The 116,116-nt window shown below is 44.1% G+C and overlaps 6 protein-coding genes across 8 annotated transcripts; 4 read left to right on the top strand and 2 right to left on the bottom strand.

Annotated features, from left to right (window-relative positions):
- The first annotated feature begins 752 nt into the window (after positions 1-752).
- On the top strand, positions 753-16,666 carry Cdc23 (cell division cycle 23). Its single transcript, XM_038331290.2, has 16 exons — positions 753-919; positions 1,009-1,081; positions 4,543-4,680; positions 6,549-6,591; positions 6,935-7,040; positions 7,156-7,288; positions 9,721-9,898; positions 9,995-10,092; positions 10,219-10,300; positions 12,611-12,764; positions 12,881-13,000; positions 13,327-13,402; positions 13,708-13,769; positions 14,701-14,779; positions 14,855-14,974; positions 15,228-16,666. Exons 1-16 carry the CDS (start codon positions 759-761, stop codon positions 15,396-15,398), a joined length of 1,794 nt encoding a protein of 597 aa, XP_038187218.1. The 5' UTR covers positions 753-758; the 3' UTR covers positions 15,399-16,666.
- Kif20a (kinesin family member 20A) lies at positions 16,547-24,333 on the bottom strand. Its single transcript, XM_038331289.1, has 19 exons — positions 24,261-24,333; positions 23,669-23,851; positions 22,230-22,319; positions 22,023-22,142; positions 21,518-21,656; positions 21,230-21,417; positions 21,024-21,153; positions 20,664-20,858; positions 20,463-20,574; positions 20,295-20,363; positions 20,006-20,149; positions 19,720-19,885; positions 19,447-19,611; positions 19,179-19,318; positions 18,993-19,095; positions 18,236-18,431; positions 17,955-18,043; positions 17,480-17,617; positions 16,547-17,187 (listed from the first exon to the last, which is right to left on the bottom strand). Exons 2-19 carry the CDS (start codon positions 23,828-23,830, stop codon positions 16,873-16,875), a joined length of 2,661 nt encoding a protein of 886 aa, XP_038187217.1. The 5' UTR covers positions 23,831-23,851; positions 24,261-24,333; the 3' UTR covers positions 16,547-16,872.
- Positions 24,334-24,680: 347 nt separating this feature from the next.
- Positions 24,681-48,119, top strand: LOC119814369 (bromodomain-containing protein 8). Of its 3 annotated transcripts, XM_038330003.1 has the most exons (22): positions 24,685-24,771; positions 25,720-25,816; positions 30,326-30,395; positions 32,144-32,193; positions 32,388-32,510; positions 33,770-33,850; positions 33,958-34,022; positions 35,798-35,934; positions 36,415-36,633; positions 37,028-37,172; positions 38,527-38,736; positions 39,119-39,399; positions 39,696-40,148; positions 40,408-40,495; positions 40,689-40,735; positions 41,460-41,674; positions 42,038-42,130; positions 42,258-42,326; positions 42,812-42,989; positions 43,781-43,885; positions 44,303-44,347; positions 46,552-48,119. In XM_038330003.1, exons 1-22 carry the CDS (start codon positions 24,753-24,755, stop codon positions 46,609-46,611), a joined length of 2,850 nt encoding a protein of 949 aa, XP_038185931.1. In that variant the 5' UTR covers positions 24,685-24,752; the 3' UTR covers positions 46,612-48,119. The 3 variants fall into 3 exon arrangements, with proteins under 3 accessions (XP_038185933.1, XP_038185932.1, XP_038185931.1); XM_038330004.1 differs by lacking the exon at positions 36,415-36,633 and having other exon boundaries at positions 24,684-24,771; XM_038330005.1 differs by lacking the exons at positions 38,527-38,736; positions 44,303-44,347 and having other exon boundaries at positions 24,681-24,771.
- Positions 48,120-50,177: 2,058 nt separating this feature from the next.
- On the top strand, positions 50,178-74,472 carry LOC119814370 (bromodomain-containing protein 8-like; the record flags this gene model as incomplete). Its single annotated transcript, XM_038330006.1, has 6 exons — positions 50,178-50,468; positions 55,075-55,232; positions 61,450-61,539; positions 62,949-63,017; positions 73,516-73,693; positions 74,236-74,472. Coding segments are annotated over 6 exons (837 nt in total), but the record flags the coding sequence as incomplete, so codon positions are not given.
- A 1,747-nt stretch (positions 74,473-76,219) lies between these two features.
- On the top strand, positions 76,220-87,170 carry Nme5 (NME/NM23 family member 5). Its single transcript, XM_038329285.1, has 5 exons — positions 76,220-76,348; positions 79,430-79,635; positions 80,496-80,596; positions 83,604-83,722; positions 87,090-87,170. The coding sequence occupies exons 1-5, from the start codon at positions 76,220-76,222 to the stop codon at positions 87,168-87,170; spliced, it is 636 nt and encodes a 211-aa protein (XP_038185213.1).
- Positions 87,171-104,363: 17,193 nt separating this feature from the next.
- Wnt8a (Wnt family member 8A) lies at positions 104,364-109,703 on the bottom strand. The gene is made up of 6 exons (XM_038331451.1): positions 109,624-109,703; positions 109,511-109,544; positions 109,052-109,190; positions 107,274-107,399; positions 106,361-106,503; positions 104,364-104,918 (listed from the first exon to the last, which is right to left on the bottom strand). The coding sequence occupies exons 1-6, from the start codon at positions 109,701-109,703 to the stop codon at positions 104,364-104,366; spliced, it is 1,077 nt and encodes a 358-aa protein (XP_038187379.1).
- Between the last annotated feature and the right edge of the window lie 6,413 nt (positions 109,704-116,116).

Genomic DNA, 116,116 nt, shown 5'->3' with positions numbered 1-116,116 from the left:
GTAATTTGGGGTGGGGGGTGCTAAGGATTGAACCAGGGCAAGATTTATCCCTACAGCACTCTGCATGTGATAGTTAAGAGTATCTAGTTTATAATTGAAAAATTTTCCCGAGCCTGATATTGTTTTCTTATCTATAAAACTGTGGCGACAGAAGGATAGAAATACCATAGCTCTGCTTTTAGAATTTAATCAGATTATATTTGTAGAAGTACACAACACTTCATCAGGTAACCTCTCAATCAATATTGACTGCTTTTTCCCTGTTGGGTCAAAACGGAGGGTGATAAATAGGAATGATTTTCCACGCGGGGTAGTGCATCTTAATATACTTCAAGGAAAAGCCCCAGGGGAATCTGAGAATTCGTTCCAAAATACATCCATCATTGCCATCCCCAGGCAAAGAATCTTCCCATAAGCCACACCCCTTTCATCTTTCGTTAAAGATAAAACCGCTAAGGTGCATAGCTCTCGCTCTTCTCCATCTTTTCTTGCTACGAGACCTCAGGCCCCCACCCATCAAGTCCTTTATTTATCTCCCCTTTCGAGTTCTAATTTACCTCCCTCAATATCTCTTGCCAATCAGGGTGTAATTGTCTCTTTCTCCCCACCCCGCCCCACAGTGCCTTTTCGGCCCATTACGAAGAAGGTTTGTGACTGGTTGTTTCGGAGCAAGGCTAAGCCAATGAGAGGCAGACCTTTGCGGCTTTGCCGAGCAATTATTGTCGACGCTGATTGGCTGGAGCGGCCGGGGGAGGAAAATGGCTGCGAGTACCTCGGTAGTCTCTGTTGCCGCGGCGGGAGCCGCGGTACCGGGCGTGTCCCCTAGTGCGGATTTCTCAGACTTGCGAGAAATTAAGAAGCAGCTGCTGCTCATCGCGGGGCTCACTCGGGAGCGGGGCCTGCTTCACAGCAGCAAATGGTGAGAGGTCGCTGTCGGATGGGGCGGTGCTGGATCTCGGCCTCGGGGGGGCAGCTCGCGTGGCTGATTTAGTTTGCGTGGTGTTCCAGGTCCGCGGAGTTGGCCTTCTCTCTGCCCGCCTTGCCTTTGTCCGAGCTGCAGCCGCCGCCGCCTCTTACAGAGGTAAGGACGTCGTTACAGTGGCGTTCCCTAGCCACAGAGGGATGCGGCCCAAGAGGTCCTCAGCGCCCTGTCACTGGAGGAGAGCCCGTTCGTTGCTCGGTGGAAAGATGTAGCTGAAACACTAGCGTTTGAACTGGGCCATACGAGCGAGTTCATGTGTGGGGGTTGCTTGTGCCTTGGAAGATGTAGTCTGTGCTGTTACTTAAGCTGGGGAGAATTGGTAAACAATTATTTGAGATTTCAGCCTTGATGGGGTTGAAGGGATGGCTCAATGGTTAAGAACCTCTGTTCGATTTCCAGCACCCTCATCAGGCGTCTCAAAATCTCTTGCAACTCCAGCTCTTCAGGGGATCCCACACCGTGTTCTCCACGGGTACACACATCTATGCGGTATATGGATACACATGCATACACATAAAGAAAAAGAAATCTTTCTTAAAAAAATTCATCCTTGGCCTGGAGAGATGGCTCATCAATTAACAGCACTTGCTTCTCTCCAAGAAGAGCTGGATTTGATTCCTAGTATCCACAGAGGCAGCTAACAAGTTACCTGTAACAAAGTTCCGGGGAGATCTTTGGCGTGGGACGGCACCAGGCATGCATGAGGTGCGCAGACACATGCAGGCAAACCACTCACACACAGAAAACAAAACAAAACCAACCCCTGGAGCCTTTAGGGTGTGAGGTCAACCCGGACAATGCTAATAAGAAACATGAAATAAAGTTTTTGCAATAGAATAAAATCATTCTTCCACACTGTAGCTCTTCGCTGGAAATTGATTAAGAGTCTATCACATGCTTTTAACCCCACTCAGGAGGCAGAGGTAGGCAGGTCTCTGCGTTTGAGGACAGCCTGGTCTACAGAGCAAGTTCCAGGACAGCCAAGGCTACACAGAGAAACCCTGTCTCAGCCCCCTCCTCCGAAAGTGTTCTAGGCACATAGGGTTCAGTAAAATTAACCATTCTCATTAGCAGCAGGAGGTAGAGTGCAGGCGACTTGCAAGAAGGTTTTCTTCTGTATTTCAGGCATGTTCTCCACTAAAACCATCAATGTTGGCAGGTGGCAAGCTTTCTGCAGCTGGGTGTGGTGGCTTATGCCTGTTATCGCAACACTTGGGGTATTGAGGCACGCACATGCACAGCACATTAGTGCCTGGTGCCTATGGAAGTCAGCAGATGGCGTCAGATCCCCATTAAGCTGCCTCGTGGGTGCCGAGATCCAGACTCAGGCCCTCTGCAGGAGTAGCCGCCAGTCCTCATACCCACTGAGCCATCCCTCCAGCCCCACTCTTTGTTTTGAAATGGGATCTCACTGAGGGGCATTTTTTGAGACTAGGTCTCATTATGTAGCCTTGTGTGCTGGACAGTTTAATGTCAACTCGATGTGGGAGGGTCCAGTCCATTGTGAGTGTGCCATCCCTGGGCTGGTAGTCGTGGGTTCTGTAAGGAAGCACGATGGGCAAGCCAGTAAGCAGCACCTGCCTCTATGTTCTGCCCTGCTTGAGTTCTTGAGTTCCTTCCCTCACTGCTTTGATGATAGGGAACTGTCAGTGAGATAAACCCTTCGGTGTTCCATCACAGCAGCAGTAACCTGGAGACACCCAGGCTGGCCTCGGAGCTCACAGAGATCTGCCTGCCTTTGCCTCTCGATTGTTGGGATTCAAGGTGTGTACTACCATGTCATGTATTGATCAGAAGATGACTTTTGGGAGTTGGTTCTCTCCTTCTACTATGTGGGTTCTTGGCATCAAATTCATGTTTTCAGACTTGGTGCCAGGCTCCTTTACCCATTGAGTCATCTTGCTGCTTCCAAATTTAAAGACCATATAGTCCAAGTAGTAAAATTTTCTGAGTTACATAGGTGCATGGAATATTATTTTATGTGTGTATGTTTATACAGTTTTGCATAACCATTTTGGTAGTATTTGCTGGTCTCAGACTTAATATATACACCAGCTTGGACTTGGGCTTTTAGTGATCCTCTTTCCTCTGCCTACTGAGTGCTGAGATTATGAGCACCATATCTGCCCTGGATGAATTTCATTATGATTTACATACATATATATATATATATATATAGTGTGTGTGTATATGTACACACACACGTGAGTGCATGCCATGGCACATATATGGAGGTCAGAAGATAGCCTGCAGGAGTAGATGCAGTTTTCCTGTCCTGCAGCCACTCTCAAATAATCACTCATAGGCTTAATATAAATGATAAATGCTTGGCCAATAGCTCAGACTTGTTACTAACTAGCACTCACAACTTAACCCATTTCTATTAGTCTAATGCTACCCCAAGGCTCTTGGCTTTTACCTCTTATCATATTTTGAATGTCTTGACTCATTGTCCAACTGGCTGGCGACTTCTCTTAACTCCACCCTTCCTCATCTCATCATTCTCATTTTGACTTTCCCACCTAATTTTATCCTGTTTAGCTATTGGCCAGTCAGCTTGTTTATTAAACCAATTATAGTAACATATTCACACAGTGTACAGAAGGATTATTCCATAGCCTGCAGGGGTTGGTTCTCCTACTGTGTGGGTCCTGGGAATTGACTCAGGTTTTCAGGCTTGGTGGCAAGTGTTCTTAACCATCTGAGTCATCTTGCTGGCCCCAACAAACCCAGACTTGTGTGTGACAAGCAGGCATATTCACCATTATAATAATGAGAATGACCTTTTTTACTCCCCTCAAGATACCGTTTTCTCTTCTCCCTGCCTATCCCCTTTTCTTTTTGTTCCTTTTGACTTCCTCCCCTCTTCTCTTGTGACATGGGGCCTCTTGTTGCCCAGGTTGTCTTGAGACTTGCTGTAAAGCTGAGGATAACCTTGAATTCATCTTCCTGCTTCTAACTCCTAAGTATTGGGATTATAGGCATACCCTGGGGTTACAGGTGTAGGCTGCTATGTCTGGTGTTTGTGTGAGCTCTGGGAATGCAAATTCAGGTCATAATGTGTGTGTGGCAGATACTTTACTCATTGAGCCAATCCCCCAGACCCCATCCTATCTACCTTCCTTCCTTCCTTTCTTCCTCCCTCCCTCTCTCCCTCCCTCCCTCCCTCTCCTTCCTTCCTTCCTTCCTTCCTTCCTTCCTTCCTTCCTTCCTTCCTTCCTTCCTTTCTTTCTTTCTGAGACAGAATGTCATTATATAGCATTGGCTGTCCTGAATCTCAGTCTATAGTCCGTGCTTGGTTTGAAGTCACAGAGATCTGCCTGCCTCTGCCTCCCGAGTGCTGGGATTTTATTTAAAAAAAAATACTTTGGAAAAAAAGTTCTTTGCCTTTACAGGTGATACACGTATTAAAAACTACTGTATAAATGCATGTATTTGCATATTTTGGGGGAGGAGAAATAGTTAATCTTTTCCTATATCTTGAAATTAATGAATATGCTTTTTAAGGTGAACTTTGGCTGTCTTAGTCTTACCCACTCACACAACCTTGTTTCTTCTAGGAGGATGCCCAGGATGTGGATGCCTACACCCTGGCCAAGGCCTACTTTGATGTTAAAGAGTATGATCGGGCAGCACATTTCCTGCATGGCTGCAATAGCAAGAAAGCCTATTTCCTGTATATGTATTCCAGATACCTGGTGAGGTTCACTTTAAGGTGTTATTCTGCCTTTAGTGAAACATCTGTATTTAGAACCAAGAGGAAAAATTTTAATTAAAAATAAATTATATATACATATGTGTATATGTATGTATGTGTGTGTGTATATATATATATGTATGTGTGTCATGGGTGGGCTTGATACAAGCAGAGGCCTGAAGAGGAATTAAGATGGTTAAGAGCTGCTATGTGTATGCTGGGATTTGGATCTAGGCCATCTGGAAGAGCAGCCAGTGCTCTTGACCACTGAGTCATTTTTCCAACCTTGAAAAAATTTAATTTTTAAATACCTAGGTAGTAGGTCACCAAGTGAATATGCTAAATGACAATATTGCAGTAATGATAATAATGATGATGATGATGATGATAATGATAATAATAATAATAATAATAATAATAATAATAATAATAATGAAAGCCAGGCCTGGTGGTGCATACCTTTAATTCTAGCACTTGGGAGCCAGAGGCAGGTGGATCTTTGTGAATTTCTAGCAGACTAGGGCTACACAAAGTCTTAAAAAAAAAAAAAAGAGTAACAAAGTTTAAAAAAATAACAACATAAAAAATGTAGGTAGGATATTACTAACAGGATGACTGTTTTCTTTGTGTTATTGTATTGATACTACTGCTTAAGAATTGGTAGGGTGTGGTGGTGTCTATAATCTCCATATTCTAGATGCAGAGAGCTAAGGATCCCAGCAAGTTCAAGGCTATCTTGGTCTGCACAGTGACGTAGTGAGTTCCAGGCCAGGTAGTGGTAGAGATCCTAACTCAAAACAAAAGGCCTGAAAGCAGGACATGATGGTACACATGTAGAATCCTAGTACTTGGAATGCCAACGCAGAAGGAATAAGAGTTTGAGAACAGTTTGCGCTACATAGTATGATTCTGTCTCAGTAAACAAACAAAAAACAAAAAAATAAAGGAACCCCCACCCTAAAAATTTTACAATTGAGTTAAAAAAAAAGTCTCAGTTGATTTAAAGTTTTATAAACTCACTTAACACTTATTTGTAGTGTATTTGTTACTTTGTTAAAGTTTTGATAAAAAGGACAGTGCAGCCTGTGTGGCAGCACACGCTGTGATCCCAGCACTCAGGAGGCAGTGCAGCCTTGTGTGGCAGCACACACTTGTAATCCCAGCACTCAGGAGGCAGAGGCAGGGGGTCTCCTACTTCAAAACCTCCTGCTCTGTATTGGAAAGTTCAGGTCAGCTATGGCTATAATAGTGAGAACCTGCCTCAGAAAACCTAAATAAATAAGAAATGACAATGTAAGTAAAATTAATATTGTATTTGGAATTGTCTTGGATACTGTCCTACTGTGTAACACAGCCCAGGCTGCCCTGGAACCGTTGTCCTGCCTGTACCTCTTCCGGGTGCCAGGTTTACAGGCTTGTACTACCACATACAGCCTTTCTTTGGTTCTCTCTCTCTCTCTCTCTCTCTCTCTCTCTCTTTCTTTCTTTTTTGTTTCTTTCCTTCCAAGACTGTGTTTCTGTGTGTTGCCTTAAACATTTTGGAACTCATTCCATAGACCAGGCTGGCCTTGAACTCACAGAGATCCACCTGCCTCTGCCTCCTGAGTGCTGGGATTAAAGGCGTGTGCCACCACCGCTCTGATGGATTCTCATATTTTTAACTGTCTATAATTCATCATTTAAGTCTTTGGTGCTCAGTGTACTCCACATTTAGCCAGTGGGAACACCTGAATGAATGGTTGTTTATAAGGCAAGTGTTATTTTGTGAAGACTTTAGTTAGCCTTGTAGATAGAGTCAGGCTGCTGCTTTTAGGAAGCATTTAGAATAAGGTGAGAAACCTGTTTATTGATTCTCCCCCTCTCTTACAGTCTGGAGAGAAAAAGAAGGATGACGAGACAGTTGATAGCCTAGGTATGTGTTTTTCTTTTCCTGTCTGCATACTTAGATGCCATATGGGCTATTGCAGGGACCATAAGTAGACTCCATGGCTCATATTTACCTCAGCTTCGGGCTGTCCACCCAGCTCCACCTCTTGCTTGCTGCTTCCCTTAACCCATACTTGTTTTCTGCAACCTAAGGTGAACAATTCAGCTTTAATCAAAACTTGTGATTTGTAAACATTGATAACCTATGGCTGCACACCAGCCATCATCTCGAGTAAATGGGTTGTGTGAGGGGTTGCAGGGATAATTTTGGTTGATGGTAACAGAAATATATGTGTGTGTTTGAGGATGAAAAGTTCTTTCTCTCCTAGGACCCCTAGAAAAAGGACAGGTGAAAAACGAGGCTCTCCGAGAGCTGAGAGTGGAGCTCAGCAGGAAGCACCAGGCCCGGGGACTCGATGGGTTCGGCCTTTACCTGTGAGTGTTACCAGGGTTGGCGCTTTCAGCAGTGTGTTTGCCCCTTGAGGAGAGGAGAAGGGAGGAGACATTCTCAGGCTTTAACCTCCCTGGTGGCTCTGACTTTCTCTCCCAGGTATGGGGTGGTGCTTCGGAAACTGGACTTGGTGAAAGAGGCCATTGATGTGTTTGTGGAGGCTACCCATGTTTTGCCTTTGCACTGGGGAGCCTGGTTGGAGCTGTGTAACCTGATTACAGACAAAGAGATGGTGAGTGGACATGAGCTTCATAGGGAAACGGTAGCCTGGTAGTATTGGGGAGAACGTGCTCTCACTGTGAACGTGGTTCAGAGCTGGCTCTTTGCAGTTCCCCAGCCCCTCCACTGTTCTGTTTGTGGGAACTTGCTAGGTAGCTTGGGTTTATTTAACCTGGTGGTTCTTCTGCCTTCACGTACCTACCTCCCTGGCAGCACAGGTGTGTACTCTCATGCCTGGCTTTTTGTTTGTTTGAGACAGAGGCTCTCTATGTAACCCTGGCTATCCTGAAACTCGGTGTAGACCAGGCTGCCTCTGTCTCCCGTGTGCTGGGATTAAAGGTATGTGCCTTTATGCCCTGCCCTGAAATCTTTTTTATTAGTTTCTGTCTGTGAATTTTGTTTAGTATTCATTTTGTCCTTTAGTAGTTGATAGAAGAACACACTTCCTTTTGTTGCTCCTAAATTGCTAAAGGTAGACCAGGCATGGTGGTGAGCGCCTTTAATCCCAGCACCTGGGTCTGTAAGGATAGTTCAAGGCATCCTTATCTGTGTATTGAATTCCAGGCCAGCCAGGATTAAGACCTTGTTTTAAAAACTACAAAAACTAAAGGTGGGTACATTCTTCTGTTCCCCCAACAATGGTTTGTACTGCTAAGTCAGTGTCTGAAAATGTATCTTTATTTGTATTCTCCCTACATGAGGCTTCCCTTGAAATAAAATTATGCAAAAGCAATTTTTTCATCTTGCATATCAGAATCTCTTTTTTTTCTTTTTATTTATTATGTATACAGTGTTCTATCTGCATGTATGCCTACTCGCCAGAAGAGGGCACCAGATCTCATTACAGATGGTTGTGAGCCACCATGCGGTTGCTGGGAATTGAACTCAGGACCTCAGGAAGAGCAATCAGTGCTCTTAACCTCTGAGCCATTTCTCTAGCCCTCTCTCTTCTTTTTCCTATCAGATTTTTTCTTCCTTCCAGCTTGATCATTATTACTGTCACTACTCAAGATACCCTAAGTTTGTGTAGGGGTGGTTCCTATTGGTTCTGGACATAGTAGGCATTAATTCTAGATCCTTCCCTGAGCTGAGAATGAGAAAGCTCTCCACCACTGACTTGCATCGTAAGTCCAAGACATCTAGTCTGTCACCTCCTTTTCTCCTGTCCCTCTTTGCTGGGATAAAGCGGTGCTGTGTTTGCTTTTCTATGGAAATCTTTCTCTTGGTTGCTTGTCACCTCTCTTAGCATCTCAGATCCGGATTACTTAATTAATAATAGATACTTTCTCTCTAGCTTCTGGCTTACAACACTCTTCCATTTCTAAGTTATCCAGTTTCTAAAATTCCTTTATAAAGAGTGTTTAAAAAAGATTTATTTAGTTTTATATGTACAGGTATTTGCCTGGGTGCATGTATGTGCACAGTATGTGTGCATGGTGCCCAAGGAAGTCAGAAGAAAGCATCTGAATCTCTGGAATTATAGGAACCTGTGAGCCACCCTGTGGGTGTTGGGACAGAACCCAGGTCTGCTGCAAGAGCACCCTCACCCCTCAGAGTGATCCCTTTATGTAGCCTGGCTGACCTGAGCTCTCTATGTAGACCAGGATATCACAGAGATCCTCTTACTTTACCTCCCAAGGAAGAGACAGGGTTTCTCAGAGTAGGTCTGCTGTACTGGAATTTGCTGTGTAGTTCAGGCTGGCCTTGAACTCGCCACGATCCTCCTGAGTGGTGCTAGGATTAAAAATGTGCACCACCACACATAGCCCCCCCCCCCTTTTTTTGGTTTTTCGAGACAGGATTTCTCAGTAGCTCTGGAGCCTGTCTTAGGACTTACTCTGTAGATCAGGCTGGCTTCAAACTTACAGAGAATCGCCTGTGTCTGCCTCCCAAGTGCTGGGATTAAAGGCATGCACCACCACCGCTTAAAAAGATGATCTCTCTGTTAAGACTAGGCTGACATCAGATTCATGGCTGTCTTTCTGTCTCAGCTTCCTGGGTACTGGAATTACAAGAAGGAGACATCTTAAAACACTTTGAGCAGAAATTTTCAGTAGTTTCTTAACTTATCTTGTTTTCTAGTGTGTGATGGGGTCTACTTTTTTTGACACAAAGCTTCCTTAGACAAAGCTAGTTTCTTTGTTTTAATCACTGTACTCTTATTGTAGCCCTTGCCTGGAATGCTGTTTCCTCTCTTATCTCTATTCTATTTAGATTCTGCTTATTCTCAAGTTTTGTGGGTTTTGTTTCTTTAAGTCTATCCTACTGGGCCATTCTCTCCTAATTATGCTTCTAAGTCAAATTCAGTGGGATTACCCTGTATTTATTTGTAGATGTTCTATTAAGATTTTTAGTGATGAATCCTTTTGGAACGTAATGATCTTTAGTGTTGTTTTGGGAGAAAGACCAGATTATACTAAGTGTGTCCCTCTCTCCGGGTGCTAGCTGAAGTTCCTGTCTTTGCCTGACACCTGGATGAAAGAATTCTTCCTGGCTCATATATACACAGAGTTGCAGCTGATAGAGGAGGCCCTGCAGAAGTATCAGCATCTCATTGATGTGGGCTTCTCCAAGAGCTCATACATTGTTTCCCAGATTGCAGTTGCCTATCACAATATCAGAGGTGAGTGAACAAGGGTGCTGGAGTGCCCACAGACTCAGGCTGCAGTTAGTTGGGCTTTGAACTCTGCCTTCTTTTTTTTTTTTTTTTTTTTTTCAGATATCGACAAAGCCCTTTCTATTTTTAATGAGCTGAGGAAACAAGATCCTTACAGGATTGAAAACATGGACACATTCTCCAATCTTCTTTATGTCAGGGTAATTTGTTCCTCTTGATTGAGCTTGATGAAGCTCCTGGATTAGATATCATGTTTGCATTAGCTAAAGAATTAACACCTTCTGGGTGTTTCATCAGGCTCACATGATCTTCCTCTTTCTTCCCAGAGTATGAAGTCTGAATTGAGTTATCTGGCACATAACCTCTGTGAAATTGATAAATACCGAGTAGAAACGTGCTGTGTAATTGGTGAGAGTTGGCTACTTTTTTCTTTTAAGATCTCCCCCCCCATCTCTTTGTTGAGACAAAGTCTCTATATGTAGCGCTGGAAATTGCTGTGTAGACCAGGTTGGCCTTGGACTCACAGAGATCTGCCTGCCTCTGCCTCCGAGCTGCTGGGATTAAAGGCGTGCGCCACCACCATTGTTCTGAAAATTATAGTTCTTTTAGTTCTATAACTTTCAGGACAGTGAACCCCACTGGAGGAAGTGGGTCACGGGGGAGGAGGGCGTAGTGCTGGGATTAAAGGCGAGCACCACCACCATGCAGCTATTTTTTTTCTGTTTTTAATTTTAAATTTTATGTGTGTAGATGTTTTGCTTGCATGTATATATATGTACCATGTGTATACCTGGTTTCTGTAGAGACCAGAAGAGGGCTTGGTCCTTGGACCTGGAATTATAGGCAGTTGTGAGCAGCCATGTGGGTGCTGGACATTGAATTTAGGTCCTTTGGTACAGCAGTGCTCTGAACTGATGAGCCCCATCCTAGAGGTGTTTTGAAAGAGGATCTCTCACCCTAGCCCAGAATGACCTAGGACCTTTTAGCCCTTACTGGCTTGTAACTCATGGTGGTTTTTCTGCTTCTGTTTGTGCTCACGCCTTGGCCTGTGAGGGCAGGTGCCCACAGAGTCTATATGTGTCAGATCATTCTGGGCCTCACGACACAGGCGCCCTCTAATGAGTGTGCACCCTTAGCCTAGCTGCTGAGGCGCCGCTCCAAGAACTCCCTTTGGAGTTAGCTTCATCCTGCTTCAGCTTGGAAAACCAGTGGAGGATGACCCTGAACTGCTGATTCTACCACCTCCCAGAGGCCAAGCTCACAGGCATGTGCTACCCCGCCCAGCTAGTATTTGGTTGTTTTCCAGACAGGATCCATATCTACAATTCACTGTGTGACTGTGGGTGACCTTAGCCTCCTGACTGCTCTCGAGCATTGAGATTGCAGGTGTAGGTGTACTCGCTTTGTTTTTTTTTTTTTGTTTTGTTTTTTTTTAAAGACATAGTCCATCTACAGAGCCCTGACTTTCCTGGAACTGACTATGTAGACCAGGCTGACCTAGACCTCAGAAACATCCTCCTGCCTCTGCCTCCTAAGTACTGTGTTTAAAGGCATGAACCATTTTCCCTGGTGGCAAAGATATTCTTATAGAGGGCATGAAATCCTTTTGCTTTAAAGCTTCTAGGTGAACATGAAATTGAGTTTGAACGTAAATAATCAGACATAGAGTAGAAACAGTGAATATAATTAATTTCTAATAAAACTATTTTAAAAACATACCAGGAATTTTTGTTGTTATCTTACTAAAATGGAATCTTTTATACAATAACTTCAAATTTTCATTATTTTATTTAACAATATCTCATGTTCTCTGCAAGTTAATATATATTGAAATCTATGTTTGATTGGCTTATTGTGTACATATAATTTATACATAAGGGGAATTTTATTTTGATTTTTGAGGTAAGGTCTCAACCTATAGTCTAGCCTGGACTGGAATTGACTGTGTGGCCCAAGGTGACCTGCAGCTCTAGGTCACCCTCCTAAGTGGGGTCACTGCATCCAACCAAAGGGGGCGGTTGTGGAATTTTGTTTTGGTTGTTGCGCTTTTCCTCTTTATTATACTTGTTTGAGTGTGTTTTCATCCCATATATAACAGTGGTTCTCAGCCTTCCTAGTGCTGTGACCCTTTAATACAGTTTCTCATGTTGTGATCCCCTAGCCCTAAATTTTGTTTTGTTTTGTTTTGTTTTTCGAGACAGGGTTTCACTGTAGTTTTAGAGCCTATCCAGGCTGGACTTGAACTCACAGAGATATGCCTGCCTCTGCCTCCTGAGTGCTGGGATTAAAGGCGTGCGCCACCACTGCCCAGCTTAAAATTCTTATATTACAAAATGTATGTAAGTGCTATATCTGTATAAGATAAAATAAAGAAATGAGGGGAACAGTTTTTAATTTTTTATGTTTATGTTAATTTATTTTTAAGGGTTTTTTTATGTTTATCAGTGCTTGCCCATATGTATTTATATACGTATGTCATGCCTAGTACAAAAGGAGGCTAGAAGATAGTATCATGTCCCCTGGCACTGGAGTTACAGATGGTTGTGAGCTGCCACATGGGTTTTGGGAATTGAACTCAGGTCCTCTGAAAGAGCAGCCAGCGTTCTTAAGCCACTGAACCATCTCTCCTGCCCCTTTATTTTTATTTATGTGTACTTGTGTGTGTGTGTGTGTGTGTGTGTGTGTTTACTGTGAATCATTTTGTTTTTTCTTTATCAGGCAATTATTATAGCTTACGCTCCCAGCATGAGAAAGCAGCCTTATATTTCCAGAGAGCTCTAAAGCTGAACCCTAGGTATCTCGGGGCCTGGACGTTGATGGGGCATGAGTACATGGAAATGAAAAACACCTCTGCTGCTATTCAGGCTTACCGGTGAGTGTCCAGTTGGGTTGGAGGTGTGAGTGGAACAAAAGGAGCCTCCGCTAAGCCTATGTGTTGCTAACCTTAATTCTTTTGCCATGTTTCTGTCTGTTTTGTCTATTTCTTAGACATGCCATTGAGGTCAACAAGAGAGACTACAGAGCTTGGTATGGCCTTGGACAGACCTATGAAATCCTTAAGATGCCATTTTATTGCCTTTATTATTATAGACGGGCCCACCAGCTGCGGTAAGTTTCTTGACAGTGTGGAAAGGGTTGATATGATACCAACTCTCTCTCTCTCTCTCTCTCTCTCTCTCTCTCTCTCTCTCTCTCTCTCTCTCTCTCTCTCAGAACTAAAGGGTGTGGGTCTGGTCATTTTTACTTAGTTTCTCTACTAGTGGGTTTATGGAATAAATTATAAACACAAAGTAATGTAATTAAATGAAGCATTGACTGAAGAACAGTCCTTGCATAGACTGGGAATAGTGTGAAATAGTAGAGACTAAGCTTTCAAGTGATGACTTGAGGTTTTGGTAGTCTTTGCTCTGACTGTTTGTTACCCTTTTTCATAGTCCCAATGATTCTCGTATGCTGGTTGCCTTAGGAGAATGTTATGAGAAGCTCAATCAACTAGTGGAAGCCAAAAAGGTACCTCAAATTTCAGCCTGGAGAATTTGAGCAGAAATCTGTTGTTCAGAAGGACATTGAGCTATACAGTGCTGTAGTACCCCCCCCCCCCACACGTATTCTGATCTGTGTTTAGCAAAGTCTGAATATTTTGTAGGTGCATAGGGTAAAAGAAATGTAGGCTGAGATTATCAGTGTGGATGTCTACATGTATAGCCTGGACCTATGTAACAGGAAAAACACTCTGTATTGTGTAAGCCTGTGTTTATGTGACTAGTTGTTCCACATGGGCAGTAGTCAGAAGTGACCAGTCTATTCCTCGACAGTGCTACTGGAGAGCATATGCTGTGGGAGATGTGGAGAAGATGGCTCTCGTGAAGCTGGCAAAGTGAGTGGAAGGTTTCTGATACTTGTGTTGGTTTTCCTGAGGTTGTATCATATGAGTGTGGGCGCGGAGCGGGGTGTGGGACACTGGTTCTGCAGTTGCTCACGGCTCTTTTCTCTATGTTGTAGATGAACCCAGGACCTTATACATGCTAGGCATGAAGTTATATTCTGGCTTTAGCCTCTTGACTCTACAGAGTTCCACTTCACCTTGAATTGGAATAGATTTCCTATTAGGCAAGAGATGAAAAATGAACTGAAAAAGATCAGAGTGGACTAGAAGTGTAGTTGAGTGGTCGAGGACTCGCCTAGCATGCATCAGGGCCTGTGTGCATGGGAGAATTGCTTAGAAGTAGTCAGCTGTTGGCTATCGCTTTCATTCTTACTAGTGTTAGCAGGAAATTTTTGCAAGGGTATATTATCCAATTATCAGTTTAAGTCAACTACTCTTTAAAAAGTTTTTTAAATTTTGTGTATATGTATGTGGTATGTGCATGTGGATGTTGGGGGACACCTTGTGGAAGTCAGTTTACGCCTACCATTGTTTGGGCCCCGGGAACTGAGCTTGGGTATCAGGCTTTGCTTCAAGTGCCTTCAGCTGCTAAGCCAGCTCACCTGGCCCTTAAGTAACTTTTTTTTTTTTTTCAGGCAAGGTCTTACTATGTAGCACTTTTTGTGTAGCCCTGGCTATCCTGGAACTGCACTGTAGACCAGGCTGGGCTTTAACTAACAGAGATCCCCCATCTCTGCCTTCCTAGTGCTGGTAGATTGAAGCCATGCACCATAGTAACTACTCATTAGGCAGATTGTATTCTGGGTCTCAACATGTTATGTTAAAATTTACTTGTTTGTATGTCATTTCAGGTTTTATTTATGCCTTTTTAATATCTGACTTGCTTTGTGGTCTTTTATTTAAAGCCCAATTTCTTTTGTAGGCTTCATGAACAGTTGACTGAGTCAGAGCAGGCTGCCCAGTGTTACATCAAATACATCCAAGATATCTATTCGTGTGGGGTATGTGTCAGAGCATGAAAGCTGTGTCACTGACGGGTTCTTGTCACCTCAGTCATGCTTGCTTTCCTTATCTAGGAAGTAGTGGAGCACTTGGAGGAGAGCACAGCCTTCCGCTACCTGGCCCAGTACTATTTTAAATGCAAGTTGTGGGATGAAGCTTCAACTTGTGCCCAGAAGTGCTGTGCATTCAATGATGTAAGTATTGGATTCTAAAAGGTTTGGGTTTCAGGCCAAAACATGTTGTCTTTACGTGGTGTGCCGGGAAGCTTACTTTGACTTGTGGGAGTCAGGGAGTCATCCATTGAGCACTTCCTTTTTTTTTTTTTTTTTTTTTTTGAGGGAACAAGACTCCTTTTATTTGTAAAGGAATGTTCTAAACAGTAGTTTTAAAACCAGCTTTTGAGAATAGCATTGAACACATTTTGAAACAGCTGTGACTTTGTTTCAGACGCGGGAAGAAGGTAAGGCCTTGCTCCGCCAGATCCTACAGCTGCGGAACCAAGGGGAGACGCCAAGCACTGACACGCCTGGTACCTTTTTCCTCCCTGCCTCACTGTCTGCAAACAACACACCTACACGCAGAGTTTCTCCACTCAACCTGTCTTCGGTCACGCCGTAGCTGACAGCTCTTGAGGCAGCGCACTGCTAGACCAGTATTCAAGCCTTACCTCCGGTAAAGAGCAGCCACGTCTCTTCTCCCAAGGACCTATGCTCTTCTCATTTCTACAGATAGAAACAGCCTTGGGGACAGCCTATGGAATCACCTTCAGAGGTAGTCAGAAACATGATGGAGGACAGGTACTGTCTGCCTTCTGTCAGCCAGCACTTCTCCCTTCTATTCAGAATAGCAGGTCTTGGCCCGCCCCACCTCCAAAAATCCCTTTTACAGCACTTTACCATAAGTGATGCTACAGAAACAAGGTTTAATGCTGCTGGAGTGGGATAGGCAGGGGGGGAGTAAAGACTATCCTGCTTGTCTTCTAATGTAGTGAGGTCAGGTGTTGACAGGGTTTCTCTGCGTAGCCTACGATGGGATTATAGGTGTGTGCTGTGAGGCCTGGCTAGAATGACCTTCACCTTGCAGTATGGTCTCTGATGTCAGAGATTAGGGTTAGAGTGTAGCTATTCATATGATCTTTGGGAGACAGCTTTCGAAGGGAGTCTTCTAAAACCTTTCAAGTGGAAGTCTGTGAGCATGAACTGTAGCTCATATGGAGGGCCAGGATGGCCACAGCATTAGCTATACCCTGATAAAAGTCAACACGAGACCAGATTACAGATAACTTTGTGGACAAAAGTACCTTTTTTATTTCAGATATTAAAATTCATGCTGGTATCTTTTAGTTAATGCTTGATGTAATTTTTTTCTTTTCTCTCCAAAGAATACTTTGTTTTCAACCTTGTCTGCAAGCTTGAGGGAATCATCCTATGTTCTTGTAGTTTCAAACACACTGATGTTTGTGCTATATGATGCTAGCGATCATTCTGTGTTTAAGATGTACCCTCCTTCTCTTGTGCTCAGAATATTCTTATTCCCCTCTTACTTTTGAAATTTTAGCTGTGCATGGTGGTGCACATCTTTAATCCTAGCATTTGAAGACAAAGGCAGGTGGATGTTTTGAGACTAGCTGTCTACACAGCAAGTTCCAGGCCAGTCTGAGCTATATAGTAAGACCTGTCTTGAAAAAAAAAACCCAAACAAACAAACAACAAAACAAAACCTTTTAATACGTATTGCCATTTGACTCATTTCGTAGTGCTCCTTAGGCTGGTTCCCATTGCTGTTCCTGTCCAAGGGTCCAACAGACCAGATGGTATTTATATCAGTTTCTGTCCTCCTTTTTATATTTTTCTAAGTTTGGAATCCAAATAAAAGCATAAACAGTGTCTTTATTCAGTATAATATTTGTGCATGAAAAATGAGATTATATATGTGATTATAATACAATAATTCGTGATACAGTTCAGGAGATACACACACACACACACACACACACACACACACACACACACGGGGCTTAAAAGTTTATATATAAAAGAGACTTAAAAGTTGAGCAGCCCACCAACCTTAGGGGGACAACATCCCCACAACCTTAGTACTTTTTGCCAAAAGGAGACCTGAGCAAAGGAGAGTGCCGAGAGCGCAAGATCCGCGCGTAAGGGCCACTGTCCGTTGAGCTCTGACAGGTGGGTGTTCGGGGAAGTAAGTTTCGAAGGAATGGTTTCTTTCCTGGGGGTTGATGATTTGGTTGCTGGTTTTCCTGGTTTGTTCCCAACCGCTTTTTAGCAGAAGCCTGGCCTTGGAGCTTTAGCACGGTGTGATACTGCTCAGCAATGCAGGCTGTCTTTTTCTGAAGGTCCAGTTTCACTAGCATCATGTTATTCTGTAGCTCAGCCAGGGTCTGGTTCTAAGTAACATAAGAGTTAGAGATTGAACATTTCTACTTTGTAGACCAGCCAGAGCTACAGTGAGACCCCATCATCTTCTAAAAACATTTCATCTCTGGCATCAGTACACACCAACGAGAAATGTCATAGCTTAGTGGTAGAGTGCCTGTGCATGCAGGAAGCCCTGGGTCCCACCCCCACTATGACACTTTTCCACCAGTACACCTTTCTCTTCTGTTCTCAGTTCCCTTCTCACAGAGACAATGGATGGGGCTGGGAGGGTGGGGGGAAGAGTATCTAGGCTCCCCTCACCTGTTTGATTAAGATGTCATCGCAGTTGGTCAAGGCTTGGCGAAGTTTTCCTGCCCCGGTGCTGTGACAGCAGGCCCTTTCTGCTGACTGGAGAGACTGTCCTATTTTCTGAAGCTCTATCCTTAGCATCCTTATATTCTGAAAGAGTAGGAATCAGAGTGTGGCCAAAATCAACCACAGCAGCCATTTGATGACAGACTCAAGGAGGCTGGGGGCCGGTGAGATGGCTTAGCTGGTGAGGGCACTTGTCCCCCAAGCTTGACATTCTGAGTTAAATGTTAAATCCCAGGAACCCACATGGAACCCATGTGGCTTCCACATTACCACACACAAATAAATAAATGTAAAGCAAAAACAAAAGCTGGCTTTCTGAATGAAATAGCCATTCCTCAGGGGACACATATACAAACCCAAATACAAAACAAAAAAACTCATTCTCACTTAAATTACCTTTGGTAACAGAAAGGTTACATACCTTCTGGCCCTCCTCTAACTTCTTATCCACATCAATGGTGAAGGGCTTGGCTACGGCTGGTGGTTCCAACATTTGCTGGAACTTCGGCTCTGAGAGGGAAACACAGAATATAAACACATTTATGGCTTTTCAGCTTTGGGCTTACCTCTTTAACAGCAGCAAGCAGTCGGAGTGAGATGTGGGTAGATGTAGCTTGGAGCTGGAGTCAGAGGGACTGAGTTTGAGTACCAGCTCTTCCCTCACCCACTCCCACTGTCGAGCTTCCCGCCTTCTGTCCTCACCTTCAGTGGCAGAGTTGAGCTCTGCTTTGCATTTTTCTAGTTTAGCTCTCGCTTCCTGGAGCTGCTGAGTGGAGGCAGAGGCCGCCAGCCTTTGTGACCGCCGTAGGGACAGTTCAGACCCTGACACTCGAGCCACTGGTTGCTGTTTGGCTTCCTGCAACAGAGTTTCTAGCTCTTCAATTTTTTCATCCCGCTCCTAAGAGGGAAGCAGAGAGCACAATTATGTCCAGGGTCAGAGAAATAACCAAAGGACCTGATTAAATGAACATTCTTTTGTTTGTTTGTTTTTTGAGTTTCTCTGTGTAACAGTTCTGTCCTGGAATTTACTTGGTAGATCAGACTGGCCTCAAACTCACTGAGATCTGCCTAGCTATACTGGGATTAAAGGCCTATGGCGCCACTGCCCGAATAAATGAACATAAATCTTGACGCTAGACCCTGAATTTAAATTCAGTTAACTACAAGGCACTAAGAGAATTGAAGAAAAAATGAGTTCTATTTCTGTTCTTACTAGAGTTTATAAAATTTTAGGTACACACACTTTTAATCCCAGCACTCAGGAAGCAGAGGCAGATGGGTTTGAGGTCAGCCTAGTCTACAGAGAGTTCCAGGAAAGCCAGGACTGTTACACAGAGAAACCCAGTCCCACAAAATTAATCAACCAATAAATAATTAAATATAAGTAAAATTTGTTCACCTCAGACAACCAAATGACAGAAGTCTGCATGGCAGTTGGGACTGGATGGGGCAAACTCACCTGAATCTCTTCTTGGTAGAAACTTGTCAGTGATTCCTTGAGGATCTTCAGCTTCTCTTCATACATTTCCTCCAGTAGTTCCTTCTGGTTGTCCAAATGCTCACTGACAGAAGAGGGTAGTGAGGATTCTGAGTGAAACTGTCCCCTCTCACAGGTGACTCACTAGAAGGGGCCACTCAGCAGTACCTGCACCACTGCTCCCGCTGCTGCATCTGTTCCACCATCTCGTTGCAAATTTCCTCACGGAGCTGCATCTCTAACTGTAGCTTTTCTTGTCGTTCTTTTAAAAGCAGTGTTTTCATGGCTTCCACCACCTGCAGCAGCTCCTAGGAAGAACACACCTGTCAGAGATCTTACGATCCTTCTGCAGTAAAAGGCCCGAACCCATCTGGAGCACCCCGTGGAAAACGTGTAGCCATCAGGCTGCTATCCTAGAGCCTTCTTGTATTCTCACCTCCTTGCCATACATAGAGATGTCAGCTTCATTTTCAGGATGGTCCTCAAGGTCTGAGTCAGTCTTGCCCCCTTTCTGTAAGCCAGGAGATACCTGAAGACTATGCTCCTTGATGAATGAGTGCAGGGATGGGATTCCCAGATGCACAGGTGGGGCATGCACAAGCTAGAGAAGGAAAAGAAAAACTTAATTGACTCGTTTACCAATTTCTAAGAATTATCTTAAGGTTGCCAGTCCAGATTAAGTACAATCATCATGCCTATAGCTTCATACCTGGCTGGCAAGGGCTGAGAACTTGGCCACGTGAAGAGTCTCATCATAGTTAGATGCACAGGGATTCACATTGACAATCATACATGAACGGCCTCGACCTGTGAAGAAGCCTTGGAACACACGAGTCAACTTGCTGTCGCGGAAAGGAATCAGGTTCTGCTTTGACCTTGCACAGAATCAGAAAAACAGCACTGTGAACATAATAGGGCTTCCAAACACCATCCTTACTGGTGATGTAGAACTGACCAAATCACCAAGCCCCAGGCCATCCTAGCCCACAGCTTACCGGTTCTGCTGATTTTGCCGCAGAGCAGCAATACAGCGGCCCAGCGTGTGCAGAGAAGTGTTAATGTTTCCTGCCTCCTTTAACCGCTCGCCACTCTTTTGATCTTTGCAGCGCTCTGAGCCAGCCAAATCACAGAGTGACAGTCTGGATGGAATAATGTGTAGGACCTGATGTAAGGAACTCATAGCTTATATAATTCTGGGAACAGCTAGTTCCTTTGAGAATTATTACCCTTTGCTCCTACAACCAGGTGACCAAGATGATTAAATTTCTAAGTGGAAAAACTTACTCACTGATCTTGGGCACTATATCCCCTTCTCCCTGAAGATGCAAGATTCTGATGGAGAAGATGCTGTGACTGAAAAGGAGAAGAGAAAAATCACTATCATGTCGCCCACGATCAGGCGGAGGGCTAAGGCTTCCTAGACACAGCAAAGAGTTAATTCTCACAGCTCACCTGCGACTAGAGTTGTGGTTCAGGTGGGTGCTGGCAAAGCTCTGGTTCTTGCGACCCACTTTCAGGAGTTTCCAGGCTTCCTCAACATCGCGAACATGGATCCAGTTGAGGTCTGAGGCCAAGAAAGAGGTGGGAACACTTAGCCCCCGTTTTTCCCTACATGCCTCCAGGCTTTCTACCAACCTCCTCACCTCTGTATACCTTTCACATAAGGATTGCCATTCTGATCCTCACACAGCCGCAGTGTCTGTCTCTTATGCTGATGGTTAGGTGGTTCTAACAGGTCATAGAGCAATTCATTGTAGATCTCAAAGAAGGAGATCCAGACAGAGAAGCGGGTGTCTGCTGGGACACGTACTGGGGCAGTGTCTGGCTGTGCCCACGAATGACTTGTCACTGTGAGAAAGATCAATGTGTAGGTCATTAATCACGAGCAGTTCATCTTGCCTTGGTCTATAGGAACTTCAAAAATTGGATTTCAGGTTGTAATCTCAGCCCTTAGAGCTGTTGGGGTAGGGAGTGGGTCCCCACCATTGCCCAGCACAGCCCACGTGTACATACCGTCCAGCTGGCTACTGCTGCTGAGCTGACTGGTGGAAGAGAGCCCAGCAATGCCACTGTCGGAGCTGGTGCTGGTGCCTATCCGACTGTCAGTGTGGACACGTTTCTTCAAGGAGGTGCACAGCTCCTCCTGAAGAAGCAAAGAGAAGATCAGCACAAAGCTTTCCTGAACTCTACCCTGTGTCCCAGCTTTACTGCTACTTTACCTCGTGGAGGCCTCCAGTTAGTAAGGATTGCTTCTTGATTTCCTCCTGGCGAATCTGTTTGCTGTCTAGCCAGATAACCTCACTGGAAAGCAAAGGCTTCAGATCAGGTGTCGGATGAAGTTGGCCTTGGAGACTATTAAAGATGAGAGCCAGGGACCGGGGCAAGATCCCCCCATCCTTAGTAGTACCTGGAAGAATATCAGAGATAATATCTTTAACTCAGGGCATCAAAAGGTAAAGACAACCATTAGATGCTGGTTAACAACCCTGCTCAAGCTTACTACTTACCTTGAACTGTGTACGTCTTCCCTGAGTTGGTGACTCCATATGTGTATATGAGCCAGTTCTGCCCTTTGAGTACATCCTTTACCATCTCCTTCACAGTCAGGTTGAAGAAGGGCGCCTGGCCCACTTCTGGCCCAAATATCTAGAAACAGACCTGTTATCAGAGGCCATACTTCACCTGCCACCTGTTGCCTGTTCAGGACTAGTAGGTGTATTCCTTCCCTGGGTACCGCTCAACTAGGTTTTCCTGCCGAACTCCAGCTGTTCGTCAGCAAAATTACCTTCACTGTACTATGAGACACAGTATGCTTATCAGGGAAGAGGTGATGATAGCATCGGCAGGAATGAATGTACAAAAAAAGTACCTGACACACTGATTAGCACAATAGCACACATATAGAGAACTCACACTCGGGTAGAAATCTTTAAAAAAAAAAAAACAAAAAAAAAAAAAAAAAAACAAAACTTCCCAAGTGTTGGGTCTAGTTCATACACCAGTATTGCATACCTGGGAAAAGGTGAATTTGTGGGTGGCCTGACCAATTCCCCTCTCATTGCTCTTCAAGGCAAAGGAGTCTTTGGGTGCTTGTAGCATAAGAGTTTCTGTATTCTCAATACGGACACAGCCCTGAGAAGGTAGAAAGCAGAGGTCAGCACAGTAAAGAAGCATTCCTAGAGAGCCTCTTTGGACTATACCATTTCACCTTATCCTCACCTCATCTTCCTGTCGGTCCAACTCAGAAGTTAAAAAGGGTCTGATTCGAAGGTAAACTTTCACCCTCTCTGCAGTGTCCTCAAATGGAGCCTGTAACAGATTCCAGCCAGGACACAGAGTTAACCTCTAAGCAAATGGGCAAACAGCCCAGTTCCTAGGAAGCATGCTACCAATTCCTCATTCCACCTTAAGTAGCCCTGTGCAACTGTCTTTGGTTCCACAATAATTCTAGTGCACATGAACTTTGTTACCCTTCCCTGTCTCAGTACTGTCCTGCAAATCTGGCTTGCCATACCAGTGATCTGTGTTAGAATCGGTTGATATTTGAAAACCAGCACGCACCAGGCATCATGCTTGTAATCCCAACATCCAGTAGGAAGAAATGGGGGAATCAGAAATTTAAAACCAGTCTTGATTACAAAGACTATTTCAGAATAAACAGTTTTTGTTTATTTAACTTAGGTTCTCTGGCAAGAAGGGCTCTTAACCCAGTCTTAATGAAAATTGGGTTAGTAAGATGGCTCAGCTTGCTAAACAAGCCTGCCAACTTGAGTTCAACCACAGAAATCCATCTAAGAATGGAAGAGAACTGACTCTCCGAAGTTGTCCTCTGACTTCTACATCCCCATCACCATATACATACATACAAAACATACATCCAAGAGTAACAACTAAGAGTAGACATGCCTGAATCCAAGACCCAATTTCATCATAGTAATTAGGAGATCATGAACAAAGTTCTGAAGGACGAAATTAAATAGCAATCACTCCATTTACTCAGCAGATATTTAGGGAAGTCTCTCCATTCCCAAGAACACTGAGTTCTAGTTAGTGAAGAGATACTGCATCTAGTGGCTAGAGGCCAGAAATGCCACTAAACATCTTGCCAAGCACAGGGCAGCCCCTCTCCAACAAAGTTTGGCTCCAAACATAAATAGAGCTATTACTGAGAAATTTTTGGCCTACAAAAGAAAGGCTAAAGCTTTGGCAGCTATGATAATTACTAAAACATGAATTCCATTCTACCTAGTTAAGGCCACCATGGTTCTGTGCAAACAATTGTATGCAGTCCTGAGATTTGAACCTAGGACATAGCAAACATTCATTCTCACACCCTTGTACCTATGATTTAACAATGGGGTATTTCATGACTATAATGTCAATAATACTCTTATGGATATAAACTTTATTTTCCACTTGTTTGCCCTCTGTTTTGGTTTTGGTTTTTGGAGACAGGGTTTCTCCGTGTAGTCCTGGCACTACCTTACTATGTAGACCAGGCTGCCCTCAGAGATCCACAAAGCCCAGCTTTGCCCTTAATTTTTAATTGATTTTTCACTTCTTCAGGATTACCGGTCTTTGATCTCATACTACCTTGTATAAAGAACTATTAAGCCGAGGATATCATTTTCTGCCCCTAAGCCACTCAACTCCTTTACCTGTTTGTCCTCCTGAGAGGTGGAGATGACAGAGCAGTCTGACAACAGGTCCTTTCGAACCACAGACATCAGATCTGCAGCTGTGGATTCAAACATGGGGGAGACCACAACATCCTCATCGGACAGTAAGCCCGCTGGCGGAGAAAGGATCCCGTGAGACATAGCAAGAGAGTCAGCCAACGTCTAAAAGAAAAAAACCACAAACAAACAAACAAGAGTAAATGGGTCGAAGAGCATTAATGCACAGAAACTCCTAACCTGTAGGTTAGAAACAATTCCCTGGTGAGTGGAATAACCTTGCCCAGGACATTCCGTCGCGACTATATAGCATTATCAGTCAAGGGGAAGAGAGTGAGAAAAATAATCCAGCCCGAGGCTGCATTTCTGACGGCGACTTGGCACCGAGAGATATCTAGCGTTCCCCATAGGCCTAGCAGTGCAGGTGTGCTTCAGGATCCCTAAGGTACTTTTCCAACCTCACTCCAAAGATCACGGTGAGAACTCGGAAATTAGAGAAGACACGGGGGCATTCTGTGGACTATGCCACGCAGGCGAGAGCTGATAAACCGTGCTCCAGCCTAAGCGCACTTACCCGAAGACGGTCTACCTCGCTGCTTCTCCGATCCCAGTTTCCACCCAGCAGCAGAACCAAGGCTCTGCCTAGCGGAGAGCCCAACTCCGCCCACGAGGCGCAGCTTTGTTCCTCGTACAATGTTTTAAATTGCGCGCTGATCTCGTCCGGCCAATCAGAAAACGAAGGGGGCGGAGACAACCGGGAGACTGCTTCTGGTTGACCTCTAGTAATGTGGGTCCGGGTTAGCAACTGTCAGGAGTTAGTAGCTGTTCGTTACCGGATTCCTCTCGCTTCACTCTTTACTTATCGCTAGATTTAGACGTTTCTTTTTTGAGGTTTCAGCTGCTGTACCTTTTCATTTGTTAAAAAAAAAAAATCTTTCCTAGGCTGATTTTATTAGGGCAAACTGACCCACCCACATTACCCAGGAGGCATCGCGAACAGACGCTGGTACCGTATTTCCCAGAGTTCCCTGCATCTTTCCCAAGCGTTGAAGACGTCGAAGCCAAAATGGCGACCGGAACAGGCAGTGAGTATGGGAGCCGCTTTTGCGTTCAAGGCCTTTGTGGAGTCGAGGCTAGGCATCCCATTTCCGTCGTGCACGAAGGGAGCGGGAGGAGTGGGTTGTCAGGGAGTGCAAGGTCTTCAGAGATTTGCCTTCCGTGGCGCGCTTAGGGCCGCCGCCTGGCGTAGGAATGAGCCCGAGGCTGCAGGGAAGCAGCCGGGAAGCCTTTGTGTGCTTGGCGCGCTCGAGGGTAAACATGAAGGCAGGGCCGAGTGCCCTGCGGCTCAGTTGTTTCTCTAGTCAGGTGTGGGAAGCAGTCGCGACGAGATCTGTTAACTGTGGGCGTGTTCTGCCTTGGGGAAAATGCGTTTCGTGTTTTTCAGCCATTTTTTTTTTTTTTTTTTTGCTTTCATCGGCAGTTGGGGGGGGAGGGGCTGAGAGGTAAACAACTTTATGCAAAGTAGGAGGTGGGCAGTATGAGCCTGGCCGCTAGGAATCTTGGGAAATAAGGTTGATTTCAAACTGGGGAACTTTTTTTTTTTTAACGTAATACTGGTTTTTGGCTTTTTTTGCTTTTTTTTTGAGAGCAGACCTTAAAGCCATGGCATTTGAACAAATGGCATTTGAACAACTTAATGCGTCTTTATTGTACAGGTATCCTGGCTAGTAGTGATGATATTTCATTGGAATGGTGAAAATCAAAATTTGGTGATAATAAATGGTTGATGGTAGTATTTCACATTTTTTCGAACAAGATTGAGATTTATTTGTTTTGAGACTGACCCTGGCTGACTTGAAACTCACTATGCAGGCCAGGCAAGCCCTACTCACAGAATTCTGCTTGCTTCTGCTTCCTGAGAATCAGGATTAATACTCCACACTCATCCGGGGGTATTATTTTATATCGGCTTTTAGCTGTTCTGGGACTTAGCACCAGCTCAGTGATCGTTTCTAAGCCTCCTTTATTCCCAGAGCACAAGCTGCTGAGTACTGGCCCAACAGAGCCATGGTCCATCCGAGAGAAGTTGTGTTTAGCGTCTTCTGTTATGAGGAGTGGAGATCAGAACTGGTAAGGAATAAGATACTTGATTTCTTGGACTGTACGACCGAGTGTTTTTTCTTTCATGTTTTGTCTTCTGTGTATCCCTGGCTATCTCAGATCTCGCTCTATAGACCAGGCTGGCCTGCCTCTGCCTCCCCGGTGCTGGAATTTGCTGTGTGTCATCAGCTGAATGAGTATTTCCACCTCAGGGTATTTATTCCTTAAGTTAGTCACTTTAAAGCTTTCTGTAGTAGTCAGCTTCAGCAAACTACAGATCACATACACATTAAATAAACCCACTGAAAGTGGAAACTTTTTGGGTTTTTCCTGTTTTCACAAAGTTGTGCGGCCATCCCTGTAAATCTCTTTACATTTCTCTCTGCTCCCCTTTCCAGAGCAGTCTGCTTTCTTTCCCCATAGATTTGCCTATTCTGAGCATTTCCTGTGCGTATACTATGTAGTCTTCTGGGATTAGCTTTTTGTCAGTTAACCTAGCACTTTCAAGGTTTATGCACATGTAACATACATTAATACTTCTAGTGGTGGTCAGATGATAGTATGAATCATCCCTTCCGTATCTGTGGAGAATTGGTTCCAGGATCCTTGAGGTCATAAAAATGATGGTGACTAAATTCTTTTACATAAGATGCCTTGTATTTGCACGTCGCCAAAACATACTCTCTTGAATACTCCATGTTATCTCTAATACAGTGACATTGCATGCTAATGATTTAGGGCAGTTTCTTAATCTTGAGGTCATGACCCCTTGGCACACCTATTTCCAAGAATATTTACATTATGATTCATAACAGTAGCAAAATTACATTTATGAAGTAGCAGTGAAAATAATTTTAGGGTTGAGGAGTCATCACAACCTGAGGAACTGTATTAAAGGGTCACAGCATTAGGAAGGTTGAGAGCCACTGGTTATGGGAATAAAGTCTGTACATGTTCAATACATGCTTGACAGGCCTTCTCTGTGTAGCCCTGGCTCTTCTGGAACTCGCTGTACTCGCTCTGTGAACCAGGTTGGCCTTGAATTCACAGAGATCCACCTTCCTTGCCTCTCAAGTGCTGGGATTAAAGGCGTGCACCACCACTGTCCAGCTTGTTTGTTTTTAGAAGTGACTATAATGTCTAATCTAGGCTGAGTAAATCCAGAAGTGCACATGCCCTGCCTTTGTTCATTAGCTGACTGCATGTTCATGTCAACTGCATGTTCATGTCAACTGCATGTTCATGTCAACTGCATGTTCATGTCAACTGCATGTTCATTTGGGCTTTCACCTTGGGGCAAATGTGAGTAAGTCTTGGTGGACAGTGTCTTCAGTTCTCCTGAGATCACCCAGGCGAAAGAGTCTCTGGGCCACCTGGTAACTCCTGTTCTAACAGTTTATGAGGAACTGCCAAAATATGGGCACATGAGTGTCGGATCCCCTGGGAGCCAAATGAGGACCTCAGAGTCCCTGGAGTTAGAGCAGTGTGTGTTCTCCTCTGAGCCATCTCTTCATCCCCCTCAAATTTTGGAGAGTAAAGGTACTGGGGATGGGACACGGGACTTTTGTGCATGCTAGGTAAAGAGTCTGCCATCTTACTATATCTTCAGCCATCAAACTTATTTTGGTTTGGTTTGGTTTTTGGTTTTTCAAGACAGGATTTCTCTGTGTTGCTTTGGAGCCTGTCCTGGAACTCACATTGTAGACCAGGCTGGCTTCAAACTACACAGAGATCCACCTGCCTTTGCCTCCTGAGTGCTGGGATTAAAGGCGTGCAGCGCCACCACCTAGCCTGATTTTGATTTTTAAAGACAGAGTCTCACTCTGATCCATAGATAGCTGGCCTCAGACTCAGAGATTCTCCTGTCTATCTTCTGAGTGTTAGGATTAAAGGTGTGTGCTGCCATGTCCAGAAAAAAGTATGGCCCAGGCTGTCTGTTATTCTCCAGCATATTCTACTGGCTTAACATTATTTTATTTTTTAAGCTAAGCTAGCTTAAAACTCCTCCCTATGTAGCCTGGGATGACTTTGAACTCCTGATCCTGCCTCGGCCCCCCTGAATATTATGATTACAGGCATGTACTATGAGGCCCAGTTTTTTTTTTTTAATTGATTTATTTTTATTTTATGTTCATTGGTGTTTTGTCATCAGTGTTGGGTCCCTTGGAACTGGAGCTACAGACAATTGTGAACTGCCATGTGGGTGCTGGGAATTGAACCAGGGTCTTCTGGAACAGCAGTCAGTCAGTTCTCTTTACCACTGAGCCATGTCTCCAGCCTCCGAGGCCCAGTTTTTGAAGTATAGATCAAACCAAGTTTTCATAAGTATACACTAACACACTCAAATAATATATATATATATATATATAGTATATATATATATATATACACACATATATATACTTATTTATTTTAAAGGGTTTATTTATTATGTTCTGCCTTCAGGCCAGAAGAGGACACCGGATCTCTTTATGGATGGTTGTGAGCCACCATATGTTTGCTGGGAATTGAACTCAGGACCTCTGGAAGAGCAACCATCTCTCCAGCCCCCTATTTTTTGTTTGTTTTTTGTTTTTTGAGGCAAATTTTTCTGCATAATAGAAAGAGATAGAGTAAGTGCCGCCCTTTCTGTCGCGGAAGTTTAAACCAGGTTGGCTCAAATTCACAGAGATCCAACCGCCTGCCTCTGCTTCCCGACTGCTGGGATTAAAGGTGTGCACCACCACCTCCTGGCTCAACTAGATAATGTTTTAATTACAGGAAGTTGTACATACATAGATTGGCTCCTGTCCTTTAATTCAGTGGCAATGATCTTGCCTTTGTTCGTGATATTAGTGTTTAGTTTTTCCTTAGTCAGGAAGATAGCTTTAATGTATTTACAGGGCCTAATTGATAGAAAATGCTCTTTGGGGATTTCTTTGGATTGGTTTATATTGACATGGGGTTTCACTTTGTAGCCCTGACTACCTGGTCAGCCATGTAGACCAATACCCAGCTGCTTTGGGGGGAAGGGTGGGGTGGGGCAGCAAAGGGTCTTGTTATTTAGTTCTGTCTGGTCTGATACTCACTATGGGGCTCAGGCCAGCCTCAAACTTATGCTAGCCCCCCTGTTTGTTAGAATTATAATTATAGGGCTGGAGAGATGGCTCAGAGGTTAAGAGCATTGCCTGCTCTTCCAAAGGTCCTGAGTTCAATTCCCAGCAACCACATGGTGGCTTACAACCATCTGTAATGGGGTCTGGTGCCCTCTTCTGGCCTGCAGGCATACACACAGACAGAATATTGTATACACAATAAATAAATATTTTTTAAAAATAGAATTATAAGTATATATTGTACACAGTGAAAAATACTTCATAAAATTTAAACAACTGGTGCATGCTTTTAGTTCCAGCAGTCAGAATTCTGAGGCAAGTGGGTCTCTGAGTTCAAGGCCAGTCTGTTTATAAAATGAGTCCAGGACGGCCGGGCTGTTTCACTAAGAAATTCTATCTCCTAAAAAAACAAAAAACAAACAAAAAGTTGTAGGCTTTTAAGAAACAGTTAAGTATTAATAAAGGTTTTAAATACAGTTTCATAATAAAGGGTTAAGAGAGAGAGAGTGCCTCAGAAGGAAAGGAAGGTGAGAGCAGAGGTGTAGGCTTCCCAAGCAGTCATAAAAGTAAGACATACCAAACATGGGTACTGGTTTCTCAAGGAAGAATGACCAAAGAAATTTTTTTTCTTTTCTTTTTCTTTTCTTTTTTTTTTTTGGTTTTTCGAGACAGGGTTTCCCTGTAGTTTCTAGAGCCTGTCCTGTAACTAGCTCTTGTAGACCAGGCTGGCCTCGAACTCAGAAATCCGCCTGCCTCTGCCTCCCGAGTGCTGGGATTAAAGGCTTTTTTTTAAGAGTCTAGTTGAACTGGATAATTAGTTGGCTCAGAAGTTAAAAGCACTGGCTGCTCTTCCAGAGGTCCTGAGTTTAATTCTCAGCACCCACATGCTGGCTCACAACCATCTCTAAAGTGGGATTTGATGCCCTCTTCTGGCCTAAAGTTGATAGAGCACTCATACATAAAATAAATCTTAAAAAAAAAAAATCCAGGCTGGGGTTATAATTTGGGTATTTGTCTACATATATGAGAGACTGGATACATTGAAGAGTTTTTTTCTAGCATGTAAAGATTTGTAAAGATTCATAGGTGTATGAATGCCACTGTGTGTGGTGCAGAGGTCAGAGAACAAATTGTAGGCATTGATATTTCTTCTTGAACCCCATAGATTTTGGTGACTGAGTTCATATCATCAGGCTCAGCAGAAAGTGCCTTTACCCACTAGGCCTTGAATTGCTTTTTATATAGTTGTGTCATTTTCTGTTGTATTCCAGAACTAGAGCTCTAACTGGTGGAGCACTTACCTAATGTGTGAGTGAACCTCTGTTTTTATTCTCAGCACTGCCAAGTAAATAGATAATGATAAACTCTAGGCTTTGAACTCAGCCTGTCTCTGCACTCGTATTTTTCCTGTTTGATGTATAATAAGGCTTTTCTCATTTGCTAGGGTATCAGTTAGCCGAGCAATCAAGCCTTTTGCAGAACCTGGGCGGCCTCCAGACTGGTTTTCTCAAAAAGTAAGTTCCCAATCAGATGCTCTTCTACCCTCATTGGAATATGAAATTGGTTCTTTACCAGGCTCTGCCTTGTTGTTTACAAGGTTTTCTGTATCATGAAGTAGGGAATGAGTTACAGTGCTAGAGGTTGGGTGTAGTGGCACATACCTGTAATTCTAGAGATTAGGAGATAGGCAAGAGGATATCAACATGTGTAAGACTAGCCTAGTTTACATGGTGAATTTCAAGTCAGCCAAGGCTGCGTAGCAAAGCCCTGCCTCAAGAAAACCAAAAGAAATTATGACTGGGGAAGTGGCTCAGCAGTTAAAGTATTGGCTGTACAAACCCAGAGATTGGAGTTGGGATCCTTAAACCTGCTTACATGCCAAGCATGCCGAGAAGGTGTGGCAGCCCACCAGTTATTACAGTGTTTGGAATGGAAAGGCAGTAAGTAATCCTTGGTGCAAGCTGGCTCTCTAGACTAGTTGAAACAAGGTCTGGTTGGTCCCTACTTCAAAGAATGAGGTAAAGACTGGTTGAGGGAGACCCCCAGAGTTACCTGCACATACATATGAGCTTGTGAACACAGACATTTCCACACATTAAAAAAAAAAAAAAAAAGTAAAAGGGATGAGAAAAAAGGTTCAGTGGTTAAGAGCACCTAACGTTGTTTTAGAGGACTTGGGTTTGGTTCACAAGCATCTGGTGGCTTGTCAATACCTGTAACTCGCGGCTCTGGGCATCCAGTACCTTCTGAGGGCTCTGAGGGCTCATATGAACATACATACAGAGATACAAAAATGAAATAAATTTTAAGTAAAAGTATTTTTAAGATGAGATATTTTAAATTTAATAAAAATAAATAACTTAGCTAGGTCTTGGTGGCACATGCCTTTAACCCCAGCACTTGATAGGTGGGGAGGATCTCTGTGAGTTTGAGGCCAACCTGGTCTACAGAGCGAGTTCCAGAACAGACAAGGATACACAGAGAAACCTTGTCTCAAAAAACAAAACATATTTAAAATATTTTAAAGATTAAAAACAAAAGAAAATACCATTTTTTTCCCCCACTATTTGCTAATCTGGTTATGTATGTATGCAAAAAAGTATTGCAAACTTTTTTTCTTTTTTTTTTTTTTTTTTTTTTGGTTTTTCGAGACAGGGTTTCTCTGCAGCTTTTTTTTTGTTTTGTTTTGGTTTTTTTTGTTGTTTTGGTTTTTGTTTGTTTGTTTGTTTGTTTGTTTTTCGAGACAGGGTTTCTCTGTAGCTTTTGGAGCCTGTCCTGGAACTAGCTCTTGTAGACCAGGCTGGTCTCGAACTCACAGAGATCCGCCTGCTTCTGCCTCCCGAGTGCTGGGATTAAAGGCGTGCGCCACCACTGCCCGGCTCTCTGCAGCTTTTTTAGAGCCTGTCCTGGACCTAGCTCTTGTAGACCAGGCTGGCCTCGAACTCACAGAGATCCGCCTGCCTCTGCCTCCCGAGTGCTGGGATTAAAGGCGTGCGCCACCACCGCCCGGCTTTTTCTAATTTTTATTTAGTAATAATAGTAGTAGTATGTGTCTTACTATATATCCCTGGCAGTCCTAGAACTCACTGTATAGACCAGGCTAACCTTGAACTCAGATCCCCTGCCTCTGCCTCCCACCATGACGAGCTAAGCCACACAGTCTTGAAAAGGTGTATTCACTTAGTCTTATTTTAATTGTTGAAACTTGGAAATCTTGTTTCTTTCGAAGCTTGCTTATCACATCCTCATTTTTTTTTCTTAGCATTGTGCTTCTCAGTACTCAGAGCTCTTAGAGACTACTGAAACTCCAAAGTGAGTATAAACCCAGGTACACATCTGTTTAGTTGGGAAGTGTTCACTATGGAAATCGGTCTTAATTGGGTGAGAAAGGTATACCGGGTGTTGCTTAGGATTAAACGGTAGAAAAGACTGAAAGACTACAAGTAGAAAGAGACACATGTCCTCTTAACTTCAATTTGGATTTATTACTGTTTGATTTTCCACAGACGGAAACGTGGTGAGAAAGGAGAAGTGGTAGAAACTGTTGAAGATGTTATTGTTCGGAAACTGACTGCTGAGAGAGTTGAGGAACTGAAGAAAGTGATCAAGGAAACACAGGAGAGATACAGGTAGTTATCAGATGACTTGTGCTGACTTGGAAAGAAATTAAGAACTGATGTTTGGTATGGTGGCGCATACATTGAATTCCAGCATTCCGGAGGCAGAGGCAGGTGGATCTCTATGATGTTGAGACCAGCCTCCTCTACAAAGTGAGTCCAGGACAGCCAGAGCTTTTTCACAAAGAAACCCTGTTTGGAAAAACAAACAAATATAAAGAATAGTTGTTTTTTGCTTGTTTGTTTGTTTGTTTGTTTGTTTGTTTGTTTTAACTATGTAGTTCTGGCAAGCCTGGAACTCACTATGCAGACCAGGCTCTGATTTCCATAAACTTGGATTAAAGCTATACACAGTACCAGCCATGTGGAGTTTTTTGATTTTTCTTTTTTAAGATTTTTTTTTTTAAATGTGTGTTGGGATTTTGCCTGCATGTATGTCTGTGTGAAGACACTAGATTTCCTTGAACTGAATTACAGACAGTTGTGAACTGTCATGTGACTGCTGGGAATTGGACCTAGGTCCTTTGGAAGAGCAGCTAGTGCTCTTAACTGCTAAGCTACCTCTCCAGCCCCCATACAAGTTTTTAAAATAGCAGATTAAGACATTCCGTTAAAGCCGAGCAGTGGTGGCGCATGCCTTTAATCCCAGCGCTCGGGAGGCAGAGGCAGGTGGATCTCTGAGTTTGAGGCCAGCCTGGTCTACATAGTGAGTTTCAGGACACAGAAAAACCATGTCTTGAAGAAAAAAAACTTAATTGAGTCTGGGAATGTGGTGTATGTCTACTCAACCCAGGAGGCTGAAATAGAAAGGTCACTTGAGACCACAAATTCAGGCCAGCCTGGACTACGTAGCAAGGTCTTTGCTTAGAAAGCAAGACAAGAGTCATGAAGATTGCTTAGCAGATAAAAGCGTGTGATGTACAAGCCTGACAGCTGGAGTGTGATATCTGCACTCACGTAAAAAACTCTAGATGTGGTAGTTTATAGTGGCAGGAAGGAGAGAACCAGTCCCCAAAGTTTGTCTTTTGACCTCGTGTGGAATGTGTCCACCTATACTTGCATGCGCGCACACTCACACTCAAACACACTCTAATCAGTTTCTGAAAAACAGTATTGATAGCTTATGTTTGTTATCCCAACACTTACTTGGGAGACCATGAGAAAGCCTGGTTTACAGAGGGAGACCCTGTTCAAAAAAAGAAAAAGAAGAAAGAAACTTACAAAAAAAAATCATAAAGAGAACCACAGTCTGTTTCTTTTTGTTCTTATAGGCGGCTAAAAAGAGATGCTGAACTAATTCAAGCTGGACACATGGACAGCAGACTTGATGAGCTTTGCAATGACATTGTAATGTAGGTTCCATCTGTGCTCTGTGCCCATTGGCAAAAACCTTTTTTATGAGGGCAGTGTGAACTATGGGGAAGAATTGGAGTTGTCTTACATTCAGTTCTTTCTTCAGGAAGAAGAAATTGGAGGAGGAAGAGGCTGAAGTAAAAAGGAAGGCTACAGATGCTGCATACCAGGGTAAGCTGAGTCTAGTGCCTCTGCCAGCCCTTGATCATAAAGTACTGCATGCTAATGACAGTTGACTGTTCCGTTAGTGTGGTGACCACTACACTATGGAAACTTAGCTATTGATAACATAATGTCTACTATCTTAAATTTACTTGCAAAACTTATCGTGTCTCTCCCCTTCTCCTTTTTTTCCCCTGATAGGTAGGGATTGAACTGAGGGCCTTGTACATGTCCCATAAAGTTAGACTGCCCGGTGGCATTAAATAAATAGACTTTTATCAAGAGGAATTCTACTGTAATTCAAAATGGTCAGAAATCTACACCTTTGTGTTTACCATAACTAGTTTTTGTCTTGTCCCATGACTTCCCAGTTGTAGACTTGGGATCAAGCAAAATGTTTTAGGCTCCTGACTGATCTATCAAAATTGTAGGGCAGTTAAAACTTGCCCTCCTTTCTCTAAAGTTTTTAGTATTTTTGAATCTCTGGAGCAAACTGGCAGTAAACAGGAGAGATATACAAATTTATTGTTTGCATGTGCAGAGAAGCCTCATCAAATAAGGCATGTGGGTAAAGGATGTAACCCAGTAGCCTTGCATGTATGAGGCGTAGTCTTTAGCACCAACAAACAACTAAAAAGAAAAGAGATTTTTGTTATCTTTTTTTCTACCAGAACAAGTCATCCATTAATGTCCAAGAAGACATTAGAAAATGAGGTCTCTTTATATTCTCAGGATCTCTAGTTTACTTGTAGGACTCTCAAGCTTAATAATGATATGCTGAATATAATTTAAGGTTTTATGTTTTTACTTTTTAAATTTTTTATTTTATTTTTATTGGCTTGGTGGTGAGGTACACAGGTGAGTGCCATAGTGTGTATGTATAAATCGAAGGACAAGTTTTGGAAATCCAGTTTCTTCTCCCATCAGGTGGGCCCAGAGATTGAACCTTTACCCACTGAACCCTCTCACTAGCCTTAATTAAAGTTTTAGAACTCGAAGGCCAATAAACAAAAGCCAAACATGGAACTGGATGTGGTGTTGTACATCTTTAATCTAGCATTTGGGAGGCTGGGGGAGGCACATCTCTGAGCCAGTCTGCTTTACAGAGTGGGTTCCAGGCCAGCTAGTGCTACATTGTGAGAACTTGTCTACAAAAGAAAAATAGGAAATCCAGGTATAGTGGTGTATGCCTGTAATTTCAAAATTTGGGAACTGGATCCAAGAAAAAGGTGGGATCAAAAATTCATCTCAGTGAGCCTTGGTGGTGAGGTGGAGAGAAAAATTTAGTGTTCGCAACTATATGGTAGACTACATGGTGTGAACCAGTGAGGTCCTTTCCTCTTTTTAAAAGCAACGCCTTTGGGTCTTTTGGGTGGGGGGTGTGTTCAAGACAGGGTTTCTCTGTAGCTTTGGAGCCTGTCCTGGAACTAGCTCTTGTAGACCAGGCTGGCCTTGAACTCACAGAGATCCGCCTGCCTCTGCCTCTGCCTCCCAGGTACTGGGATTAAAAGCATGCGCCATTACCGCCCACCCGGCTAAAAGCAGACTCTTAAGTCACAGGAGAAGACATTGAGAAGTATATAAAACATTTATATAAACTACTACCCTTGAAGTAGTTAAGTAGTTAATTTGTTTAGTGAGATAATTGCCCTTAGTTTGAAAAATGAAGCTAAAAAAGTAATTAAACTTCTAATCTAGACTTATCATGCTTCTTTAGGGTGTAATAGTGGCTGGTTTCACTTATTTAGCCCTGAAGATTTGGTCTCTATTCACTTATGTTCTAGCTCGGCAAGCAGTAAAAACACCTCCTCGAAGGCTACCAACTGTGATGGTCCGCTCACCTATAGATTCTGCCTCCCCAGGAGGTGATTATCCACTTGGAGACTTGACTCCAAACACTATGGAAGAGGCTACCTCTGGGGTAAGTTTATTTACATTTATTGAAATTGCTTTGCAGAGGGAAATTAAGCCAGCAGTGAGCTGAATAATGGAAAACCACTTTTTGCCTAAAAGCAACTTCTCTTGGTCTGAATGCTAAAGACTATAAGGATGGACCTAAAAGCATTGAGGATTTTGACTTTTTGGTAGATAGGTAAAAAGACTATGTGAATTATTTGTAAATGTATTTAGTCTTAGAAATTTCTGTTAAGAAAGAGATCATTTATTTACAAATAAAATAGTAATAGTTTTTAAAGGAATTTGAAAATAACAGGTTGGATGTAATGATTGGGTTGTGGGTTAGAATGAGTGGAAGAGAAAATACTATGGGAAAGAAGTGTAGGTAGTTTCTGGGTATTTCCATTCAGAACTAATAAAATAATAGACACATTAACACATCCAGATTAGTAGGGAACCTTCCATAGTTTGAGAAGTCAGATAAAGGTTCTCTGTTGTCTCTTAGGTAACCCCTGGGACTTTGCCGAGTACCCCAGTCACCTCGTTTCCTGGGATTCCTGACACCCTTCCTCCAGGCTCTGCACCCTTAGAAGCCCCCATGACCCCAGTAACAGATGATTCACCCCAGAAAAAGATGCTTGGACAGAAAGCAACTCCACCCCCCTCCCCTCTGCTGTCAGAGCTCTTGAAGAAGGGCAGCCTCCTGCCTACTAGCCCCAGACTGGTATGGAGACTTCTGTGGGTGTTTGAGAGCTGTGGTGATTTAGTACTTGGAAGGGAATGCCTGGGCCCTTAAATATGACCTGGGGTAAAACAAAAACAAAACAAAAAACAGGAGTGTCCTAGTTAAAGGTTAACTTTAAAAAAAAAAAAGTGCGTTAAGTTGGTCCTTGGCTCCTAAGGTATCTGAATGATAATTATTTGTGATTTTTCTTCCCCCAGAGAACTCTTGTCACTTAAGTTCTAAACATTATAGTTTAGAGTTTCCCTTCTATCTTAAAGTATTTTTGTGGATACTAAGTTTTAGTTTCAAGAGGTTTGTTTGAGCACTGGAGCGTTTGGGGAAGTGGTAGTGAAAGAACTTGAGTGTAGCCTTCACCTCTGTTCTTCCCTGGTAGGTCAACGAGAGTGAGATGTCTGTGGCTTCCGGCCATCTGAACAGCACAGGTGTTCTCCTGGAGGTAGGCGGGGTTCTTCCCATGATACATGGTGGGGAGATACAGCCAACAACCAGTGCCGTTGCAGCCTCCCCTGCTGCCTCAGGTAAGTTATTGTTCATGCTTCTCATGTTTATTATAAAGAAAATAGTCATGTATTTAAGGCCAAATTACAGTTTTTAGATTGCTTTGGAGCTAGCTTTTCTATTAACATAGTGCTTGAGATTATTGACCCATTTCATATGTGAAATATTGATAGCTTTAATTACCACAGTATAGGTGATAAAAAGAACAATAAAGTTGATAGTGAAGTTATTTCTCTGTGCCTTGTAAAATGTGAAAAGATGCTTGAGATCCCTGAAATTATAAAATAGGGGAAAGAGGTTTAGAACCAGAGATCTGGACTTCAATCTCATGTCTTTCGTACAATTGATTTTGTGGCCCTGGATAGATAACTCTTGAGGCTTAGTTCCCTGTTTTATTAATGTTGGTAATATATTAAATTAGTTCTTGCAAAACTGTGGAAAGATACTAGAGACCCTGGAGATTATAAAATAAGGGAAAAGAGATTTGGAACTAGAGACCTGGTTTGAATCTCAAATCTACCATACTGTTGGTTTTGTGACATTTGACAGGCAACCTAACTACTGGAGAGTTAGTTTCCTGTTTTATTTGTGGTTGCATATATTTTTTACAGGGCTGTGTTAAGAATTAAATGAGAGAATGTGAAGCAAAAATAGTAATACCATGTGAACATTACATTAGAGATTGGGTAGGGTCTGTTGGTGCACTCCTTTAATCCCAGCTCTCGGAATGCAGAGGCAGATGGATCTCTTATGAGTTTGAGGCCAGCCTGGTCTACAGAGTAAGTTCCAGGACAGCCAGGACTACATAGAAACCCTGTCTCAAAAACCCAAAATAACTCCCTCCCACCCCCCGCAAAACAAAACACACTGGTATTGATTGAAGTGGAGCATGGGTGGTGTACAGTGTGCTGAACTTCAGCAGGAGTTGCAGGGCTTTTCCTCACTTTTCTTTTTCTTCCTTTTTTTGTCTTGTTTTTGAGACAGGGTCTTGCTATAGAGTTCAGACTGTCCAGGATTTTGCTTTGTAGCCATGGAGCTCTTTCTTCCTCAGGCTCTTGCCTGTCATACTAGTCATTTTATTTTATTTTATTTTATTTTATATTTAGTGTGTATGTGTGTATTTTTCCTTAGAGAAAATGGCTACCTGTTTTTGCTATAGATAGTGTATAATCTGGCACTTGGGTTCAATCCTAGCTTGGAGGAAGATCCTAGGTGAGGTTAAAGAAAGTAAGGATGTGGTTATGAGTTTATTCAACACAGGAGTTACTTTCATTCTTTGAAACTGTAAAAAAATATTGATTGAGTCCTCGAGTGGCTATTGCTTCTTGTTCATGTGCTTTCTTCCCTCATTTTGTGTACCTCTTTGTCTGTTAGGTGCTCCCACTCTTTCCCGGCTTTTAGAAGCTGGTCCTACACAGTTCACCACTCCTCTTCCTTCCTTCACTACTGTTGCCAGTGAGCCTCCAGTTAAACTTGTGCCACCCTCTGTAGAGTCTGTGTCCCAGGCTACCATTGTCATGATGCCTACGCTGCCAACACCATCCTCTGCTCCAGCTGGCTCCACTCCTGAAAGTGTAGCTCCAGGTTCGTCCCTGACCCACGCCCTGAGCAGCCACAGGACCAAACTTTAGTTAGAGAAAGGTGACCAAGAGCATTATCTCCCTAGATACTTCTCTTCTGTTCTCGTAGACTTGGATCATCTGCATCCTTAGAAAAACAAGGATAGAAGTGGGTGGGTATTAAGTGAGTTGGGTGGGGAGGGTTAAGTGTGGAAACATAAGCAGGCTTGAGGATGTATTCTCACCTCACTCTGTAAAGAAAATCAGGGCGAAGAAAACATGGGCAAAAGTGAGTTTTTAACCTTAAGTGTGTCTGACCTTTAGTGTCTACAGCTCTGGTGTGATCTCCGGGTGGTCATTTAGTAATGGATAAGCTTCTGAATTGCTGTTTTCTTCCTGTTAATCAGTGAGTCAGCCTGACCCCTGTGTTCCTCTGGAAGCCGTGGGGGATCCGCATACTGTGACTGTTTCCATGGATAGCAGTGAAATCTCCATGATCATTAATTCTATCAAAGAAGAGTGTTTCCGATCAGGGGTAGCAGAGGCTCCTGGTGGATCAAAGGCTCCAAGCATAGATGGAAAGGAAGATTTAGATCTGGCTGAGAAGATGGATATTGCTGTGTCTTACACAGGTGAAGAGTTGGATTTTGAAACAGTTGGAGACATTATTGCCATCATTGAAGACAAGGTAACTATTTAGCAAAATCCTAAAATGTCTTCAGGGTACTCTGCCTTTCTTTGATTTTCTTAGTAAGGATTATTTAATTGCACTTGTCCATTTTTATCTTTATAATCTGATGTACTACTTATCTTCCCTGCTGTCCTGCTTACTTGTTTGCTCAGCACAAGTGTCTGTCCACTGGTTGCTTCCTCTAAATGGTAAAAGTAGAAAAGTAGCTTTAGATTCAGCATCTGATTCTATAGTTAGACTGGGGAGACTTGGGCTTTTTCTGTGCTCTCAACAGTTTGTATATTGTGGGACAGGTCGATGATCACCCTGAAGTGCTGGATGTGGCAGCTGTAGAAGCAGCACTATCATTCTGTGAAGAAAATGATGATCCGCAGTCCCTGCCTGGCCCTTGGGAGCACCCTATCCAGCAGGAACGGGAAAAGCCAGCACCTCTTCCAGCACCAGAAATGACAGTCAAACAAGAGAGGCTAGACTTTGAGGAAACAGAAAACAAAGGAATTCATGAACTGGTAGACATCAGGGAATCAGGTGTTGAGATTAAGATGGAGCCTGCAGAGCCAGAGCCAGGCATGTCAGGGGCTGAGATAGTAGCTGGAGTTGGTCCAGTCTCAAGTATGGCGCCACCAGAACTCAGGAGTCAAGACTTAGATGAAGAACCTAGAAGTTCTGCAGCTGGAGAGATTGGTGAAACAGATGGTTCCAGTGGGAAAGACGATGAGATGCCACTTTCAACTGTGAAGACAGAGGTATTTATATGAATGGGCTGGGAAGAGAGGAGGAGGGTTGTGATTTAGGCAACTTAGGCTCTTGGATTCCTGAGTCTTGACATGTTGCACATAGCCAAAGCCATAGGCTGCAAGTAGTACATACCAAGGCGATCATCAAAACATTAGATAAGGAGGACTGAGGATTTTTTTCTGTGATCTCATTGTCGTTAGAGAATGAACTGTGAGACTTCTAACAGTTTATTAGTAATTAAGATACTTAATCTCTTTTGCTTTTCAGGCATCTCCTGAAAGCTTGTTGTCTCCATCACATGGCTCAAATCCAATTGAAGATCCTTTAGAGGATCCGCACAAGTTTGAAATATCAGGTGAGTAAAGAAACTTTATGTCTAGCTTGAAATCTCTTCCTTTTGGCTTCTCAGGGTTTGTGGGTTGTGGGCAAGTAAAGGAGTAAGACAGGACAGCATGGAAAGAAAGGAGAGCTGCAGGGAAGGATCGTGGTCCACAGGAAGGGGAAGGCTAAGGTACAGAATCTTCAGGTAGTCTTTCTCTCCTCTGCAGACTCATTGAAAGAAGAATCAGGGACTATTTTTGGAAGCCAGATAAAGGTATTTCAGACTTTTCTTTATTATTCTTGCCTTATGATTAGATTTTTCCACACTGTTATTAAATGAATTTTGGTAAATTCTTATCTTTACCTTCTGGTAAACCTGGTAGGGAGTTGGATGAGGAGAAACTGTAGCAGACAGTCTGGCCTAATGGGAGTACTATGGCAGCATGTGCTTCCCGTGAGAGTTTCTCTATATAGCGCACACATCCAGAATGACTCAGAGTGAATAGAGGTGCCAGGAGGAACATTTGGGGAGTCAGGTTACAATTTAGACTACAGAAAGAGAATTACCTGGTTTTACCTTAGAATTACTAAAGTAGTGGTAACAAATTTAAAGTAATGTGAGGTGAGCTTGCTCCATCAGCAAAGATATGAAATAAAATGATTATAAAATGATTTTTGATAACTTTGTACCCAGGGTCAGAGTTCCTCTCAAGAGCAAGGGGAAAGAAGGAACGCCTCTTAGCTTAGTCTTAAGTAAGTAGCTTTTTTTTTTTTTCTTCCTTTAAAAAAGGTCCTGGGCTGTATTCTTTGTCCAGGTTATAAATTACTTTGCCTTACTTAGTCAGTTAAGTAGAGGGTAGTATAAGTGATAGAGGGCTCAGCCAAAAAAGTGTGAGGCCATTTCTAGAGCTGATCTAACCCAAAAACAGATCTCACCTAATAATGGTTTGGTAGGTAGCTTTGCTTGCATTTGTTGACTGATGCACACTATATCTAAGGATGCTCCAGGTGATGAGGAGGAAGAAGATGGAGTCAGTGAAGCAGCTAGCCTAGAGGAACCTAAGGAAGAGGATCAAGGAGAAGGCTATTTGTCTGAGATGGATAATGAACCCCCTGTGAGCGAAAGTGATGATGGCTTTAGTATACATAATGCCACACTGCAGTCACACACACTGGCAGACTCTATCCCAAGTAGCCCTGCCTCTTCACAGTTGTGAGTATATGTGATTCCTCTTTTTATTTTTAGATGGGGTCTCCTGTACCCTGGGCTGGTGTGCAGTTTTTATTAACATAGCTGAGTGTGTTCTAGAGTGCCTACTCCTCTAGCTCCTGTCGCCCAAATGCTGAAATTACAGTTATAGGTGTGAACAACTATGCTTGCCCTGTGTGCGTGTGCGTGCATGTGTGTCTGTGTGGTGTTTGGGGGCATTGAACTTTTGAATGCTAGACAGGCATTCTATCTTTAGCCTTAATTTTGCTTGTTATTTTCCCTTTCTCAGCTTGAAACAAATTGTTGAAGAGAAGTAGGACGTTGTTTTTCTCCTTATGCTTAGTAGTACCCCTGTGTCTATTTCAGCTCTGTGTGCAGTGAAGACCAAGAAGCAATTCAGGCTCAGAAAATATGGAAGAAAGCCATTATGCTTGTGTGGAGGGCTGCAGCAAATCATAGGTGAGCAGGCATTACCATCTCCTCATTGTAGGCTTAGGAAGTTAAAGTTATTTCAGTAAGCTATGAGACTGCTGATGTTTTTCCTTTTGGGGAATAAATCAGAAATAAACATATTCTTTTTGGACAGGTATGCCAATGTGTTCCTGCAACCTGTTACAGATGACATAGCACCTGGCTACCATAGCATTGTGCAGAGGTAAGCCATAGTCCAGCTAACGTGCCTGACTTAAAATTTGTGTAGACTTAAGTGAATTTTGCTTTAGGTAGTAAATTTAAAGCAAGGGTGTTTCGTTTTGAGACAGGGTCTTACTATATATCACCCTGGTTGGCCTGGGACTCCATAGACCATGCTAGCCTCAAAGTCACAGAAAGTGAGTAGTTCCTGCCTCTGCCTCCCACGTGCTGTGATTGGTAAAGGCTAGTAGTATTAGTGTTGAGCTGACCATTGCAGTGGCTGATTGCCATCGATAGTCTAAAAGAATTAATTATCTTTTATTACTTTTCTTGATGCCTAGTATGCAGATTGGCTTTTGAGGGAATTGAATACATGCTTTTAGATCTTGGTAGCTGAAACTGAAGGTTTATGTGAACAGGACTACATAGTGATACTGTATTCAGAAATCAAAGTGAAATCCTCCCTCCACAGCCAATTAGCCCTGTTTGTTTATTTATTTTTTTTAGACCTATGGATTTGTCAACCATTAAGAAAAACATTGAAAATGGACTGATCCGCAGCACAGCCGAGTTTCAGCGTGACATCATGCTGATGTTTCAGAATGCTGTTATGTATAATAGCTCAGACCATGATGTATATCACATGGCAGTAGAGATGCAGAGAGATGTCCTGGAACAGATCCAGGTACATTGAGGCTCATTTTTGTTTCAGTAGGGATGAAGTGAAGGGAAGAATCATAATGGTGACTTTGCTTGTAGTAGGCATCAGGAGCACAGGTAAGTCATTTTTCTCTTACTGGAGTTGTATAGGTTTTATCGGTTTGATGGAAAAATTATAATAGAAATTCTATCTTTCTTGGGCAAATGAATTCAGTTTTTGTTGTTGCTGCTGCTATTTTGCTCTTGTTGCTAGAGATTCAAACTAATGCTTCACACGGCCTCCACAAATGCTGTACCACTGAGCTATATCACGTCCACACCACACCCAGTTTATTCATACTAGGAGTCAAGCCCAGGCAGGGCTTCATGTGTGCTGAACAAGCACTGCTTTATCTAAGCTATTTCCCTGGCCCCCTCTGAAGTTTTCAAATCAGTTTTTAAGGTAAGGCTAAGGATATTTTTAGTTACATAAAATACTCTGGCACAGAGTTCATAATCCCTATTTGTCACAAGAAGTCTACTTCAGTCTTAACAATTGTCTCACCACACATCCTCATGATGCTGACCTTGGAGGACTGGTGTGTCTTTGTTAAGTCTGCCAAGTGACTTTAATTGCTAAAAAGTCTTTGTTTTATTTTATTTTATTTAAAAGCTACTTTCGGCTTCTAAATTCTGTAGGAACAGTTAGAATTAAGCCTTTTAGTAAGCCAAGAAGTATTGACTAGAAGAGTGTATAAGTGTAGTCACAAAACCTTGAGTATGTTGGTTCTTTCCTGCTGGATCTTTGTGGTCAAACTTTTTTTCTTCTCTCTACAGCAATTCTTGGCCACACAGTTGATTATGCAAACATCTGAATCTGGAATCAGTGCTAAGAGTCTTCGGGGGAGAGATTCTACCCGAAAACAAGATGCTTCAGAGAAGGTATGAGTATGGAGACAGAAATGAAGTCGAAAACATCCAGAGAACCTTAAGTTCCTTCTATATTGCTAACATTCTGCAAGCCAGTGGTGTGCAGACGGGTGTGAGGGTGGGGAGGCTTGCTTCTGTCTGCTGAGGACATGTGCTGTGACGCAAGGGAAACTTTGATTTGAGTGCATGAGTTATTAACCCTCTAGGAGAGTGCTGTCAGGGTGGGAGTGAAGTAGTTCATAGCAGTTGGTGACCTAGCTCCTGTTCTGGGGTCCTATGGCTGTGGGATCTCTTTCCTCTTGCTCTTGAGTTTTACATTTTTGTCTTTGTGCTGTGTGTGTGGTGCTTTTGCCTCTGTCCTGAGGTTTGGGGTGCTTGTGGCTGAGAGTTTCTGTGGAACCTGATCAGTATTTGTTTGTCCTCTAACAGGACAGTGTCCCCATGGGCTCTCCTGCCTTCCTTCTCTCTCTCTTTGTAAGTATTGAATGGCTGCAAGGGGTGATGTTGCCAGAAAGATTCTCAGCTTCTGCTGGGCCTGGGTGGCAGAGGGAAATCCAACATGCAGACTGTGGCAATGTCTTGAAATTCTTTTTATCCATTGAATAAGAAACTCTTCTTCTGCATTCTAGTCTCTTTGCACGTGTTGTGTGTATGTGTGTGTTTGTTGGAGGCGGGGGCTGGCGAGCTGGGTGGCTGAGAAGGAACTGACTAAAAGATCACTGCACTGAAGTATGAAGTGTTCTTAGAGTAAAGGACCTGGGATGCACCTGCTCCTCATTTCTTGCTTCCACCTTTTACCAGTTCTTTACTTACAAGTGGAAGATAGCTCAGAGCAGCAGCTGCTACCTGGCGTTTTTGGCATTTTCCTCGTGTTGGCAGATATTTAACACATACCTTTCCATTTCCTCCTAACTAAACTGAGAGACTTAACACACAAACCCTCAGTAAAATTAAGCTAAAGATCTCAGTGGTCAAGGCACTTGCCGTGGGAGTCTGGTGACCTGAATTTGATCTACAGACCCCAGAGAAAATGGAAGAAGAGTACTAACTCCATGGAATTGTCCTCTGAACTCCACATGTACACATGGTGTACGTGTTCCTACATATACATGACACACAGTGATGGCAGTTCTTTAAAAACTTCTTTAAAGATCTCAGTAGCAGTGACCACTTGGGTGTAATAATTGCTGATGAGATTATAGATAAACATAAAAGTTCTAGCCTAAAGGTTTTTTGGTTTTTCGAGACAGGGTTTCTCTGTAGCTTTGGAGCCTATCCTGGAATAGCCTAAAGGTTTTTATTCTTTTGCTCTATAAATTAAATGGCTGACTCTTCATGGTAGAGCAGTGAAGTAAGGGAAAGACCATGGTGAAAACTGTACAGTCTTAAGATCATTGGATAATATTTGAGGCCTTGTTTTTCTCATCTGTGTGATGAAAGTAATAATGAGTTGAGGGCCAAGAGGATTGCCCGCAGGATCAAGGAATGCCTAGGCTATAGAGTAAGACCCTGTCTCCAAAGAGAGCAAGAGGGAGGGAGTACTAAAGAGATGCTCAGAAGTTAAGAACACTGGCTGCTCTTGGAGAGGATCTGGGTTGGGTTTCCAGCGCCCACATAGTGCTCACAACTGCCTGTAATTCCAGTTTCAAGGAACCCAAAGCCCTTTTCTGGCCTCCACAGGCACTGCATGCTTGTGGTGCACGTATACACATGCAGGCAAAACATTCATACACATTAAATGAAAATAAGGCTTTAAAAAAAAGAAGAAGAAAGAAAGAATAAGATTGAGATAACCTGTCCAGCCTACCTCACAGGGATGTTGTGAGGATAAAATAAGTTATGAAACTAACTTGGGGGAAAAAAATAAAGTGTTACACAAATGCAAGGTGTTATTTCTAACTGTTGGCTATTGACAACTTAATGTTCTAAAAAAATTTTAATCCTTGCATATTAGAAATACAGAAATGGTCCAGCCCAGCCAAAGTGTTCACTAGTTCATCTTGCCTATAGACCTGTACCACAAACAGAACACTGTGATGTCTATTCTTTCTTATTGGCCTGCAACAGTGACTCTGGATTCTCATTCGAGTGGCTGGCTATTGCAAGGCCAGTTAATAGGATCTTTTATCTATTGAAGACAGCAAAGTTTTGCACAAGAGGAAGGAGCTGGGCTGCAGGGAGAGAGCAGCAAATGGAAAGAAGCCTGATTGTCCTGATCTCATGGAAAGCAACGGTCAGGAGGTGCTAGGGAACTAGTGCCAGGGTCAGTCTGCAGGAAAGGCCTTTCTTATAGGGACCAGCAACTGGACAGGTATGTTAGCCAAGAACCTCACTCTCCACTGCCCTTTCTGCCTCTCCTACTTTGCATTTTCTCTTCCTGTTCTTACACACAATGTGGGCCTGGGTGGGATGACTGGTAGTCATTCTGTGGGACCCCAGGTGAATACGAAGGCCTTTGTGTTGGCATGAGGAAGATACTGTCTTACAGTTCACTCACAGAATACCAGTGTTCTTTTAGCTGCTCTGGAGAACAGAAAATCCCTTCCACTTCATCCCTTTGGTACTCTCTGCAGATCCATTCCCCCAAGAAATCAAATTCCCAGCATTCCTGTTGTATGTTGTCTCTTACCGTGTAACTAACTCACTCATGTTTCCTTCCTTTCTTTGATATTGTCTAGGATGGGGGAACCAGGGGACGCCGCTGTGCCATTGAAGCAGATATGAAGATGAAGAAGTGAAACCTCAGAGTTCCCTCTTTGAGCTGAACCTGAAACAAGACATAGCTTGGGGCTTGTGGGCTCAGATCCACATTTGATCTTAGTCAAAAGGCTGAGAAACAGTTATGGGTCCAGAAGAGAAGGTGCCTGAGCCAAATGACATGAGTTGAGAAAATCTCTTTTCAGAGAGTTGGAGTAGCACAGTTGCCCGTTTTAGGGCAAAAATCATGGGCTGTGTTAATGCCCTACTGTGTAGCTAGCAGATTGTAGCTAATTTGTACTGTCTTGTGAAGTGTACAGACTTTTTTAAAGAATAAACCTGTGAAGTGTGTGTATATAACAAACAGAAGGAAAACTCTGGCCTTTGGTGTGTCCTTTGTGTTTGAAATGTGTTTTCTTCACCACGGTAACTAATTATGAGGGATGGATTGTTAGAGCTGAGGAGTGGGTTTATAAGCTGTTTGCGGCAACTGAGAAGAGGTGAGTAGCTGAGACTAAACTCGCGATTAGCGTTTTTAAAAGAATAACTGCTATTGTATTGGACTTTTCTTGAATGTTTGGAAAATGTGAAGATTATCGGGATCTAGTTCATACAATTCCTTAGGGATTAGAGCATGGACAAAGGCAGCAGAATAGGGCAGGAATGTTTCAAGCCAGGGCTATCTTTGCTCATGCTATTGTTGTTGTTGTTTCCTTTTGTTTTTGTTTTTCAAGACAAGGTTTCTCTGTAGTTTTTTTGGAGCCTGTCCTGGAACTAGCTCTTGTAGACCAGGCTGGCCTTGAACTCACAGAGATCCTCTGCCTCCCAAGTGCTTGGATTAAAGATGTGTACCACCACCACCCACACTATTGGTATTTCTGTAGGTAGAACTCATGCACAATATTCTTCTGTTTTTTGATGTGGAGTCTGTATTTTGACAAGGCTAGCCTAGAGCTAAAAAATCCTCCAATTTTAATTTCCCCAGTAGTTTGGATTACAGATGTGTGTACCACACTGGGCTAAAACTGCTCAAGCAACAACAACAGAAACTTACTGATTTATGTAAAGGTTAGTTTCTGAGAGGAAGTTTAGGGCCAGGCGTGTATTTTGGTAGTATAGTGGTACAGCTCAACTAGTTCTTGGCAATCTCCAGTGCTGGGGGAAAGAAATCACTTGAAAACAGCATGGCTCATACCAGTAACCCTAGCACTTGGGAACTGGGGCAGGAGGATAGCTGATAGTTTGAGGCCAGACTGAACTTCAGAAGGCGCTCTTGTCTCAAAACTACATTGGTGGGGCCTGCATGGTGTCTCAGTGGGTTCAGGTATCTGCTATCCCTGCAACCCACATGGTGGGAGGAAAGACCTGACTTCTGCAAATTGTGCTGTCACCTCCACACACAGTGGGGTGTGTGTTCTCATATGTATACGTGTCTGTGCACACACAAGTGTAATTAAAATTTTTTAAAAATGTATTAAAAACCTTGTAACCTTAGTTTTATCTATCCTAACTTCTGTTTCTAAATAAAAATATTCATCAGTAAAATGAACTAGTATGAACCTTTTTAAAAATAAAATTACTAATAGGTCATGCTTTAATTCTTTATTCTTCTTTGAGGAAAAAGGTTTAAGAAGAATATGCCTAAAGCTAGGTGTGGTGGTACACGCCTTTAATCCCAGCATTTGTGAGGCAGGGGCAGGTGGATCTCTTGTGAGTTCGAGGCCAGCCTGGTCTACATAGTGAGTTCCAGGCTAGCCAGGGCTACCTAGGTGAGACCCTGTCAAAAAAAAAAAAAAAAAAAAAAAAAGATGTGCCTAGAAGTCACGAGTCTTACTGCCTAAAATAGAACTGTTTGTAAATTTGAGGGTTTGGGATGTGGTTTAGAGTTTATGAATGATGCCTTGACTTTGATTCCTAGTCCTTCATGTACCATTGTGACCCAAGCCTATTCCTGGCACTTAGAAGGTAGATAAGGAGCATCAGTTCAAACTAATAATTGGCTACATAGCAAAGTTCAGGTCACCCTGTGATATAAAAGACCCTGTTCAAAAATGTAAAGTTTGCTAAGCTAAGGGAGAAGTTAGTCTGAGATGAAATAGAGTTGAGTCAGTCCAGGAGTCAGAATATGACATGAGTCTCAAAGCAGTCCACAGACAAACATGCCTTACAAACACCAAGGCATTAGAAGCTGGAAAACTGCTGGGCATGGTGGTGCATGTCTTTAATTTTAGCACTCCAGAGGCAGAGGCAGGCGGATCTCGGAGTCACAAGCGAGCTAGTCTATAGAGTGAGTGCCAGGCCAGCCAGGGCTGCATGGTGAGACCCAGCCTCAATAAAAATTTTAAAAGTTTTTAAGTAGGAAAAGTTTGTGAATAAAGTAGAAAAGCTGATGCATGAGTTTACCAAGATAGTAACTATTGGGGGCAAAACTAAGGAGCCATAGTTAGGACTCACGCTATTCAGGAGTAAAGTGCAGATGAGACAGAAGGCTCCTCCCCCAGTGGTGATGCAGCCTTGTAATTCCAGCCAATACTCAGGAAACAAGTAGAATTTTGAGTTTGAGGATATATATATAGCAAAACACACAAAAGGCAGGGAATGGTGCTCTTGCAGAGAAAGTGAGTTTAGGTTCTAGCACATCAGGCAGCTTACAACTGTTAACTCCAGCAACTGAGGTGCTAGTACTTCACACTGGCATATATACATAAATGGTAATTTTAAATACTTTTTAAAAATCAAGGGAGCAACTTGAACAGAGAAAAAAGTTGAAACTTGAATTTAATGACAAAGCAGAAGACCAAAAACTCAAAAATCTATTGAAAGCTGTGGCTAGATGTTGGGGCTGTAGCTAGCTTTCCTAGTATGCTTGAAACCCTGGATTCCGTTTTACCAGCACATAAAACAGGTTCTTCTCAGCTGCCTACTGAGTGTGAAGCCAGTCTACTTGCCGACCTGTCCTTAGAAGAAAGAAAAACTACCAAAGACAGTGCTGCCCTTCCAGAGGACCTGAATTGGAATCACAGCACCTACATTAGGTGGTTTGCCACCACTTCTAATCCAAGGGATCCAATCCCTCCCTCTGCTGGCCCAATGGACACCTACACACGGCATTTACATACACACCACGTAAAAATAATAAAATTTCCAAATGAATGAATGAGTAAGTGCTTCTGTTTTTATTCTGACAGTCAGATGTCACCAGAAGGATGCCAAAGGTAACCACAAGTGTTTTGAAACTAATGATTAATAAATAATAGATTAAAAGTTGTATATACTGAGGAAAATCTAATCCTCAAGTTTATTACTTTGTTGAGTCCATGGATATTTGGTGATAAAGCAAGTCTGTAAGCCAGGTATGCTTCAGTTCTTCACCCCATTTTTGTCCAGTACGAAATCCAAGTTTAAAAATGGGGTAATAAAAACATGAAGCTATTTTTTATCCAAAAGATAAATTTTCATCTAATGTCTTTCTTTAGCTGGCTCTTGTGCCTCCTAATGAAAGAAATTTCAAGACCCTTTCTATGAACTTGGAACATAGCAGTATACTGGGAGTGTAGATTTGAATTTGTCTTGTTTTTATTTGAGTTAATGCATCTTTTCTGTGTGTTTACAGATGGAGTGTAAGTGGGTCTGGTTGAACTCTGGTCGCAATGGCCCCGAGGACTCTGAGCTGAGCAACGAGTACAGGTCTGTCTTCAGCTCCTGGGACTCCAGTCTGGATCTTGATGTGAGCAGTTGGAGGGAAACTGAGGATTTGGATGCAGAGGCTGAAGAACTAGAGGAAAGCAGCCCAGAGAGAGAATCTAGTGAGTTCCTTGTGGAAGATGTCGAGAGTGAAGAATCTCGGGAGGAGGGAGAGCAAGGCAACAGCCAGAACCTCCTCCACTTCCTCTCTGAGGTAATGGTGAGGCTATTATTTCCACAGCTGGAAAGATCACACTTTACCCTCTTTCTTTTTCCTTTCCCATTACACTGTCTTTTCTTTTCCCCTTCCCTTCCTTTCACCTTCTCTTTTCTCTCATTTTGAGATCAGATCTGGCTACTTAGCCCAGAAACCCTACTTCAGCTTCCCAAGGGCTGACATTTGCAGGCGCCCACCGCCCTGGCCCACCCAACTTTTTGCCAGAACGCTTATTACCCTTGCATGCTTCTACTACTGTTAGTCTTGTTTACTGAAACGAAGGCTCGGGACTAAAGAGATGACTCAGTGGGCTCTTGCAGAGGACTGAAGTTTGGGTCCCAGCACCCACATCAGGCAGCTCACAAATGCCTGTAATTCCAGTTGCAGGGGATCCAATACCCTCTTCTGGCCTCTGAGGACACACACATGCATGTGTCATATATTCAGAAACAAACACACACACACAAAATTTTTTTGTATGTATGTATGTTTCTTTAAGACAGGGTCTCACTATGTAACTTTGGCTGTCCTGGAACTCACTATGTAGACCAGGTTAGCCTGAAACAGATCTGCCTGCCTCTATCTCCTGAGTGCTGGAACTAAAAGCATGCACCACCATGCCCAGCAAATAAAAATAAATCTTTAAAAAATAAAAACAAAATACAAGTACCACTGTGGCAGTGGCTGGTTATTATGCCCCCAGCACCTGGTGCTGATATAGAATATGGGCCAAATATATAGTTTGCAATTGAATGTCCTAAATCCACAGTCTTTAGGCCCCTGGGTCTTAGGAAGTAGACTTTTTTAAAAGATTTTTAATTATGTATACGGTGTTCTATCTTCATGTATGCCTACTTGCCAGAAGAGGACACCAGATCTCATTACAGATGGTTGTGAGCCACCATGTGGTTGCTGGGAATTGAACTCAGGACCTCAGGAAGAGCAATCAGTGCTCTTAACCTCTGAGCCATCTCTCCAGCTAGGAAGTAGAATTTTTAACAATTTATTTAATTTTATTTTATGTACATTGGTGTGAAGGTATCAGATCCAATGGAACTGGAGTTACAGACAGTCATGAGCTGCCATGTGGGTGCTGGGAATTGAATTCGAGTTCTCTGGAAGAGCAGCCAGTGCTCTTAACCACTGAGCCATCTCTCCAGCCCAGGAAGTAGAATTTTTATATGCAGTGTTGCCTTATCATGAGTATCCTTGTTGTCTGTTCAAGTGTCATTACCTTGGTTAAGGGCTGAGGACCAACATATTGGAACAGTGAATTTATATTTATTCTGCAGCTGCAAAGGAACATGTTCAAGAGTATGTACATCAAGTTCAACAAGTATCTAGTTCAAATGTTGCCACTTCTATAAAAGAAAGTTTGTTTTCTAGACAGCTACTCCCAATTAATCACAATTGACACTTGAGATCAAAATTTATACCATAATCTGAAAGAGCTAAGAATTATGTCTACATGTTCACTATGACCCACTGCCTTTGATAAAATTTAACAATTGAATGATTAAATGGGTTTAATCTATTTGCCATCCTAGACTTTGTCCTACTGACAATGTGAGCATGTGGCATCACTGATGTATGGATGCTCGTTTCCATTGCTGTTCCTATGCATCTAATAATAAACTTTGATTGCAGGTAGCTTATTTAATGGAGCCATTGTGCATTAGCAGCAGAGACTCAAGGGAAACTGTTGTCCTTCATCTGGTTGGTACCAGGCAACAGGAGAGAAGGGAGATGGACACTACCAAAGTGAAAGAGGAGCCCTGCAGACAGACTGAAGAGCTTGTAGCCAAGCTAGAGTTAGTGGCTGAAAAGAAGCTACTGAGAGAATATGGAAAGCCAAAGGCAGCTCCAGCCCCCACAGATATTATACCCTAGAGGGGCTGCCCACAGAGAGTGAAGAGGTAAACAACTTAAATCACCTGGTCTTCACAGGGAGGCGGAGCAGAGTGGCTACAACACAGAGCTGGACTCCACAGAGTTAGTTAAACTTCTTGGGTTCAAAGTCTGACTTCAGCACCAGTTTTAGCCATGTGATCTTCAGTATGTTACTGGATATTTAGAACCCCTGTTTTCTCTGCTCCAAACAGATTAGTGTTCTGCTTTAAAGATTTTTTTTGGGGGGGGTGGTGAGATTTAATTGCAAGAATGCAGTCAGACATTGTAGCACATCCCTGTAATTCCAGCACTTGGAAGGCAAAGGCAGGAGGACCAGAAGTTCAAGGCCACCCTTGGCTAAACAACGAATTTCAAACCAGCATGGGCTATAAGACATCCTGTTTTAAAACCCAAAACAGGGCTAAGGGCGAGCTAAATTGGTAAAATGCTTCCTTAGCATGCATAAAGCGTTAGGTTTGATCCCTAATTCCAAATAATCAGGGTGTAAATGATACACACTCATAATCCCAGCTGTCAAGAAGTGGCTGCGGGAGGATAAGAGTTTTGAGGTTATCCTCAGCTGCATCTAAGTCCAGCTTGAGGTAAATAAGATTGGGTTGCAAACAAAGGAGACAATTCAATGGAGTTTAGTGATACACACCTGTAGTTCCAGTTACTGGGGAGTCTGAGGTGAAAGGATCATGTGACCTTGGGGGTTGAGATCTGCCTGGGCAAGATAGTAAGACCTAGTTCTGTTGTGCCCAGAGCACGACCCCCAGAGAGACCACCAGAGAGGCCCAGACTGTAATAAGCAAGGTTTATTTAGTGTAATACAAACTAGTTTGGAACTCATCTCCAACCCTAGTTGTAGTGAAGTAGAGAGGAGTTCTAGCTCCTCTGTGGGGTAGGCTTTTAAAGGTGTAACTACAAAGAGGCCTTTTGAAGCTGCTTTGGCACAGGTGCAAGGACTTTTGCTCTGTCCCATCCTGCTATATCTGCTAGTTTTTTGTTCTTAGAGCAAGGCCACCCTGTTCCCGAGTCAGGCCACCTTTATCAGCCTGTACCAGGTGGCTGGCTGGGCTGAGCTGAGTGTCCTTGTGTTTGGAGTGGGAGCGGGGAAGGAAAATGCTGTCTTTCTGGGAATGTGAAGCCAGTCTGTGTTTTTAATTTTAAAACATTCTGCTAGGAAATTCCTTCTTGTCTCTTTGAGAATAAGGGGTGAGGGTCCCACAGCTAAAAACCAATAAATAGGTCAATAGGAAAAAGATGGTGTAGCAGCTAAAGGTGTTCACTACCAAGATTGAAGACCCCAATTCAGTCCCTAGAACACACATGCTGGAAGGAGAAAACTGATTGCTGAAAGTTGTCCTTTGATCTCCACGTATGTTCATGTGTGTGTGCACATGTGTGTACAAATAAACAAAAACAAACAGTGAAATAAAAAGTCAGCTCATGTCAAGCACAATGCGTGGCTCATAACAAGTAGTTATTGCCAGGTGGTGGTGGTGCACACTTTAATCTCAGCACTCAGAAAGAAGAGGCAGATGGATCTCTGAGTTTGAGGCCAGCCTGGTTTACACACCAAATTTCAGGACAGTCAGGGATACACAGAGAAACCCTGTCTTCGAAAAACCAAAACAAACAAAAATTGTTGCAGATTAGGTATGGGAGTTTCCTCCTCCTGTTTGATCCCAGCCACAGCTGTCTCTGTTCTTATGTCCTCAGAGAGCATGAACCCCAAACACAGGCAGAACAGAGTCAGAGAGCATGTCCCCCAAACACAGGCAGAACAGAGTCAGAGGTTTGTTTTCAGCAGAAAGGAGAGCAGCAGCAGGAAATTCACCTTTCAGGATGAAAGTCTGAGCTCAGGGGCAACAACCAGTTGCCACTAGTTTCTGGCCTTAGAAGTCTTCATCTCCCATTTTAACCTCATAGCCCATGCTGGGGCGGTAGGAGTGGTCTCTTTCCTGGAATAGGCGGGGGGGGGGGGGGGGGGGGGGGTTCTCCAGGAGATGTCTTTCCCCATAATTTAGTAACAACTAGATACATTAAACGTGGAACTACCTATGGTTAGTCAGGGAAGTACCCTGCTTGTACTCCTCAGGGAGGTGTCCATCCACAGGAATTGACTATAGCTGGCTGAGGCCTATTTTGATTTCTTTCTTTCCTGGATAGAAGCCAGAGTTTGAAGCATGCTAGTCAAACTCTCTACTGCGCTAACAGCCCCAGTGAGCTGTTTCACACCCCACTCCAAACTCTCTTATTTAGCTTTCCCAGTGTTCCTGAACTTGCCATTGTTTATCCTAATGTTTGTTTTAGCTTTAACAGAATCAGTCAATTTGGAATCTCATTGTTAATATTATCTGGCCGGCTATAATAGCTAGCTTTAAGACCACAAAAGGTTAGGTTTTTTTGGGGGGGGGGGGGGTTGTTTTTGTTGTTGTTTGGCTTGTTTGTATGTTTCCCTACAGAGGTCAACATCAGATTTAGAATTAAATTTACATTTTAATTTGGGGGCATTTAAAAATTGTTCAGATTATCACTGAAAACTTCAGTGATCTGTCTAACAAAGTTATTCTTTTCTGATTTTTCTGGTAACTGTATAGAATTGACCTCTTCTCACCTACGATCTGCCTTCACTTATTCTGTAGAAGTAAAGTTATGATGCAGATAGTAAATCTCTAAAGTTTCCTGTGCTTCTTGGGTTTCCCAGGGGGAGGCTCAGCAGGACCCAAAAGAGGAGGATCAGGGTGAAGGGGATACTTCAGACGTGGACGAGCAGCCTCCTTCAGGTGACTATGATGACGGCATGAGCGCTCAGGAAACTCCTCTGGTGGACATCCTTTACAACTGCCCGAACTCCTCGCAACTGTAAGTACAGCGCTGGGGTGTGGCTGCATACTAGAGTGCTTGTGGCACACACAAGGTACGAAGGTGATCCCCAGCACTGCTGGGACTCTGAGCATAGACCTTCATCCAAGGTTGTTAGGATTCACGCTTTTATTTACTTCTCTTTATAGTTACTTGAATTTGTTACTATGAAATGAATTATTTTTATAAGTTTTGAAAGGTGTTACAGGTGGAAAATATAGTGCTAATATATATGTGCAAGCAAAATACTAATGCACATAAAAATAAATCTTAAAAAAACCAACAGCCTGTTTTGTTGACATTAAGAGAGCCTTCATGGATGAGGATGTAGTTCATATGTAGATGAAAAGCCCTAGGTTCAATAATCAGCACTGTGAAAAAGAAGGAAAAAGAGTCTCAATCATAAATAAACCTCAATAATTGCTAGTTTAATTTACTTAAGAAATGGTGTTAAGTGATCTACTATTATACAAAATATACCTTTTTAAAAACTACTGGAATGGGGCCAGGAGTACATGCCTGTGCTCTCAGCACTAGGGAGGCCAAGGTAGGGCCAGGAGAATATGTCTGTGCTCTCAGAGCTAAGGAGGCTGAGGTAGGAAGTTTGCTGCAAGTTCAAGGTCAGCATGGTCTACTTAGCGAGTTCCAGGACAGCCAAAGCTACAGAGCAAAACCATGTCTCAAAATTAATTTTGTAGAAACCTGCTTTTAAAAATTATTATTTTTCCTCCAAGACAGGGTCTCATGTAGCCCAGGCTAGCTTCAAATTAGCTATGTAGTTGAGGATACCTTGCTCCTCCTATTTCTACCTTCCAAGTAGGCATTATAAATTTAAGTCATTATAGCAAACTCTTTAAGATTAAAGTTTATGCACTCCCTTTATCTTGCATGTATCTTGGGAAATTGTTAATATAATTGTTTTATTTTTTATAGATAATTGAGGGACTAAAGACCATATTTTACACATATATTTATTTTGAAATATGGTCTAACTAGGCAGCTCTTGTTGGCCCATGCCTTGTTATGCTCCTCTGACTCCTGAGTGCTGGGATTACAGGTATATTCACCATGTTCTCCTCAGGCTATTTTTTAGAAAGCAAAAAGTAGCGAGCTATGTTGGTACAGGCAGGCTGTAATCTTAGTACTCTAGGAGGCTGATGAACCTGTTTTTGTGTGACATTACTACTGGGGAAATTCAAACAAACATCTGCTTACATTAACAGGGAACTGATCACAGACCAAAGTAATGATATCACCAAAGTCCAACTGGTGAATTAATGAGTTTTTAGGAGAATTTACAGGAACATAGGTGAGAGGTTACTTATTGGAGAATGGGATGTCTGAAAGGGAGCACTGAAAGCCCACCCCATCATGGGTAACATCTCATGAAAACTGAAACCTTAGATCTCTCTGTATAACTTGTAGGCAGATCAGTAGATGGGAGAGTCTCCTTAGAAGTCCTTACTATTTATGTAACTTTGGTGGGGAGGAGCTTGTGAATTTTCTCAGTTTCAGGGACTTCCTAAGACTTGCCAGTTGTTTGCTTCCTGATCTTAATGAGCCCACTAATGAGTTGAAAAGGAAGTCCTTTTAGAACTTCCTGAGTCTTTTCTTTGTTGTGTCTTGTTTTGAGACAAGGAATCAAACCTGGCTGTCCTAGAACACAGTATGTAGACCAGACTGAAACTCACAGAGATCCACCTTTCTTTGCCTCCCACTTGCTAGGATTAGAGGCATATGCCAACATGTTTGACAACTTCCTGAATCTTCAAGGAACTTCATTTAAAAATGGAATGTTTAAATTAAGAGAAAATTGCATATATCTTCTGTATCTTAGGGGAAAAAAGAAAGGTGAAAGGGAGAGAGGAGAAGGAAAAGAAGAGAAAGCAATAGAATAGTGGTGATGATGTCTGCTTGATCAAATATATTTTTTTTTTGTTTATTTGGTTGTTGAACCAGAGTATCATGTAACCAGACTGACCTAGAACTTAGTATGTAGCTGAGAGTGATCTTAAACTTCTGATCCTACTGTCTCTGCCTACATGAGATTATAGGCTTGGCCAGTTATCTTAAGTGGGAATAGAAAGCTGAATTCTTATGTTAAAGCACAAGTTTAAAGCCCCTTTAAAAAAGCTGAGCTTGGTGCCTCACATCTATAATCCCAGAACTCATGAGTTCCCTGGTTGACCTAATAACTTCCAGTCTGGCTACAAAGTGAAGCTCTCTGTCAAACAACAATAACAACAGTCCCTAAGGTGCGGGGAAGGTAGAGTGCACTGATAGAACTCTTGGCCAGTATACGCAAGGCCTTGTGTTTTAGCATTGGAAAACAAAATGAGACAGAACAGGTGGTGACCAGGCTCTTCTGTATCTCAGTCTGTAGTCTGTATTGACAGGGACAAGAGAAACAGACCTTTGGGGTCTGGTCCCACTGCACTGTACACCCACTCCCTTGCTTTTGCTTCCATTTATGTTACTTGGTATTTGTCTCCATAGAGGTAAAATAAATGTAAGACACAGATTCTTAAAATATGCATAGTTGGTAATTATGAGTTTACAAAACCTACCACAGTACATATAGTGCATATATTAAATACTTACTGTGAGGATGCAGAAATGAAGTTCTACAACCTAGTGCAAAGGAGCTGTTGTTACTTTAGTCTGAGTGATCAGAAACTTAAGGCACAGATGCTATTACAAACCAATCTCCTGTAAACAAACCTAATGACACTCACTGGGACACACACAGAGACAGGGAAGGAGAGAGAGGCTAACTGGGGAAAGGAAAGGGACTAATGGGACAAGAGATGGTAAGGGGGTGGTGGTGAATGTGATCTAAATATATTAATGTGCATGTATAAAAATGTAATTAAATCCATTATTATGTATAATTAATATATGCTAATAAAAAACATTAAATAAAATAGGAATGGCTGGAGAGATGGCTCAGCAGTTAAGAACACTTGCTACTCTTGCAGAAGACCCAAGTTCGTTTCCCAGCACCCATATCCGGAGGCTCACAACCATCTGTAACTCAGCTCCAGGGAATCTGATACTCTCTTCTGGCCTCCTCTGGCACTGCACTCATGTACACAGAAACACACAGAATTACAAAACAAAAATAAATTCTTAAAAAATAAATAAAATAGGAAAAAAGAAAAGAAATTTGTTTTGTGCTTTAAATGTCTTGCTTGGATAGGGTTCTGTAAAATAATAGCATCTAAGGATAAGTTGAGTAAAGATCATAGTAAAATTATATGATTTGCTGGTATGTGATTTAGATCCAGGTGAGGCCAGATATGGCGGCATATGCCTTTAATCTCAGCACTTGGGATACAGAGACAGGTGGATCTCTCTGAGTTGAAGGCTAGCCTGGGCTACACAGCAAGTTATGGCCCAGCCAGGGATACATAGTGAGACCGTATCTCAAAATGAATAAGTAAAGAAATGAATTTAAGGTGCCTGGAGAGATAGGCCAGCAGTTAGGAATACTAGCTGCTCTTGTAGAGGACTAGGGTTTGGTTCCCAACACCCACGTGATGTAACTCCAGTTTCAGGGCATCCAATGACCTCGTCTGACCTCCTCTGTGGGTACCAGGTACATACATAGTACACATACATACATACAGTCAAAATATTTATACACATCAAGTAAAAATAAAATAATCTAAAAATTGACTCTAGACCTAGGTAAAATATTACATAATGAAAATAAATAGTTATGAGGAGGTATTAAAATCGAGCAGATAATAGGAGTGTAGTTTCACATGGACTTATACCCTTTGTACACGATACAAAATAAGAATATGAAAATCATTTTTTTTCCTGTGACAGGCTCTCATGTAGCCCAGGCTGGTCTTGATTTGCTATGTAGTCAAGGATGATGAACTTTTGATCTTCCAGTTTCTGTCTCCCAAGTGCTAGAACCTGCAGATGTGCCACCATGTCTGAGAGAATGCTGACATTAAAGTATTAAGACAGCCTCTTTCAAGGGAATAATACAGTGTGCGATGTAGAACATGTAACATACCATTTGACTTCCTTCCTTCCTTTTTTTTTTTTTTTATTTTTTGAGACGGGTTTCTCTGTGTAGCCCTAGCAGTCCCGGAACTAGCTCTGTAGACCAGGCTGACCTCAAACTCAGAGATCCGCCTGCCTCTGACTCCTGAGTGCTGCAATTAAAGGTTGTGCCGCCATTGCCTGGCTCAACAGAAAGCTTTACAACTGGGAAAATTATAAGTGAGATAAAATATTGAACTGTTGTATCTCAAAAGAAAAGCAAAGAAAGACAGTTTAGTCCAGGACAGGACAGGAAGTATCATGAGGAGAAAGGAATCTATGGTATGTATTTGTTTTAAGATTATGATAGCTAAGGATGTAGTCTAATAGTAGAGTGCTTGCTTGTCCAGCCAACAAGAAGCCCTAGTACCAATCAACCAACAAACAAACAAACAAACAAAAAATGAAAACTGAGGTCAGAGGGAGGGCTCAGTGTGTAAAGACACTACTGGCCAACTTGATGACTTGAGTTCCACATGGTGGAAGAAGAGAACCAGCTCTTTCAAGTTGTCCTCTGATCTCCATACGTATAAGTGTACCTTTGTAGTGATGAGGCGAGCAGTGGTACCCACCTGTGTGCGCACACAAGCACACACACACAAGCACACATGCAGGCTATAGAAAAAACTAGGGAAAAAGCTAAAACAACTGAGATTGCTGTGCAAAGGAGGCTGAGGGATACTGACGAACAGGCAGGAGGGCTTAGGGCTAGTCTCCAAAACAGGGAGACAAAAAGTTTGCATCCAGAGCCAGTCTAGGAAAGATGGCCCACTTCAGAATGTTAAAATGGAAAGCAGAGGGCAGCTATTATCAAGAGGCTGCTAAAGGGAATACCATATTTCTCCTGTGTAAAGTGTGCAGCCTGATCCAGGTAGGGATCCCCAGCTGCCAACAGGTTCCTAGGACATTGTTCAGAGAGGAGTACACATGTATGTATAGTGTGCTCAGGTAAGGGTCTTAGGCTGCCAGGCATATTCCTAGAAAAGGGGCGGTATGTGTATAGCCCAAAGAGTGGGATTCCAGGCTGCTAAACTTGGCCACCCCTAATGAGGCATACAGGGAGAGTGAAAAAGAAAAATACTTAAATATCAAACATTCAAATGAAACATAAGATAATTCTTTGATATGTGAGGAACAAATTAATAGTATCTACTATGTTTCCTGTGGTTATAGGTACTTAGGAAAGAACACTGAACAAAAACTTTTTTTTTTTGAAGTGGAGTCCTATGTAGCCCAGATTGGCCTCCAACTCATAATGTAGCCTTGAACTTCTACCTTCTTCTGCTTTCAAAGTACTGGGTTATATATAGGTGTGTACCATCAAGCCCACTTCAAACTGATTTCATAGCGCAGTTCTGTAGAATCCCAGGTCCCAAACAGCAGGAGTAGACAAGGCTCAAGTGAGCCAGGCACGCACCTGTAATCCCAGCATTTGGGAAGCTGAAGGTTAACAGTTTAAAGCCGTCTTGAGCTAAACATATATTTTCAGAATAGTCTCCAAACATCAGGGTGGGGGGAAAAGGGGGAAAAAGGCGGAAGCAGTTTCAGATTTGTAGTAGACTTTATAAGACAGTGCCCACTTACCCAGCATGGTGGCACTGGCCTATAATTCAAGTGTTCTGGGATGTGAAGAAGGAAGGAGAATCAGGAGTTCATCTTCGGTTACATAGCTATTTCAAAGCCAGCTGGTCTACACGAAACCCTATTGCAAGAGAAAAAAGGAGAATGTGAGACAAAGCTAACCACTTCATGGGGCAGTAGTGACACAGTTCATTGTGGTGGAGAGAGATGGTGCAGCAGTTAAGAGCCCTTACTGCTTTTGTAGATGACCTGAGTTCAGTTCCCAGTGCCCATATTAGGCAGCTCACAACCACCTGTAATTCCAGTACCAAGGGCACCCTTTGCCCTCTGGCCTCTACAGGCACCAGTTCATTCTTGATGTACACAAACTCACACAGGTACACACAGAGACACATGAAGAAAGAATGTTAAAAATATATAGTTTAACCCCTATTAAGTACATTTCCATGACTATGATATTATAGTCTTCAGATGTTTAATTAGGAGCTCTATACCTTGGGAAAGCTTCATTATCCACCTAGTGAGACACAGGACTACTTATGAAGCGACTGTCTCTTTTCTGTCATGTATCCTGTAGGAGTGACCTAAGCCAAGGTGACCCTATTCAGGATCATTTCCTATTTAAGAAGACTCTTTTGCAAGTCTGGAAGATGATTGCCAGTCACAGGTAGGTTTCCAATATGAGATTATCTCCAAAACCAAAGGACATGTTTGGATATGCACACAGAAGGGGATATGTTCATCCTGCAAGCCATGGTTGGAGTGGGGGTGCAGGTCTGTGACTTCAGCTGCTGATGTGCCTGCCCAGCACGCGTGATGTCCTAGGTCTCATCTGAACATAGCGAACACTGGCCAGGACCTAGCATGCCTGTCATCCCAGCCTTAAGGAGATGGAAGCAAGGTGATCACAAATTGAAGGGCATCCTAGTTTGCGACAGGCCTGAGCTACAAAACAAAACAGAGTCCCCCAAACTAAGAACGAAGCCGTGGATGAGACCTGTATCTGTTTTATTAGTCTCTAAGGAGTCATGCTGTGCTATTTGAATTGCCTTTAGGAATTCATTCCTAATTCATGTACTTCAAATATATGTGCCTCCTTCCCATATGGTGGATCTTCCTTTCCACAGTAATAGGTCCTCAGAGCTATGTATAAGGCTCCCTAGGTAGAATGTATACATGAAGTTCTAGATTTAATCCCCAGTGTTGCATATACCTGCCAAGTCTGGTGATACACAACCAGCAAGGCAGGAGAAGCAGAAATATACATTCATCCTTAGTGGTATAGCAAGTTTGAGGCTAGCCTGAGTTATGTGACACCCTGCCTCAAAACAAACAAAAGGTTGGAGAGATAGCTCAGCAAGTAAGAACACTTGCTGCCTTTGCAGAGGACAGGGATTCGGTTCCCAGCACCCACACAGTGGTTCACAACCATCTCTAACTCAAGTTCCAGGCTTCAGGTGCCCTATCCTGGATCTGTGGGCACTGCACACATGTGATGCACATATACATGGAGGCAAAACATTCATCCACATAAAATGAAAATAAATACTTTTAAAAGGGAAAGAAAAAAATCAGGGTCTTGGAAACCTTGAGCAAATTTTGAGCCTTTAACTAAAAGAGATTATGATAATAGTTAAAATATTTTACAGGTTGGGTCCCCCTCCCCACATTCTTGCTATTTAGGGAAGTCAACAAGAAGCTGGGCAGTGGTGGCGCACACCTTTAATCCCAGCACTTGGGGGACAGAGGCAGGCGGAGCTCTGTGAGTTCAAGGCCAGCTTGGTCTACAGAGTGAGTTCCAGGACAGGCTCCAAAGCTACACAAAGAAACCCGGTCTCAAAAAATATATATAATATGCTGTTTGTTTTTGCTTTGTAGCCTAGCTGGCCTAGTACTAGAACTCCATAAGTAGTTGAGACAGGCCTCCAGCTCTTGGTGACCCTCCTGTCCCAGCTTCCTTAGTGCTATGATCTTGTTTACTCTGTAGTTGTAAGTATTCTTGTCGTTAGCCCATCGTTCTCCTTTGAAGTGATTCCCCAGGGTTTCTTTATCCTCTTTGGGTTTATTTCTTAACAGGTTCAGCAGTCCATTTCTGAAGCCTGTATCAGAAAAGCAGGCCCCAGGATACAAGGATGTGGTGAAAAGGTCAGTAGGAAAGGGGCCAAGAGCATGGCTGGTTGCTTTGTTATTGTTTGAGACAGCATCTCATGTAGCCCAGGCTAACTTTAAACTGGCTAGATAGCTGAAGATGGCCTTGAACTTCTTATCCTCCAGATTCCAATTCCCAAATTGTGGGATCACAGGTATGTACTGCCATGCCCATTTTTTTTGTGGTGCTGAAGATTAAACCCAGGGCTTAGAGCATGCTGGGCAAGCCTCTACCAGCTGTGCAACATTCCTAGTCTGATTCATTGTTTTCTTTTTGTTCGTTTTGTTCTGTGGGTTGCAGTAGCTCAGGCTGGTCTCAAATGGTTGGAGCTCACCTTGCTCACCTTGAATTCCTAATCCTCCTGCTTCCACCTCTGAAGTGCTAGGATCACAGGCCTGAGACACTACACCAGGCCCTCGGTTGCTTTTATATCTCTTTTCATTCTTTATTTCCCATCCATTAGACTATCTTATTTCCAGTACTCACAAACTCAAGATATATCCCACAGCAATATAAACCAGCTTGGATTTAAAAAAGTTTTTTGTTTTTTGGATATGCTTTCTGTTCTCTGCCCCAACAATACCTAGATTGATTTTTAACTTGTGGGTTCATGTGATCTTCCAATTTCTGCTTCTCTCTTAGCTGAGACCACAGGTTTTTGAGACAATCTCATGTACCTCATGATGGTCTCAAACTTAGCTGAAGATGATCCTGAACTCTCAAGCCTTCTGCCTCTACCTGTTAAGTACTTCAGTTACAGCTGTTATTACTGTTATTTTGTTTTAAATTTTGTTTGCCTTTATCTCAGTTTAGCTGCTAACTGGAGATGTTTCTGCCTCATTCTTCACGGTGCTACAGTTAAAGACGTGTGCGCCCGCCCTGGTCCTTCCACATTTGACAGTATTTCTTGAAGAAAATTTAAGAGGGACCCTGTGTTTATTCAGGCAGTTAGTTTTAGACATGCTAAGATAAAGATATTAAAGGAAATTAAAAAGCATTGGTTGAGTGCAATATTTTGGATGTTGGCATAGTTAATCTAAAATGCTGTAATAATGGAGATGGCTCAGTGGTTAAGAGCACTCAGCTGCTCTTGCAGAGGATGCAGGTTCAGTTCCCGGTACCCACAGGGCGGCTCACAACTATCTGTAACTTTGGAGTTACAATTCCAGGGGGTTTGCCATCTTTTGGCATCCACAGGCATGAGACATGCACATGCTGTGTATATACCATGTAAGAGAAACACATATACACAAAATAAAAATAAATCCAAAACTTTTTTTAAATGCTGCCATAGCCGGGCAGTGACACATGCCTTTAATCCCAGCACTTGAGAAGCAGAGGCAGGCGGATCTCTGTGAGTTCAAGGCCAGCCTGGTCTATGAGAGCTAGTTCCAAGACAGGCTCCAAAAACTACAGAGAAACCCTGTCTTGAAAAGCCAAAAAAAAAAAAAAAATGCTGTGATAAACAATAGGGAATAAAAGGTGGTGAGAGAAGTGGTGAGGTGGGCCTGTCACAGGGACCGACCTTGCAGATGTGAGTGTGGGTCCCCAGCACCTAGGTAAGAGGTAATGCCTGCAATCCCAGTGCTGGGGAAGTGGAGACAGGAGCATCCCCAGGGTTTGCTGGCTAGCCAGGTTAGCTGAGAAGAGGAGCTGTAGGGCTCAGTGAGAGAGAATAAAAAATAATCTCAAAAAATAATGCAGAGAACAATTGAAGAGGACACCTGACATCAATCTGTAGCCTTCATGTAGACATGCAGGTACACACACACATACAACCCACACACATGCATGCACACCACACATGCATGCACACACACACCACACATGCACACATACATATACACACTCACCACACATGCATATACACACCACACATGCACACACATTTATACACATATATACACACATTTGTGCTGCTATAATAAAATGCCACAAGAATTTATGAATAATGGAAACTTATTTCTCATGGGCTTGCAACCTAGAAAGTCTAAGATCAAATTCCTACAGACTTGGTGTATGGAAGGACTAGTCTCTTCCTCATTTTTTTATGGTATATTTTAAATTCACATTAATTTTTTGAAGAGGAAGGTACCTGTTATGGTGTGTGTGTAGGTCAGAGGACAGTTTGTCGATTTGTGATGTTCTGTATGTGGATGTGTCACCTGCATTTATGTTTGTACACTACATGTGTGCCTGGTGCTTGCAGGAGGTCAGGAGGCCAGAAGAGGCTGTTGGATCCTCTGGAAAAGCAGAGTGGTTTTTTTTGTTTGTTTGTTTGTTTTTTTTTTCTTGTTTTTTGAGACAGGGTTTCTCTGTGTCACAGCTCTGGCTGTCCTGGAACTCTTTCTGTAGGGCAGGCTGGTCTCAAACTCACAGAGATTCTCCTGCCTCTACCTCCCAAGTGCTGGGATTGAAGGCGTGCACCACCACTGCCCAGTGCAGTCAGTGCCCTTAATGACTGTGCTAAATCCCCAGTCCCGGAGTGCACTCAGGGACTGAACTCAGGTCGTCAAGTTTTGCAGCAAGTATCTTTGCTTGCCAAGCCATCTCCCCAGCCCTAGTGTCTGCTTCTAAGATGGCTCTTGTTGCTGGGCCTCTCCACAGGAATGCGTGCTTCTACAAACATGTATGGGGAGAAGGCAAGAGACACCTGTCCGTCTGCAGCTCAAGCACACCGATCCCAATTCATGAATATGAAGCCTTTTCTCAAATCACCTCCTAAAGGCCACACGTCTTACTACTGTTTTGTTGGGGATCAAGTGTCAATGTTAATTTTATTATTTTTATTGCCAGAACTGAGAATATTTTGAAATGTTCAACTCCATTAGAATCCTTGATAGGCTTATAAGAGCATCCACCCACTGGACTTTTTTGGGGGGTATTTTTTCCTTTGATCTCAAGAGCTTAATTAAAAAGTGATGAACCCAGGGCCTGATTTAGATACTTTGGGAGCTGTTGAAGTGACTGGGGTCACTGTCTGAGGTCCCTCTTAGGTGGCCTCTAAAGTCTTGGCATATGATCAGATGTTTTGTCCTCAGAGAAACTGTCAGAGAAACTCCTTATGGTGCCACACATCCCTGGAAGTCTGGGGAGTTCTGCCAGAGTTGCCACGTGCTACCAAGGAAGTAAGGGTCCCTCTTGGGGTCCTAAGTCTCCTTAATAAAGGAATTTCAGAAAGGGCTTCTGAATTTTATTAGAATTTAAAAGAAAAACTCAGGCTGGAGAGATGGCTCAACAGGGAAGAGCACTGACTGCTCTTCCAGAGGATCTGGGTTCAATTCCCAGCACCCACAATGGCAGCTCACAACTGCCTGTAGCTTCAGCTCCCTGGAAGCTGACACCTTTACACCAATGCACATAAAATAAAGTTAAAATAAATTATAAAAGAAAAAGTCATAGGACAAGTAAGCTGGAAAAACACTTTTCCAGAGAAGAACGGAGACGAGAGAAGAGGGCTATGTCTTCTAAGTTTATGGAGGTCAGCTACACAGCAGACAAGCAGCCGTGGGTGGGAGTAGAGCTTTCGAGGAAGACAGAAGCCCCAAGTTTCAGGAAGGCAAGCTTACAAAAGAGGTCAAGGACTGGAGAGGTGGATCAGCAGGTAGAAGTGCAGAGGACCTGAGTTTGGCTCCCAGCACCCATGTTGGCTGCCTCACGACTGCTTGTACCTACCTGCAGCTCCTGGGGACCAGAGGCCTTCTGCTGGCCTTTCTGGGCATCTCACTCACATGTGCACAAACGCCCACCCCGTCCCACTTGTACACATTATTTAAAACTAAAAATAAATCTTTAAAAATATAGAGAGCCAGGCCTCGTGTGTGTGCTCTTCCTCCAGCACTTGGGAGGCAGAGGCAGATGGAGCTCTGTGAGTTTGAGGCCAGCCTGGTCTACAGAGCAAAACCTGTCTCAAAAATAAATACATAAAATTGAGGTAGCAAAAAATATTTTTTCTGAGTAATTCAGACACGTAGACAGGTTTACGAATCTGTATGGCAGAAGCTCCAAGCAGGAGGTTGCTGTTATCAAACTATGACAAACTAATTCCTCCATCTTAACTGAAGAAAATAAGGTTCTGAGTTAAGTCTGTGATGTTTGTGGGAGAAACAACTGGATCTCTCAGGTTTCCTCTGAGCCCCACAAGCTTGTTGTGGTATACACACCAGCATACATGCCTGTGTGCAAACAGTATATAAATAGTGGATAGGCTGTTCCGAATTGGAATCTAGACCATGCAACTAAAACAAGTACTTAAACTTTTTCTTTTTGTTTTGTTTTTTGTTTGTTTGGTTGGTTGGTTGGTTTTTTAAGACAGGGTTTCTTGGTGAAACCGTCTTGGGTATCCTAGAACTTACTCTGTAGACCAGGCTGGCCTTGAACTCACAGAGATCCGTCTGCCTCTGTCTCCTGAGTGCTGGGATTAAAGGCTGCGCCACTACCCACCCCCCAGACTTTTTCTTTGTCAGCAGTCATTGTTTATTAATTGATCAGATTGCAAAAGTACTATTGTAGATAACAATTCGTCTTTCTAATAAACCCATAGATCTTGTTTTTCCCTTCATGTACATCATGGAGAAGATCATTTGAAGGGCCACAGAAACTTACTTCCTTGAAGCATTTTCAAACAGGACATATTTCATGAATCTTATCCGTCCAAGCCTATGATGCCAAGCTTATCAATAGGTGGAGCCATTGTTTAGCTGTCAAGGCTATTTATTTCTTATTGATTTTGTTGTAGGTTAATTCACTTATTGACTTCAGGTTCAGGTACCCACCATGTAATATCTGGATCCACAATCTTCAGCATGCTAATTGAAGCCTTGATAAGCTTCATGAAGGTGTTCTTAAGGTCTGATGAAGACAAGCTGGAGAGACGGATCAGTGGTTACTAGTATTTGTTGCTTTTACAGAAGACCCGGTTCCCAGCACCCAAATCGTGGCTCACAACCATCCATAACTCCAGTTCTGAGGATTTCATATCCTCTTCTGAGGCACACACATGGTGTACAGACATACATGCAGGCAAAAAACTCATACACATAATATACAAATAAATAAATCCTTTAAAAAAAAGACCTACGGTGTTGGAGAAGCAGCTTAGTGGTTAAGAGAACTAGCTGTTCTCCTAGAGGACCTGAGTTCAATTTCCAGCATCCATATGACAGCTCACAGCTGTAACTCCAAGATCTGATACCTCACACAGACATACATGCATACCAATGTACATAAACTAAAAATAAATATTCTCTTTTTAAAAAAGATCTAGTTGGTTATAGTGGCACAGGCATTTAATCCCAACACTAGAGGCAGAGACAGGTGGATTTCTGTGAGTTTAACCCAGCTTGTTATACATAGTGAATTCCAGGACAGCTGGAGCTACATAGTAAGACCCTGTCTCAAAAAAAAAAAAAAAATCTGGTGATGGCAAAGAGGCTGCAATATCTTACAGATTATTGGGTTTATGGTCTGTCAAAAAAACGTTTGTCATAGTTACAGTACAGGTGGGCATGTACTCTGTCTGAGGCATGTGTGTTTCATCAGAGAACAGCTTCTGGGAGTTAGTTCTCTCCTTCTACAGTGTGGGTCTTGGACATTGAACTCAGGCCGTCAGCTCTGATGGCAAACCCTTCCACACACTAAGCCATTTTTCTGACCCTTTTAGTTACCTTTCCATTGCTGTGATAAAATACCCTGGATACTATCGAAAGCAACTTGAGAGATAAAGGGCTTGTTTCTGCTTTCAGTTTCAGATGTTTATAGCCCTTTGTGAAATGGAAGACAGGCAAAGAAGGCGTGAGCGTAGAAGAAAAAGCTGGATGCTCACATTGTATCTACACTTAAGAAGCAGAGAGGGAGCTGGGAGGTGGTGGCTCATGCCTTTAATTCCAGTACTCGGGAGGCAGAGGCAGGCAGATCTCTGTGAGTTCAAGGTCAGCCTGGTCTACAGAGTGAATTCCAGGACAGGCTCAAAAGCTATAGAGAAACCCTGTCTCGAAAAAACAAAACATAACAAAAGAAACAGAGAGGGGACAGGTAATAGCACAGGTTGTAAAGCCCCAAAGCCTACCCCAGTGACCCACTTCCTCCAGTGGGGTTCATTGTTCTAAAAGTTCCATAACTTTTAGAATAACGGTGGTGGTGCACGCCTTTAATCCCAGCACTTGGGCAGCAAAGGCAGGTGGATCTCTGTGAGTTCGAGGACAACCTGGTTTACAGAGTAAGTTCCAGGGCAGCCAGATCTACACAGAGAGACCTTGTCTCAAAAAAACGCCCCCCCCAAAAAGTTCCATAATTTTTCCAAGCAGTGCCACCATTCAGTTCCTGTTCCCATAAATTCATGGGGCTTAGTTGATCCTTCTAATAAATCTGTCAATCTGAATGCATTCAGTCCAACTTCAGAAATCCCCATAGTCCTTAACAGTGCCAATATTTCAAAAGTGCAAAAATCTCCATCCAAAATATCTAAAGCTCAGGACCATCTCTTTTCTAATTTGTTTGTTTGTTTGAGACAGTTTTTCTGTGTGGCTCTAACCAGCCTGGAACTTGCTGGTAGTCTAGGATGGTCTTGAACTCTAGAGATCTGATTGTCTCTGCTTCCTGAGTGCTAGGATTAAAGGTATGTGCAACACACCTAGTTTTTAATTTTTTAAAATTATTATTTATACAGTGTTTGGTCTGCATGCCAGAAGAGGGAACCAGATCAAATTACAGATGGTTGTGAGCCACCATATGGTTGCTGGGAATTGAACTCAGAACCTCTGGAAAAGCAGCCAGTGCTCTTAGCCTCTCAGCACCCCCCCTTTTTTTTTTTTAAAGATTTAAGTTTTTAATTTTTTTAAATGTTATTATTATTATCATTGCTATTATGTGTATGTGTGTGTAAGCATGCACGTGCGCATTCGTATGTGTGCCACAGGAGCTCAGTGCACAACTTCCAGCAGCCCATCCTCTCCTTCCACCATGGGCTCCAGGAAGTGAACTCAGGGTGTCGGGCCTGCACAGCAAGTTTGTTCATTTACCTGCTGAGCCATCTTGTCAGCCCTTCTCCTAATTGTGACCCCGGTAAATAAAAAATGAATCATATTCTTCCAGTATACAATGACACGGGGTGTATACATTCCTAATTTAAAAGGGACGAATGGGGCATAGCAAGGGAAATTTGGACCAAAGCCAGCCTGAAATCCAGTAGAGCAAACACCAAATCCTGCAGCTCTCTGTTTAGCACCTGGTGCTATAATGTTCATCTGGGCTTAAAAAGTTCTGCAGTTATATAGAACACACATAGATTCTCTCTTGGGCCAACTCCATCCCATGTCCACATCCATATTCAGTAGAGATGTCATGGTCCTAGGGTCATCTTCACAGTTTCACACAAGGGCAGCTCAGTCATTGCTGCAGCTCCGACACCTTGTTGTCTCAGTGCAGACAAGAGGTTTCTCTTTAATGGCACTCATCTCTTTATCAAGTAGATGTGTTTATGACCTGCACTCTCCGTGTTCACAGCTCTGATCTTGTCGCCCTTCCTTGCCAAACTTCACAGTTTTCTCTCTTCTACTCCTCTCGTTGCAGACAGGGATGAAAGCAGTGAGCAATAAAGAGCCTCATGTTTTCCTGCCTTGAAATTTCCTCTGCCAAACAAATTAGTCCATGACTTTTTAATTCAGCTTCTCTCACGTGCCTAGAATTGGCATACTATAGCCAAATTCTTTGCCAGAATAAAATCTGAATGGCCTTCATCGTGGTTCCCAATATCCCTGCTCATCTCTGAATCTTCATGAACCAAGCCTCTCCAGTCTGCATTTTTCTCTGCTTCTTTGTCTTACAGACTCCTACCAGAAGAGCCTATAAAGCTGCTCTTACCACATTTAAAGGCCTTTCTAGCCCAAATTTCAAAGTATTTTTTCACTTCCTTCTCCCAAACTAGTTTCAAAGACCTAAGAACCTTATAGTCAGGCTTATAGAAACTGCCCCACTCCTGGTGCCAGTTTCTGTCTTAGCTACTTTCTGTTGCTGTGATAAAAAATACTCTGGAAAAAAATCAATTTATCTGGGTGGTGGTGGCATACACCTTTAGTCCCAGCACTTGGGAGGCAGAGGTGGGTGGATCTCTGTGAGTTTGAGACCAGCCTGGTCTACAGAGAAGTTTCAGAACAGCCAGGACTGTTAAACAGAGAAATCCTGTCTCAAAAAACCAAAACAAACAAAAGATCAACTTAGAGCTTGGTGTGGTAGTAAACTCAGAGGAGCAGAAGCAAGTGGATCTCTGACTTCTGGCCAGCCTGGTCTACACAGATTTCCAGGACAGCCAGGGCCATTTTGAAAGATCTTGTCTCAAAAAAGCAACCAACCAACAGAAAGGAAAATTACCAGGTGAAGGGCTTATTTTGGCTTACAGTGTCAGTAAGATACAGTCAGGGAACACATGATGACAGCAACACAGGAAGCAGAGAGAGCGCGAATAGGGAGCGTGTGCTCCCTCGTGACACTTCTTCTCTGCAGGGCTCTACCTTCTAAAGGTTCCACACCTTCTCAAGCAGCTCCCTCAACAATGAGGGCCATTGTTCAAATGCGTGGACTAGGGGGATTTCCCATTCAAACCACAGCATGAGCGCCTCGGATTCTCTGGACCAAGGGTTCTGTACATCAAGGTATTCCTTGTGGTAGTGCCTGCTCTTTCACAGTAAGCGTCCTCTTTGTCTTCTGGGGCAGCTTTTGGGGACATTTCTTTTCAAAAGCTTTCCTTTCAACTCTTGAGATCTCTTCCCTTTCTCAGCTAAGGGTTTCTGCACAGTAGGAGCCTCCTTTCCCTTCACTTTGGCACCTCCATGGTTATAGCCAGAAAAAAAGCAGCGTGTCATCTCTTCAGACCTCAGTTTCTTCATCTTGTCTAATGGAAAGCATATGTCCCTATCTTTACTCTGGAAAGTGAGGCAGGGTTATCACCATTTGAAGGCCAGCATAAGCAATGGGAAGGCAGACAGACCTTCTGCCTCTGCCTCTCAAATGTTGGATGAAAGGTATATCATTGTGTCCAATAAAACCCTGCATTAAAAACAGTAGTAACAGTGGGCCTTGTGTCAGCAAGTCTGCAGTTCTTACTCCCTGAGACAGTGCAGGAGGACAGCGAGTTCTAGGCCTGCCTGGCAGTTTCATAAGATCTTGTCTCTAAAAGGCAAAAAAAGGGCTGGGATTAAGGCTTAATGGGCGGGCACTTACCTAATATGTGAGAGGCTCTGCCTAGGTCAGTGCTTCTCTACCTTCCTAATGCTGCAACACTTAAAAAAAAAAAAGATTGTATTATGTATACAACATTCTGCCTCCGTGTATGCCTGCAGGCCAGAAGAGGGCGCCAGACCTCATTACAGATGGTTGTGAGCCACCATGTGGTTGCTGGGAATTGAACTCAGGACCTCTGGAAGAACAGTCAATGCTCTTAACCACTGAACCATCTCTCCAGCCCCTGCAACTCTTTAATACAGTTCCTCATGCTGTGGTGACCCCCAACCATAAAATTATTTTGCTGCTACTTCTTAACTGTAATTTGGCTACTGTTATGAATCATAATGTAAATATCTGATATGCAGAATATCTGATATTCAACCCCTGTGAAAGGGTTGTTCGACTCTCAAAGGATCTTGACACACAGGTTGAACACCACTGCCATGAGTTCAATACCCAGTGCCTCCAAAGTGATGCTGCTGACAAGTGATACCTACACTGTGTGTTTACCGAGAGGATTAGTTTACTGCAGAATGTGCTCAACATAGTGCTTGGCCTTTATAAGGGATCAGCATCTGCAGCTGCTGTTTTTATTATTTCATGAAAATTGTTATGGTTGCCTCTCTTGTAGTTTGCTTTTCATTGCTGTGATCAACACCATAACCAAAAGCAACTTGGGGGGAAAATGGTTTATTCCATATTCCAGGTTTATCCCATCATCCAGGGAAATCGGGGTGGGAATTCAAGTCAGGAACTTGGAGTCAGGAACTGGAAGCAGAGGCCATGGAAGGGTGCTTCTTACTGGCTGGCTCCTCCTGGCTTGCTCAGCTTGCTTTCTTACAGAACTTGGGACCATCTTCCCAGAAGTGGCACTAAGCCACAGTGGACTGGGACCTCCTACATCCATCATTAATTTAAAAAAAAAAAAAAGATGCTCCAGTCATGCCCACAGAACAGTCTAATAGAGACATTTTCTCAGTTGAGGTTTCCTCTTCCCAGATGACCCTCGCTTGTGCCAAGTGGACAAAACAAAGAATAAAGACAAAATGAACCAGTGAAATTTTTATTTTTACTAAGAAAAAATTCTCAAAGAGCTTGTTACAGACACCACATTTTTTGTCTGTGTCTGTCTGTCTGTTTTGAGAGTCTTACTCTTGCTGTCTTGTAACTCACTGTGTAGCTCAGGCTGTCCTCAAAGTCATGATAATTTCCCTGTCTCAGCTTCTGGTTCATTAGCTCTTACACATTACGGTTGATTTCCTCTTGCCCCTGCAGACCCATGGACTTAACAACCCTGAAGAGGAATCTGTCCAAGGGACGCATTCACACCATGGCTGAGTTCCAGCGGGACCTGATGCTGATGTTCCAAAATGCTGTGATGTACAATGACTCTGACCATCACATCTACCATATGGCCGTGGAGATGCAGCGCGAGGTCTTGGAGCAGATGCAGGTACTGTGACAGAAAGTGCCGTAAGGACGGGGAATGGAGTTTCTGGAATCGTATGTCAGAAGCCTGTGAGACTAAAGATGATATGGAGTGAGTGACCTTGTGTTCAGAGATGACTGAAGGACCCTCAGTATTGGTAAACTCCAGGTCTTCCCTGTCTTAGAAGGTCCAGATTTATGCACGGTGGCAAGAGGTTATCTGGGAAGGCCCAGCAGCAAGACAGCAGGGACTGAGCAAGTAATGGGAACTTCTGCTTTCGGAGGCCCAAGTTGTAAAACTTAAAAGCTGGGTCCACTGTCCATGTCCTGGTTGCTACAGCTGCTGCAATGTAACTCATGTCCATTGGCAATAATGTACATGAATAGTTGCCGCCTTTGGGGGATGGGCATAGTCAGGTCAAGGAGACGTGAGGATTTCTCTTTGGGGAAGCATCGTACTTTAAAGATAAAATAGATGGGGGATTTTTGTCTCTAAAATAGATGAAATTGCACATTTTCCTATGTGGCTTTAAGGTTCTTGGTTTGTGTTTGGCCTTGCCCCTGTAGGTGCTGAGTACTTGGTTAGACAAACGGAAGGACTCGAGCAGTCTGGAGTGAGTACCAGCTAGTCCAGTGGGTGAAGGAAGCCTGCTCTGTTACCCTGGAACTACAAGTCTGAGTCTACAGCAAGTTTATTGCTCTCCTGAAACCTGGCCAGAGAAGATCCGAAGACTTCCTCCTTCTCCATCACCTTCCCTTATATGGATAATAAGCCTTACTTCCTTACTGAGAAGTCAGTGGTGCTTGCAGCTGTAATATTTTAAAAGGGGTGGGGGTGGGGTGCTGAGATCCAGGTTTATGATGTAAATATTTCCCATATTTTTGTTGCATAGATTTAGAAGTGATTTAATTGAACCTTTTGCTTCTCTATAAATAAATATTTTACAAGCCAAAGATTTTGTTTGGTTTTTGAGCCAGGGTCTCAAAACGTTAAAACCCAGGCTTTCCTGGAAATCTCTACAGCATCCAGCCTCTACCTCCAATGGAATGCTGGGATTAGAGGTATGTGCCCCCAGACCTTACAATGACTGTTTCAAATAATTAAAGAAAGCCGGGTGGTGGTGGCGCATGCCTTTAATCCCAGCACTCGGGAGGCAGAGGCAGGCAGATCTCTGAATTCGAGACCAGCCAGGTCTACAAGAGCTAGTTCCAGGACAGACTCTAGAAACTACAGGGAAACCCTGTCTCAAAAAACCAATAATAATAATAATAATAATAATAATAATAATAATAATAATAATAAAGAAGCTGGGATAGAGGGCACAGCATCAAGTGGTGAAACGAAGAAGGTATTTGCTGGAGATGGTCCAGTGTCAAGTGCTTGTCTAGCATGGGCCCCGGGGTTGATCCCAGAACTAACACCATCACCTCCTAAAGAGAGGGGTGGGGGAAGAAGAAGAAGGAGGAGGAGGAGAAGGAAGAGGAGGAGAAAAAGAGAGGGAGGAAGGAAGGAAGGAAGGAGAAAAAGAGAGGGTGGGAGGGAGGAAAGAAGGAAGGAAGGCCAAAAATGAAGAAAAAAGAAAGTAATGTCAAGAAATAAACTTGAGGGGGCTGGAGAGATGGCTCAGAGGTTAAGAGCATTGCCTGCTCTTCCAAAGGTCCTGAGTTCAATCCCAGCAGCCACATGGTGGCTCACAACCATCCATAATGGGGTCTGGTGCCCTCTTATGGCCTGCAGGCATACACACAGACAGAATATTGTATACATAATAAATAAATAAATATTTTAAAAAAAGAAATAAACTTGACATTAATCTTTCACATAGTGTCTGGGAGGGATGGAGCTGGCTGAGAGGAGTGTCTGATTTATCTCATTTAAAAAGTGAATAAATCAAGCATTCTTCAAGTAGGTACGAGGATGAAGATCAATTAGAGGAGGGCTGGCACTACGGTTCAGTGGGTAAAGAGGCTTGCATACAAGCCCGGCCACGAGGGCCATCCCTGGAAACCGTAAACACGGAAAGACTTGATTACACGAAGTCGTTTTCTTACCTCCACATCACACACAATAAAATTCTCACGGCCTGAAAAACGCTGCTGGGATTGGCCCTCTGCAGCCACCGTTGGAAAAGCAGCTTCAGGTTTCTTAGCAACGGGTTTTGACAACACCTGAAGGGCTGTGAGAGCGAGGAGGGTATAGCCTGGAGATTTCCTAAGGATTTGGGGACCATGCTTTGCAGTCACGCCTAAGCCTGTGCAAAGCAGTTCCCGAGGATGGGGGCCCCTCGCTAGGGCAGCGGGCTAGAGCCTTCCCCACCCACTGATGGCGCCATCCAGCCTCCAGCCTCAGTGAAGCGGCCAGGGTTCCACTTGGGCTTTGTCCAAGTCATTTTCTTCGAGACTGCTTGTAGGAAGACATGGCAGTTTCCATTTTCACAAATTAATCAACCCTAACACCAAATATTGCCTCGGGTTGAATTTGGGACGGGAGCGCGTGTCATTGCAGTGGATACCTGGTCAGAGATAGTGAATTATACCGGGAAACGCCAGAATGGAGGTGTCAATGCCCCTGCCTCAGATATATGTAGAAAAAACCCTAGCTCTTATCAAGCCAGATATTGTTGACAAAGAAGAGGAAATACGCGACATTATTCTTAGATCTGGATTCACCATCATTCAGGTAACTTCTGGCGTCTCTTTATTAGTCTGCCCTATACATATATAAATGTACCCACCCATTTAGATCGGTGGTAACATTAAGCTTACATTTCTAAACATAAAGGTTATATGTAAGCTGGTCAGGTAGGCACATGCCTGTAATCTCGGTCTGGGGAGGTGGAGGCAGCAGGATCAGGAGTCCGGCTATGCAGTGACTTCAGAATTGACAGGTCTGCCTCGGCTCTGTGAGACCTGTCTCAAAAACAAGCAAGTTACTTGTAATAGATAAATTTTCCACATTTCCAAAAGATACAGCATAAGACACAAAAGAAGCTGAATTGTTCTTTCCATCCCTTAACTTCGCCATGTCAGGTCTAGAGAGAGGAAATGGCTTACTGCGTTGTCCTTTCTGGATTGAAACATTTCCCCCACATGAGGAAGTGATCCTCTCTGACTTCCTCACAAGAGTCTCTTTGGTAAAGTTCTGGATGATTAAATTGTAGTCTGCTTATCCCATGTGCAATACTCCTGTGTGTCGTCGGGTTCTCTAGTGGTGGGAGGGTTTTTGTTTGTGTGTTTGTTTTTAAAACAGGGTTTCTCTTTGTAGCCCTGGTTGTCCTGGAACTCACTCTGTAGACCAGGCTGGCCTCAAACTCAGAGATCCGCTTGCTTCTGCCCCCTTAGTGTTGGAATTAAAGGTGTGTGCCACCACTGCCCAGCAAATATTTAATGTTTTAAGACCATTATTTGTTCTGCAGTTGGTAAACATTGTTAAGGAGGCCAGGCTCTCCAGAGGACATTGAGAGGTTAGCTTGTATTACACAGGGAGTCCTAGGCCAGCCTGGGGTACGGGGACCTGAGGTACAGGGGACCCGGGCACCGGAAGTGGTGGTGTAAGCCTGTGATCCCAGCACTAGAGAGGGTAAGACTGGAGGATCCTGAGTGCCCCACCATCTTGGCCTTCACAGGGTTCCTACCTGTCCTCTAGAATGACAAGGTTTCCAGCTAAGGACAAAATGTATAAATATACCAAATAGAACATAATATTTTTGTTGAATTTTATTTGAGTTACTAGTTTTTTTGTCCTTTTAAACGTATATAGCTCAGTGCAGTGCTCTTATTCCAAGCACTGCTGAGGCAGAAGCAGGTGCAGCTCTGTGAGTTTGAGGCCAGCCTGATCTCTACAGCAAGTTCCTGGCGAGCCCAGGCTTCACAGTGACCCTGTCTTAAATGTTCTTATATAGAACCAAGCATAATGACACACGCCTTTAATCCCAGCACTCGGGAGGCAGAGGCAGGCGGATCTCTGAGTTCGAGGCCAGCCTGGTCTACAAGAGCTAGCTCCAGGACAGGCTCTAGAAACTACAGGGAAACCCTGTCTCGAAAAAACCAAAAAAAAAAAAAAAAAAGAAATTATATGGTATTAGATTGTCATCATATTATCTATTTTGTCAGTGTTTTAAAGAAAACTGAGCTGGGGAGGGGGTTTTTGGCAGTGTTTGCTGAGCAAGCACAAGGACCTGAGTTTGAATCCCCAGCAACCTTGTAAAAGCTAGGTGAAGTGGTAGACACCCGTAGGTAATCCCAGTGCTGGAGGGGGGGGGGGTGGCAGGAGGACCCCTGGAGCTTTTGAACCCACCAGGCTTGACAAATTGGTGAGCTTTGGGTTCAATGGGAGATCCAAGGTGGTGAGCAAGTGAGGCTAGCACCCAGTGTGGAGCTCTTGTCTACACGTATGACACCTGCACCCCCACATGTGTGTATATACACATGAACACAGACACGCATACACACACACAGGTGATGCTTTGTTTTGGAAGAGATCCATTACATCAATACTATTTTTAGGGTCCAGCGCAGTGCTATTCACTACCTTCACGTGGTCTTGTGACCTTCACCGCTATTCATCTGTCGATTTTCAACATGAAGCTGTGTTGAAGGGGTGCAGTGTGTTTCCATCTCCCCCAGCCCCAAGGCTTGGACTCTGGCAGGGGTTTCACAGTGACGTTGCAGGGCATTTGTGGAACAGGCTCTGAGCGTTCCTCTTTCCAGCAGGTGGCAGCCTTTTCTGTGTCACAGACTGAGTTCTGTGCCACACTGGTAGGGTTTTCACCAGGTTCCCGGCTGTCCTGAAGCTGGCTCTGTCATTCAGGCTTGAACTCACAGATTTCATTTTTAAAGCAACCAATAAAATCATTAGTTTTGTGTCAACTTTAAAGATGGACTCTAAATTTTTAAAATTATGCTGTGAGGACCAACAAACCTGCAGAAGGGGTCCATGCGGGGCTTGCCTGTGTCTGGGGAGGAGGGCAGCAGAGTGCACTGCCAGAGCCGGGCACACCGTGAGTGAGGCCTGCCATCTCAAAACAGACAAACAGCTTCACTGGGCATGGTGGGGGGGGGGGAGTCGCATGGGACCTAGGCTTCTTGGGAGCTGGCCGTAGAGTTTATGAGAATATTCCTCTCTACTCCTTATAATACCGTGCCTGGAGCTAAACTCGTATCACAGTTATTATTATTATTTGTTGTTGTTGTTTTTAGAGACAGTGACTTACTATGCAGCCCTAGATGACCTCGCTATGCAGACCAAGCGTGCCTGATCTGATGGTTGGGTGAGCATGCACGTGTGCCTGCACAGGGGGGTGGTTGCCCGAAGAGAGAGTTTGGTGGGTACCCTGCTGGTAATGTAGGTGCTCAGATCCAAACTCTACTCCTCATGATGCTCAGCAAACACTCTCTAACAACATGTGTGTGTGTGTGTGTGTGTGTCCACGCGTGTGCATGCACAGTGTATGTGTTTCAGTCTGAAAACTTGGGGAATCGGGTCTCTCTGTAGTCCTGGGGTTGAACTAAGCGCCTCCGCGTTGGCAGCAAGCGTGTCTCCCCATGGAGTCATCTCATCAGCCTAGGGCTCTTATTTTTTTTTAAGTTGGATAAATATAAATACTTCCTCCAAGCATATTTAATTTAATTATCATTTCTGTATAATAATACAAAGATAATTACAGGCATGAGCTGCCATGTCTGGCAAATTATTAATGACTTAGTGAGCTCTTTTGAGCTGTTACTTTAATTGCTTTTGTTGACTTTGTTTTGTTTACAGAGACGAAAACTACATCTGAGCCCTGAGCACTGTAGTAACTTTTACGTGGAACAGTATGGGAAATTGTTTTTCCCAAACTTAACAGCTTATATGAGCTCTGGACCTCTTGTTGCTATGATATTAGCCAGACATAATGCCATCTCTTACTGGAAAGAACTTCTGGGGCCACCTAATAGTTTAGTAGCCAAGGAGACACACCCAGACAGGTAATTTCCCTGGAGTGGCTTGAGGGATTGAAGCCCCCTTAAAGTATGAAAGCAAAAGAAACAAACAAAAAAACAAACCCAGTATCTTTGTAATTCTGGATTACAGGCGTGAGCGACACACGTGCCTATGAAGGAGGATTCTTGAAATTGCCTTTTATTTATTTATTGTATGGGCACAGCGGACTGGCCCAGGTGGAGGCCAGAATGCAGCTGGTGGGAGTTAACCCTCTCCTGTCCACAATGTGGGTCCCAGACCAACTCGGGTCATCAGGCTTTAGAAAACCCATACACTGATCCAGAAGTAGGATTTTTAATGGGAAAATTTGAAAATTTTAGAATTATTTTATGGACATGGTGGTTCATACCTTTAATCTCAGTATAATCTCAGTACCAAATTTCTGAGAGTTAAAGGCTAACTTGGTCTACCTAGAAAGTTCCAGGCCTGCCACGGATACATAATGAGAAGCTGTCTCAAAAAAAAAAAAAAAAAAAAATCGCCCTTCTTCACCTAGAGAATGGCTGTTTTCACAGTGCATTCCACCAGCACACATAAATGTTTGACTGTCATCTAAGATGAAAAGCTTAAAGTTAGATTAGTGATGTCCTGTCTAAAAACACGCAGACAAAAATAGAAAGAGCTGGCGAGACGGCTTAGCTGGTAAAACTGCTTGTTGCCTAGTGGGATGATCTGGATTCGAACTCAGGACCCACGAGCTGGCAGGAGAAAACCACCCCTAAAATAGTCTTCTGACCTCCACGTGTGACGCCCCCCTCCTCCCAATAATGTAACGGAAGGACAGCATCCTTCCCTGGCTGTCAGAACGGAAGGACAGCATCCTTCCCTGGCTATCTTGCTTTAGTCTCAGGGCGATTTATGGTACGGATGAGCTACGGAACGCCCTTCATGGGAGCAACGACTTTGCTGCCTCGGAAAGAGAGATTCGGTTCATGTTCCCAGAGGGTGAGTTTTTCACGTGGACTTTCTTGACTACACCTCCAAATCAGTCACATCTTAAAGTTTGTTTTTGTTTTGAAGACATGGCTAGGAAGCAAGATAGAATTTTCCTCCAAATATGCTTTATTATATTTTCAAGTTGTGAGTCATCCAAACTTGAAGCTGGAGGGGCCTGGGATGTAGCTCAGATTGTGGGGTGCTTGCTGAGTTCCTGGGAAGTCCTGGGTTTGAACCCCAGCACCAGATTTAAAAGCAGGCACAGCGGGCGGTGGTGGCGCACGCCTTTAATCCCAGCACTCAGGGGCAGAGGCAGGCGGATCTCTGTGAGTTCGAGACCAGCCTGGTCTACAAGAGCTAGTTCCAGGACAGGCTCCAAAGCTACAGAGAAACCCTGTCTCGAAAAAAAAAAAAAAAAAAAAAAGTAAAACTTTAGCCGGGCGGTGGTGGCGCACGCCTTTAATCCCAGCACTCGGGAGGCAGAGGCAGGCGGATCTCTGTGAGTTCGAGACCAGCCTGGTCTACAAGAGCTAGTTCCAGGACAGGCTCCAAAGCCGCAGAGAAACCCTGTCTCGAAAAACCAAAAAAAAAAAAATAAAAGCAGGCACAGGTCACTAGCCTGTAATCCTAATTTTAGCTCTGGAGGACGAGGGTGGGAGGACCAGAAATTCAAAGTCTTAGCTCTGTTGAAGCCAATCTAGGCTACCCTAGACCTTATCTCAAAACAAAGCACAAAGTCAAAACAAAAACCAAACTCTCAGCACATGGGAGGCAAAGGCAGGTGGATCTCTGTGAGTTCCAGGCCAGCATAGGCTACACAGAGAGAGACCTGTCTCAAGAACGCAGAAGCTGAGACAAGACTCAGAGAGCTGACTCAGCTGCTCTTGCAAGGGACCAGGGTTCAGTTGCCAGCACCCACAGCAGTTCATAACTCCAGCTCCAGGGGATCCAACACCCTCTCTGACCTTTTTGGGCAAGCCGGCATGCACCGGTATGCACATACATACATGTAGACAAACACACATAAATACAGACATTGACAAAGCAGAGCAAATCTGAACCGCAGAGCTGAAAAGTGCACATCACCTATGGATCATGCTGTGCCCTGGGGCGCTCTGGAGAATTCCTTCTCTCTCCTGAACTGGGCGTGTTTAGGACTGCTCTTCCTTGTGCTGTCATTCTTCCTAATTACCCATGAGCCTTCAGGAGTGTTTCACACAGAGGAATAGTAAAATTAACAAGTTCTAGTGCAGTCAGGCAGGGCTCTGTTGCTGGCTTTGACCCCTGCTCCTTTGTTTAGAGTTGGTAAACAAAATTTCCAAAAAGCAAATTTTTTTTTCTCTAAAAGTTCCAAGTCACTGTGAAATTGGTCATTGGAGATTCTTTTTGATTTCCATGCAATTTGAAGTCATGAACCTGGTAATCCTTTAAGAAGTGGACATAAACCGGGCGGTGGTGGCGCACGCCTTTAATCCCAGCACTCGGGAGGCAGAGGCAGGCGGATCTCTGAGTTCGAGGCCAGCCTGGTCTACAAGAGCTAGTTCCAGGACAGACTCTAGAAACTACAGGGAAACCCTGTCTCGAAAAACCAAAAAAAAAAAAAAAAAAAAAAAGTGGACATAGTAGCCGGGTAGTGATGGTACACGTCTTTAATCCCAACACTCAGAAGGTAGAGGCAGATGGATCTCTGTGAGTTCGAGCCCAACCTGGTCTACATAGAGCAAGTTCCAGGACAGTCAGGGCTACACAGAGAAACCCTGTCTCAAAAAAAAAAAAAAAGAAAGAAAAAAGAAAGAAAGAAAGAAAGAAAGAAAGAAAGAAAGAAAGAAAGAAAGAAAGAAAAAATAAGGAAGTGTGGAAGAATCAGGATGCTGTCTCTAAGCACTGGGGTGAACCTAGGACTTTATAACAGGCAGATCTTTGCCAGTGAGCTGCTGAGTGCACAGCCCTTTTATTTTTAAGATTTATTTCATTTCTGCTTATGTCTGTGAGTATACGCCACATGTATGCAGATGCCCTTAGAGGCCAGAAGAAGGCATTGGATTCCCTGGAGTTAGAGTTACACTCAGCTGTGAACCCCCTTATGTGGGCTCTGAAATAGGAATTTGGAAGTCTCTGGAAGAAAAATTGGCCTTAACCGTTGAGCCATTCCTCCAGTCCCCTATTTATTTTGAGACAGGCCTCTTGTCTCAGGCTGGCCTTGAACTCCTGATCTTCCTCCCTCCACTTACTGAGTTCTGGGATTCCAGGCATCCACTGCAACCTGCAACCAGTCTTTTGTGTTTTGAGACAGGTCTCACTAAACTGTCCACAGGTAAGCCTTGCTTTGGTCGTCTGTGCAGCCTCCCGGGTGGCCACGGGTGGAGGGGGGTTGATTTGGTTTTGCTTTAGTTCTTTTGTGTTTGGTAGTTATTGTTATTTTGTTGTTTTTTTTATTTAAATTATATTTATTTCTTGGTGTGATCACAAGTTCAGCAAGCACTGTGTATAAATAACACCTCAGTAAAGAGGCAGAGTGTGGCAGCTTGCACCTGTTATTCTAGGATTCAGGAGCCTGAGCAGGAAGTTCACCGTAGGTTTGATGCCAGCCGAGGCTGCCCAGTGAGTCCCGGGCCAGCCTGGGCTCTGGTGAGACTCTGTCAGAAAGTCCGTATTGATAACAATTACAACACTTCAATAAATATGAAGAAACAAAAATCAAATTTAAAACTCACAGTGGGGCTAGAGAGATGACTCAGAGGTTAAGAGCACTGACTGCTCTTCTAGAGGACCTGAGTTCAATTCTCAGCAACCATATGGTGGCTCACAGCCATCTGTAATGAGATCTGGTGCCCTCTTCTGGATGCAAGCATACACACAGACAGAACACTATATACATAATAAATGAATCTTTTTTGAAAAAAACTCACAGTGATATGAATGTCTCACAACAATTCAGAACTCTTGAAGGCGTCCTTTTTAATGGTGTGTGCTCACTTATATTTGCTTTTTAGTGATAATTTCTTTGTATTTGCAGTGATTATTGAACCCATTCCAATTGGACAAGCTGCTAAGGACTATTTAAATTTGTACGTGACGCCAACCCTGCTTCAAGGACTCACGGAACTCTGTAAGCAGAAGCCAGAAGACCCTTATGTAAGATCCCTTTTTATTCACACTAGAGAATAGTGTTTATCGTTTTTATATTTAAACTGTATTTGTTTGTTTTTGAGACAGGGTCTCTCTGTGTAGCCCTGGCTACCCTAACCCAGGCTGGCCTCAAATTCATAAAGATCTACTTGCCTCTGCCTCCTGAACGCTGGGATTAAAGATGCCACCACCATATCCGGCTAATATGTTTTTTTTTTTTGTTTTTTTTTTTTTTTTTTTTTTCGAGACAGGGTTTCCCTGTAGTTTCTAGAGCCTGTCCTGGAGCTAGCTCTTGTAGACCAGGCTGGTCTCGAACTCACAGAGATCCGCCTGCCTCTGCCTCCCAAGTGCTGGGATTAAAGGTGTGTGCCACCACCGCCCGCCTAATATTTTTTCTTTTAGTCTAAAGATTCACAAGTTCTGAGTCTTTCTTGGTCTGTGTATTGATTCTGTGGCCACCAAGCAGGACAGTTTAGTGAGACCCTGTCTTCAAGGCTGGCCTGGCCTACACGGTGGACTGCAGGCCAGCCTAAGGCTGTGCAGTGAGATTCTGTCTCTAAAACACAACAACAAAGGTGTGTGTGTGTGGGGGGGGTCTGGGGGGTTGGTGGGAGGTTGGTGGGGGGTTGGTGGGAGGTTGGTGGAGGTTGGTGGGGGGTTGGTGGGGGTTGGTGGGGGTTGGTGGAAGGGTGGTGGGAGGTGGTGGGGGTTGGTGGGGGTTGGTGGGGGTGGTGGGAGGTTGGTGGGGGGTTGGTGGGAGGTTGGTGGAGGTTGGTGGGGGGTTGGTGGGGGGTTGGTGGGAGGTTGGTGGAGGTTGGTGAGGGGTTGGTGGGGGGTTGGTGGGGGGTTGGTGAGGGGTTGGTGGGAGGTTGGTGGAGGTTGGTGGGAGGTTGGTGGGGGGTTGGTGGGAGGTTGGTGGGGGTTGGTGGGGGTTGGTGGGAGGTTGGTGGGGGTTGGTGGGGGTTGGTGGGAGGTTGGTGAGGGGTTGGTGGGGGGTTGGTGGAGGTTGGTGAGGGGTTGGTGGGAGGTTGGTGGAGGTTGGTGGGAGGTTGGGAAAGCAGTTTCGTGCAAGCCCCATGAACTGAGCTCCATTTTCTTATTCTTTTTACTGTTTTTATTAGCATATGGTAATTATATATAATAAGTTTCATTATGACATTTTCATACATGTACATAACACTGGGTGATGTTTTTTTGCTTAGTGTTTTGTTGAAGGGTTTTTTTTTTTTTAATTGTTTGGGGGAGTCTCCTATGAAGCCCAGGCTGCCCTGAAACTTTCTCTGTAGACCAGGCTGGCCTTGAATACTGTTGTAGTTCTTTAGACAAGGTCTCTCTGTCTAGCCCTCGCTGGCCTATAACTTACTAGGAGATCATGTATTTGGTTGTGCATGTGTGCACCCCCTTACCTACCATTGTCCCTGTCCCGCCTCCTCTACCCTCCTTCCTCCTCCCATTTAGCCCCTCTCCTGCTTCCATGTCTTCTGTTTCTTTGGACTGAGTTTCTTTAGGGCTATTTACAGGAACGCTCATAAGGGTATGAGCAAGGTGACGGGCCTCGCTAGGGAGGGCTTAGCCCTCTGAACTTTTCCTCCTCCATTAAAATGTTGCAACAATTGAATTTATTTATTTATTAAGCCATTTCTATGACCCTCTATTTGTTATTAGAATTATCATTATTTTATTTTGTTTGTATTTTGAGAGAGGATTCCCTGCATCCTGAGCTGGTCCCAGACTAGCCACGTAGACAAGGATAACTATAGATCTTCTTGCTTTTACCTCCCGAGTGCTGGGATTACAGATGCGTGTCCCTTCTCCCAGTTTACCAGGTGCTGGGGATCAAACCCAAGGCTTTGTATTTAGTAGGTAAACTTTCTACCAGCTGAACCTATCCCCAGATCTTAAACTGTTTTGCTTTTCTAAGGCAGGGTTTCTCTGTGTAGCTCTTGTTGTCCTGGAACTAGCTCTGTAGACCAGGCTGACCTCGAACTCATAAAGATCCGTCTGCCTCTGCTGGGATTGAAGGCATGCACCACCACCTCCTGGTTCTTAAAAAAAATGCTTAGTTACATTTATTTTTGTGTGTATAAGCTTTTTTCTTTTTCTTCCTTCCTTCCTTTCTTTTCCTTTTTTGTTGTTTTTTGTTTGTTTTTCGAGACAGGATTTCTCTGTGTAGTCCTGGCTGTCCTGGAACTCACCCTGTAAACCAGGCTGGCCTCAAACTCACATCACTCGCAGCCTTTATTTTTATTCTTAAAGTGGTTTTAAAAGCTATTTAGCAGTCAGACAGTGTAGACCAGTAAACCAGACTAGCCTCAAACTCACAAAGATTCACCTTTTCTGCCTCTTAGTGTTGGAATTAAAGCCTGTGGCACAGCCCAGCTCACACTCATACTCTTAATAATTTTCCAATGAAGAGCTAACAGTATAGAATGATTTCACTATGTTGCAAAAATTTCACTTCATGTTTCTTATTAACATTGTCCAGGTTGGCCCCAAAATGTAAAAACTTGAGTTTCATTGTTATGATTGCTACAGTCTCTCTCAGTTCTAATGAGTTAGAGCCCCTCGCTGATCACTTTGCTTTGCTGTCTCCTCCGGCTTTAGTTCAACAACTACCCTGGGCTCTCAGTCTTTAACTCCCCTTAAGGTAGACCAGTAGTCTGGTCTGAACCTCAGCCTCCACTAGGCCCCAATGACACAATGCCACTGGAGGATATTGTCTCTCTACATGTGGTCCCTTGTCAACTTCCAGGATTATAAAGATCCCTCTAAATTTGGGCAGGTTGGTGGTAGTGCATACCTTTAATCCCAGCACTCTGGAGGCAGAGGTAAGCAGATCTCTGAGTTCAAGGCCAGCCTGGTCTACAGAGTGAGTTCCAAGACAGTCAGGGATACACAGAGAAATATTGTCAAAACAAAACAGAAACAAAACAAAAAAATGAGTTGTTTAGCCAAATGTGGTGGGTGGCGCACACCTTTAATCTCAGCGTTCAGGAAGCAGAGGCAGCAGGATCTCCAGGAGCTCAGAGTCAGCCTGGCCTACAGAGTAAATTTCAAACAGCCTAGGCTGTGAGATTCTGTCTTAAGAATCTTTTTGGGGGGCTGGAGAGATGGCTCAGTGGTTAAGAGCATTGCCTGCTTTTCCAAAGGTCCTGAGTTCAATTCCCAGCAACCACATGGTGGCTCACAACCATCTGTAATGAGGCCTGGTGCCCTCTTATGGCCTTCAGGCATACACGCAGACATGTATACATAATAAATAAAAAAAGAATCTTTTTTAAAAAGATACTTAATTTTCTACTTTATAGGTTCATTATACATAGAAAGGAAATAGCTAGATGTTTATTAACTTTAGTTTTTCTTTGTTCCATAGGGTTGGCTAGCTGACTGGCTGCTGGAAAATAATCCCAACAAACCTAAACTGTGTCATTTTCCAATAGCAGAAGAGCCTTAGTGTACAGGCAGGACAAGTGGCGAGTTATCGCCTTGTGAAAAACTGCACATCTACTTTTTAAAAGACACCGCCTCCTTCCTAATGGTTTAAGTAATTACATGTGTAATAAACTAGTTTTTCTTTACATTAAAAAACATGTATGTGTCTTTGCGTGGGTATGTGTCTACATGTGAGCGCAGGAACAAACCTGAGGAGGCCCAAGGCGTTGGATTCTGCGGAGATGGGGTCACAGGTAAATCATCTGACACGAGGGTTGGGAACTAGGGTCTTCTGCAAGAGCATGTGCACACTCTCCAACACTAAGCCGGCCGTCGTCCCTCCAGCCCTAAAATACTTTCCTCTTTATTTGTTGTTGGCATGAATATTTGTCTGCAGGCATAGTTGTATACCATGTTAGTGCAGTACCCATGAAGGCCAGAAGAGGCAGCAGATCCCCTAAAACTGGAGCCACATTTGTAAACCACCCTGTGGATGCAAGGAGCTGAACCTGGTTTCTCTGCAAGGACCCCAAGTGCTCTTCAACTGCTGCACCATCTCTCCAGCCCATGTGTCTGTATCTGTAGGGGAAAATGGTAACAGCACAGATGCAGGAGCCTGCCATAGGGTCGCACACCTAGGAAAACAGAATCTGGAGGCCCATCCGGGCTACACAGTGAGACTCTGTCTTAGAAACAAAACAGGCAGCAGACATGGCCCAGTGGCTGAAGATCCTGCTGTGTGACCCGGCAGCCTGAATTCTAGCCCCTGAACTCATGTAAAGTTAGAAGACTCCACAAAATTGTCCTCTGACCCCCACGCATGTACCATGGCACCCATGGGCGCCCCCACCCCTGCAAGCTCCTTGTGGTAGAGCAGACCTATAATCCCAGCTACCTGGAAGGCTGAGGCAGAAATATCAGAAGGTCAAGGTCAGGGCTGGAGATGCAGTTGAGTTGGTAGAGTTGCCTAGCATGCATGAAGAACTGGCTTCGTTCCCAGCACCATATAATACTGGGCATGGTCGTGCATGGCTATAATCCTAGGATCTGGGAGGAAGATATAAGGGGATTGGAGATTAAAGGTCATTCTCAGCTATATAGCAAGTTCAAAGCCACTTTGGGCCAATTGAGAACCTGTCTCAAAGAATAAAACAGGGACTGGAGAAGTGGCTCAGTGCTTAAGAGCACTTGTTGCTCTTGCAAAGGACCCAGATTCTATACCTAGCACCCACATGGTAGGTATAACCATCTGTAACTCCAGTTCCAGGGAATCTGACACCCTCTTCTGATTACCATGGGCACCAGGCACACACATGGTACATATGCATACATGCAGGCAAAACACTCACATAAAATAAGATGAATAATTAAAAATTTAAAGAATAAAAATAAAAAGAATTTTAAGTAAGTTAAGGCCAGCCTGAGCAATTTATTGAAATTCTGTCTCAGGGGCTGGAGAGATGGCTCAGTGGTTAAGAGCACTGACTGCTCTTCCAGAGGTCCTGAGTTCAATTCCCAGCAACCACATGGTGGCTCACAACCACCTATAATGGTGCCCTCTTCTGGCCTACAGGCAGGATACTGTATAAATAAATAAATTTAAAAATTCTGTCTCAAAAATAAATAAAGGATGACTTAGCTGTACTCACTCTGTAGATCAGGCTGGCCTCGAACTCACAGAGATCCGCCTGCCTCTGCCTCCCAAGTGCTGGAACTAAAGGTGTGTGCCGCAACTGCCAGGTAACAGAGATATTTTTAAAATTCCATTTCATTTAGTGTATTGTGCGTGTGTGTGTATCTGCAGACGTATGTGTGTGCCTTGATGTGTTGTGTGGAAGTCAGGGGACAACTTTTGATTCTCGGCTCTCTCCTTCCACGATGTGGATCCTAAGATCAAGCTTGGTGGCAAGAACCTTTACTGGATAAGATGTCTGGTCAGCCCCAGGATTTTTTATAATTTTGCTTTGTTCTTTGATGGGACTAGGGATTGACACCAGGGTCCCACGGGCCACAGTGAGCATCTACCATGAAGCTAAATATCCAATTTGCTTTTTGCTTCTTCTTAATGTTTTTAAATGTTTTATTTTGAGAATGTGTGTGGTGTGCATGTGGAGGTCGGGGCAACTCTGGAGTTGCTTCTGTTCTTCCTTATCGCCTTCAGATAGGTTCTGGGAATTGAACTTAGGTCACCAGACTTGTGTGACAGGCACCTTCATCCACTGGGCAATGCTTCCCTCTCACCCCATACTCTGAACTCCTTACCTAATTTTGAAGCAGAATCTCAATACATGGCCCAGCCTGGGGGAACGTATACTGACCTCCTGGGTTTACAGTGTGATACTATGGATCCTACTCTGTTGTAATAGGACCTTGGGCCCACAAGACAGTTGGGGGTAAGAGAGTTTGCCACCAACTCTGACAACCTAGCTTTGGTCCCTGAGACCCACACAGTTGAAGGAGATTCAACTCCTGCAGGTTGTCCTATTTATTACACATATGCCTCCTCCTCCAAAACACACAGTAAATAAGTAGTGGTGGCACACGCCTTTAATCCTAGCCCTTGGAAGGCAGAGGCTGGCAGATCTCTGTGAGTTCAAGGCCAGCCTGGTCCACAAAGCAAGTTCCCAGGACAGCCAGGGCTACACAGAGAAACCCTCTCTTGAATTCCCCACCCACCAAAAGAATCATAAAAATAAGTTGTAGGGTGGGGCAGAACGTTGTGGTTTGTTCCTACCCCAGGGTTTGGGAGGTGGAGAAAGGACGGTTGTGAATAGGAGGCCTGTCTGTGTATAGAGCCTCGAACAAAACTGGAAACAAAAGCAGCAAACAGCTTCAAGAAGCCCAGCTGCTGGTGGCTAATGCCTACTTCAGGTGGGGAAGGCATTTTTCTCCAGGGTATAAGTACAAATAAGTCGCCCACTATCCCTGCTGAGTGCTGGGCTGAAAGGTGTGTGCCGATCTGGCCTCTTCATTTTTCAATGTCTTCTTTGTATTATTATTACTGATTATTATTTTATTATTCTGCAGTTCTGGTTACGGGACCTAGGGCTTTGCACATGCTAGCCTAATGCTCTTCCTATGCACGAGCTAGAGCCTAGTTCTTTAGTTTTTTTAGACAGGGTCTCATAAGTTGTCCAGACCAGCCTTGAACTCCCACCACGGCCTAGATCACACCGTAGATCAGCTTGAACTGAAATTGTCAAATGTATTTTTAAGAAGTTTGTACCCAAAACTACTGACCCTGCTCTTATGCGGTCAGCTCTTTGTCAAAACTATTTAGATTGAACTTTGACTCAGACGTGACCCAGGTCTCCCTTCCATTTGTGACCTCAGTTGCTTCCCTTGGGTCTTTCTTCCCTTGGTTCCTTCACCATTAGGAACATCTCCTGGGCTTAATTTGTGCCTTTGATTTAGACTCTATAATGCCTTTGAAAAGTTAATGCCGTCAGGGACTTCCAGACCTATAGAAAAGCTGGCTTCTAAAGTGGTTCCAGAGGGCAACTTCAGATACAGACAGGAGTGACTTCATCAAAGATAGGCCTGAAGAAGACCTCTGCACAGTCAGGCTCTGGCCCTGTTAACTGGCTGGTTAATTGGCCTGCAAAGAGAGATTCCCAGAAGGAGGCTGGGTTCTTCCCCCTTCTCATCCAAATCAAAGGCTGAAGACGTCGCCTTGATTGATGCCTTTTGTTCCCAGACAAAACTGTTTTTTATAGCCCACCCCCTGCCACTGCCATCCGCTCCCGGGAAAGTCCGGTCCCCAGGCGTCCTGGGCTGCAGCTGCTGTAGGCTGGAGAGAACCCTGCAGAGGAGAGAACAGTTCGCCCGCAAATGCACAGCTAATCCTGCCGGCAGCGCGCTAGACTCTTAGAAGAGGCCATTTCCCTCACTTGTCTCGTCGGCACCTCAGGGCTGGGGTGGGGCCACGTCCTCTGGAGTGTGGCTTTTTTAAGGCGCTAAGTCCCCACCTCCCTATTTGCTTCTCAAATCAATTGTGCTCAGTCAGACTAAGCGTTGTCAACTCCCCGTGAGAGGACAGTTTGGGGATGGGGGATTAGGGACAGCTTCGTGACAACAAACAGGAAAGACGTGAACAGCGAGAACTGAAAAATATAAATGGTCAAATGCTTTTCCTGCTTTGAGGCAGCGTCACTTAGATCGCTTAGTGTTCTCCTAGCTCTGCTGGAGCTGGCTACCCTTCAGCATAATCGTGCGTGCAGGGGGCTAAACTGGTCTATATGAATAAGTTCCTCAGGGCAGCGAGATGAATGGGGTGAAGGCACTTGCAGCCAAACCCGATGACCTGAATTCCATGTTCCATACTTGGGGCCCACAGGTGGAAGGAGAGAACCAAGTCTCTCTAACTGTCCTCTGACCTACACACACACACACACACACACACACATGCATACACACACACGCATGCACACACACACATACACACACACACACACACCACATTTTAAAAAGAAAAAAAGTAAACATCTTCGTGTTGGGGAGGGGCACTCAATAAATCATGTCTTAATAAAGACTGTAAAGCCCTGCTCCTCCCAGGTGGCCTTTATGATGAGTCCGAATGACAGCCTTGCTGGACTTTAGTGTTTCTGACCCTTGCCAGTGTAAGACCATTTCAAGGGGTCTTTAACATATCTATGTGGTTAGTGACTCCTGGTACCATAAAATGGTTAGAAAAGGAGGAGCCTACAGCACTGTATACTGAGGTAGAAGCTTCAGAAACAAGCGTTTCCTCCTTGGTGGTGCTGGTCTTTGTAAGGTGGCAGTCACCCCCCTCCCACAACCAAAGGCTGGAAGCTGAGCCAGCCGCAACTGCAGACTCCCCAGAAACTTTACAACACTCAAGAGGACACAGCATATGTCCTAAATGAAGCCAAGATGTGGCCTTAGGTCATTATGGCCCACCAGTGAACTCGTATCATTGTGCAGCTTTCTGAGGGGTGCGAGAAACCCGCCTCCTCTTATAGACTGGCGGCAGATAGCTGACATCCCGGCACCTCTCGTTTGCTCTGACTTTTGCTGGGGTCCAAACCTTTGCATTTTCTCTGTTCAGTGAGACAACATCTCAGGTATCCTGGCTCTGGTCCTTCTGTCTTAGCTGCCTGGATACTGGGATTGTGGGCCTGAGCCACCATGTCCGGCTATAGTCGTTTCTTTCCTTTAAACATTTATTGTTTATTTGGCGTGGGTGGGGGTGTGTGTGACTGTCATGGTGCTGTAGAAGAAGCGGGCTTTGGGAATTAGTCCGACTATAGCTGGACATGGTGGCTCAGGCCCACAATCCCAGTATCCAGGCAGCTAAGACAGAAGGACCAGAGCCAGGATACCTGAGATGTTGTCTCAGAAACAGGTGAACAGAGCAAATGCAAAGGTTTGGACCCCAGCAAAAGTCAGAGCAAACGAGAGGTGCCGGGATGTCAGCTATCTGCCGCCAGTCTATAAGAGGAGGCGGGTTTCTCGCACCCCTCAGAAAGCAGCACAATGATACGAGTCAAGTGGATTCTCGGAATTCTCAAGTTATCAGGCTCGGTAGCAAACACCCTTACCCATTGAGCCATCTCGCCAGCCCCATTTTCATTTTCTTATTTATTTGTTTATTTCACTTTTTTCTTTAGTCTTTCCTCCTCTCCCTTCTCCTTTTTCTTTTTTTTTAATTTTTAAGTTTTGTTTTTTTTGAGACAGGGTTTCTCCATGTAGCCCTGGCTGTCCTGTACTTATACTGTAGACCAGGCTGGCCTCTAATTCAAGAGATCCGCCTGCCTCTGCCTCCAGAGTGCTGCGATTAAAGGCGTGCACCGCCATCACCCGGCCCTTTTTACGTTTCTTTTTTTTTTTTTTTTGGTTTTTCGAGACAGGGTTTCTCTGTAGCTTTGGAGCCTGTCCTGGAACTAGCTCTTGTAGACCAGGCTGGTCTCGAACTCACAGAGATCCGCCTGCCTCTGCCTCCCGAGTGCTGGGATTAAAGGCGTGCACCACCACCACCCGGCTCCTTTTTACGTTTTGAGTCAGGGTCTCACGTATTCCAGGCCCCAGACTCACTGTGTAGCAGAAGATAACAATGAGTTCATGATTCTCCTCGTCCAGGATGCTAGGATTATAGGCGCTCACCGCATCTAGTTTATGTGGTACTGGGTGTCAAGCCCAGGACTTTGTGCAGGTTAGGTCACCATAGCAACATCCCAGTTCCACATTTCCTATGGCGCTTTTCTCCCTTTCTATAGCTTTCTGTCTTTACCTTTTTTCCTCGTCCTTATCCCTTCATCTCTTTAGGTTGGCTGGGAATGCACTTGACCTCCTCATAGTTGCTGTAAGACTCTGGAATCCGAAGCATTTCACAGTGCAAAGGAACCACAGTGTGCAGGGGCTAGGGGTGTAGCTGGGTTGGTGGAGAGTTTTCCCAGCAAGCATGAAGTCTGGGTTTGGTGCAGTACCAGGTAGGCAGAGTTTTCCTGTGCCAGCAGACGCTTGTTACTAGCTAATGCTTACATTTAAATTAACCCATGTTTCTCATCTATGCCCCGCCACGTGGCTTGGTACCTTTTCTCAGTGTGGCATGCTCATCTCGCTCCTCCCTGGATCTGCTGATGATTCCTGACTCTGCCTTCTTCCTCCCAGCATTCTCAGTTTGGTTCTCCCGCCTAACTTTATTCTGCTCAGCTATTGGCCAGCCAGCTTTTGTATTAAACCAGTCATAGCATATGGCATAGACTACTCACACAGTGTAAAGGAATATCCCACAGTGCCATGGAAAGCTGGGCACCGTGTCATACTTGGGAGGGAAAGGCAAAAAGACAGCCGTTCAAGATTATCATGAACGTGTTACATGTTCTGCGCCAGGCCAATCTAGGAGTCATAAGATCCTGTTTGAAAATAATAAATTAAAAACAATGTCCTGATATGTTTCTTAGGGAACTCAAATTGAGTGGGGTCCTAGTTAGGATTACTGTTGCTGGGGAGAAACACCAAGACCAAAACCACTCTGGAGGGAAGAGTTTATCTCAGTTTACACTTCCAGAACAGAGACCATCAGTGAGGGAAGTCAAAGCAGGAACACAAAAAGAGCAGGAACCCGGAGTCAGGAGCTGATGTATAGGCTACGGAGGAGTACTGCTTACTGGCTTGCTCCTCATGGCTTGCTCAACCTGCTTTCTTTTTGTTTTTGTTTGTTGTTGTTGTTTTGAGACAAAGCCTTACTATGTACCCCTGGCTGTCCTGGAACTCACTCTGTAGATCAGGCTGGCCTTGAATTCACAGAGATCACCTGCCTCTGTATCCCAAGTTATGGAATTAATGATGTGCACTATGATACCAGGCTAGCCTGCTTTCTTATAGAACCCAGGACCACCAGCCCAGGGATGGCAGCACCCACAATGGACTGGGCCCTCCATGGCGATCACTAATTAAGAAAATGCCTTATAGCTGGATCTTATGAAAACAGTTTCTCAGTTGAGGTTCCCTCCTTTCAGATTCTCTATTTTGTGCCAAGTTGACATGAAACTAGCCAGCACAAGCGGTCACTACCTATGTCAAGAACCGGGATTAGGGGCTGAAGAGGTGGCTCAGCAGTTAAGAGCAAGCACTGGCTGCTCTTTTAGAGAACCCATGTTTGATTCCCAGCACCCAAATGGCAGCTCACGACTGTCTGTAACTCTAGTCCCAGCAGATCCAATGCCCTCATCTGGCCTCAGTGGGCACCAGACATCTATGTAGTATGCACATATATGAACACAAAACAACCATGCACATAAAATTTTGAAATTAAAAGAAAACAAACAAACAAAACCTAAATAGGCCTAGTGAGATGGCTCAGTGGGTCAAGAGCTTCTGCTCAAGCACTAGGGTTAGTCTGGACCCTCAGAACCAAGCCACATAAAAGCCATGGAGGCCTTTGTGTGATATTATGGAAGTGAAGACCCCATCCAGAGAAGAGTTAACGCCCCTGGCTTTCATCATAATTTTCTCTGACAGACAGATATAATTCACTAAATTCCTCTGTCCTTTCACATTCGTTCATGTTCGTGCTGAGACTTCTTCAGGCTTTATCTTTGCTACTTCTTAAACATGTGAGTCTGCCTGAGCGATTTAACTCCTTTGTCATGAGGATCCCGAAACAAAACAGACAATGGTCTCACTTATGTGTATAAAACTTTTGTCTCTGTTCGCCAGCTTTGGGGAATTAATGTCTCTCATGTCATTAGATACACACACACATATATGAAATTGACTAAAACGCAAGTGGCTGGGTACACCTGTGAGGGATTTTTCTTAATTCAATCATTTGAAGTGGGACGATCCACCCAAAATCTGGGCCTCACCGCTGCTGGCAGCCTATATAAAGAACAGGGAAGAAGGAAGCTCTTGCTTTTTCCTGCTTGCTCTTGCTCTCCATTCACCAGTATTAGAGTCGACTTCTTCAGAATGCTGTTGGATCTGAAGACCAGCTGAGACGTCCAGTCTTGCAGACTGAATAACTACTGGATTCTCAGAGTTGGAATAGCTGGATCACAGCCTGGAAGCCATGCTAATAAATTTCCTTTATATATATTCCATATATATATATAAATAATCGTTCATGCTATCATTCATTCTGTCAGTTCTGTTCCTCTAGAGAGCCCTGATGAACACTCCTCTCAGTGTGTGCTCTCATGGATTCTGAATTCTTGTCAGGTTTTCCCTTACCACACCACTGTCCCCAGCCTTGATGTAGGAAGAATCATATGCACAATGGGGAAGCACTGTTTTGGCCTCTATCTAGCCTTCAGACTGCACTATAGCGTCAAGCTGAGGACACAGGTGAGAGAGGATGCCCTGGGAGGGTTGAGGACATGGAGCTCCCTGTCATCCTGACCCTGGATTAACCCATCATTTCCCAACCCTTCCAGGTCTCTGCTTTTCCAGGAGCCTCTTGTGTTAATCTATGGAACTGACCAACTGAGTTTGACCATGACTGGTTTTGTTTTGCAAAACAAAACTGGTACAGCAGGCCTCATGCTGACTGACTGAATGGTGTCATCAACCCAGTTCAAGGGGTGCCACCAAAGGAAGGAAATGAAACTTCAATTTCCTCCTCTGCTAAATGATAGCTCATCTGCTGATTATGGCCCTTCTGCTCAGGGCAGAGAATTTTATTGCTGTGTGCCTGCATGTCTGCTTGCATGCAGAGAGAGAGAGAGAGAGAGAGAGAGAGAGAGAGAGAGAGAGAGAGAGAGAGAGAGCAGTAATAAATTATTTCTCCCACTTTCTCTCTAACGTCCTCCCCAACTCCACACCTGATTGACCAAGACTGTGAGCAAGGCCTTTCTCTATTGTCAGCAGAGAAACAAAACCCTTTTCTGCCCCCACAAACCTCATGGTTTTACCTTTCCACCAAGAAGCAAGACTTTGTTTAAAAAGGAAAGACCATGGGTAAACAGAAGGCAGCAAGTGCCTTTTTGTTTTTGGAGCTGCCTTGCAGTGAGCTGAGCTCTCCCCTTACTGCTTGGTTGGGTACTGCTTTTCCCAGGCAGATAGATGTCTGCTGCTTTGGTCCCCACAGGGTCTCTCATCCATCAGAAGGCCTATCTCATGGCATCGCTATGAGTGTAACTGTGCTTGCTTCCGAGCATTTGTTGAGAGTGTATAAATATGTAGCTGCATGTATTTATTATTATCATTATGTTGTTTGTGTGCATGACTGGGGATAGAAGCATGCCACATTTTATGTAGAGGTCAAAGGACAACATGGAGTGGTTTTCTTTCCACTTTTATCTGAGTTCTAGGGACCTATCTATCTCAAGCTCATCAATCAGGCTTGAGTGGCAAGTGCCTTTACCTGCTGAGCCATCTTGGGGCCCATGTAGGTTTGTGTGTGATGTACTTATGTGTTTATAAGTATTCACATGAATGAGCATGAGTGTAGAAGGCTGAAAGTTAACATCAGTTGCTCATGGCCCTATTTTTTGAGACCGGGTCTCTCACTGAACTTGGAGCTCGCCAGTTGGGCTAGACTGGTCAGGAAGCTCTGGGGATTTGCCTGGTTTCCTCTGCGCAGGGCTGGGATTACAGATGGTGTGCCACCCTGCCCAGGGCTGGGATTACAGATGTGTGCCAATGCCTAAGGATGGGATTACAGATGGTGTGCCACCTTGCCCAGATATCTGAGCTCAGATCCTTTGCCATGGAGCCATTACTGCAAGTTTGAGTCTAGTTGTAATCTATGGCCAGTTTCAGGCCAGCATATCTACATGGCAAAACTTTAAAAACAAACAAACAAACAAACAGAGATGAACTACAGATGTAGCTTGGTGATAGAGTACCTGTCTTGCATACACAAGGCCTTGGGTTGGATCCCTCAAACTACAAAATAGAACAAACAAGAATCCAAGACACTTTCCAGAGTGATGGGATGAGCCATGATGAGCCATGATAATTGCACTTTTAACAAAAGCCCCAAACCAGAAAAGATTACTGTGTTTCCAGAGGCCACTGAAGTCCAGTGGGATTTTGATTATGGCATCATGGTACTTCCTACCTCTGAGAGAGGTATGTCAGCTCTATTGTGGGTTTTTGTTTGTTTGTTTGTTTGTTTGTTTGTGGGTTTTGTTATTTTGTTTTTTGAGACAGGATTTTTCTGTGTAAATAGTACTGGCTGGCCTTGAAGTCACCGAGATCCACTAGTCTCTGCCTCCCAAGTGCTGAGATTAAAAGGCGCGCACTACCACCTCCCAGCTTGTTTGTATTTTTGAGACAGGGTCTAGGGCTGGAGACATGGCTCAGTGGTTAAGAGCACTGACTGCTCTTCCAGAGGACCTAGGTTCAATTCCTAGCACCACATGGCAACTAACAACTGTCTGTAAATTTAAGATATGATGCCCTCACACAAACACACATAAAATAAAGATAAATAAAATAGCTGAAAACATATATATAGTCTCAGTGAGTTCAAGGCCAGTCTGGTCTACACAGTGAGTTCCAGGACAGGTTCTGAAGCTACACAGAGAAACCCTGTCTCAAGAAAACAAACAACAACAACAACAAAAAAAAAAAAAGAAAGAAAGAAAGAAAGAAAGAAAGAAAGAAAGAAAGAAAGAAAGAAAGAGGGGGCTGGAGAGATGGCTCAGAGGTTAAGAGCAGTGACTGCTCTTCCGGAGGTCCTGAGTTCAATTCCCAGCAACCATATGGTGGCTCACAACCATCTGTACTGAGATCTGGCGCCCTCTTCTGGCCTGCAGGCATACATGGAGGCTGAACACTGTGTACATAATAAATAAATAAATCTTTAAAAAAAAAAAAAAAAAAAAACAAAGAAAGAAAGAAAAAAGACAGGGTCTCTTGTAGCCCGTGCCGGCCTAGAACTTGCTCTGTAGTTGAGAGTAACCTTGAACTCTGGATCCTCCAGCCTCTACCGGGATCACAGCCAAGCTCCACCACACCTGGCTCAACCTGTTGTAGAGACATGAACACATTGCATAGGCAATAAAATAATGTGTAGTTCTCTCTGACTAATGGAACACAAGGCCAAGGCATAGGTAGCCCTTCAAGGAGTCTTCGGAGTTGGACAGGTACATGGGACAAAGGCACTCAACTGGGATGCAGAAATAAAGTAGAAATTACACGTGCAAGGCCTTATCGTAACCTGGCCTGGCTAGAGCTGCAGGAGCAAGCAATAAAATAGGGGAAGTTAAGAATAAGTACGCTTGGAAAGGGTGATGGGCTGGCAAGGAAGTAGGCTAAAGCGATCATACACAAACATATGTACATGTGCACATGCATATAATTTATTATAATAAGTCGGTTATGGTACCCACATCTATAACCCCAGTCCTTGCAAGGCTGAGGCAGAAGAATTGCCATAAATTCAAGGCCAACGTGGTTTATAAAATGAGTTCCAGGCCTCACTGGGCCCTGGGCTACAGAGTGAGATCCTGACAAGCTGAGGAACAACAACAAACCCAACAGTTACTGGATTAGTGCAAAACGCAGATACAGGGTGTAACCCAGAGTGGAGGAACAAACCAAGGGAAGGCGACCAAATATGAGCAGCTGAGCTCATGGGTGACTCCGAAGAGCGAGCTCAGTCACCTTTCATTGTGTTAGTTACTTTTCTGTGGTGTGCTAAGAAAAACACAGCGACTTACAGAAGAATTTTTTAAATATTTATTTATTATGTATACAATATTCTGTCTGCTTGTATGCCTGGAGGCCAGAAGAAGGCATCAGACCTCATTACAGATGGTTGTGAGCCACCATGTGGTTGCTGGGAATTGAACTCAGGACCTTTGGAAGAGCAGGCAATGCTCTCCAGCCCTCTAGCAAGATTATTTATTGAATGTTTTAACATCAATATACTCTTTCCCTTTGACTATCTGCTTTTCACCATAATTCTGCCCTTAGGTACTTCTTAGACACCTGGTGCACCAACCACACCCCCCCGTAATTCTCGTCCACGTCCCCAGACCCCTGTCTGTCTGAGCCCTCTGCTTCCATTGGGATATTACAGATTCCTTTTCCGTTGCCTCATCCTGAGAAGCGTAGCCTCTCTGGTTTGGATGACCAGAGCACCACAGCCATGGAGATTGCTCAGGGGTGGGGGTCTATTCTCTCCTCTGCTATGCAGGGTTCTTTCTCCCTGCGGTAGAGACCGACGTGGGAGGAGGGACTTCGAGATCTATCTCAACCCTTCGAGGTGGTCCTTGCTTTCATTTTATTTTTCTTCACCTTGGATCTTCTGTCGCCAATAGAATTCCGGGCAGTTTGTGATGCACAGCTAGGGATTCCCCTTTTCCATTGGGAGCCTGTTTTCCTTTCCTCTGTCTTCTGAAATAAACACCCTCCCTTGACATCCTCTCTTGAAACTTTGACCTCTGATGAAGTCCCTGACGCTCAGTGGTTTTCTTTCCCCCCCTCGGAGTGCCCCTTGGAGAACTAGAATTCTGCCGCCCCAAGTCAGCAGGGGCCAGGCCGTCTGCTTTATCCTTCTAAGGAAGGCTTTTGCAAATCAAAAGTTAAGGCTTTCATTCAGGAGAAAGGCTGGGAACGCTACCGCTCTCACTTGGAGAAGAAAGAGGAAGAGAGCACCTCTCACTGCATATGAATGATCCTTACTCCACAACCGTCGGGGTGGCTACAGTGGTGCTGGAGATTTGGGACTCCCTACGGTGGAGTCCCTGACTGTAAAGGGAAGAATTTGAATTTATGAGGTGACAGGTTTGACTTCAAATCCACCTCCCTGTTGTTATTCTTGGGTTGGGGTGCTGGCCCTCTTTGAGCCATAAGAGGGAAATGAAAGTAACTCTTAAAACTTTGGTGTGTTTTGGGTTATGGGAATTGAACCCAGGGCCGTGAGCATGCTAAGCATGTACTCCACCCTTGAGTTATACCCTGAGCCCCAGTCATTTTAACAATGTGATTAGATGTTCTGAAGACTGCAGGAGAGGGTGTCTGCTAAACACTTGCCACTTGTCCCTTCCTATTGTGGTTCCCGAACCCTGGATGATCACCTAACTGCTAGCTGAGGCTACATCTGTGGGAGCCCGTGACAGGCTCTGGAAAATGGCTTCAGGGTCTTCTTTAGGAGTCTCTAATTCTATCTACATCAGAGTTCAGATGGGAAGAAGGCGGAGGAGAAGGCAATGGAGAGCGAGCCTTATGGGGGCCCATGGCTAGCATAAGTGTATTTTCTAGTCTGGACAGAAAACACAGGAGTCCATTTCCCAGGTAAGGTGATGAGAGTCTGGACTTGGTGAAATTCTGGCTCAGGAACAAGTTTCCTTCATCCAATCAATCCCCTTCTCAGCAGGTTCTCAAGACCCGTCGCCCTGAACGGAGTCCACCTGCCTGCCTCCAATCCTGAACCTGTTGACCATGTGAGTTTTATCTTCCGCCACCTTAGTGATAGCCGGTTTGTCGAGGGTGAGCCTGCAGGGAAGGGGTTGGGGTTGTAACTGATGGATCTGAATGAAGCTGGAATGGGCCACACTGACAGGAAGGTGATGGATGTGGAGAAATCTAAATTCCTTTAGTTTCTGGCGCTAGGGTTCACACTGGTCAGTGGTGATTGATGGTTTTGGAGGCCAGATGGATTGGGGCGGGAGGGGCTCGGAAGAAAAGACCAGTGGACTACTGGGGAGGGGGGCTGGGTGCCACAGAATTATTTTTTCTTTGTGGTTTTATTTGAGGGTGTGAAAACTCTTCTATAACCCCACAGAGACCACAAGGCAGTGGCGATAGTTTTGTTTCTGAACACCGCCCCCCACCAACTCAAGATTATTTGGGTGTATTAATACAGCATGAGGGTCAGGAGGTTGGGGAGGGGATGTCAAGGTAACAGGTGTCTTGGACCTTGGGATGGAAATTCTGTTAGGGATGCGGGGAGAAAAATCGAGTTTATTCATTTCCCTAACGAAATCATAACCTCAAATCAGGCAACAGGGTGGGTACTTTGAGATCTGTGCTATTGCAGGTCGACACTCAGTACCATGTAATTTTTGTGCCTTGGTTTTTACTTCCCAGGAAAATTACCTTCCTTTGACTGCCTACTCAAAGCCTCTAGTCTCTCCTCTCTCCCCGTCACCGTCGCCACAGCCCCACATCGCCCACACTGCCGTTCTCTGTGATTACCGCTGTGTCTTTTTTACCCCTTGTTTTGAAGCGGGTTGTGGAGAAAAGCATGTCTATGGACTTGCTGTTGTGTCTGACCTTTGACACATGTCGGGGTTTCAAACTAGAAGTAATGGAGGTCAGGCTGGACCAGACTCTAAAGGAAACACTGTGCTTTCTCTTGCGATGCTGATTTCCTTAGGGAAATCTCAATCTCATCAACACAATTTTAAAATGAACGAATTATTTGAGCTGGAGACGGTGCTCAGCAGTTAAGAATCTGCACTCTTCTTGCAGAGGACCTGAATTTCGTTCCCAGCACCCATAGCGGGTGGCTTACAACCTCCTGTAACCCCCCCCCCCCCCCAGTTCCAAAGGAATTGGAAGTATCCTGGCCTCTGCGGGCACCTGCGTGCATGTGCACAAAGCAAAATATTTATTGTAGGCAAGAAAGAAACAGAAGTATCCTGTTCTTAAAACAAATGCCTGGGAGCGCCGCCTGCTCCTGGGGATCGCTTACTCACTTGTTAAACCTCCCTAAACCTCCCCCGCAGGGATCCGGACCAGTGTCCCTCTGGCTGTGAAATTCAATTAGGAAGTAACCTAGCGGCTTGGGGGAAGAGGCGGCAGCTCTTTAGGGAATACTACCCCTCCTCCAGAGGCGACCTTTGGAAGAAGTAAAAGTGTAATCAAGGGAAGCAGAATCCACAGCTTTCCTAGACTACCGCCCTGGGGCCCAGGTCTTGGTGTACAGACACCCGAGGCAGTTGAGACAGTAAACACACTAGGATATGGTCCAAGTTCAGAGGACTTCCTCACTCCCCAAAGTTGCCTAAATCATACTTAAATAACACCCAAATCTGGTGCACTGTTTTCCTCTTTCTTCCCTTTTTGGTTTGTATTTGTTTTTATTTATTTTGGTTTTTGAGACAGCCTGGCCTCGTACTCCTTTTATAGGTGAACTTCTGGTCCTCTCGCCTCCTAAGTGTTGGGATTACTGTAGGCACGAACTGCCACACCCAGTTTTGACTTTACTTCCTGTCAAATATTGAAATCACTTGAGTGTTCCATTTTCTTCATAGCCTGGTGATCCCCGGTTTTCTAAAGGGCTCAAGAAAAGGTCCCCGCTGAGGCCCGAGGATGACGCAACCGGCTGAGAGCTGGCCTCGGAGTGCAGGACGCCCTACATTTGGCCCCAACACCACATAAACCAGGTGTGGTGCGGATAACTCCAGTACTCAGAAAGTGGAGGTAGGAGGCCGAGAGTTCAAGGTCATTCTTGACTAGGAGTGAGTTTTAGGAGAGGCCAGTCTGGATTAGAGAGACCATGTCTAAAAATTGAAACAGAGAAGGTTCTGGGGCTGGGGAGATGGCTCATTGGTTAGAGCACCAACCACACCAGGCACACACCTTTAACCCCAGCACTCAGGAGGCAGAGGCAGGTGGATCTCTGTGAGTTCGAGGCCAGCCTGGTCTACAGAGTGAGTTCCAGGACAGCCAGAGCTACACACAGAGAAACCCTGTCTTCAAACAAAGCAACAAACAAAAAACAGCACCAACTGCTCTTGCAGAGAACCTGAGTTCACTTCCCAGCACCCACATGGTGGTTCCCAACCACCTGTAATTCCAGTCCTGCTGATGACTTCCACGGGCACGTGGCACACAGACATACATGCAGGTAAAACAGTTATACATTAAAAGAAACAAGTCTTTTTTAAAAAAACAAAAGTCCTGTCTCAATAAATCCTAGAAACATTTATTACAAATGAGATTGAGTTTCCAATTTGGGAAAATAACAGAGGCGAGATGTTCTATAGTTCTGGTGAAATACTCTTCTAGGATGTTGTCTGGTGAGTCCTGGTCACCTGTCCACTCATTGTCCTTTTGGCTCCGGTCACGCTGGGTCCTGGTTTCCCTAAGGCTTAGCTGGGGGAACTGTTTCTCAGTGTATAAGCAGATGGAAACCCCCAGCACACTAAGCTGCTCACAGTAGGAGAAGCTGGTCCCCGCCCACGCCCCCTCAGCAAGTGCTTTCAATGGGTCAGAAGTGAGGAAGGGTGCTCCTTCCCAGGTCTGAACAAAACTCTGATCCTTTTAAATTAAAATTTTACTTTATTATTTTATATGCATAGATATTTTGCCTGCATGGATGTCTGTGCACATTTGTGCCTGCTGACCAACGAGACCAGGGAAGTACATTGGAGCCCTTGGAACTGGAAGTGGGTGCCTGGATGTGAATCGAGTCCTCTGGAAGGTCAACCATCTCCTCAACCCTGGAACTGTTTTCCTTTTGCTTCTCTTCCCTCCAACTCCCAGCAGTGCAGATGGACGGAACAAATTCTTTGAGCGTCCTTTGGATATGCACCCCAAAGCAAACTCCTCTTTTAAGAAGCTGCATAAGTCCAGAAGTAACAGCGTGTGCCGGAAAGGCCGGGGCCACAAGTCGGAGAAGCAGGTTCAGATTTGAGCTCTGTGAAAAGGCTGTGTGATCTATGGCAGTTCTCATAAGACCAACCCTGTGGTGATGTCTCAGTTGCTTTCCAGTCAGTGTCCGCTAGGCCAGAAGCTGTGTCCCCCACCTCCACTGTCGTCCAGCTGAATGGCAAGTGAATTTGTGGTGGTGTTATCTAGCACCGCCCTTTCCCTTACCCCGGGACCGGCCACTGCCGGCGGGCCGTGTGCAGTAGTACCTGTTCACTATGCGCCTGCACTGGCCACACTTGACCGTGCAGCACCATTTAAAGTTGCAGTTACAGCTGCTCACGGCCTCTGTTTTCCTCTCTTCCACCTGCAGCCCGCACTCGGTGCACAAGCGCCCACAGCTGCGCTGCTCCCACCTGGACGCACCGCGGGCGTTCTGCAGGCATTCGCGTCCCTCTGTGCCATAGATGCCCAGGCTGGCATTGCGGGAGCAGTAGTCAGGAGAGTCCTCCAGGAAGACCAGCTCAGCCTCTGCGCTGGGAAGAAAGGTCTCTGTGGGAGCCCAGCGGCCCTCGGCTCGGTTGCCAGCCCTTAGCTGGCGCTTATCCAGCTCAATTTTCAGCGCGCGGTCATACTTGGCTTTTAGATAGTCTCCCATCTCTCTGAAGTCGGCCAGCTGCAGCCAGCACGTCTGGATGCTACAGCTTCCTGAGATGCCGTGACATTTGCAAGTTCTCTTCATGGAGGCCCTCACTGCCTTCAGAGAGAGGGGGGAGAGAGGGTGGGAAAAAGGGAAGGAGAGGGAGGGAGGAAGGGAGAGAAAAAGCCGGGAAAGGGAGAGAGAAAGGGAGGGAGGGGGAAGGAAAGGAGAAAAGAGAGTGAAGGAAGGAGGGGGGAAGAGAGAGAACACAAAGAATAACTCTTGGTAGAGAAGGTCAGCAGTTAGCAACCAAATGGAATATTCTAGAGAGGTGGTGTCTAGCTCTGGAAACCTGTGGGGGTTATTGGGGAGACTCCTAAGCCCTTTCTCTGGAGAACATTCAGGAGTTAAGGACCTGAATGCTTCCTCTGCTGGAGACCTGGTCAAATGCTGAGAAGGTTACTGCAGCCAGGAACCTAGGCTCCTGGTCCTGCCCCATTACTTCTTCAGTGCGTTCTTGGCCACCTGAGACAAATATTGGATAAGATAGGGGCAGATGATCTAGCTTAAGGGTAGAGGGCTGGCTTAGTATGTGTGGGGGCCACAGTTCAGTCTGTAGAACCTCAAAAAAATAGAAATTAAGAAAATAATAACAAAGAAATACTTTGTAAGTTATGAAGAAATTACAGCTTCAAACAGTGTCTGTTTGGAAGCCTGGAGCTAGACTATTTGTGGTGGCCTGTGGCCCTTCCCCAGGCCTCCCCCACACCCTCTTAGAGAGAAGGGGTCTCCAGGCAGGGGTTGTAGCTGCCTCCAAAGTGCCTCTCCCTGCCCTGGGTGACCAGGACAAGCAGGTGAAAGCTCACAGGAAAATTTTAATGTTTTTTGTTCTAAGTCCAACTTGCTTCCAGATTTGAGTTTATAATATGCTCCACCAGAGAAACCTTGTTGAAGGAAAAATTCTCCAATCCCAACCTCTCAAATCCCAGATAGGCGTTAGGACAGTAATAGACCTCTGTTGATGCCGGCGGCTCATGCCTGTAATCCCAGCACTTGGGAGGCTGAGATAGGAAGGTTGCCATGAGGTCAAGGACTATACAGTGAAGTACCAGGCAAGCCAGGGCTACCTAAAACAAAACCCGTTTTTGGAAAACACACACAAGTACACCAAAAAAGGTATTTAAATGTATTGCAGCCAGGCAGTGGTAGGGCATAACTTTAATCCCAGCACTCGGGAGGCAGAGGCAGGTGGATCTCTGTGAGTTCAGGACCAGCCTGGTCTACAAGAGCTAGTACCAGAACAGGCTCCAAAACTACAGAGAAACCCTGTCTCAAAAAACCAATAATAATAATAATAATAATAATAAAAATAAAATGTATTGCATGGCCATGAGGCCTGACTCTTATCGACTGTAGTGTCTTAGACAAGCCGCTGTCTGGGACTTAACTGGCTCTGTCATCCAGAAAACAGAGACAACTGCCTCAGTTCTTCCTCAATGGCACTGGGGTGAGACAGCTCTTGGTGACCCTGAGGGGCTGTTGTCCAAAGCTGTACCCACCAGCCTGCCGGCCCTGTTGTTGTGAAGGTTCATCAGAGCTCTGGCATCCTTCCCTTTCTCCAGACTGTCCACGAAGAGTCTGGAGATTTTTTCCCCAAATTCCACATTGTCGCTGCAGCCTCCCCAGATCCAGCCATGGCCACCTACACACAAGGAAAGAAAGGGTTCTCAATACAAAGCTCAGCTAGATCCCAGGGAAAGAGCGGCGTTCGTCCTCAAGAGCCCTAGGAGGATATGCTAAAGCTGTGTATATCTGAAGGTGAGACAGGGAAATGGAGGTATTTGGGAAGGATGGGTGGGGTCCGATTCCCAAAGCCCACTCTGGGCAGTAGTAAGTCCTCTGTGCCCACAGGAAACATGGATACATGTGATCCCAGAATTTACTCAAACATTCTAGACCTCTGCACTTATACAACTGTGTCTCAGAGTCCCCTCCACCCTCATTAGTGACAGGTCTGAGTCTTATAGGGGTTTGTAAATAGTTGGGGAGCATTGGTTGAAGAGAAGCTATTCTTGTACCAGGGCTGGTCTTCAACTTGCCCAGCCTTCTCAATCCCAGTCTCCTTGGTTTTGTTGTTTGGTTTTTCGAGACAGGGTTTCTCTGTAGCTTTGGAGCCTGTCCTGGAACTAGCTCTTAAAGACCAGGCTGGCCTCAAGCTCACAGAGATCCACCTGCCTCTGCTTCCTGAGTGCTGGGATTAAAGGCGTGTGCCACCACCGCCCTGTTTAGAGAAACTTTCTAATTCCTGGTCTCAGGGATGCAGCCCTGGGCAGCCCATGACTTCCCCTGAGTGAAGGGACTGCCAGAACCTAGGGATTCACGGTAGCCTAGTCCCCTAGACTTAGGAAAGTCGGTCTGCACTCAGTTCTGTAACTCCCCGCCTCTTCCCGCCTCCCTCAAAGGCCAACTTACCTGTTCTTCCGTTTTTGGACCCATCACAACCACAGTTTTCAAAGTCGCCCATGCTGCAGTTCTTGGTGATGGTGTACACGACTCCAGCAGAGCGGATGGCGTGAAGGAAGGACGACTCTCTCGTGGCTTTGGAGAGAAACGCAGATGAGGCCTTGGGAAGCTGGTTGGCTTTGTTGTCCCTGCCCACATCCGGCCTGCAGGGATGGACACCCCACCCTGCAGATGGGAAGCTGAAACTCAGGGCACTCTGAAACTAAGGCTACTGGCCAGCTGTGGTTTCAGATCAGGACTCGGCTCTCTCAAGTCTAGCCTAGACCTCTGGCCACTAGAATATAGGCAGCGAGACCCAGCCCAAGGCTGGTGTAGGCCGTCGAGAAAGACCTTTTATTTCTGAACACAGGGCAGGGAGGTGGGGTGTGTGTGTGTGTGTGTGTGTGTGTATTTATATAGTATGTGTACACACATAGGTACATATGGACGCATTGCCTCTGCATGTGTGTATGTATGCATGTACACATGTACATAAGTGTCTGTGTGTGTCGAGAGAGACAAGGCAAACATCAGGCATCTTCCTCTGTTGGACTGTCTTGCTTTCACAGGGTCTTTACTGAATCTGGAGCTGATTCTCTGAGACAGGAGGATTACAGGTGTGTGTCCTACACACAGACCAGGTCCTCATGCTTGTGCCACTAGCGCTTTATCCACTGAGCCATCCCCAGACCCCGGAGGTCTTACCTTACAAACACTTCCTAGTCTACCTGCATGATCCGCCTCCCCCAACTCTCCTCAGCAACTTTATCGTTTCTACAAAAGGGTTCCCATACAAATTCCTGCAACTAACTGAAAACATTTGTGCACGTGTGCACACACACACACACACACACCCATATACACAAATGCACACATATACCATGTAAACGACACACAACACACAGACACATGCACATAATACATACATGTCACAGACATAAACACACATATACATATAATCACACATACATATGCACACATATATATCACACACATGTACACATACCACATATATATACACATCATACACACACACCCTCCACATCCCTCTCTCACACACACACATACACACACCCCTTCACATCTCTCTCTCTCTCACACACACACATCTCACATACACACATACCATAGCTGCCCGCCTGAGGCAAACTCATTCAGATCTTGTGGGCTTCGATATCAGTAGGATGTTATGGTAATGGGGCAAAGCTTCCAGGGCTCCTTGGGTGCCTGTCTCCATTTCTTACTGCATTTCATGCAAATCAGAGCAAGATGAGTATGAACAGGCACACAAAGGCCGCTGTGCATTAAAACCTACAACAGCATTTGTAACAAGACCCTTCTGTTCACTGCATTTAACTCTCAGAACACTCAGAACACTCCGAGGGCCTGGAGATGGCTCAGCAGGTCAGGGCCCTAGATCCAAGCCTGATGACCTGAGTTCAATCCCAGACTCATGGTAGAAGTAGAGAACAAATTCCTGCACGTTTTACACACACACACACACACACACACACTGCAGCATGCCCCCTAGTAAATAAATAAATGGTACAAAACTCCTTTTGAGCAGGTCCGACGCCCCTACCCCCTCAACCTAGTATTGACAGAGGGAAAACACCTCACTCAGGGTCACGCAGCTAGGAAGCAGCGTCTCTGGAGCCCCGGTCACTTTCACGTTCCATCATGCATACACATGTCATACACCCACGAACTCCAAGCCCACCTTGCGGTGTGGCCCCGTGAAAACTTACCTCCCCTCAGCCTGTTGTGGGTGGAGAACTGGACAGCATGCTCAGGGCAGTTCCATCGCTCCCAGGCAAACTGGAACTTGCACTCTTCAATGCCAGTCTGAGCGCCCAACGCCACACTGGTGGCATAAGTCAGATAGGCCTGTGTCAGGGGAAAGGGCTGTGAGTTTCCCTAGGCACTGGGCGTGTAGGGTCAGGGAGAAGGCAGACTCAAATAAAATAATTTTCCAGTAAAAAACCACACTGGGGCCTGGGGACATTGCTCAGTGGCAGAGTGCATGCCTAGCATATACAAGGCCCTAGGCTCAACCCTGGGCACTACAAAACAACAACACAAAAACTAGATGATGCTAGGTTTCTCCGTAAGAGGGTCTGAAACTGCCCTTCCCCCTTCCCTTTCCCCAAAAGAGTCCAGCAGGGACCCCAGAGTAGAAAATCAGCAGGGAGTGAAAGACATCCTACCTTGGGACCTGTTACCAGGAAATTGCTCACTGACCTACCAAAGAGAAAAACCGAGGTGAACAGGGATGACAGGCCGCGCGTCCTTGGGGAATGAGGGCTGGGGAAGGACTCACCACGCAGAGGCACCGAAGGTGGGATAGCACATGCCCGCAGCCACCCACAGCATAAGCAAGTGCCCCATGGCCATGCCCATCCCAGGGGACCAGGGCCAGCTCAGGGCAGGGGCAGAGAACTGAGAAGGCAGAGCTGGTCTCCGTATTTATGTGAGAAAATTCTCAATGGCCAAGAGGGAAAAATCAACAGCCCATCTCATTTGTTCCTCATTGGCAGATCTGTGGGAGCCGCTGACCCAATGCGGAATCAGAGAGGAGGCTCTCGGCCCAAAGCCTTCAAGGAGGCCACGCCCTTCTCTCCCAGACCCTTGGGGCCGGTTGCCTGGGGCAGCGTAGGCCCCTCCCCTGACCTCAGCCACCCCTCCCTTGGGGCTGCGGGTCTTCATGTGTTAATGAGACTTCAGCCTTCACCCTGATTGCCTCCACAAGTTGTTGATAATCGTAGAGGAACTTTTTGGGACACCCCCCCCCCATAAGTGAGCACACACACTGTCTCTACCTCTTCCATTGGTGACTGCAAGGTGATGGAAGTATGGGGCTTGAAACAGAGGCAACAAAGATCAACTCCGCAACCGTGCCCTCAACTACTTTTTTTTTTCTTTTTCTTTTTTTTTTTATTAAAATATTTATTTATTATGTATACAATATTCTGTCTGTGTGTATGCCTGCACGCCAGAAGAGGGCACCAGACCCCATTACAGATGGTTGTGAGCCACCATGTGGTTGCTGGGAATTGAACTCAGGACCTTTGGAAGAGCAGGCAATGCTCTTAACCACTGAGCCATCTCTCCAGCCCCCCTCAACTACTTTTTATCAAAGTACGTTCTGGTGTATTTCCTTCCTTTCTGTTGTCTTCCCTTCTGTGTCTGAGGGTCAGATCTCCATCTTATCATTGCTTACATGTTGCACGAATAATAAAAACCCAGACACAGATATTGGGGTTCAACCTAAAGATCAGAGAAGCAAAGCAGTCAAGCCACTAGAGAGTTCTCAAATCTTCAGACTGAAAGAGGGTGAGTTCCTGTCTCCTCCTGCCTTAAATTCCTCACCACCACCCCTCTATGGCTAACTAGTGCGCCACCACTGCCTGGCTTGTATGGCTGACTAGTGTGGCTGTTTTGCATTCTGGTCTTCAGGCAAGCTTTATTTATTAAAATACAAATGAAGTATTACTACATTTTCCCTTTTTTGTTTAAAATAAAAAGAAGGCTATATAATTAATATAAGGAAAAACTATATACAATAAGTACAATAACTATATACAATATATACAGACAATAAATACATCAACAATGTCTAGTCTATTTGCATTTGACAAATTCAGAGAAAATCCTCCATATCTATCCTCCCTTGGTGAGTTCAAAGTCCTGTACCTAATTTACTTTCTATCATAACTTGGTTTCTGTGTCAAGTAAACAAGGAAAATGATAACTATCTAGTCTTCAACTCCCTCAGAGACCCAAGAAGGAAATAATATTAACTAAGTAAGCAGGAAGTACAAGCAAGAGGCTTTCAAAAAGTGTGAGAAATAACAAAAACAATCCAGGCTGCCTGGATGCCTGGACAGTCACCCAAATTTCTCTGCAACATTGGGGCATCCCTCCTTGGCCTACGGGCCTAGCATATCCGACAGACTTTTCTGTGAAGCAGGATATTCTGAAATGCTGTCCCTCCTTGTCTTGACAATGGCTGGCAGTCACTTTCTTTTGTGTCCTGTTTGTCCAATTAGGACAGCATACTGTCAGCAGTTGAGGCAAGGGCATTTTCTTTCCCAGTGTCTTACTTTTGCCACAAAGAAAGTAAACTCCATGTGGAGTTTCTTTGATGCCCATCATCTTCTCTGAAGTAGATTGGTGCTGCCAGGAACAGACATGTCTCATTGTCATAAAAAAGAGCCTATGTTATTAAAACATCTCTGAAGTGTTTGAAGATGACCTGTCTGTCTATCTAAATTATAACTTTGTTTGACTTTGAAAACATACCTAATCTAACTATAAGTTTGATTATAATAATTGATTAACTACTAACCTGCATTTCCTTATTATCCTAAACAGCTGGTAATAATAATTTTCAAGGACTAGAAATTTGCATTACATTGTTAAGTGAGTTGCATAGGTACAATACCTTGAACAAGAGTAGAAATGTATGTATAGTGTGCTCTAACACAATCTCAAATTTGTATCAATATACAAAACTCCAATCCAATGTAAAACATTTAAAACTAGTAGTTGCTTTTTAAAAGTAGATTCAATAATCTACCGCTTTATCCTATCATATCTATATCCCCCTTTTTCTTTTTAAAATAAGAACCTTGAGTCTAATTTTCTTTGTCTAGCTTTTTTCCTGACCATTACAAATAACAACTTACAATGATAAACATCTATAACCCAATGAAAGACCAAAAACCACCCACCCTACCTCTTGGGAAGAATGTGGGTGTTGCTTTCTTAAATTTACTTCCTGCTGTCTGGGGGCAAAGGCATCTTTAGGGGATCCTGAAAAGAAAAATTGGGTTAATTGTCAAGTCCTGTAAGAGGTAGCTGTATCATTTGTTGTCCAGTCTCTGTGTAATGGGAAAGTGGAGGGCTTGTCTCAAGTCCTGACTAGAGCAGTCTGTTAGGCTGGATCATCTCAACTAGTCACCTTGAAATTGTTCTGAGCAGTTTGTAGTCCAAAGCCCATCTTTAGGTGGTATTTTTCGGCTTAATGGTGTTATCATAGTCCTGGAGGAATCGTCAATGTGGGGCCCCATCCTCCTTATGGAGACTACAAACGTCACAGTTAGGCATGCTCATGGTTCACTGCAGAAAACTGATAGAGACTCAAACCTGACATCATGTATAGAAAGGTAGATGAAACCTTTTTCTAAAATTAGCACTCTATATGACCATTAATATCATGACAAAAAGTTTAGAATATATCTACATATGCATATATATACATATGTATTAATTTTATAAATCTTATACCGTAAGCAAAGCTGTTAAAGAGTCAATATAAAATCAAAGGATTATGAGATTCATGGCAATAAAGCAGTCCTTCAATTTTTGCTTTTCTTCTGTCCCATATCAGGTAGCTCTTCTAACATGAGACATAGATTTTGAATTTCACTTTAAAAAGCATGCTTGGGTTTAGAGAAGGAGAGAGTCACACTCCAATTCCAAAGCCAGCTTTAATCTTTAATTGGACTGGGACTACAAAAAGACTATTTGCATTATATGTCTTAAAAAATAGCAAAAACAAACATTTGGAAAGATTCATGAAATTTTATCCTGTTGGAAATATGATATACCAATAAGCCAACTTACTCTTTTTTTTTTTTTTTCTTTTTTTTGGTTTTTTAAGACAGGGTTTCTTCTGTAGCTTTTGGAGACTGTCCCGGAACTAGCTCTTGTAGCCCAGGTTGGCCTCGAACTCACAGAGATCCACCTGCCTCTGCCTCCCGAGTGCTGGGGTTAAAGGCGTGCGCCACCACCGCCCGGCTGCCAATTTACTCTTATTCTTGAGACATTTTTTTTCTGGATGATTTGTCCTTTTTCTTTGGATGTCTCATTTGTCTAGTGGTCTTCAGATTCCTTAGATGGATATCTTAATTGTTCTGAAAAGACAAAAACAAAACCCTTTCCCAACACTAACTTTGGGAAGATTCTCTTTTGGCAAGTTATATCTGATCAAATGAAAAGCTTTTTTAAAATATTTTTTATTTTGTAACTATTTTATTTATTTGTTTGTTTATTTATTTATTTTTGTTTTTCGAGACAGGGTTTCTCTGTGGCTTTGAAGCCTGTCCTGGAACTAGCTCTGTAGACCAGGGTGGTCTTGAACTCACAGAGATCCGCCTGCCTCTGCCTCCCGAGTGCTGGGATTAAAGGCGTGCGCCACCATCGCCCAGCATGAAAAGCTTTTGTTAGTTTTATAGGTTAGTCTAGATTAAAGGACCATGGTGCTTAATGAACCAGCATCTCTTCTGATTAAGAAGTGTCTCTTGTCCAAATCGAATCTTTCAATTTTGACGGTATCCATAGGTTTTCTTCTCCTGTGGAAACAAAAGCAAAACCCCTTCTCCAACATAACATGTGCTGTTTCCATTCTGAGGGCAGTACATCTTTAAAGTATATTGGCTGTTTTAACTCTGTAGTTTTTTTTTCTACTAGTCGGTGCCCCTCTGCAGTTATTGTTTCTTTCTCTTTAGCATTTAGAAAACTCAAAGTTAATAAAGCATTATGCAATCTATTTATCATTTTATATGCAAACAATTTATCATTCTGTTCTTTTATTTAACTTATCCTTTAGAGTTCAATTTGGTCTTTCTATAACTGCCTGTGCCTGCCCTTTAGGATTATTTGATATACTTGTAATATGCTTTATATTATAATAAGCAAAAACTATTTTATTTTCTTAGAGGCATATGCTGGAGCATTGTTTATCTATCTTTTTGTTTTTGGTTTTTGAAGATAGGGTTTCTCCGTGTCTTTGGAACCTATCCTGGAACTAGCTCTTGTAGACCAGACTGGCCTCGAATTCACAGAGATCCGCCTACCTCTGCCTCCTGAGTGCTGGGATTAAAGGCGTGCGCCACCACTACTGCCAAACTCACATTGTCTATCTTTATTTGTGCAGGTATACCCATGATGGCCATAACTTCTAGCAAATATGTGATTACTGGGGGGCTGGAGAGATGGCTCAGAGGTTAAGAGCGTTGCCTGCTCTTCCAAAGGTCCTGAGTTCAATTCCCAGCAACCACATGGTGGCTCACAACCATCTGTAATAGAATCTGGTGCCCTCTTCTGGCCCGCAGGCATACATACAGACATAATATTTTTTAAAATGTGATTACTGAATCAGCCTTTTCCAAACTCTAAGCAGTTGCCCGTTGAAAACTTGAATAGGTATCAATGGTGTGGTGTAAATATTTTAGTTTTTCAAATTCTACAAAATGGAACACATCCATCTGCCAGATTTCATTCCTTTGAGTACCCTTTGGGTTACTTCCTGCTGCAGGTAGTGGTGCTTGATTGTATAAAGAATAAGTAGGGCGGGCATCTGTGACTAGTAAGAACCTTCCTCCCAGCGGGGCTGTTCCAGTGACACCACCTCATGTGGCTGAAGTGCCGCCTTCACAGCCCCGTCCAGAATCTAAGTCTGAATCACAGAATCTACCACATAGGCCTCAGAGAGATCAGAGAGTTCGAGAGCAATGGATCAATATCCCTCCTCAGAGGGGACCCCGGCCAATCCGTGAGGCTGGTGAAGCAGGAGATGTGGAACCTCGAAGGATGGTGAGGCACCCTGACAGTCACCAGCTCTTCATCGGGAACCTGCCACATGAGGTTGACAAATCAGAAATGAAGGATTTTTTTTTTTTTTTCCAAAATTACTGGAACGTGGTGGAGCTGCACATTAACAGTGGCGGGAAGTCACCCAACTCCGTTTTTGTTGTGTTTGACGATTCTGAGCCTGTTCAGAAGGTCCTTAACAACAGGCCCATCATGTTGTCTGAATGTGGAGGAGGAAAAGACTTGAGCTGCCAGGGAAGGTGACCGCAGGGATAACTGTCTTCGGGGACCAGGAGGCCCCCCGTGGTGGGCCAAATGGCGGGATGAGAGGCTCTCCTCACGGAGGCGTGGTGCAGAAACCAGGCTTTGGTGTGGGCAGGGGGATTACAACTCCAAGGCCGTGAATTGCATGGCCTGTAGGCCCATATTTTTTTTTTTTTTTTTTTGGTTTTTCGAGACAGGGTTTCCCTGTAGTTTCTAGAGCCTGTCCTGGAACTAGCTCTTGTAGACCAGGCTGGCCTCGAACTCAGAGATCCGCCTGCCTCTGCCTCCCGAGTGCTGGGATTAAAGGCGTGCGCCACCACCGCCCGGCTAGGCCCATATTTTTGTATGGTGTGGCAGCCAGGCTCTGAAGCCTGAGACGGTCACGTAGACCTCATGGGCCCGTCAGAATGATTTGGCTTGAATCTTGGACTTAGCTATTGTGCTCCAGTGTCTGTGTATTTTTTTTCTTTAAATCATAGCCATATGGTAAATTTTCTATTTTGTTACGGTTTTCATTTACTGATGGACATGCAGTGGGTGTTTTTTGGAAAAGGTCAATTTTTATTAAAATATTTCTGGAAAAAAAAGAATAAGTAGGGCACTTCCTTGTAATTAATTCCCTTGGCTTGTTGCCACGTGATGGAAAGGTCTTTTATAAAAAAAAAAAACTTTGCTATCGACATGATTTTTTATGAAATCTGAGGCCTTCAACACATTTCCAATCAATAACTATAGATTTCTGCATTACTTTGTGCTAGAGGACCTGGAAGACCCACTTGGGGTCAGATGTGTGTTTTATATATGGGATGATTCCTATTTCTGATTGTATCTTGTAACTGAATAAATAATAAAGTCAATTCTGTATCATCTGGTATAAATTCTGCAGTTTTAATATGCAAAACAATTCTTTCTGTATATTGGTAATTGTTAACTATGTTGAGAGGTTCTTTAAA

The sequence above is a fragment of the Arvicola amphibius genome, chromosome 5, assembly GCF_903992535.2.
Source record: "Arvicola amphibius chromosome 5, mArvAmp1.2, whole genome shotgun sequence".
NCBI lineage: Eukaryota > Metazoa > Chordata > Mammalia > Rodentia > Cricetidae > Arvicola > Arvicola amphibius.
This window is presented reverse-complemented; position numbering and strand designations above follow the sequence as displayed.

Bases quoted from the DNA above. Each gene is read 5' to 3' on its own strand.
- LOC119814369 (XM_038330003.1), top strand. The intron at 35,935-36,414 runs GTAAGTTTATTT...GTTGTCTCTTAG, and splicing joins TGGAAGAGGCTACCTCTGGG to GTAACCCCTGGGACTTTGCC. The intron at 40,736-41,459 runs GTATTTCAGACT...ACTATATCTAAG, and splicing joins TTTTTGGAAGCCAGATAAAG to GATGCTCCAGGTGATGAGGA.
- Wnt8a (XM_038331451.1), bottom strand. From the start codon at position 109,703: ATGGGCATGGCCATGGGGCACTTGCTTATGCTGTGGGTGGCTGCGGGC. The intron at 106,504-107,273 runs GTAAGTTGGCCT...CCTTGTGTGTAG, and splicing joins GTCCAAAAACGGAAGAACAG to GTGGCCATGGCTGGATCTGG. The intron at 104,919-106,360 runs GTGGGTACAGCT...CTCTCTCTGAAG, and splicing joins ACAACAGGGCCGGCAGGCTG to GCAGTGAGGGCCTCCATGAA.
- Kif20a (XM_038331289.1), bottom strand. From the start codon at position 23,830: ATGTCTCACGGGATCCTTTCTCCGCCAGCGGGCTTACTGTCCGATGAG. The intron at 19,319-19,446 runs GTGAGAATACAA...TGTTCTTCCTAG, and splicing joins TCTCTATGTATGGCAAGGAG to GAGCTGCTGCAGGTGGTGGA. The intron at 18,432-18,992 runs GTGAGTTTGCCC...CTTCCCTCTTAG, and splicing joins TCTACCAAGAAGAGATTCAG to GAGCGGGATGAAAAAATTGA.
- Nme5 (XM_038329285.1), top strand. From the start codon at position 76,220: ATGGAGGTGTCAATGCCCCTGCCTCAGATATATGTAGAAAAAACCCTA. The intron at 76,349-79,429 runs GTAACTTCTGGC...TTTTGTTTACAG, and splicing joins CTGGATTCACCATCATTCAG to AGACGAAAACTACATCTGAG. The intron at 80,597-83,603 runs GTGAGTTTTTCA...TTGTATTTGCAG, and splicing joins TCGGTTCATGTTCCCAGAGG to TGATTATTGAACCCATTCCA.
- Cdc23 (XM_038331290.2), top strand. From the start codon at position 759: ATGGCTGCGAGTACCTCGGTAGTCTCTGTTGCCGCGGCGGGAGCCGCG. The intron at 13,403-13,707 runs GTACCTCAAATT...ATTCCTCGACAG, and splicing joins AACTAGTGGAAGCCAAAAAG to TGCTACTGGAGAGCATATGC. The intron at 13,770-14,700 runs GTGAGTGGAAGG...TTTCTTTTGTAG, and splicing joins GCTCTCGTGAAGCTGGCAAA to GCTTCATGAACAGTTGACTG.